The sequence below is a fragment of the Ochotona princeps genome, chromosome 23, assembly GCF_030435755.1.
Source record: "Ochotona princeps isolate mOchPri1 chromosome 23, mOchPri1.hap1, whole genome shotgun sequence".
NCBI classification, from domain to species: domain Eukaryota; kingdom Metazoa; phylum Chordata; class Mammalia; order Lagomorpha; family Ochotonidae; genus Ochotona; species Ochotona princeps.
Genome location: NC_080854.1, coordinates 26,850,999 through 26,995,177, shown reverse-complemented (window position 1 = coordinate 26,995,177; position 144,179 = coordinate 26,850,999). Strand labels below are relative to the sequence as shown.

Here is a 144,179-nt window from a genome sequence, read left to right as displayed (position 1 = left end):
ACTAATTTGACATTAAGAGTAGAAGAATGATATCTTACAGGAGCAGCTACATCCTGCACAGCGATGTGGGTCTTCTAAAGACTTTTACATCAGGTCTTGTTCAAAAGTTGACATTTTCAAAGGTCATCTGGCTCCTCAGTACCAGTTACTGAACAACAGGTACTGCTGACAGTGAGGCACTGTTGTGAAATTAGCTAAAGCACTTCTGAGACACCAGGCATTTCGAAAAGAAACCTTGTGTGCATTTTAGAAAAATTTCCACAATGCATCTGATCATCTTATCCTCATCTGCACAGAAAGCATTCCATTTCTATCTCATAACAAATTTTCAAATTATGGGCTGCAGAAAATGGTGACAATTTCAATTATTACTTCCATTTGGAAGAGATGCCTTTCGTGACTTTTCAAAGGAATGTTTTTACAGCCTCGCTTTTCAAAGAAGCTGAATTCTACAATAGTAGTATTAGGTAAAAATGTTACATTTTAAATGCTTACACACATGTAATTATATACTTCATAAATGTGTTTGAGAGTTCTTAAACTCTAGGGAAAATGGAATTATAACAATAATTCATTTGATCAAGTAATTTTGAAGCTCATGCACAGTTACTAGAACATAATTTCCACCATTTGTCTTTGTAAATTCCTCATAGATTTATATGTATATGCAGAAACACATAACATCTTGTGTACAGTAACTGATCCTGCTAAAGAATATAAACCAATGACTTTACTTTTAGCTATGTAAAACATTTTTAGTTTTGTCAATATTGTTCACTGCGCTACATAACCGGGGTCTGGACAAGTGCTTGGCTTAAAATGATGATTTATCTGCTAGAGGGTGACTGAAAGAGAGAGATAAATCTGTTTGCTTGTTAGTTCTCTTAGATGCCACAATGGTCAAGGAGGGGCTAGACTGAAGTCAGGAGTAAGGAGCTTCATCTAGTCTCTCACTTGGTTAGCAAGGTCCCCAACACAGGCCATCATTCTCTGCTATTGTGCAGGCTCTTTTTTACCAGCATGGAGATGGATTGGGAGAACAACAGCAGGTAAATGAACCTGCTTCCATACGGGATGCTACTACCATACGCAGTAGTTTTATCTGCTATGGCATGATGTTGGCCACAAGTGTCTGCAATTTTTGAGTAATGTTCAATCAGCATTAGTTGAAATAAATGTTGTAATAATAAAAATAATAAAAGTGTTATAATGGAAGAGTTGTAAAGATAGTGTTGGGAAGTCCTCATTCGTAAGTTCCAGTTCAGACACTATTTCCAACTTCATGCTGGTACACACCCCAGGAGGCCGAAGGAAGTGGCCAAGTGCCTACAGTCCATGTCATAGAGAACTTGAGTGTGTAATTCCTGGCTTTGGCTTGTTCTAGCTCAGGCTGCCCCAAATGATGGGAGATGTTTGATACTCTAACTATATGTTTAGTGTCTCTGGCTTCCAAATTAATTATGAAAATGTGTTTTTCCACAAACATGATTTGTTATATTGAAAGGAATGTGAATCTTGAATCTCTGAAATAAATGGAAGCAATAAAAACACGACACTCAGCAGATGTCTCACCTGGAAACCCAATGCCAGATGCTTGTCTGGGAGGCCCGGTTGGACTATCATGCACTTATCATGCATTTTTACAAGATTTTGATCTCCCAATTCTATCCCCTGCCTGATCAGGGGTAACAGATCTCATCTGTCATAAATCAAGAGATGCAATCAACTAAGTACACATCACCTTAGATTGATCTGAAGACTAAACAGAGCATAGACCAAATAAAAGTATCTAAGTATTTTTAGTGAGTTCAACTGTGTTTCCTAGAAAGACACAATCACATTCTAAAACCTGGTATTTGTAAACAGAATAATGTTTGAAATGTGAATTTTACAGATGTAATCAAGATTGATAAGAACATATCAGATTAGGGTAAATTGTAATCCAATGATGGATATCTTGCTAAGGAGGGGGCGGGATGGAGAGGCACTCAGATTACTAAATGAAGATGGAAGCAAAAATTATGGGACGAGGCTACAAATCAAGAATCACCAGAAGCCAACAGAAATTAGTAAGAAACAACGAAAATACTTTTTGTTGGTTTTCTAACAGAGCCAAGCCTTGTTAAATCCTTAGGGGAAAAATATAATCCTGACTTTCAAACTGAAAATAAGTTTCCTTTGTTTTAAGCCACCTGGATTATAGTGATTTGTGAAAACAGATTTAGAAAGGTCAAAATAGCAATTTTAATGTTCACTAAATATTATCTTTCAGACATTTGAGTTAGTTCCTTTGTTTTACTAGAACGCACAGACTGGAGCACGGTATCATTCATCTCATTTTGTTAATAACGACAGGGTCTACAAAACACACATGCATTGTTATCCCTGGATGATCAAATTGCCCTTTCATTTTTTTAAAGATTTATTTATTTTTATTGGATAGTCAGATATATGGAGAAGAGGAGAGGCAGAGAGGTAGATTTTTCTCTCCATTGATTCACTCCCCAAGTGGCTGCAATGGCCAGAGCTGAGCCGATCTGAAGCCAGGAGCTTCTTCCAGGTCTCTCATGTGGGTGCAGGGTTCCAAGGCTTTGGACCATCCTCCACTACTTTCCCAGGCCACAGGCAGGGAGCTGGATGGGAAGCGGGACCCCCAGGATTAGAACCAGTGCCCACATGGTATCCAGGAGTGTGCAAGGTGAAGATCTTAGCCACTGGGGTGCTAATGCTCCAGGCCCTCTATTATCTTTTATTATGGGTGTTAAGATATCATTTAACCATAACTATGTTTTTAAAAGGTATCTTTTAATTTTGCAGGATTTGTTTGGTAAATATCACCTGAAATTTCCTATTGATATTATTGGTATAGCTACAAGTACTGCATTACTTTCCTGTAAGATGATGTTAGACTAAGGTTAATGTGGAAAGCATTCCAGAGAATACACATAGCCCAAATTCTACAGTGAAGTGTTCGATTTATTTTCTTCTGAATGGATATCTAATGGGTGGGGGTGGGAAGAATAGAGTGCACATATGGTGCAAAAGATAATCCAAAATGTGACTCTAATTTTGGCCCCAGATAGCCCTAGCATATAGCTCCTTATTTGCATTGGCTTCTAGAAAGCATCTGAAAATACCACTTTGTTTTTATTTGTGATATTATTGAAGACATGCTGGGTAGAAGAAGAGTTACATTGTACCTGCCCTCCCCCCATCAAATTCTCATTCCATTATTTCCTTTCTTACTGGAAAAGTCCACCTAAACCTTTCATTCTTTTGAATCTCTGATTATGTAGAGCAACTTGGTGTATTTTTCTGTTATCTTCTGAATGAGACTTTCAATGCCCAAAGATTTCCAAAGAAACATCTTTCCATTTATTATTGGAGTAATATCACTCCAGCCCATTTTTCTTCTTTCCAAGATTAATAGATTTCCAATTAATATAACCACAACCATGCTTACCCTTTTCTGTTATCTATCCTATTAACTATAACATAAACTGATGTAATCTACTTCCTGCTTTAAAATAAATTATCTTAGAAATGAATGCAAGCATAGAATTGCTTCTCACTAATTACTTCTCGGACATTGTAGGATATAAATATCATCATTGATTTGTCTCTTTTTTCTTTCCCTAGATAGTTCTATTTGCTTGAGTGATAGATAATTGTTTGCCAAACAGAGTAAAATAATAACGGATGATGCTTAAACTGCCTCTTACTGTTTGATTTAATATTCATCATACATGTATGGACAATCTTCTCCAAAGGCCACCCAACTGAAAACCTTTAAATCAAGCCTTATTTGTTGGGTCTTTTAAGTGTTATCTGTTTTGCCATAAGCTCTTCTCAGTTTGCCTCCACAAGCCTAAACATCAGATGCAGCAAGCCATGCAACAGGTTTTATTCCAGCAGGGTTGATGGCACCAGGAATTTGAGCAGAGGCAGAGAGGGGAAGAAACAGAGGTCTCCTGCGTCAGTGGCAGGAAAGAGCGCCAAGGGAAAAGAGATAGAGAGAGCTGGCAAGAATGGGGTGGCACACTCCTGGGAGTGTGCCTTTATGGCTGGGCATGGGCATTACAGGGTGTGAGGGATTGCATATAGGGCCAATGGGGGAGGGGGGCCTGTGAGGGATCTCTGTTGGGGCTGCAATGGATTGAGAGGTGGGCAAGGATGAGGGGGAGGGGTCTCCAGGGATTGGTGGGTAGGACTATAAAATACAGTGTCATGAGATTATAGCAGATTGGTGGGAACAGGGTTATAAGGTTAGAGCAGATGGTGAAGAGTAGGGTGTCAAGGAACACGGGATCAAGTCCAAGATGACAGGAGTCTTATGAATCTTCAGGATGGATGCTCCGGTCACTCTTCACACTGGTGAGCTCAGACACTAGCCCCAATGGACACATATGTAATTAAACATCAGGAAAAAGTAATAAGTTCTGTAAATGCAATGTGATCTTTCATCAATGAAAAGTTTTATATTTATAAATGGGAACCATGGTAACTGTTATCAAGTGGACATTGACATCGAAGATTTTTTGTAAATGTATCCCCTACATACTACATAATCTTGAAAATTTTTCCTGCTACACATAAGTTGGTGTTTGTGTGTTTCTGAGACCGAAGTTCCACAAACACTCAACTATAAATAAGTTGTGATCAGCAATAGACGCAACTGTGTACAGGACTTGGGATCCTTGGTGGTACACTCTAAGTGCAAAATACCTGCTTCACCTTAATGAGCTTTTCTTCCCACACTACCCACCATGAGGATTAAGAATGCCTGAACAACCTCTCAATTCATTTCCTCTTTTCTGAATCCTTTATTTTCTCTTCATTTTCATCTGATATGTTTCTTTTATATTATAGGAATATCAAGAAAAACGTAGATGCTCTTAATGTATTAAATGATTGTACCTATCTGAATTTCACTTGTAATATAATCTCACAATTTTCCCTTTTCTTCCTTTTACTTTCAAAGAACTCACTTTTTCCTATACAAAATTAGATTGCCGTCCTTACAGTGTCAATTGCTGTCCATGGATCATATTTCCCCAGCCCAATCCCCTAGACAAAGGTTTTCCAAGTTCTCATATGCATATGAGTTAGCTGGGGAACTTTTTTAAAAAAATGCAGACCTAAGGTGAAGCACAGCTTGTACCTTGAAGAATCCCCCATCACCACAGATGCTGCCTATTTTTGCGATGAGTATTGTGGCCTAATGGGTTAAGCTGCCCTTGCCCGATGGCCACATCTTTTGTTAGGATGGTGGTCTAGAGTTCTGCTGCTTTTTCCAGCTGAGGTCCTTGCTGGCACACCTGGGAAGGTAACAGCAGGTGCTTTGGCCTGGGTCAGCATGTACTTACAAAGACCACATGGCAGAAAACAAACAAACAAAAACAAAACAAAACAAAAACAAAAACAAAAACAAAAGCTCAGTTAAGTTTGTAAAGCTTAAGGCAGCTGAGGGACCCAAAGGTGAAGGTATTGGACTAACTGAGCTGGCTTATAACTGCTCTTGGACTTTTCACACGTGGCTTCCACGCTCCAAGTGTTGTATTCACTCAACCCCTTGAACAGAATGTTACATATACCAGTGACAGTCAAATGAAGTTTCCTTACAATGAGAAGTAAGGGAGCCAACCACCAATCAGGACTGACACTCCTGACCAGAGTCCAGCCCTAAACAGCACATTGCAGGTTTCTGCAGGGACAGTTTGCAATGGCTTGCTGTGGCTGCACAGCCTGTGCTGATCTCTTCTCCGGTGCGGTACTTAAGATAGCCTGATTCAGGCCTTGGAGTCACCTGGGGTTTTGATTCCTGGGAACTGAGAATTATCTGTGCTGAAGATCACATAGGTAGCTCAGCCTCTGAGCTCACACAGCCTCACACAGCTTCATAGCCAAGCAAGCAAAGCAGAAATTACAAAAGCGAAAAGTATAGCAGTTAGCAATGAGCTATGTTCACTCCATTTTGATTTCAACTCTGCAAAAGGGGTAGCTGGAGTGTGTTGTAAGTGAGCTGATAGAGGGAGAGGATACAGGATTTCTCAGTAGTGCAGAGGGTAGGGTTGAACTGGCCGAGAAAGAATCAAGGAGTTCATATTTGTTCTTTTTCCACAGTTGCTTCTGGTCCCTAAAGACAAGAAGTGAATTTACCCACTGGTAGTTTCGGCCACACTGTTCACTAGAACTGGATGCACACCTTCTAACTCTATTCCCATCTGAAAATGTCCTACTCCTTATCTTTATATATCAATTCGCATCTCTGCTTTCAAGTGTCCTTCAGGAGCATCTTGGGAAAAATCATACAGCAGCATGTTCGGCTCTATTTGTTGTAAGTCTTTGATGGGATATTGGTCTCACTTCCCCAGCCATGAATGTCTCTTTTATCTGTCCTTTGGAGATAGCGTTCACCTGAAAGTGACGCTTTAAACAATTTATATTAATTTACTGCTGATGCTTTAAAAAAATATCAGAGTTAGTGGCTTAAAAGAACACACATTTATTTTCTCTGAGTCTTGCAGAGGCTCTTAGGCCCACTTTGGCCACTCTTAAGTTGTAACAACACAGATGTAGACAGAAGAACTAAGTGCTACCTTAGTCTGTGTGCTTCTTCGCCATTAGCTGAGACAGTGCTGTGTTGCCATGTTTAAATTTGTTTTAATTTTGCATCTATTTGTGTATTTATTAAAAGGGCATGAGATTATATTTGGGTAATGATCAGAATTATGTGAATCAAAAAAGAAACAGAGATATTTGTAGGCTCCAGAAAATTTTAGTATTATCTATCTTTACAGTTTTCATTCAGCTAGCTTATTTATTTATTTATTTTTTCATTTTAGATTAGCTGTAGATTTTCAAAGTATATTTTAAAAATTACTTTTACCCTTCTTCAGCAGCTTGTATGTGTGTAGTATTTATCAATACCATACAATTAAAAATTATAATTGATGTGTCCGTGGTATAGCAATAAACACGTCTGTCTTGAGTATAAAAATAATTTTATGTGTAACAAATAATCGTATTAAAAATATGATAATCAGTAGAATTATTTTCACAACTTTATTTGTGTTACAATTAGTATATGTATGGATGTTATTGTATTTTTAATCTGTAATAATGATCTCCAGCCAGTTATTCTCTGCAACATTCACTGTTCTGTCAAGAAAATCATTTTACACAGAAAATCAGAGAGCTTATCTAACAGATCTCCATGAATAAGATGATTTGTGAGATTTGAATGTGAACTTGAATCCCTTCAGAATAAAAGAGACAAGCAAATTAGAATGGGATTCAGTTCTCCAACATTTCCGTCCTTTTATTCATAATATAATAGTGACTGACATTGTTTTGCATTTTCAACCTTAGAATTCCAGACAACTTTGTTGACAAATCCATCAAATGACCAAGAGTACCTTTCTATAGTAATATAAAACAGTAATATTTTGACTGCAATCAATGGCCAGCATCTTAAATAATCCCGTGTTTTACTCAGTCACAGAAAAATATTTTTCACTTCCGTATTTTTATAAAATGCTTGAAACAGGTGGCTAACCACATTTTAACTAGCTACTTTTGTTATTGATTTTATTCATAAGTATAGTGAGAAATCTCTAAAATTAAGCTGAAGAGAAACTGAACTCAAATTTGCAGTACAATGAAACTATGATACAACAATGTCTTCATTTGGAAATCTCCAAACATATGAGAAATCAACTTCAATTGTGAAGAACAGAAACATTAGGACAAAGAAAGTTATCTTTCTTGCCAGAAAATTACTGTTGTGGCCATTTGGGAATTAACTAGAAGTACAAGATCTCTCTCTTTTTCTCTCTCCCTCTCTCTCTTTCTGACTTTCCAATAAATAAGTCTTTAAAAAAATAAAGGCAGATTAATAAGGAAAATACCTAAAACACATTTAATTGTGTTTTTACATGTTATCCCATATTACTGTCAATTGAAATCTCCAATGAAAAATCTCTCTGTGTGTCTCTATTATTCTTTTAAGTAAACACATATTTGAAAGGGTAAAGTTTGTTGAGTTAACTATTACAAGCTACTTAAAATTTCAAGTTACTCATTAGCATGAAATTATTAACCAGGGGACTGACAATTCTGGTCAATCAAATAATGAAAGAAAAGTATAAAGCACACAGACTCACCAACAGCAAAGGAGGTGCTGCCATTTTGTGAATGGGATTATAGAGAAACCACAGAACTACAGGTGGGGACAGCGCCTAGTCTCTGACACTTGTCACTGCTGGTGCCTTTACACACATCACAGATTAGTGGATCCTCAGTAATTACCCATAGCTCTCTGGGTATAATGTGCATGGTATATGCCAAAGGCCATATTTTACCTTAACTGATGACTGGCTTATTTTTTCCCAAACTGGCAGATTACAATAATATCCAAGAGACAGAGAACAAAATCAAAGCATCTAGAAATCTGAAGCTTGTATGAAATTCCAGACCTTACTGTTTAATTATAAGACATTAATTTGGCTTGAGCTGTAGGATCTATAGGCTACATGAAACAAAATTTCAATTTACTTAGTTTTGATTTGGAAAGGAAAATTTTCCTAAAATCATGAATTTTTTTGATCTCAAAACAAAACAAACAAAAAAGTGGCCTGAGTTGGTGTGAGCTATTTGTAATGCTTAATTGCCCAACTTAGCTGAATATTTATGTTTGATATTAGACATATGATAGGTTGCAGTGGGCAGTGTAACAGTCGGTGTTAAATATGTGCATCACTTTAGCTTTTTAAACTACTTATATTTCTTAATTCAAAAGACATTTGGCATCCTGAGTTTTTAACTATGAAATGTGGACCAGAATCAATAATTTTTTGCTTTTATTTGCAAGTATAATTATGGCTTTTATGTTTCTCCTGGTTAAGTAGCTCATCTGTGGAGGTCAGGCTAAGTTCTAGGTCAATAGTACTCTATTTTGAAAATAAATGATCTACATCTTACAAATATATTATAAGTGTCATTATTAACCCTTCTTCGCAAATGTGGACATTGAGAAATTAAAAGATGAAATAGCTTGCCCAATGTCATGTCACCAAATTACCACCATCACAGGCCAGATTTTCCCAGATGGTCAGGCTCTTGCTGTTTTTCATTTCTAGTCCCAGTGGTTGTTCTGCACTGACATAGGACTCATACTCTCAAAAATAAATTCAAGCTGGAATATTAGGAGGATATGCTATTTTCTTTAAAAGCTATTGTTTTAGGGGCTCGGCAGCGTGGCCTAGTGGCTAAGGTCCTCGCCTTGATCCCATATGGCTGCTGGTTCTAATCCTGGCAGCTCTACTTCCTCTCTGTCTCTCCTCCTCTCAGTATATCTGACTTTGTAATAAAAATAAAATAAATCTTTAAAAAAAAGCTATTGTTTTATGAGAGCTTTCAGTGTCTGTAATAGGGCAACATGGCAAAGAAAGACAGCAGCACTAAGTTTTAAGCCTTTTGTGATAAAAGGAAAAGCTAAAAAAAATCTTAAAAGTAGAGGACTCCTGGGACTTGGTGTGATATCTCAGTGACTGAATTCTTGCTTTGCATGCTCCAGGATCTCATGGGTCAACAGTTCAGGTCCTAGCAGCTCTGCTTCCCATTCAGCTCATTACAGAAGACCTGAGAAATTAGTGGAGGACGGCCCAAAGCACTGGAATCCTGCACCCATGTGGGAGACCCAGAGGAGGCTACTGGCTCCTGGCTTCAAATAGGTGTGGCTGTGGTTGCAGCCACTTGGACACAAGCCAATAGATGAAAGAACTTTCTGTATCCCCGTCTCTCTGTAAATCTGCCTTTCTAATAAAAATTGATTGTTTTATTTTTAAAGTATATGACTCTCATGTTTTACAAAAATTATGAACATAGAATTTCAGGATGCAATTATGTTTAAGAGAAAATAATCTACACTATTAACTGACCAGTAAGTAGCCTTTTTTTTTTTTTTAAGATTTATTTATTCATTTTTATTGCAAAGTCAGATATACAGAGAGGAGGAGAGACAGAGAGGAAAATCTTCTGTCCAATGATTTATTTCCTAAGTGATCGCAAGGGCCGGTGCTATGCTGATCCGAAGCCAGGATCCAGGAACTTCCTCCAGCTCTCCCATGCGGGTGCAGGGTCCCAAGGCTTTTGACTGTTTTCGACTACTTTCCCAGGCTATAAGCAGGGAGTTGGATAGGAAGCGGGGCCGCCGGGATTAGAACCAGCGCACAAATGGGATCCAGGCATGTGCAAAGCGAGGACTTTAGCCACAAGGCTACAGTGCCGGACTCAATCTAGTAATCTTTATACATGAAATAATATAGCATTTAAAATTTGTGTTTGCAAATTTATGTTCATAATAAAAACACTTTTATTTGTAATTTATTAAGCTTCTATTTTTCAAGTGCTATAATCAGCTCAGAATGTTTACAAAATAAAGCATCATCATCATATTCTATTCATGAGTAACTATTTTGCAATATTAAATATTATGATTGCTATTTTTATGTACAACTGCATTAAAGCTGATCACATGCTATGTTTTATGAAATTATAATATTTCTAAGTAAAATATAAGGATTCTCAGTTTGATTTGGTGAAAAAGTTAATATTGAGGAAACCAAGTTTGTCCACAAAAATATGAATATACACTCAGTGGATCATATTTCAGTTAAAAGTAGAGGAACCGTATTTTCATCCATCCATCAGTGACTGGATGTTGACATTTTGCTTGAAAATGTGTCTTAATCCAACTTCAGTTCAGGCTGCTTCCCTTTCCTTTTATTTAATCCCTGAATTCTGCCTGCTGCAATTTTGAGCAAGAGGGAAAAAAATTGGATACATTCCTGTTTATGTTTTGTTTTGTTTTGTTTTGGCAACTGACTAACCACAACACAACCACTAATTTCTCAGACTCTATTTTTCATTTCCCCCAGCGTACTCAACTTCCCTTGGAAATTTTCTGTTAATCTTTATCACCCCTCTCATCCAATAAGAGAAAAAAAAATCACTTAGTTTTGAGAGACTTCCAGGTTATTGAGAAGAAAGTCTTCTCATTACGATTAGTCATTCTTTTGCATAAAATATCTCTTACCTAGATTCAGGCTATTATTTTTTAAAACACCAAGTGTATCGCTTCTTGGCATTTTGGCTAAGATCAAGTGAAGCGCCAAGTGGCTTCAAGTAATGCCAGGACAAGGTCAGCATCAAGGATGCTGTTGGTTTGGAAAAGGAATCTAAGCCAGTCTGCACTGGTGTGCCCTCTGCTGCTTTCATTCGAACCTGCCTATGCCATACACTACCACAGTCCACAGTGAGCTGCAGTAGGGCAGGCGTGCTTGCATGCTTCCTCATATTTGCACGTACACAGAAGAGCTATTCAACAGTGTAAATGTACAGAAAAAGTTTCGGTCATAGTTGTAATGTCCTTTTATTGCTCTGCCACATAAAGGATACAAAATGAACAAGCTCAAGTCTGGGCTAATTAACTTGTGATAAAACAAAAATTCAGAGCCACACTGATTATGAACTGTTAGATCCAACAAGACATTGAACTGTTAAATATGATAGGTTGCCCAAGGTGTATTTAATTGGCGATCAGAAGAAAATGAAAAATGAAAAATACCTTTTGCCTGATGGTTTTTCAATCTTGTCATTTCAGTGAGGATCAAATTATGCTGAATCTATGAACATTTGAAGATTTAAATACACAATTGCTTTTGAGACAATTTCTAACTGAATAGATAAAAAAGGATGTTTTGAAATTATGGTAAAATATGGGAAGACTCGGGATAGGATTTTTCTTTTTGAAGCCAGAGAACTCCAGAATACAGGCTGTTTCTACTGTTTTTTTCCCTCTCATGAAATGTTACAGTGAATTGTGTTTTGGGGCCTGAGAGGAGTCAAACAGCCTGAAATCATGTTGTTAAAAAGTTTGTTGGGGCAGCATGCTAGCATAGAAAGCTAGCATTCCACCTGTAGGCCTGGCTTTCTATATGAGCACCAGTTTAAGTTCCAGCTGCTCCACTTTTGATCCAGCTCCTTGCTATGACCTGGGAAAGTATCTTAGACAGGAGGATGGTCCAAGTGCTTGGGTACTGCACGCATTTGAGGCATCAGAAGAAGCTCCTGGCTTCAGACTGACCTAGCTGCAGCCATTGTTACTGTCCAGGGATACCTCATTTCTCTCATTTGTTCTCTCTCTGCAACTGTGATTTTCACGTAAAATAAATAAATTGCAAGAAGAAGAAGAAACAATTTATTGTGGCCTTAAACACCAGCACACATTGTGGCATCTTTATTTTTGTTCTGGGCCTACAACAACAAAATAGTAGCGACTGGATATTGACTGTGACAAAGTTCTGAAGGCTAAAGTTGTGATTGCAATATCAAGGTGTTAACCCTGTGAACTGAGATGTATTGGAGAAATGGAAAGAAAAACACAATCTTCTCCCAAGCAAGAAAAAAAAATGAATCACAAAGTTAGTACAGAAAACACTTCATCAAATAAGCCTTAAAGAGGACACTGTCTCTTTCACAGGTGATCTGCTAAGAAACTGAAGACAGAGCCCTTCTTAGCATCAACCACACGCCATGTGTCACACACAGCTTCTCAAGACCAACGGAAACTCATCCTCGAGGGAGGGAGCTTGGCAACACCAGTGTCTGCACATGATTCGTGCTCTATACATTTGTAATCGGGTGACTGCCTGAGTGAGCAACTGACTTCATTCAGAACACCAAGGTTTTGTCTTCTTGTGACTAAGTTATGCATTGAAGCCAGTTTCCTACTTTCAAGATTTAGGGAAGCCACCTCTCTTCAAGCCGGTCTTCAGTCCTGAAGAAGGAGCATCCTCTGGGGGGAAAAGGGCAAAAGGAAAATGTCCTATCTAGCGGGGAGAATTCAACACTTTCTTTGTTCAACAGTAATTGTTCCCAAGAAAGCAAGAGTGGAGGCAAGGTGCTCCTGCTGTGCTGTCAATGAGTTCTTACCTGCTTCAGGTCGCTCTCCCTTGTACTTGTTAACCATCCTCTCCCTCTGGGTTCTGGCAGAGTCATGCCTTCCTGAGAGGAGAGACAATCCCCACAGCTTCTCCATCCCACTTCGTATCTTCTTGGGGGAGGCACGATCTGTTTGCAAGCAATTGCTGGAGCACTATAGTAGGTTAACATCTTTAACAGTTCAAAATACAAAATCACTCATTTCAATCCACCTGAATGAATATCTGATTCATCATTAACTGTGACAAATATAACAGGATAACTTTATCCAATGTTATCTGCTTTAACTTCATAGCATATTTGTCTATAGATACACATCTTTATGCAGACAAACATGCACATATTTGTATACATATAAATATTATGTAAATTAATGTATCTGGTTTTAGATGTAGGAGTTAATTTCAAATTGATGAGATATATAGAAAGACAGACAAGGTGGTGATTTCTATTAGCCTTCATTTTCCTAAGATTTTCTTTTTAATTGTCTCTAAGGATAGATAATGTTGCAGTATCCCTGAGCGACTATCTCATCTTGAGAGAGCACAAGATTATAGTTTTTAAATGATAATGAGTTTGAATTAAATTTTGGCTCAGTAATGAGTTTACAGCATTTCAAGCTCTGTCCTTGCTTTAATCTTTGTTCTGAAAGGAAGTGTCAGACTGTTAACAGCTGATATTGTCAGAGCAAATAATAGTAATAGAGACATCTTTTCTGAAGGATTCTGACAGAATGTGTACCATGGAAACCATCTCTCAGTAACAAAATCGTCCAAATTGAGAAATAATGGCCAGGTCTTCTTATGCTTTATATTTGTTCCATTGTGAATACGCTCTAAGCTATTTTAATTCCTGCATAAGGAAATTTACAAGAGTAAAAATATAGAATGCATGAATACTGTATTCTAGTGCAATTGGAAAATCAGATCACACAAATGTGGTTTCAAATGTTCTCTCAGAAACGACAAGCAGTACATTCATATTCCATAGCAGAAGAAGCCCTAGGATGATGGCATGCTTCGCCCAGGGCTGTGTCGCTGCTGATGCCAGAGCCGCCAGGGAAATACAAATCACCTTACAAATGTCAGGCACTCTTATTTAAGCCGTAACAAACATGCAAGTTGAAGGGATTAGCTACATTATTAGATATGACATTTGTTTTTACAATGTTTTCTTTTTCTTGAAAGACAATCCTAGAAAACACCCTCTTATGAATCTATTCCATGACTATTAGTTTTAACAATCACATTGGCATCAGAAGTCAGCATCATTTGAAGCTAATGACTAATCTTTAATATATACAATGTAATAAAAATAATTCATTAAATGTAACTTCCTATATATGTATATCTTTTTTTTTTTAAAGATTTATTTTATTTTTATTACAAAGTCAGATATACTGAGAGGAGGAGAGATAGAGAGGAAGTGGAGCTGCCGGGATTAGAACCAGCAGCCATATGGGATCAAGGCGAGGACCTTAGCCACTAGGCCACGCTGCCGAGCCCTATATGTATATCTTTTAAAATAAGTTCTAATGCTATTACATATACACACCTGGAACTCTTGTTGGCAATCGTAGAAAGAAATCACTTTAAATTATACCCTGAAAATGAAAAGTTTGATTAACTATTATGAACAAGCATTAGAAGTATAACCGTTCCCTCCCTGAGTAGATAAATCACTTGTCTGACAGAACCATGTTTTAATTCATTGAATTTTCTTCACACGACTTAGTTCCATTTTTATAAAAGCAGTTTCCATCTGCTCAAAAAAAAAAAAAACCCAGAATTCTTTTAGCTTGTGCCTTTGAACAATTGTTATGAAAACTGCCTCTGGAAACTTGCACTTAAGAGAAGAAAAGAGAAGAACAAATATCATTCAGATATCAGAGCCACTAAGCTTCTTAGGATTAGAATGTCTGTCTTTGGAATGTCTTTTGAGTGTACTCTGTGGGGAGCTGTTGTACCTAACAGGTGTCTGTGAACCTTGTGTGGTCATTCTTTCTAAAAGTATGTATCAGAAACTTTCAACGTGCTATGCTTTGAGTAGGAAGGAGTGAAGTGATTGTCAATGATGATTGTGAATGAAAGCACTTAAAATCTTGCAGAAGCAAGTGGAGTTTTCTTCTAACACTATAGATGGAAATAAAGCAATCACAAAAATAGAGAAAAACAGGTAAAGCATCATGAATCTGAGCAATAGTCTTTCGCTTCATACAGATCCCCGAAATCTTTCCTGAAAATGCAGACTTTCAGTTAAAATTGGAAAGACAGAGGCAATGTTAATAAACTTGGAAGATGTGTGAGAAAATTAGCATGAATAGCGTGCCAGGCATTGGAGACAAAACCTGCAGGTGATTCAGAGCAGAGGCATGTCACATGTGTGGAAAAACGACAGAATGTCAGGTATTCAAGGAGCGTGGATGTTTGTTGAAGCGGTGCCAGAGTGGCCTCCGAGTCTCAGAGCTCCACGTCCTGTGACAGTGAAGAGCCATGGAAACGCATTGATTTGTGCTTTTAATTTCATTTCTAAGTCAATGTAGCAATATAAATAGGCTTTGGACTTCGGGAAATGCATTCTTGAATGCAGTATAAATAAAAGGGATTGAAAGAAAGCAAAGTGATTTGAGGCAAATTAACGGCTATTGCTGAATTCCAGGAAATGGTATGTCCACAGTAAGTAATAAGAAAGTAGCTTTGTATGTGGCAATAAGAGGACAACTTTAAACAGTATTTCGTGAAAATAATAATAATTAGCAGGAAACGGAGAGAAATGAAAGAAGGAAGATTGCAAGCAAATGGGATCCATTGGTTTCTGCATTGTGCTGTGACTTGACTTGAGAGCCTCCTTAACAGAGGCTTTTTCCATGCTGATTGTCCTGGACATTGAAGAGTTAGCCTTTCAACAAACATGTGCTAAGAATACAAACATGGCAAGAGTGCCAGTTTAAAAGTTAGTCACTTCTTGATTGCCAAAAAGCTTTCAAGAAGCTTTAAAACCACATCTATTGTCTTGCATATCAAGAATACAAATCACATGGACACTTTTCAAAGGATCAATGTGCGGTCTATTTCTTTGTTTTCCTTTTTTTTCCTCTTCTTTCTTTTCTTTTCTTTTTTTTCTTTTAATGATACAGTTCCATGGGTTCTGGGATTTTCCTCCACCTTCTCCAGTTCCTCTCCCCCCTCCTATTTTTGCCAATATTAATATTGCAATGGCGTAGTCATGCATAAACAGTCATATGTCTACCATTCTGCTTTTGAAGTGTATCCTGACACTGTAAGCATAGACATAAATATATCTCCATATAATCAGTGTTATAAATGTCTAGCATACAGTGCTAGAATCTTTTTTTTTTTTTTTAATGCTAAGACTGCATTTACTTAAAAACATCCAAGAGCACTACTGAGCGCTAATGTTTACAGCAACTTGACAATTCACATCTCAGATTCTACTGCCGTTTAAGTCTAGATGGCATAAGCGATAAGAAGTTAAGGGCACAAGTGTTATTCTCGTTCCTGTTGCAGTTCCTCCCTGATCCTTTGGTTCTGCTCCATGACTGTAGCTGGAGCCTCAGAGTGAGGGTGAGCAGAAGTATCAAGGACAGGGAAGTAGTTTTCTTTCCTGAGGATGTAATCATACTTTTGTCATTTTGTCAAATAATACATTTTTACAATTTAAACACGCATTCTTTAAAATATTTAGTTTTTTGATGCAAAGTCAGAGATACACAGAGAGACCTACAGGAAGATCTTCTGTCCGATAAATCACTCCCCAAATGACTGAAACAGCCAGAGGTGCACAGATCTGAAGCCAGGAGCCTTTTCTGTGTCTCCCATGCGGGTGCATGGTCTCCAGTCTTTGGGCTATCCTTGACTGCTTTCCCAGGCCACAAGCAGGGAGCTGGATGGGAACCGGGGATGCTGGGATTGGAACCAGCACACACATGGGATCCAGGTGTGTGCAAAGCGAGGACTTTAGCCTCTAGGCCACTGCGCAGGGCCCAATAATTTGCAATGTTATTTGTAAGAATTTTTAGAAAATGAAATCCAGATGATATTACCAGGAGAAATACAGCAAATTCCCATAACCCTCCTTTGAAGTCATTTCTTTACATACTGTTATGCAAAGTAGTTGCTGAATTTATGAAAAAAAGTTAGAATTTGAATGAGGTGGTAAATGAGCAATTAAGATCACCTACACTGAATTTATACATACTTTGGGGACATCGTTTTGCTTCAGCTGGATTTGAAGAAATCCTCTGTGTTCTTAAATGAGGATCTTCAGCGTCTACTTCGATAAATAGCTGTAACATATTGCTGACCTCAAGGGATCCTACTTCAGGTCTTCCACTCTAAAATGTTGCAACTGTTTTATAATATCCATCTGATCAACTCACCACGTGGGGAAAAGATGAGTGTATTCCTATCGAATCTTGGAAATGTTGAACCTCGGCTTTCAATAATTAGAGACAAGTATTATGCGTCCCCAATGCACTTGGAAGTAGGCTTGCACTGGCCATATCCTCTCTCTCTATCCTCTTCAGGTCAGTATGAAATTGAGGCAGAACTGGAAAGAAATCACTCCACAGTCATTCTCCCGAGCCTTCGGCTTGAAAGTTTGAAATTGAGATAATCTGATCATATTGTTGCACACCTAGAAAGAATGTGTTGGATGGAAAAACCTTTTATAGGAAAATTTCAAATAATTTCTAGCCCCTTAGAAATGCGTTGGGATGAGCATGATCTCGTGTGTGGATCATAAGAAACACTAAAACCTATGGCAATTCAAATCCCGCCTCTCTGTTCTGTGTAGGAGCCCATCCCTGGATCTCTGCCTGTCAGCTGATGTATGTGACCTGCCAGCCAGGAGTGTTGCACGTGATCTAAGACATGATTGGAGAGTCTAGAGAGATAGAAGTGCCTTCTGGCCAATTACTGTTGGGTGGGAGAACTCTCTGGAAATGTCCTTTAGCCCCCAAATTTTTAGTCTATAGAAGCTTGTGGTTGCATTACAATAAACAGAAATGCTTGATCAGAGTGTCTCTGCTGTGTCTTGCTGCTGCTGAACACCCTGTTGCCTCACCCCCTTGGTGGTTTCAGGGGCCTGCTGGCAGGAAAACCCCTGGGACTATTTATCTGCAGGGAAATAAAGAAATTAGGGGAGAAACTGCCCCCAGTCGCCCTGTTACCCCAGTACCTAGGGATGGGAAACAGTTGCCCCCCTCACTCCAGATTTCCCTGTGTGGGGCCTGCGCTGAGAATTCTCCTTGAATGATTTTGATAGTGCTGAGATGCTGTTGCTATCAGAGATCCAAGGATGAGGAAATCCTTCCCAGGTCCATTGACTGACATAGTCCACCCCAGAGCCTCCATCCACCCAGATATTTGCTGTCAAAGCTTGACTGGAGTAGTTGAACAGATTGTTGTGCCCTCTTTCATCTGGTACGGTACCAGATGTCCTCTGCAGGCCCCAGTGGACTGCCTTATCCTCCTTGTGCCTCTTTTTTACCTTCTTGTATCTGGGGGAAGGGGACAGATAAGGAGAAATGCCACATACAGCCCCCCAAATGCCTCTGTCCCTGGGATGGAAGACAGTCACCCTAAACCAGCTCTGGGTTTCTGATGTGGCAGCCCCAGCTCTTAAGCAAGCCAGCAGAAATTACAGTTCCATAGGGATGGTGGCCTATCTATCCCCTACAGTATCTGCCCTGTATGTGGTTCATTCGTGTCTAGCTAGTGTCATAACTCAGCATTACCCGTCCACTGTTCCTGCAAATATTTGTTTATTTGAAGGGCGGAGTTACATTAAGAGGAGAAGAGAAGCAGAGAAAGATCTTTCACCTGGCAGTTTAGTTCCCAATGGTCACAATTTCCTGAGTTGATCAGGCTGAAGCCAGAAACCTTAGTGTTCATACAGGTCTCCCACATAGGCAAAATGGTCCAAACCCATTGGGCATGTTCCATTGTTTTTACAGGTTCATTAGCAAGAAAGTGAATTGAAAGCAGAGGAGTGGGGACATGAACCTGGACTCAGACGGTCTTCCAATGTCATGGGTCCCAAAATGGCAGCCTTTGTAATATTCACTGTGCCTCAGTAGCATCATTTTACCCAAGAAGCTTCTGTGTTTTCTTTTTCATTTCTTCATCCATGTGTCCGGTATTCAGTGTTTTGTTTTTCAACTCCATGCTGCTGCAAATTTTTTTGTTTTAACTTCATACCTATTATTGACCTTGTTTGGTGGCTTCTCATTTAAGGGAGTGCAGAGTGATGGTGTAATAGAGACTATGATATCCAGATGTGAAGATATAATGCAATATGCATCCCCTACTTTCTTATCAACCTGGACTCCCAATGGAGCTGTTGGACATATCTTGACAATAGGATGCTGGACTCTGACTGTACCAGCAATGTTGGGGCTGACTTAAACAGCGGACTGAGGGACTTATGACTGCTCATGAAGGACCATACTATTGTAATAATATGAGGAAGATCAGTCAAGGGGGTAGGGTTGGGGCGGGGGGGGGGAGGAAATCCCAGATGCTATCAAATTGTATGGCAAAATTCTAAATTTAAAAATAAATAAGGAAAGAAAACTGACCAAATGCAAAAAAAATTAACTGTGCCTGTTTTATATCTGTGTTGCTTTGTCTTGCATTAACTTTTAAAATGCCTGCTTCCCCTGTGGGTATGTTTCATACTATTTTACATTCCATCTGTTCTGACTGTATATGACGGAAATGAATGCCAACTGGTGATTCATCCATGTGAATTAGAGAAACCGTGATCTTTGAGATGTGAAATGAAGTAAATTATTTTCCTTGTGATCAGTTACTCATATCATCTTTTCTTAGAAGAAAGAAACAAGGCTACTACATAGTAACCTCTCTGAGGCATGTGTTTCTCCAAATACTTTCTTGATTTAAATGTTACTTTTACCATTTGGTTCCAGAGCAAAAATACTTCACAGAGGCGTTACTTCACTGATCCTATTAGCACAGTTGCCAAGAAAAATCTTCACAGATTATTTCACAGTTATTGTCCTTTTTTTTTTTCTAATTCACTCACCGACAAAAGCCAAGCACCCAGACTTGACTTTCTTATTATTTAATGGTTCTTTTAAGCAGAGACTTTTGCTTTGGAAAGATCGCTGTCATTCATTTTTTCCCTCTGATGAGTCCCTTTGAACATTCCTGTCTCTTATGGTAAGGTACAGCTAGTCTCCACTATTCTTTAAAATAAGGAATCATCATCACCAAATATCTGTCATTCAAATAACGAGCAAATATGAATTGGCAGACAAATATGAATTCCAGACAAGATTGTGTTCCAAGGTGAGGATTGGAAGTAAATTAGGATCTAATTTCTACTCTGATAGAATTAACACAGTGTTGAGAGAAACAGATGGATCAGAATTAAAAGCACTTATATAACTTTACATATACAGCATGTATTAGAGATATTTGACATGTTATATTATGAAACATGAAAAGAAATATGAAAATTTCATGCCATATTTCACACGAGTTGGCTCTGAACCTCACAATTTTCCCTTACATCATGATCTATCACTGTGTTTTAAGACATTATGTGTTAATAAGAATTGGCAATCATCTATCTTACACACATATCAGCGTTTTCTTCATCATATCATACACTTAAACAGTGCTACAATGAGTAAAGCACAATATTGCATCAAATCATGAGAGACAATATTGCATGCACATGTATTAGAATTGCAGAATTAGGAATAAGTTACTTTTCCAAATGTCTTGTGAAAATAAAAATCTTAAGAATTTGTATTTTAAAAATGTCATTTTTCAAGAATATTTTAACAGTTTCTCTTGAGATAATCCTTGGTTCATAAGTAATAACAGTCTATTTCATAGTGTTTAGAGTTCATAGAGACGCTGTTTTTTTCTGTTTACTGTGAGTTACAACTAACCCATCAATGTTGGGTCGCTCGGAAAGAGTTGATCCAATTCTTCAGCTTATTCAGAATCCCTTTGGAAGAGACAACTGGCATCTTTAGATCAATAGAGTGATGGGTGACTGAGCAGCCACCAGCCATGTAGGAAAGATGTGTGATAAAGCATTGCATTGGCATTTATTTCCAGGACTTAAGGGAGAATTTTTATGGACTCTCCAAGACTGGACTGAGGATGGAGGCATTTTGCTCCACCCTGGGACGTTTTCAGTGCTTGTGGAGACTGATGGGGATATTTTATGCATATCTTCTTCAGGTTCTTTTGAAATGTTGCTTTTAATTGATATCCATTAGTTTCAATGGTGCTTATTGCCCTATGCTTTTCTGGTCAATCAGGCTACACTAATAATAATTGTTCTGTAAAACCTTTTGAAAACATACGTGGAGGTAAATCAGGTTCTGTATTCTAGATCCAGGGTCTTATAGTGTTTTACAAAAAAAAAAAAGTACAGAAAAGTGGTGGTTTGTATTGAGAGTACTCAATTAACATGAACTTTCTAAGGGCAGAGTGTGGTGAAGTTGTGCAGGATTTATACTGATTCCATAAAAGGCAACCCTGCTGGTTACTTTGTCTTTGCCTTTCCAGATCACTTTTCCAGGACTCACTTCTCTGTTGTGTTCATCTGCCCAGTGATATGTAGGATGCTACAGTCAGTAGACCGCTTCCCAGGACTTCCTTATCTTCGTTTCTGGTAAGGTTGACTCATTGGAAGCTGAGAAGTGACGGGGTCAGTGGACGGGGTCAGTGGACGGGGTCAGTGGACTCACTGTCAGCACTCAGTGTCCTTGCTGTGCTACGTGCCTGAGGTGATCAGAAAAAAGATCTATGTACCTCCACAGGACATGAGGACAGGAACTTGCAGTTCTGAGAAGGAAAACTTCCAAAGTTTGGGGTTGATAAAGCCAAGTCCAAGGCCATCTCCAGTGATAAAGTCTGCGGTTGTCAAAGTTAGACTGCAGGAGAGCTGAGGCTGTGTCACACACACCCTGCTTCTCTGCTTCCTCCTGCTTCTTAGTGACCTCTGGATGACTCTAAAGACATTTATCAACATTTAGTCTGATAGCATAACCATTTTTTTCCCCCAGAGAACAGAAGCTGCAGGGTGAGTCTCAGTTGGAGTTCCCCACTTCTGTAGGCAGCTCTTCCTCCTTTCCTGGTTCTGTTAAAGACTTCTTTCCCTGTCAGTCCCATCTAGCCAAAACACCTTTTTGTATATTAGGTGACCACAACAATAGATTGGTTGTGTGTGAGTATTTGTTTCTTTCCCACTGGAAATACTACACTGGCTTCAAGAAAGTGTCAAAAAAGCTTCACTTGTGTTTGAATTCCGCAGTCCTTTCTGCCTCTAGCCAACTGACAGTGAGATTGCGTGCACCCCTGTGGAACATTGCATCTTACAGTTTCAGAAACGAAGACTCCATCAATGGCTGTGCAAATTTCTGGGACAAGTAAACAGGATGGACACGTGATAGTTACAAAAGTGAGAAGGGTAAAATAAGGAAGGAAGGAAGGCAAGAGAGATGCAGGAAAGACATGCACTCTTTTCCAGGACTTAACATCTCCCTGGCGAGGTGTGTGGGCTCCTACATACTTGCATTGTTAGGGTTTGTCCTCACAATGTTCCTCTGTCTAAAAGGATCTTGCGGTCAGAACACATGAGAATGTTCCTGGGCACATGACTCTTTACATCATTGGTATTTCAGCTCCCCCCAGACTAGAATTTAACTCATTTTTCCAGTCAATTTTCCTGTATTGGGGATTTAACTTTAAATTAAATTTTAATCGATGTCTTTTTTTCTCATTAATTAAAGAGGCATAAGAATGAGCTGTTTTTTTTTTTCTTTTTTTTTTTAACCTTCATAGTAACATTCTATTTCTACTTAAAAAAGAAACTTCCCTTGAGGCTTATAATGCATTTTTTTTTAGTTTGGGATTTTCTTTTGAGCATTTAATATTTATTACTTTTCCTCTTGCACCCTTCATAGAAATCTGCAAAAAGAGCTTTCCCAACAAAGATGGATAGATTTTACACTTATATTCTCCTCCTTGACCCCAATACGCAACTGAGTTTCTCCATGCATACACAAAAATTTAATAAAATAGATGCCAACATTTAAGTACACATTTCTTTTGCTCTGAGATTTTATATGATTTGTGGGTTTCTGCTGTGTAGTGGCTTGCATATTTATTCTTACATGGAAGGTGAATAAAGCATTTAGAGTGTAGACGGAACATATTGTGAATGACTGAAAATAGCAACAAACCAGTCTAATCAAATAAGTTCTCACATAAGAGTTAACAGCAAGTATTTTAGCTTTATTAGTTTCAAGTGATTCAGAGGAGATTTTAAATTAAAAAAATTACAAATTCAAATCACTTTTACGTTTAACACAGATTTGCATTTAAATATCTCTAACATTGTTCCTAAATTATTTGTTATTCAGCAAGCGAAACTAATGGTTATGGCATGGAAGTTTTAATGAATAAAGGTTGAGAATATTTAATATAATTTCATGATAATAAGTGTGAGAGTAGATTAATAATGAAAAAAATGCAAAATTCAATCTTTCATTATAGCTTGAAGGTTAAGGAATTAATTTTACAGACCATGAAATGGAAATAACTTCTCTACTATTTTATTAACCAATGCTTAGATCAGTTTAATCAACTCACTTATTCAGAGCACGCTTGTTCTCTTATTTAGTGGCACTAGATCAGCATTTCCATCGGTTCATTAGGTTAATATAATTCAATAAATAATACCTAAAGTAAGGACTAGGTAGTTCTACGTGATTTTTTCCTGATAAGATGCCTCATTTCATTAAGTGAGTACATCAACAGATCAAAAGCTGAAACAAGATTTGAAATCGTTAGATCTATTTCTTACAGACAAGGCACTTTATTAGCATGTTACTATTATTACAGACAGCAACCATACACCAGGAAAATAAAAGAATATTTAAATAAATTAAAAGAACTTAAGAAAAAGAATATTTAGTACACAATAGGTTTCCTTAATAGAACTCTTGTTGAGTTTTGACTCCAAAGGTATGTTTTTGTATGAAAACTAAAATTTGCATTTGCAAACCTGTACAGATGGCATATGCACTTCTGCTTTCAAAATATGTTCTTGTGTCAATAACAAGCAATGCCAGGGAAGCATGTACGAAATTGTCATTTATCATGTTATTCTACTACCCTTGGTGATATTCGGAGCGTTCAGCAACTAAAAATATGTCTTAACACTCTAGAAAATACTTACATGTTGGAAAGTTTGAAGTGTTTCTTTATGTACATGAATGACATGGGGCAGAGGAAGGGTCGCTGTAGTGTTTCTCTGGCTCACCTCTGTGATTTGATTTAATTGGATACACTTGACGTTAAGGAAAAAAGAAGCTGCAAACTAAGAGTTTATTCACTGGTCAAAGGGTCAATTCTTCCGTTGAGTAATCAGATCTGTAGACTTTAATCACCCTTTACAGAAGATGTTCTCTAATTGAAAGCTGTCTTCTTTGTGATGAATATAGCTAATGGCAAGTGTGATGTTCCAAATTCTTTCCTGGGATTGCCTGAATTGGTTCTAGCCTTCATCTTCATTTGATCCAAAATCAGTTCAAGAGTTGACTTTCAAATTCTACGAAATCCAAAATGTATGTTGCACTGTTCACCTGTTATCATCACAAATGTTCATCATGTTCTTCATTACAGGAACCATGTAAGACATCTGGACAACCCTCTCACTGTTACCTGAATTTAAAATGTGAATGCACATTTAGGCATTATTGCTTATTGCTTGTCGAAGGACAGGCTGACAAAAAGAAGAAAGAAAGAAAGAAAGAAAGAAAGAAAGAAAGAAAGAAAAGCAAAAAAAAAAGTTAAATTACATGAAATTAGCATCTTTCACATTGGTCTTATTCCCACTTCAAATTGAAGTAATTTTTCTACATTTCACCTCACAGATTTAAATTTTTTATGCATTCTTCCTTATTGTTTTACATGCCTTACAGTGACTATCTTTTTTGTTTTCAGAACAAGCTCATTAAATAATAAATTATCACATTCTTCAGGTTTCTACACCAACTTTAGTTCTTTTATGATTTTCTCAAATGCAGTGAATTTGGTACTTCTCAATGAGGAAATTTGTTGAAAACCTCTAATATGGGGCCCAGCCACAGTAGCGTAGCAGCTAGAGTCCTCCCCTCGTAAGTGTCAGAATCCCATATGGGTGCCAGTTTGTGTCCTGGAGACCCCACTTTCCATCTAGCTTCCTGTTTGTGGCCTGGAGAAGCATTCAAGGATGGCCCAAGGGACCCTGCATCCATGTGGAAGACCCAGAAGAAGTTCCAGGTTCTTGGCATCGGATCGGCTCGGCTCTGGCCATTGCAGCCACATGGGGAGTGATTCAATGGACAGATATTCCTCTCTTTTTATCCTCTCTGTGTATCTGACTTTCCAATAAAAATAAATCTTAAAAAAAAAACCTAATATCTAAATACCCATGTTAAATATGTTACACAGAGATGAACATACATTCCACAAATTGCCTGATTATGAGGAAAAAATCAAAATTATAATTTCTGATTATAATCTATTGAGAGCTATAGCATTGGTGAATAGAGTGATTTGGTTTTTAATAGCTTTTTTATCTACATAGCATGACTGACATGTTCTTTATTTTCAGAAAAAAATCCATTGGATGATCCGACAGTAAGAATTGCATCAAATTTGAAGTTTATTATTCACAGACAGGTACATTTAGATATATAGAATGTTGTATATTCCAAATGTGTCTCATCTTTTATTAAGATATATCCAACATTAATAGTTCAACAGACATTCTTTCATATTGAAGTGACTGAAATGAGATAGGAAGAATTTGTAACAAAGCTTTTTAAAAATTCTATTACATTCTAGTTCAAAATCCCATGCAGTAATTTCTTAGCTTTTTTTTTCCCTGAGTAAATCATGTTTTACATTAAAAAAAATGCAAAACACTTCGGGCCTAAGTGAGATCATAATTGCCCATTGGAATTACATCAAATGAAGTTTATTTTATAAATACTAGTTTCTTTCATAAAAATACAAAAATATAAGTATACATTTATAAAAATATGAATAAATTAACACAAAGACATTGTTCAACTAAATAAATATGGCAGTAATAGTCATTCCTATTTCTGTAGCGATATATATCTTTTTCATATTAATTTACAAAGAAGTTGCACAATGTTTAGTTTAATAGTAAAGGAGACTGAAAGTTACGAAAACATTTATAAAGTTCTTATACCTAAGTAAAGGCACAAAAAGCCTCTATAAGTATTATTGTGATTATTCATGTAACAATACTTTTCTTCCAAGATTGTTAGGCAGAGAGGGAACTGATCATTATACTTATAAATCTTTGTCAATTGTTTTTATTCACAGAAACGTACTGATTAAGCAAACCCTTACTAACACAACACCTCGGGATTGGTTTTAATTTTGATTTCGAAAGTTTTCCACAAAGAGGGAGAACATAGGCCATTCAGTCCAGTAACAAAGATAGTATCTGCACGATTATTGGTCAAGTCATACACTCGTCAGTCCCGATCGCTGTCGTCACCGCCATACATATCGGCCAGTTTTTTGAACCGGGGCCCCCATTCGCTCAGGTAGTCGTAGTCCTGGTTGCAGTCAGCGGTGAGAGACTCCAAGGAGCTGAGGGAGCCTGCCAGGGAGTCATTCCCCTCATAGGCATAGGTTGCCAGTGAATCATAAGGGGGCGCACTTGGGTCTGCGTCGTTTTCTTTTAATCTTCGATGGATAAAATCTTGCACATCAATATTTTCCCACAGAGGCACCGTCCTCCGTATCTGAAAAATAGTTTCCGGCATCACATCGCGTCTCAGTTTGTTGTCTTCGCGCGCTTCGGGGTTCCTCAACGTGCCAATGTCAAAAGCCTGCGTATCTTCTTCCCCACCGCCTTCGTCGTTGTAGGTTACAATGTTGTCTCGAACATCATCCTTGGACATTATCAGAGGTTCCTTTTTCCGTTGCTTCTTCAACGCAGCAAACAGCACAACCAAAACTACCAACAAAAATGAAAAAATAATGAAAGTCCATCATTTGGTATAAAATACAGTTTGTGTAATACGGGAGTTATAGTGCATCAACCTTATAAAAACAGAAATTTGGAGGCCAAGAATAAAGGAGCAGATATTACAGTGTTGTTAATTTCCTTTCAAGATTTATCATATTGTTGACCTCTACCATTAAAAATATGCATTTAGTTTAGTTTACTTCATTTAGCCAACTGCAATTACCTAGAATTTTATGAATCACAAATGTACACTCGTTCTAAAATACAAACATTTTAGAATACGATATAAACATTTTAAAATACAATACAAACTATTGGCTGAAGTGCCAACAGTTATCAGCACAAAACAATATTAAGCAAGTACTTGAAATTTTCTTAATAATTTAAGGAAATATATTAAAAATATTACTCATTTTAAGATTTATATGTACATTATATGCATTGATACAGTGTGTGTATGAATGTATAATTTATATGTGTAATACATGGATAATGTATAATACATATATATTGTAATATACATGTGTAATTTACACATACACATTAATATGTATGAGCTACTCATTTTATGCACATGAAATGTTGCATCAGTTTAGTTAAATTTCTGTTGTAATGATGTTTTGGAAATCTGCCTTAAAATTCTGACATGACTCAAAGTTATGGAACAAATTTTGAACTCAAATTCATCTCTACCTTGCTAGCATCCTATAACACACTTCAGATATCATCTTAGTAATAAGAACTGCTTTGACATATATTTTAACTGGTGGTTATGGCTTGTGCTCTTAATTATATATGCCTAGGTCATTTTTAAAATTTTTCTTGCTAATGAACATTAATATTAAAAAATATACAATTTCATATTATTTGATATCTTTTATCTGCAATTAAAAATTACCTATAAGGGTTGTATGATATGAGTTGGTATCATTTATGATTAATATTTTAAATAATATTCATTATTTATCACTTACAAATTTTAAAAGTAGATTAATATCTAATTAAATATACTGTGTGTAGATGTGGCACTTGTGCGGGATGCGTACTTCATGTTTTGTAAAGTAGGACAGAAGAAAAGCACAGCGTGAATTATCACCTCCTCACTGAAGGAGCAATCCGAATCTGCGTCTCTAGAACACTGCAGAATACTTTACGGAAGAGCTGACCTCTCCCGCAGCAGCTGGGGTCGGGGGTAGCTATTGCTGTTGGTGGTGGGGCACGGTCCGAGTCATTTTCCTCAATTATCGGATCATCTTAACTCAGACAAATGGTTTTCCCCACTTTCATCCATTCCCCAGTGAAGTCCTGCAAAGATATCTGGCCAAAGGGATTTTGCCCAGAGTTTCAAAGACTTCACAGTGAGCGAGAGCCAACACACAGAGCTTTAGAACATAAATTTTGCTAGTTCTTTTGCCCTAAGCATAATATTTTGGGTAAATGTTTGATGGAAAGAATTTTTGGAATGTTTTTCACTGCAGCAACTGTTTAATTGAATTAAAGTGTTGTCCTTAGTGTATACATAAATAAAACACTTGCTGTTGGAAGCAACACTTTATTTAGAAAATAATGCAATACTACTTTTGTCTACGATGCCACGGTATTCTGAAAGGTCGATTTTTATATCTGCATATAACAAGTTCTATGGGGAATATTTGACTTACATGGAATAATGTTGCTAAAACCTTTTTTTTTTTGTTTGTTTTCAGAATAACAGAAAGGAGACTCCTAAGGTAGTAAAAGAAATTTCAAACTCTGGGAAATGTGTTCAGTCTCTCAGCAGCAGAATGAAAGTGTTTACTTTTATTGCATTGGTATGAAGAATAAATGAGCCATTTAATCAATCAGATATCTTTCGAACAGTGATCATGGTGGTTCCAAAATGCAGTAGCTAATGTTACAACACACACACACACACACACACACACACACACGTACCCACAATACTTGGTATCTGTTTATGGCCTGTCAAAAACTACAACTGTTTCCACATAAAAGATTTTGAATGCATTGATTAAATTGAAATGCCTTTTTAAAAAATAAGTTAAGCACTTCAATTTTCATCTTTGAAGAAAAAAAGTCATTCCATATACAGTCACTGTGGTGAGTTATAGAATGTTCTAGTACAGGAGCAGGTGGCTGTGCTTACCCAGCAGGATGAGGACACAGAGCAGAATGGCTACCAGAGCCCCAGTGCTCAGGCCTGCGGAGAGCACCAGGGCTTGAGCGGCGCAGGACTGCATGTTGCCTTGACTGTCGCAGGCACACACGCGGATGGTCAGTGTGCTGGTGCTGCTCTGAATAGGGTAGTCATTATCGAAGATCAAAATCGGCAGCAAGTAAGTGCTCATCTTGTTGCGGTTGTATCCATCTTTTCGAGTCATGATTCCTGCTGTATTATCTTGGGGAGGGGGGTAAACAAAAGAACTTCTCACTCTTAGTTTTCCATTTGATGATTTTGTATTTTGTAGTTTGATAAACGTTCAGTACCTTTGTTGTCCACAATGGTGAAGTTTGGATTGAGAGGAAATTCCGGCACTGGTTCAAAAAAGAACTTATGGCCCCGTGGAGGGTCATCTTTGTCCATAACACTGACTGTCTGAATCAACTGCAGCCAACATAAAGAAATTAATTCAGTCAAGTAAACCAAAAAGGAAACGTTTTCAAAAATTTTCCAAGGTGTTTGTGTGTGTGTGTGTGTGTGTGTGTGTGTGTGTGATTTTGTTTAAGATATCAAATTCTAATGAAGAATTCAAGCTGTGGACAGGACTAAAGCAGTGATCAGGAGGGTGATTGGAAAGGTTTCTTCCCAAGCCTTCTGCTCCTGCTTCCTGTCAATTGAGACACTTGGATCCTATAGCAAAGAACCTGGGACCGACATCCACCTTTGGCTTCCAACTATGGCATCCTGGGAAGCAATAGTGATAGCTCAAATAATAGCATGATTGGCATTCATGTGGGAAGCCTGGAGAAGACTCCAGGCTCTTGGCCTGGCTTCAGAAAATCTGCAGTCATCATAGATCATTAAAAGCACACCAGTGGAAAGAAACTATTTGGGATGCTCCATCTCTCCCTCTTCCGCTCTGCCCCTCTTCCTCTCTCTGCCAATGAAATGATTAGAAAATCTATTAACCTATTATTAGAAAATAAACTTGATGCAATGTGCAATGCCACTTCCATTTATAAGGGATATTATTTTTAAGTTTATCATAATTGATTTACCTGCCCAGGTTTGGCATTTTCACAAACAAATGTTTCATAGTACATAGCAAATTCCGGAGCATGGTCATTTATATCTAGAATCCTGATGAAGACAGGAATGTGGCTACTTTGTTTTGGGTTATCTGCAATGAAAACATATGTAAGATTTCAGTCTCATTTACAAAGAAGTAATGAAACCACTCACCCCATTTGTAACTTAGCAACAGAACATTTCTATGGTATCCACTCTCTCAATAGGATTGCTGATGAGTATCTCAACTTTCTTACATGGGGGAAATGGACGGTAAGAGCAAGAAGAGAAATATAGTGCAGGATGAAGTCATATTTTGTAACACATAATTTTCTTAGATTGTTTTTATGGGACTGGATTATATTTCTGTACTAATGTAAACTGCACAAGAAAATCAAATTTAGAGAGAATTAATGATCTGATAATCCTTAACGTAATATTTAAAATTTTAACCCTCTGTGAATAATTCCTTTAGGATCTCTAATGATACAATTATTCTGCTTAAGAAAACAAGTCTGTTTAGCACCATCATTTTACTGCTTTGGTGAAAGAAAATGTGATAAGATAGATGTTTCTGTGACATACTTATCTCTGCAGCTGTAATGGTGATATTATGCCAGGGGGATGTTTCCCGGTCAAGGGTCTTCAAAGTGAAAAGAGAGCCATTTTCTGAGTGGATACTGAAAATTCGGTCCATATCAGTATGCCGATCAATAGAATATCTGTCAGAAAACAGACTTGTAAATCCTGATGTTGATTTAAAATCACTAGATTTCTTTTTCTGCTCTTTCTTAAAACTTTGGAGCATTTCCACAATGAAATGGCAAAAACACTTAATGTAAACTGTTTATGCTGTTCTTGAATTTTTAGTTCCTCAAATTTTTATGTGTAAAAACTGGGATGTTTCAACAATCCTGCCAATCTACGATGGTGAGAATTCTAAAAGCACAATTTATACTTACGCATCCTTTGACATTTCTTATAGTACATTTTTATGGTTTGTGTATATATTTTTATTCATGTAAAAAATGAATGCCAGAAGGTTGTGTGTGTGTGTGTGTGTGTGTGTGTGTGTGTGTGAAAGAGAGGGGGAGATCAGCTTTCCATCTACTGGTCTACCTCTCTGCAAGTAAGAGCTACAGACAGAATTCATATGTGGGCGGCAAAGTGTTGAAACACTTGAATCATCCCCTTTTGTTTCCCAGGATGCACCAGTAGGAGGTTGGGTCAGAAACGCAACAACAAGCTCCAAGCTGGTTTTGTGATAAAGGATACAGACATTGCAAGTGCTATGGCCGCAATGACCACGCTCACTGAATGTGTGGCCAATTATAATGTTTGAGACATTCATGTTAGACTTGATGGGGTCAATAGCAACCTGAATAAATTGAAACATGTTTAAAAATACAAGATTATGTGTCCTTACAGAACCCTATATGAACGTATATGGAAGAGTTAAATCAAAAAGAGATTGCATTTGAATGCTCTTTGAACAAGGAACATCTCTGCTGAATCAAAGACAATTTATTCTTTGGATTTATTCCAGTGAAATGTCATATTTCCACAAAATTCTCTGAATTTCTTATCAAAACTGGATAGGGATGGTGTCAACTTAAGCTTTGCATCAATTTGTGCTTAGTACAATAATGCTTCCCCTCGCCAATATATCTGTATTGCAATCCATACAGCTTGTGAATATCGTTAATTTATATAGTAGGTGTGGTTAAGGTTAGATATTGAGATAAGGGAATACTTCTGATTAGGCAGACATGTATAATGTAAACATGCATGTTCTTCAAAGTTGAACAAGAAGAAAAGTAGAGATGAAAGAGAAGAAAAAACATTTCCAGAGAAGGATATTTGCAGTTTCTGGCTTTGAAGTGGGGAATAGTTTGTCCTGTCTGTATTGCTTTTCTCATTATAATTCTTGAGATTTACATGTAAAACTAGAGCTATGTTTTTTTCAAAGACTTTCAAACACTTATAAGGCAGCTATTTCTCACAAATCAATAAGCTGAAAATGGGTCAACTATGTTTTAATTTTAAAATGTACCATCCAGTTTGAAGGAAAATTGCAAAACCAGTTACTGGCAATTTTGAAATTGTAGACTCCATAAATTATCAGATATTGGAGGGGAACACTGGAAGATTCATATAAGACAATTTCATGGAAAATGCATTTTAAATATAAATGTATTATCAAGAAAATATTTGAAAAAAGGGTCTTATGAAGAATATTCAAATAGATTTTGGAAAATGTATATTATTAAAATAGTATCTATGAATTTCTAAGTATTTTGTATATGTTTTTCTATACTGCTCTACATGCTTTTCAAAGCATGCCGCTGTGTGTGTATTAAGACATATCTAGATAATATAAAGATGTATGTTAGTATATGTGTCTAAATTCAAAATTACAAAACAATCCACTAAAATAGAAATACACAAGTAGTAACTTTATTAACAGCATATATTTATGAGAAAAAGTACGAAAAAAAGTTTGCTATAGCTAACAGGAGCCAAACTAATAATGACATCGAAATGTGGCAATATTGGAAGTTAAAGGAAATCACATTTTCAAAGGTTAACTATGGTTAGAGTTGATAAGAATGCAGAATAATTGGAAACCTGGTACACTCAGGTACAACTTGAAGTGGGACAAATGCTTTGGAATATCTGGATAATTCTTAAGTAATAACAGTGTACACCATAGCGTTCAGCTATTCTTCCATTTACACAGAATAAAATCTACAAGTATAGCAAGATAACATCTGCTATAAAGATGTATATTTGTATATAGTTATATTAAATATAATTAAATATAATATGCAAGTATTGAAAGTTATCTAAAATGTCAATAAGTCAACTAACTAGCACATCATCTTGTTTATACATATTGAAATATTAACTGTCAGAATGACAGATTCTCTTCATACATGACAACACAAAATGAATCACCAGAAAAGTATGCTAAGTAAAACAAAAGAAAATGGACTATGGTTTTATGTAAATGATTGTCTACATTCATTTATATCATGGCCTGGAAAATATAATATAATTTGTACTGACATGGAATAGGTGTGTTTTCTGTGGAATGGGTTCATCTCACGGGGTGGGTGGTATGGTGATCTTGCAAAAAAACACAAAGAAAGTGGGAGGTGAAGGGTAATGAGTATTACTTTAGTTAATGAGCTAATTCATATTGAATGTTCACAGTTATTTGTGGCTCAACAATATCTTTATAAAGTCATATTAAAAGATAATATGCAGATATTATATAGCACATATACAGCATTAATTGATGGAATTCTTGTTTGTGGAGTGGAAAGAAAATGGGTCAAGGGCAAGCAGTGGCGGTCATGAACATCTCCACACCTCATGCCATAGTCTTGCTCTCGATTACAACTTCCTGCTAAAGAGGCTTCAGGGAGGTTGTGCCTGGGATTCCCACAATCAAGTCTCTGCCAGCAGAGAACTGAGGTGTGGGTTCCTACGCATGGTTCTGTCCAGGGCAGCCTTAACATGCGTAGTGTTTGAGGAATGAAACAGAGAATGGTCTACTTTCTCGCTCTCTTTTTCTGTTTATTTAGATTAATTTTCTTTGAACTTTAATTTAAACAAGAGGGACAATGAGGCAACAATCATATCAATAATAACAGGATTGGAATCTCTGACCGAAGTTAGAGAAACGATCTTCTTCATTTACAAATCAGCTATGTCTGTGTTGGGCAGAACATTTAAATCTTCACCTTTTAATTCTTATCTCTGAAAATATGTCATCATAGTATCTGCCTTACAGCAGGATAGGACACAAATACAATAATATTCCCAGAGCACCCGGGAAACAATCCAACAACAACAAAAAAATGGGCTCTGGAAATATAACTGATTGATGCAACCCCTCCTACCCACACACTGAGAAGATTTTTTTTTTCTTTACATGGCTTTTAACTAGAGAAGGTAACAGCTTTTTTTTTTTTTTTTAACAATGTGCTTTCTGACTGTTTATTTTATCAAAGTACTTACTTTATTAAATTGTTCATGGCATCTGGGTCATATGCTGTGACCTGGCCAATGATGCTACCCTCCTTCACATCTTCATCGACTTCTAGCAGGTATGCCCGTTTACTGAACACAGGAGGCTCGTCTACGTCTTCCACTGATATCTTGACGATGGCTGTATCTTTGAAAGGTCCCAGGTGTACAAATCGTGGGTCAGGATGAGTGTTACTTACATCCACATTTAAAGTGTACAACTTTTTTTTTTCAAAATCTAAATTCTGAAATTAAATAAATTGTGAAAATTAGCATATCGTATAATATACAAGACAATTAAAAATTATAACCAGGTTGCCTTAATATAGAAAGTTATGATATAATAATTTGCTCATTAGTACATAGGTATATAAGATAAATTAATAAACTTTCATTTTTCCTTCTACCTATTTAAGGGAGTTAAATATAATATTGCAGCTTTTAAGATTGGTTCCAGGCCTGGCGCCATGGCCTAGTGATTAAAGTTCTTGCCTTGAACGCATCGGGATCCCATGTGGGCCCTGGTTCTAATCCCGGCAGCTCCACTTCCCATCCAGCTCCCTGCTTGTGGCCTGGGAAAGCAGTAGAGGACGGCCCAAAGCTTTGGGACCCTGCACGCACGTGGGAGACCCGGAAGAGGTTCCTTGCTCCTGGCTTCAGATCATCACCGGCCGTTGCCAATGGTCACTTAGGGATTAAATCATCACTGGAGGGAAGATCTGCCTCTCTGTCTCTCCTCCTCTCTGTATATCAGACTTTGTAATAAAATAAATAAATCTTAAAAAAAAAAGATTGGTTCCAACTTTGTGCTGTACTTCAATGCTTTTCGTCAGAAGTGAATCATGGATTATAGAGTAGATCTATTGATTATGTAATATTATTATTAAAAATATAGTTAAAGAGGAACAACAGACTTGATAATTAGTATATAATATTCATTAATTTAATATTTATTGAAACTGATATATGAATTAAATAAATGAAAGCAATACTTTATAAAAAAATCAGTATAGAGCTAAATTATACCATGTCAAGTTTCTGAATGTCTTTTCATGCTACATTAAAATTTAAAAAAACTAACATAAAGTACACTGCATTTGCATCTCTGATTTATTTGAATTGACCACCACACTTATAATCAAGTACCTTCTAAAGGTCTTGAATATCTATGATGGCAAAGTGCCTATGTGTTCTGCCTTGAAACAACACAAAGTACCATCGAGTTTTTCCAATTCTAATTTGAGTGTTGTCTCCTTTAAGCACAGAAAACATATCACATAATAAGTGTTGATTAAAAAGTTGCTTTAATTAATTTGAAGTGAAAACACAACTATTTCTACTTATAGTAGGGTAAACATCAGATAAATAATAAAAGTAATGAAACCCCAGGCCTTGCTTAGCTTCAATAAAAAGCAGAAACAGCTATAGAGCAGTCAATTTAAAATTGAAGACAGCCAAAAGAAACCTGTTTGACAGTTATAATCCCTTCCTGTGTATCCTTGTCGGTGATAACATCGAAGACATCCGCTCCTTCTCCTTCTGCAATGCTGTACTCCATCTCAGCATTCTCTCCCACATCAGGGTCATTAGCTTTTATCCTTCCAAGATGGGTTCCAAGAGGGACAGACTCAGGAAAGTGAAACTGATATGTTTCTGAAAATTAAATCAGAGCAGTGTTGATATTTCATCTTTAGATGACAAGAACTTTTCATTCCCTGTGCCTATCTTGTTTTAATTAATATTAAATTGGTATTTTTCTTTTTCACCACAGAGAATTGCAAGCTGACAAAAATTACAGATTTACTAGGTTAAAAGATATCTGTAGAGGCCAAACACTCTCATTTTGTAAGTGAGAAATGCAAGTTGCATAAGGGTGAGGTGAATGATTTTTCAAGGTTACTTAGGTTATAAATGGGAGGCTGGTATCAGAATCCAGGACGTTTGATTTCCAGGGATTTGTTGAGCTAAAGCTTTCCAAATTTGCATTGCTCATTTCACATGATATCAAGTAGGTAAGAACATGAAATGACCATGATTATGCATCAGCTCTGTACCAGCAATAGGAAAACCGTTCCACACAGAGCGATGTCTGTTTTCCTGCTTGTTTTAATCTTCATATAATTAAGTATGATTTGGATATTCCTGTTATGTGGAGTGACATCCAATCATACCGTATGTTACTGTTCCTGCAAGCATTTGTGACTTCATAATCATGGGACAACAACAAGAAGAAAATATATTTAAAAAGTTAAATCTGTGAATATTTTAAATATACTTTATTGTATATGATAATCTAATATAATAAAAATCAGCAGTGATAATTTACTTAATCTTCTCTATGCTACTAATTTCGTGAATTATCTTCAAGACTGGAGCTCTTGAAATTTATCCTCAAGATTTGGGGATAGAGGTGCATAACATTTAATCCTCTGACCTCAAAATCTATTCTTTATCTTGTCGTATGCTACTTTTCATAAATCAATAAATCCAAATATTGGGTTACGATTCTCACCACTGGTAAGTTAGTCACCTACTTTATAATTTGATGACTATATCAATAAAGTAAGGATGATAAAGATGGCAATGATAGTTATTTACTTATAGAATCTGTTATGAAGATTAAATCAGTTAGGTCTGAAGTAAATTTAGCCCAATGTTTCTGCATTTTCTATTACTATTATAACTATACAATATAATTATGATATTCACAGAAATACTACTGGGTAAGTCATTTTAAAACTCATCAAATTATACTCTGAGTTTATATTTAAGACATATAAAACCAAAGGTAAATTTTTTTTTGTCATTTGAACTTACTGTCCTATGTTCTCAGAAAACCTAGTGTTGATCACCTAGATATATTTACCTGTCAAAACTGACTCATCAAATCATTGCATTTGTTGGCCTGACTTTAAAATGTTTTAACTGCTGAAATAATTGATATTAATTCATGTTTAAGCACTTAAACAAACATATCATGATAGACATATTATAGCTTCATTCACTGTAAAACCAAGCAATTTTAGCACAGAATTTGAACCTGTGTTGTAGAACCCCACTGGATATAGAGCATTACTGGGTAAAAAGACAACAGCAGAATATGATTTTAATTGATTTCATGTTTATATGTCCCACACTTAAACATGTCATTAAAAATATCTGCACTAAGACAACTGAAACTGATCGATCATGTGACCCAGCTGTATATATCCTGGCAATATATCCAGAGGAAGTGTAATCTGCATGTGGGAAAGTGTCCTGCAATCCTGTATTTATAGCAGCACAACCTACAATAGTGAAGACATGGAAACAACCCAAACGTACAGCAACTCTCCCATTAAAAGGAACGGTATCCATCATTTGCCACAGAAATGGTCCCAAGCAAAAACCATTATGCTCAGTGAAATCAAACAATACCAAAAGATCAAATATCGTATGTTCTCTCTGACATAAGGCAATAGTCACGCAAATGACAAAATCAATAGATATGTGGAAGAACTGTATAATGGTGACCAGCATATCAGGAAGTGAGGATCTATTACAGTGTGCACTTCTGAGTAAAACAAGAACTTCCAGTGAAACTATCAAACATAGCTTGATACTAGATTTTCTCTTTTCCTGTGAGTACAATCACATGATTCACTTAAATATCAGAATGTTAGACTTGTGACTGTTGCTGAAGAACTATACTGTTGTAATTATATCAGGGAATCATTGGGTGGGTAAGAGAATGGGAAAAGGACTAAGGAAGATGGAGGTAGGAAGCTCCTCACATCGAGAAACATATCATGGAAATTAATTAAAACGGTTAAACTAAATAAATGAGAAAAACTAAAAAGTTTAAGATATTTTATCTTGCAGGTTAAATAGAAAAGATGAGTTCATAAAACCTTGAAACCATCACTTTCGGGTGGAAGGGTTTACCGTGGAGTGTAATTCTTAAGGAAATTATAAATGAACAGCAGCAAATTCTAGCCTTAATAAAATTTGATAAATCATATATTATTATAACCTCATCTGGACATAACTATTTCAGTAATCTTAACAGTTCTGTGATTCTCAGAGGAAATTGAAAGTTAGAAATATATATATAAGTAAACAACCTAGATAAATGGTGAATTAGGAAATGACAATATATCTAAATTGTATTGATTTTTTCTTTTTTTTTCTTTTACTACTAATATTTTATGATACAGTTCCATAGGTTCTTTGATTTCCCTGCCCCCTTTCAAATGATTTTAATACACTATCTTGATCTCAGAATTATTTTGAAAAATGATGTGTGTACTTTAGACTCCAACAATAATAGTGTCAATGTCTGAAAAGATGTTGTGCAAGAGAGGACAAAGAGAGTTTGAATCCCAGCAGCCAGAATTCATATCTTATAGGACGGTTCAGGAAAGAGATCTGAACAGTGAATGCCAGGGATGGTAATCTGCACGCGTTTTCAAACGCTTTAGAAGCGTGATGAAATTGCCCTACAAATTGACATTCCTGTTTGCTCCCACTACCCACTCAAAACAGTGACAAAATGGTTATCAACATTTTCAGTCTGTAGGAAATTGTGATTTGTTCTTCTGGAGGGAAAGGCTGTTAGACTTGTTTTTATGTACAAACTAACTGTAACACTGGGCACATGAATATTAGGCCAACACTGTGTTTTCAGATTTTTTTCCAGGAGATTACAGCAAGCATCCTTACTCTTTGGAAAACGAGGAGGGTTGTTGTTGACATCTGTCAGGCTGATATTCACTGTAGTGGTTGCAGAAAGGCCTCCCATCTGACCTCCCATGTCTTTGGCCTGTATAACCACTTGGTACAGCTCACGATTTTCTCTGCTCATATCCGCTAATGCCGTTTTTATTATGCCTTTTGAAAAGTGAACGAAAGTTAAGCAGTTATTTATTGAGTGTTAAAATGAAAGCAAGTTAAGGTTAATTTTATAAAAGCAAATGAACAAATGTATACAATTTTGATGTATTTAAATGTGTTTTCAATCTACAAAAAAAATTAACATGATTTGTAGAATAGAAAGTATTGTACTCCAGGCTGCTGTTTTATAGAATGGATTTTGCTAAATCAATTTAATTATTCTTTTGATTAACAAAACTTAACACTAAGCAGACAACTCTAGCCAAATAATCCTGAATATTCTTTATTATTGTATTTCTGTGGGTTTTGAATAATTTTCAATATGACCGAATATATTGCATTTCTGTAAAATTCTGTATTGACTGGTTTACACTTAAGTCCTTTACATAATGAGTTAAATAAATAAGGATTCAAATAACTTACTCAAAGAATAGAAAGTTTGCTTTTGTTTCCAGGAAGAATTACAATAAGCAATTAGAAGCTTGGCATTTCATGGATGGGTTTTAAAATATGGAAATGTTTCTAAAGCAACTATGCAAATGTTGAATCAGGAAGAAGAGAGCAGATACTCAATGTTGTTACCTGATTCTGGGTCCACTGAAAAATATGGCTGTCCCTGCAATATGCTGTAGACGACTTTGGCACTGTTTCCGTAGTTTTCATCGTCAGCATCTGTGGCTGTCACTTGTATGACAGATGTGCCTACATAGCCCCCCACACCCAAAACACAGATACGTAAATACTTCTCAAGTTGAAAATAACTTTCCCATCTTTACTTTAGTTTTGCTAGTGTATATGTTAGGTCATTCTACATGTTTTAATCAATGTATAAATAAAATCACTTTCCTCAACCTTTCTTAGTTTTTAAGTAGTCATACATTTTCATTTGTGATATCTAAGAAAACTATTTAAAATAAAGATATTACAAAAATTGGGTATAGTGAGTTTAATATAGAGTTTTAATGTATTAGAATTACTGTAGCAGAAAACTTGAAAAAACTTTTTCATTAAATATAGCATACATGAAAGTTTTTGTTACTGAATCTATAGGTAATTTGAATTGTGCACCTCAGGATGGGCTCAATATTTGATATATTCCTGTGATGCTTTATTCTGGTAGATTGCAGTTAATAATTAGAATGAAAACTGAGGCAATGCTGTTAGTATGATGAATCAAAATTGACATAAACCTGATGAACATTTTGAGCATATATGATATCACTTTACAAAGTGACTGCTATTAGAATATAGCAAACATAGATTATGTCTATTGATATGCTATAATATGTTGATCATTTGCAGCACATTTGAAATTCAGCATTCTGCAGAAGAAAGTAATATTTTAGAGTGACACTGCAATTTAATATTACATTAAATTTTATTGCATAAATTAATATGTTTTATTATAAGTCATATTGTTTTAAGATATGAAAGTGATTTAAAAGACCTTTTTCAGGAGATAAGTGAATATACTGACAAACATTTTGTTTATTTTTGCTGTATCTCTATAAAGATTCAAAGCATAATTTTTTAAAAGTCACTGTTAATTGAAGCTTACCATAACCTTCTTTGGACAAAGTGACACTGTGGAGTACTTTCTAATATACATAATTTTTAAAAATTTTGATTCTGATCTTTCATAGAATTTCTTGACAGCAAAAATCATAGAACCCTTTCTCTAACACATTATATATCATTCAAAAGCTTTTCCAGTTAAGTTGTCTTGAAGCTTCCTCAAGATTAGTGCATGTGCTTACACACATTCAAAGCTCTGAATATAGCAGACATTAAAATGAATGCTAACATTCAACTTTGTGTGGATATGTTTGAATATTGACATATGAGTTTAGCAGCTTTCCTCCTCTCTGCCCTGTTTTCTCCAAATGAACACAAGATGAACATTTGAATCCCTCCTTTTGAGTATGATCCTTCACTTGAATTTGAAAGTATCTGAAATATCCTATGTGCAAAAAGAAATACTATCTACTATGTAATCTATCCTGAATCTGATTTTTCATTTTAAAGTAATTCACTCATATCCCCAATAAATCAAAGCAGAAGTAACACGGTGATTTTTTTCCCCTACAGTAAGGCTTGTAGTTCAACCAGACTTGCTTCTCCAATTTATGTTTTGTTCTTATATTTTATAAATCTTATGTGATTCGATGTCGGTCAAAATAACTCTTTTCACATTTGATTATTGTTACTATATGAATTATTAAAAATTGCCAATACAATAAAAGTACTTAGATCATCGATTTTATAACATTTAGTGGGCCATTGGTTACTTCACTTTTAGAATCAGTACCAGTTTTAGCTGTAGGAATGAGCAAGGCCAGGGTTCTATACCTATTTGACACTTTGCTTTCAATTTTCTTTAAGAATATGTAATTCTATGACACAATAACGTTAGAAAGTTAGAAACCAATCAGAGGGTGTGACATGTTCAACTTTCTCTCTCCTTCCTGTTTCTGTCTGTGGAAGGGAGCACTTGAACCTAGCCAGCCTCATCAGGGCATTGATTCAAATACTTGACCGAAAGACCTAACTGGTATTTGTATGTGAGTGCATGCCTTATTAATCTTCAAGGAGAAAACCTCTATGAAAAGCTTCAAATTTAGTCAATGTCTGAGTTACTTTTGTAAGATGTACACTATGAGAGAGGAGTCACAAAATTTACATGAATTTCATTTGCCTGCATGACAATGAAAATAGTATAATGACCATAAAATGGTGAATTGGAAATGCAGTGACCTGCTACTAACATTTGGATTGAAGTGAATACGATTTTCCTTAATTCTGTATCTTTTTATGTAATGCAAATGAAATGTCCTGATCAGAAGGGGCTGATGTGTTTTAGAATACAGTTGATTGGAATAATTTACATTGAATGAGAAGTGGTGAAATCAGGTGATTCTGAGAGCAAATATGACCCAGTTTCCACAGACAGAAACAGAGCTAGAAGGAAAAATTCAAGTAAGGAGCTGGTAGCAGAAAAAACTAAAAGAAGAAAACTAAGAAATAAAAATAATTATTAAAGGACATCATTATTCATGGCAGTGTTAAAAAGATAGAATAGTAATAATTTTATTTTATGTCATTAAATGTGGTTAGTTACCGAAGCTAGCACTTGTAGTATTTCAACTTTCATTTTAAATAAAACTACTAATATTTTCTAATAAATTGAAATTAAATCATTATGTATCATTTAATTTATTCAAATACTTTTCCATGAACATTAACTATGAATGTGTTATTTATATGTAGTCTGGAGAAGTTCCTAAATATCCTGATTTAAGTTTCTTATGTGATATCGATTTTTTGTAAAAGTAAAATTTAAAAAAAGATATTGATAATTGTAATGAGGATTTTTTTTTATTATTTGTTAAGCAGGTAGGAAGAATTGAAGGGATGAGAAAATCAGAACGCAAAACATATCAGGTTTTATTTATAGATAAAAATACAGTACATGGGATTTTTTTGCATTGTTAGATTGGGATTTATTTGATAAATAAGCAAATTGGCTTTCAATTAAAAATTCAGAAAATTGTTGCTTTGATAGGTTTACTCACACTTTTAAAAATTAGATTACAAATTACGCACTGTATAAAAAGCTGAAGCAGTTACTAACAAAGAGAAATAGCAAGGCACTGAAACTAACCAGCTTCAAAATCAACTTATTTTTCTATTAATTTTCTATCTGTTAACTGTCAAATCTTTCTAGTGGAAAAAATAAAGTTTTGGTACTGTGTGGTTTGAAATATTTGGTAAACTAACACATTAACCTTTCCCATTTGTCATATCCAACCACACAGATACAAATTGTACACATTAATCAGTGGTATTATAGTTGTGGGCAGCATTTAAAAGAGAAATCATTTTCAGTTTGCATGTCAGGCAGAGTCACACAGTATAAAGTATTGAAACATATTATTGGAGGATTTCTGTCGCCAGTCGACTAATAGTTTATTTGATCCTTGTTTTCACTACTCAATCTACATGAGCCCTGGGTTTGTATTGAAAGATGTGTGAATTTGAAGTTCTGTTTGCATGCCTAATCACAGAGGATTTTAATGATCAAATGAGAGAGTTTCCAGAAATGTGTCAAATGCAACCGTTAGTTTTTATTATTCAAAATAATGCAAACAAAATTCTCCCAAAATGCTCACACTTTATGTCATTAATTTTAGTTCAGACAAGATATTTTCCATTTGACTTCCATTTGATCACCTGAATAGAGGCAAACATGTTGAATGAAATGGAATGGAATAACTAATCTTGATAATAACTTCAGATATTTTACAAGCCTAATAGGAGACACCGAAGCATACATAATTAAACATAGTGAGGAAGGGGATTGTGTACACCTAACAGAAGTTCTTAAGAGGTCAAATGTAACAGTCAAATGTGATAATATTTACTACAGCAAGCAAAGCAATAAAATAGTTCACAGAAATTAATATATACCTACCAACTCCAGACATTTCAGGAACACTGGCAGTGTACACGTCTTTTGTGAATTTTGGTTCATTGTCATTGATATCATGGATTTTAATAATGAATTCAGATTCCGGCTCCACCTGGCGCCCGGTCTTTCTGTCTATTGCCTTGGCACGAAGAATGTACAGGGACTTCTCTTCTCTGTCCAGTTTCTTCGCAGCATGTATGTCTCCTGTATTCTCATCTATAACGAACAGACTGCCAGCCCCATCTCCTGTTAATATGTATTTTAAATTTCCATCTCCTTTATCTTGGTCAGTGTGAAGCTTCAAAGAAGTACAAAAGAACAAATCTGTAAATATATGCAATCTTATTATGAAAAATAATTTTGGCACATATTAGTTTGTCTCCACATAGCATAATTACAACGAGGATTTTAATGATCAAATCAATTTTTCCCGAGGGAGGGAGAATATGTTTCAGTTTTATGGCGCACAAAATTTTGAAGCAACCATAATTATGGATCAGAGTGAGCTAAATCTGAGACAAAATTTAATTTTTTCCTTTAAAAGAAAGTGTTTCAAATATATTTATGAATAGAACGTTGAGATTTAAATCTTTAGTGCATTAAAAAGAAAAATAAGTTTACTAAATTAGACATCAAGTGTAAAACAGTAACAAATAGTGATTGCATTAAATCTCAAACTCATGATGTGAAGAATCTGAGAATATAACAAGGACAAAGTTAGGTTGCTAACTATTCATTAGGATTAATAATCAAATAGAATATTCTCCGTGAAGATCAAAAGTTGTCATTAAAAAGTATTCCTGTTTGGAAAAAAATTATATTTACATAGACATCCTGAATTTCAAATGGTTTATGACTTACAGATTTACATTAGGCCTTATAAATCACACCTTAAGGGACGTATATATTTTTCATTAATTGCCATTTTGCCTTTGAAGAAATCTATCTGTAAAAGTAAGCTCTTAATGTTGACGACTCATCACTCAATATATATTATGAAGAGATCATGTCATTATAGAAAGTTTCAACAAAAAATGCTCAAAGTTTTTCAATTCTAGCACTGTTTGAAAACTGTAAGCTTATTTAAACATTTAACTGATATGTTATACCAGCATGTATTTATATAGTTATGTAGCACAATGTGATGCTTTGATATACTTGCATGCATGACGGTGACAATAATGCATAACTTCACATTGTATGTTTCAAAATTACTAAAATCATACATAGGTGTTAAAAATGAAATTAGGGTCAACACTAATCTATCCTTGCCACAGTATCTTCTGGAGAAAGAGAGATCTTGCCTGTCTGGTTCACTTTCCAAATGGCTGCAGTGATTAGAGCTGTGCTTACACCTAGGAGAAGAAGCCAGGAACTTCTTTGGGTCTCCCATGTGAGACCAATGCCCCAAGCATTAGCACCATCATCTACTGCCTTTCTAGGCCATTTCAAGGGAGCTGGGCCAGCAGTAGAACAGTCCAGAATGGAACCAGCATCCATATGACATGCCAGTATTGCAGGTGGCAGCTTAATGTATTGTGCCACACTACCAGCACTGAATCTGCATTTTTCTCAGTCAATTAGGTAGTATTCTACATCTACTAGATTAACACCCAAATATTTTGGAGACAAGTCATTTTTCAATTGATTTATCTTCATTCAAACTATTTACTTATCTGAAAAAAATAATGTATCCAAGTATAGTAGGTATAGTCATCATTTTATTTTCAAATAAAAGTTAATATTATAATAAAGATGTTGTATGGGCAGACGATAATATTAAAAAAGCAGTAAAATTGCTTATAGTTTACTGTCTGCCTAATTCCTGCAACAATATTATATATACAATGTGTCATTGATTAAGTTTTCCTTTTATTTATCAACTAGTTCATTCTCCAAAACACCTGGGAGGGCTGGGTCAAATCAAAGCCAGGAGCTTGGACCTGCACCTGGAACTGCTACCCCACAAGGGTAGCAGATAGTCAAGCCCTTGAGCCGTCACCTGTGCCTCCCAGGTTGAAAAGCAGAAACCTCGTTAAGAGGCAGTAACTGGAATTCATACCAGAAACCAACAGGAAACATGGTATCCTGAGCCTTGACCAAACTGTTGCATCAAAAGCCAGATATTATTTATTGAAGTAAAAGGCCATATTGAACAAAAAATAGGTTTAGAAGTAGGCTGCAGTGGATTAGTTTGCCTCTGGAGTGCCCAAATCCCATATCAGGATGTCAGTGCAGCTGCAGCTCCCACTGGTTTGCATGAGGGCCGAGTATGAAACGGGCAGGATCAGGCAGGGCTGCAACAACCATTGATTTGTGTGGAAGACAGGAATACAGATACAGGGGAAAAAATGATGATATTAGTGTGTAAACCGTGGTCTTACCCACTTTCCTGTAGCCCTTGACCCTTTGTACCCTAATCAGCTATGTAAGATTATCAAAATTTTAAAATTGATTAATTAATTAAAAAAATAACCAAATACTTTACTGCACAGCAATAAAGGTCCTTTTAGTGGGTGCGTGCTCATGGAATGCAGAAACCGTAACATGTTTCTTGTCACCCTGCAGAAGCTGATGATAGAATGATCGGATGCCCTATTGTTGGTTCACTTGCATTGCTGGTGGTTGGCAATGCTTTGTGGACCTGGAGCATGGCTTGCAGTTTTTACACACTCCGAATTTTTGTTCCACACACAGTGAACATTTTCTCATATCTGGGGTTTATAGTCAGAACTCAAATCCTAGGAACAGGAGCAGAAATATTCAGTGGTAATTGGAATGGCCCACCAAGAAACTATGTTTTGTTTCTTCTTTTAGTTCTCCTACTCTCTTCCAATTATAAGGGATCTTCCAGGTGTATTCTATTCCTTTAGGATTGGAGCATCACTCCCTGACACATCATGGCAGATTTCTCTATTTGGTTGCCCCCAGTCGTTGTGGCACATTATCTGTTAGGGTTGAACACAGAAAGTGCTACTCTTTCTCCTCTACATCTTTCTCAAGTCTCACAAGTTTTCTGGAGACTCAGGATCCTGTGAGTCAATCTGAAAATCAAGTTCATGGAACAACCCCTGCAAAGAAATTGTTAAGCTATCTCCAATTTTTTTTCACAAGACAAATATTACTGCGTATTTGGATCTGGTAAGTGAATTCTCTAGAAAGGAGAAGTTCGGACTAATTCCACCTTCTAGCAATGGCTTTGCATATGACCTTTATCTCAGACTGATTGTGACAATTCTGTGCTTTCTCCCCAGATGCATGAAAGTTTGCCTCTGACTCCGGGTTGAAACAGTGTGAAGTAGTCTATGTGGTGTTTTATAATGACAGATTAATGTTTTATTTCTGGGGTAATATCCTGGGTCAATTTATTTTTCATATTTGTTTGAAAGATTTATGAATTATACGTGGTGAATAAGTCACACTGATTGATTTGGTCAAAAGAAAGAAAGAACAAATAGAGAGAGGCAAATCTCTCAGCAGATTCATTGTCAAAAGTCTGCAATAGCCTGAGCTGGACCATTCTGAAACGACAAGCCTGAAAATCATTCTCATTGTTGCCTGTGGACTCTGGTACCCAACGGCCTGGGCCATCTCTTGCTGTCTCTCAGAGATTGTATTAATATGAAAGGAAATCATAGTCATGACATGAATCCTGGCCCTTTGCTTTGGAATACAGCAATTCCAAAATGCATCTTAGCACCGTTTCAAATGTCTGCCTAATGTCTTTTTCATAATTAGAAAACTGCAGAAAACTGCTAGAAGACACATTCTAATTGGACTACATTTCTAGAATAATTAACAGTGGAGAACACGTTAAGAATGAACTTTCTAACCGTAAATTGACAAAAGAGGTTTTTCGATAGTTGTGTAACTTTAGTCTGGTGCATAATTGTGATGGATGTTTTTATGTATAACCTGCTGCCACTTCATCACAGGAAAATTGAACTAGAACTGTCATTTCATGAAATTGTTTTAAATTTGTTTATTTATTTGAAAGATGGAGAGACTTTTAGGTGTTCTGATTTGCTTCTCAAATGCCTTAAAGGGCAGGCTTGTGGAAACTATTTAAGGAAGCAGGAAAATCATTCTGGATTTCCCCTGTGGTAGGCAGAGGCCCAAGTACTTAGGGCATCTTTTAAATTTTAGCAGAGATTGGGTCAGAAGTGGAGCAGTCAGGACCCAAACAGACATTCTGATTGTGATACTGGCATAAAAAGCAATGGCTTAATTTGCTCAGCCGCAATGCCAGTAGCATTCCATGAAATTTAATGGGAACTACTGAACTTCCTCAATTGTCATTGATGGAAAATGTGACTAACACAGAATTCTGAGAGTTAAGCGTAATATAACTGCTAAACTTGAAGTGAGAGATTTGTTGCTGCTAATTTGTTCATAGACAAGCTTTCAAGTCAGTAAGAATGCTTCTCATTTATGAAGTGAAAAATGCATTTGAGTGAAATCCTGAGCAAGAATAATCACACAAATATTTGCAGAAGGTGATGGCACAAGAAGACCGTAATATTCTTACATCCAATTGCATCACATTATCAGAAATATCTGCAGCCTAAATACACGGTGACCGCAACTTGGGCAGAAATCAAGCTTGGCCATTTAGCAGAACCTGCTTATGTTTCTGGTGTCAAAATTTGCCCAAGGAAATGTCTTTTGTTAGCAGTTTATTTCAAGTGAAATTGCTAGCAGTCATCAAAAACACCCTTGCCATGAAAGGATATTAAATATTTCTGAAGCCAGAGAGTAGATCCTGTCTCGTCTAATGACAGAGAGAGCTTAGACTAACGAAAGAATAGCATAATGGGGCCCACTTATAATGAAGAAGCATTAGACAAACAGGCATGTCTTGAGAGAGACGTGCAGGACGATTCTGCCACATACACAGACTAGTGGGCACACTGTTTCATTTGCTAAACTCTGAAAGCAGATTTTCCTGTAGAACATCCTACTTACTTTTCTTCACAGCACAAGCTTGTTGATATTTTTTTCCGGTTAAGACACAACAGGCTGCTGAATCACTCAAGACAGTTTGCAGATTAAACATTACCTTACTGTTTTAAAAATGGGTATATGCACTAGTTGCAAAGAATCATACCATGTAGAAAAAAATGCGTTTTTTTAATATTGTGAAATTTTGAGTATTGGGATTAAGAGCCATATGCTCAACAATGAAAGAAAAGGTAATTCTGCACTGTTAGGGAACAGTTTGATTTTTATAGACTCTTGGGTTATAGCTTTGCTGTATACAGATAAAGTATTTGCTCTAAACAAATGTTTTTAAAGAATTATTTTTATTTGAAAGGTAGAGCTAGAGAAATACAGAAAAAGAATAAGAGAGAGAGAGAGAACGTTTACTCCCCAAATAAAACTGCAACAGTTGGAGCTGAACCAATCAAAAATGAGGAGCCGTGAATTAGCATACTATATCACAGTCCCTGGTAATGGCTAATTGTAGTTACCAAGTTACAAGTCTATGCACAGCATGAAATGCCACCTAAAAACTATCATGTAAGCTTGTGATTATAAAATGCAGATGTTTCAGAAACTAATGCTTAATTCCGTAAAGAACACATGATTTAAGAAGGAAGTAAAGTCGAAATAGGAAGAATTATGGAAGTTACAATATTATAAAAGATGTTCAGTAAATACATAATCAGAAAATGTTAGTTATTGAAATTCTGTGTAGTATCAGCATAAAAGATGCTGCCTCTTGAGCTTTCTTCATATTAATTTCAGTTTATCCCGAGTGTTCAGAGAGGTTTTCATAATTTCACATTTTCATTCCTTCTGTAAGACACTGAAGTTCATACTTTACAGTACACTAAGTACTCATCATTTGAATATATCATAAAGAAGTCATTTGTCATAAAAAAAACCAAGATGTAATTTTGATTCAATTAGTCCCCAGTGAATTTGATCATGTTGAACATTTTTATTAAATATTTCTTTATTTCACATAAAATATTTTTAAAAGCAAACTAAGTCATATGCTGCCCTACACTTGAGTGTTGTACTTATAGTGCATTTTTCTGGTGGGCATTTCCATGGATACAGTGTTAATAAATTTGTTATTGAACAAAAAGAAAGGCTCTTACTGCCGTCTTCTAGTTATACTTTCTGCCTCAGCAGTTTATCCAGTCAAATGACTTTGAATGCCAATTACATGTAATAGCTTTGAAAATCACATCTCTATCCAAATCTTTCCAACTTACGTTTCCAAACTGATATTTAAAAGTCTGCCTTATATTCCCAGCCATGTGTCACATGAGTCCTTAAAAACCTTAAGACCAAAATAGAATTTTCTTTTTTCTCTGAGGCTCTCTCAGTGGATAACAGCCCATTCACCCCACCCCCTCTCTATTCCTAGCATGCTTCGGCATCCAAAATCAAACCATCCATTGAAAGACTGAACAGATCAATTTCTGATCTGCTGTCATCCTCTCCATTAACCTCATCAATAAATCTTGTGTCTGAACTTCCTCTTCAACACCTCAGTGTAAGCCACGCCTGTGGAGCACCTTGGTCGTATAAATGATCTGCTACAGTGACAGTGTCATTTCGCATCAAGAATCCAGGTGCCAGAGTAACCAGACAGAGTACTGAAAAAATACGAGCAAGATTTCACGATAACTTTTTCAAAGATACATCTAAAGTTCCACTGCACTATAGGAAACACACACACACACACCCCTTCAATATTTACTTATTAGATTCTTATTTCTATTGTAACAAATGACTACAACCTTTATGCCCTAAATCAATAGATATATATCCTTTTCACAAAATTTACAGTTCTCTAGATCTGACAACTCTGACTGGACTAAAATCCATGTATCAATATGTCCATGTTCATTTCCGGATTTAGCAAGCTAAATCCACTTCCTTGTATTTTTAATTTTCCATAGCGTGCCTGGTTTCCTTGGACAATAGCCCATTCCTTTATTTTCAATACCAGAAATAATGGCTTTTTCAAGTGCAATTTCTCTAAATTTGCTATAGGGACACCTCTCTCTTACTCACTTATAATCCCAAGAGCAGCTCATCAATAACATCGATTGTTTCTGCCATAACTTTCGATACAGATTCAAAGTTTCTGACGTTCAGGATACATATTTGGTAACAAGCATTTTACCTGAGACATTACCCAGTAGCGCTTCCTATAAATCTTCCTGCATTTATCAATGCATAACAAAACATACCATATTCTAAATCGCACTCAATGTAACTGTAAACATGGTGACTAAACACATAATTTGAGAGACAGATAGATTAATATCCTACTTCTGTGAACTGTATATTTTGATTTAGACAAAAATGATTTGCTTTACATATCTCCATTTCCTCCACAAAATCATCATAAAACAGCAATTACACAGCTTGGGGATTAACTTTGTTAAAACAGATGAAATACTTAAAAGGATGCCTTGGCCATGACTAACACTCAATAAATATTAGCTACAATCATAATCCCATTTTAATGTAGCTATCCCCCGGTAGGCTTTGTATTTTTTTTTCCCATTTTCACTATGGGGCCATTTAATTACCTTTCTATTCTTATTAGTTTGCTTTCAATTGTTCCTTAAAATTATGGCAGAATTACCTGCATCACTAATATACTTTTGACTTGTAGACTATATTAACTTACTCTTTCAAAAATATCTCTTTATTAATAAAATTTTAATCTTGCATCTTTTATTCCAATCCATAGGAAGTAAACTTCTCCAAGAAACATATAATCAAATTTTTAAAAACTATGTAAGGATTGTTAGTATGCTACTAATCCACATGAGAATTAAAATAATAATAATAATGAGGTAGAAATAATAAGATGCAGTTCTGGAACATTAGTTTAATTTTGTTGAAGAATTAATATTCTGGCCAACCCATACACTGGTTAAATATATGATGGCTACAGATAAGGTTGTGCAAAGTCAAGGTTAGGGGCCAGAAGCTTCCTCTGGTCTCCTACTTGTGTGAGGTAGGAAGTATTAACATAATCCAAAGAAGCACTCAGAACCTCAGATAACAGCAAAAATGGAGTATATTTGGATGTCAGATGGAGGTGAACTTTTTATTACAATTTTTTAAAGCTCATGTGAATTCCTGAGGTTAAGAAAAGCAAAGCAAATATGAAAAGAGATGAAATCAAACAATGTTTGTATGGGGACACCCACGTACGCGTGGTTTGTATCAACCTTATTCTCTTCACAGTCCTGAAGAAAGACACAGTGCATATCAGTGGAACCAAAGCATTTGTCTGCCACGACTTCCCACACATATTCAGCATGGGTTTATAGGCATCTTTCAGAAGACTGAAGTTGAAGTTCACCTACCAATCGTGGGCAGTGGCAATGCTTGTAACTATACACAAAAACTGCCAAAAGCACCTTGTTTTTTCTTTTTTTAAAGATTTATTTTATTTTTATCAAACAAAGGAGGAGAGACAGAGAAAAAGATCTTCCGTCCAATGATTCACTCCCCAAGCAACCGCAACGGCTGGTGCTACGCCGATCCGAGGCCAGGAGCCAGGAACTTCCAGGTTTCCTACAAGGGCGCAGGGTCCCAAGGTTTTGGGCCATCCTCGACTGCTTTCCCAGGCCACAAGCAGGGAGCTGGATGGGAAGTGGGGCCACTGGGATTAAAACCGGCACCCATATGGGATCGTGGCACATTCAAGGCAAGGACTTTAGCTGCTAGGCCACTGTGCCAGGCCCAAAAGCACCTTGCTTTAGCAATAAAAACTTAGTCCTGGGATGGGAATTTGGGGAGAGGTTAGGGAAACCCCAGACCTTATGGAATTGGATCATAAAAATCAAAACAAAAAAGTAAATGAAATAAATAAAAACTCAACCCGGTATCGTGATATAACAGGCAAAGCTGCCTTACCTTTTCTTTAGCTCTTGTTGCTCAGCAAAATTGAAGCATCTTTTACCAAGGCTCCAATCTGCAGGGATCTCCTCGCATCGGGACACCGACTCAGTGTGCTAAAGCCTCGTCTCACACACTCCACTTGGGGCACGTTTAAAGAGCAATTTTTACTCTAAATCTTCCCAATGGGGTTGATTCTACAACTCCTTTGCAGTTAAATTTTGTGTTGTTTACAGCTTCAAGATGACTCTGTTAAAGACTACTCATTGAAATCTTGACATCAAGATCTGCTTTTCTGTAAACACTTTGAGATGTAACTCATAATCAAGTACCTGGGAACATACGTCATCCAGTTTCCTCTACTTCCCATTTGGAGGAATAAACCACTGCATCCCTGCTGCTTCTAACTAAATGTTTGCCATTTTCCTACAATAAATAGTCTCTATCACCTTTCTTAACTGTTTTTCCTCATGCTCATTAAATACTACTTTTTCATAATTTGGTTTCACACACAAAAACAAGATGCTCTTTCAGAGTTGGTGAGTCCATTGTTCAACTTGGCTCAAATAAATGCCACCCATTGCATGTAAATGATCCTTGCTTAAGCATGATGAAGGTGAATTTTCCTGGTTCATCTAGAGCATTTCCTCTTTATATATCTTGGAGACTTCAGGAATTATCGGTCTTTTGTAAAAATCCCTCAAATGTCTGTAGAGCAGCTTACTTGCCCATGCTAACTCCCGTTTGTGTTGTCTTTTCTTCTCTCTGGTTTCATTTTGCCTTATCTAATTAGGTAATTTAATTCCAAATATTGTCCTCAAATACAGTATTTGCTGCAGCAGGTTCCTTTGAAGCAATCATCTTGCTTTGAGTTTTAGAATCAGGGGTCTGGTTGACTTTTGCCTGGACTGCTGTGGACGTTAAAATTATGCCTTAGTCTGAATGTGAAGTGATTGCACATTGTGTGTTAGGAAAACCACTTAATCTGTAGCAGTTTCCTTAGGAAGAGTCAATCTATACACACTTACTAAAGTTTCAAAAATGTTGCTCATCCAGAATCAGACATTACAACAAATGGAGGGGAAATAGGACTTTTAAAAACAAACACACTATGAATAAAATGCTGTCACAAAGATTTGATCTGATAAGAGTTAAGCCTCTACAAGAGGCAGGTGATGCCAAGTATTGCAGGATGGCTGATGTTTGGAACGGAACATGTCTAAGAGTGTGCCTAAGAGTGTGCATGCCGTGGCAACTGGAATACCTGTGTTGGTACTTCTTCCTTTTAATCACAGAATAGGAAGATGCCAATGCTATGACACTGTACAAAATGCAAAACAAAATCAATATAACAAACTATTATTCCTTTGGTTACCTGGAATCCTAACACAGCAGATCTTAAATACACAGTTAATCTGCTGATGCTCTTTGTCTTCCTAAAATTTAGTCTCCTATGCTTTATTTTGTATTTTTGTATTTTTACTAAATAAGTTATTTCATGAATCATTTAAACCACTCTTTAGAGCTATTTTGCACTGCAAAGAAATGGTTCATGTAAAACAATCCTCAATTAATGGACATTTACATTTATTTCTCTGTTGTCATTAATTACTTATGAGTGCAACAATACACATTCTTATACATGCGTGTTCAGATATTTCTGGTAATGCATGTATCAGATAAATTCCTAATGGCAGAATTACCAAGCCATATATTCACTTTTTTTGCATTTTAAATTATTTTTGGACTTCAAAACGGATTTCAAAATTTCCTGTCATATACCAAACTTGGGCATTTTACATATTTAAAGAGATATGTTTCATTTATTCTATGACTAATATTTCTGTGAACCAAAATTCTGTTTGCATTTCAATTTATCATAAAAGCACCCCTATTTCACTTCTCTTTTTTTTTTTTTAAAGAAACACACACCTTCTGGTATCACTGGACCCTGTTAGGCTTGAAAATCATGTTTCAGTTGAGTTGACTTGCACTAATGTTGATCTTTAAAATGTTGAAACCTCTAATACATATAAATGCTACTTACTTCTTTCTAAGCTCTTTTTCTTGTGATTTTACTAACCGGTAACAAGAAACCTTGATATTCACTTTTCTGCAGTCTATTGATTCTACTGATTTGTTAAAATGAAGTTTTGAGTTCATCAAAATGAGATGTATTATTCTCAAAATTCTTCATAATCACTTCTAAGTTCTTTAATATTTCAGTGGCCTTTTATTAATTTGTAAATTAAAATGACGTTAAAATGTAGCACTAAATTCTGAATGGTAATTTGAGAAGCGCATGGTATTTTTCTTATGGGAATTTCACCAAACTAAACAGGCAATCCTTTGCTTCTTAAAAACACATCTTAAGCAATTGTCTCTGTATTTCTTTCTGATCGTTTTTGAAATGAATATATTTGAAAAAAGTAATTAAGTATAAATTATAACACAAAATATAATGCTAAAATGTATATTTAGTTATCTGTTAATGACTTTGTGAAAATCTTGGAAATGCAAATAAAATCAACTTTATTACATGCACATGTATACATTTATATAATGTATATGCTTCTATGTGTTTTATAAATTTTCCCATTAAGGCATTGCTTGTATGTTTATGATGAAGATGCTTTAGTTCAAGCTATATCACATTTATCAGGCTTGTTAGTATGAAATAAGCAAAGCATCTAAAACATTAAAATACTCAAAAGAAGTATTATAGAATGAGCACCTTCTGAGGTTTATGCATGAGCAATCAACACATCTATTTTCATCTTGAATGAATATTGTCCATGTTTAGATATTGCTCATGTATCTAAATAAAGCTCATTTTACAAAACTGACCTTGTTCTTTGACCCTGTATGATTATAAATTACTTTTCTCATAAGCTTTACAAGTCCTATAGTGATTCAAATAGCACACGTAAATACAGGAAGAATGGGCCTAGGGTGTTAACATATGATTCAAAGTGAATACCAACATAAACTTTCATTTTGTCTAAATTTTCTGATTCATAGAGGAGAAAAAGAATGTTAAAAGTAAAATTGTTAGAAACACGTTTGTCACAGAAGAGGCTATTCTTATCACAACCCACACATTTGAGCAACCTTTTATCCTAAGAAGTTCCTTTTGACATGATGCAAACTCTGCTTCTTTTCAGCTTTCAGCAATGCTAAAACGGGAGCCTCTATTTCTAGCTTTGACCACAAAGTCAGAAAAGAGAATGTGTACTGTATGATTCAAGCATTATTCAGCATGAAAATGGTCAAGATGAGGCACACATTACCGGGTCTGAAATGACATGAGAGAAGATTAGAATTCACTCATTGATCATATTATATCTCCTAAAATACAAGCGAAGGCTATAGCCTTGAACACAATATTTTCAAGAGGCAATTTTTACACTCTGGAGAGGATTAAACATAGCAATGTATTCTCCCTCCAGTATTTCATTTAAATGTTAGCGAATTATCTGTTAAGTAGGAGTGATTTTAATTAATGTTATCCATTGTGTTCTCAATGGAAAATATTAAATATGCAATCAGCAATCGAAAAGAAAAAAATTTAGGGTGAATCATTATTATGCTGCTATTACTTGTACATATTGTTAAAATTAACTGCAAGGATGAAACATAGTTTAGCAATCAAATTTTCTTTGGAAATCTTGTTTGTGAAGTTTAATCACTTTACAATGGCATGTGACTGCTTTAAGAAGTGTGGTGTGTGTGTGTGCAAGTTGAGAGATTTGGGAATGTAAGTGGAAGTGATTTAAATATTTTTGTTTCTTTTCACGGTTTGCACACAAGCTACTCAAACCCCTACACACACATATAACTGTGTGATAAAAATATAAAATATTTTAAAATGCACTTGTTTTATAACAGCACAGAGAAAGGTGCTACAACTGCCTGTCAGGTGAGAAAACAGATGGTGAAAAGTGACATCAAATGAATTTAAATCAGAGCAAAGTTACATAGAATAAAGTAAAAGGTACAAATATCTACTGACGTGTGGTATAAAATGCTAAAATAATATTCTGTGATCATGATGCGAAATAATAGTAAGTGTTCTGTTAAGGGTTCTAAAATAATGGTAACCTTAACACATTTGTGCACTTTCAAGAAGCAAAAGGTATTAAAATCTTGAGGAAAATAAGTGATACCTAACTCAGAAAAAAAATGTACTCAGAGTTATGGACATTTAACTTTGATGGGATGCATCAGGCAGGAAATGAAGAGTGATGGGGTCAACTGGGAGTCTGCTAAACTCAAGCTTACACAAAACCCTGAGGCACGGACTGCTCACTGTAGCAACAGACATGAAACCACATAGAGAGGTTTGGAAGTTAATATGATAGAGGAAGATTAATCCCCATTGAAAGAAATCTTTGTTCCTAACTTTAGGGGCAGGGTGGAGGTAGGAAGAAGAAATTAAGGAATAGGAGAGATAAACTTTAGGGTTGATACTGTGATACATTGTATTAAACTACCGTATATGATGATGTCATGGAGTGTTGATGCCAGCACGCTGGCCTGCTTTCCATCCAACCTCCTGATTAGGAACCAGAGATTGAGCTGAAGATAGACCAAGTGGTTTTGTCTCTGTCGCCCATGTGCAAAACCAGGTTGGTGTTTCTGGCTCCTGGTTTTGGGCTAGCTCAAGCCAGGTAATTACAGCCATTTGAGGAGAGAATCTATCAGGTAGAAGATAGCACTCTTTCACTTTGTCTTTCAGATAAGTGGATGAGAAAAAATTCCAAAACTAGAATGTCTGATACTAACCTTGCTCTTTCTAACTGTAGAAAGGTAAAAGCAAGATCATATTTTTACAGTCTGAAGTGATTATTTGCACCGATGGGATAAAAAATTGATTAGCAAGGAAAGAGAACTGATGATTTAAAATACATAATTTATACTATTTCTGTATTATTCCTTTCATTAAAGGCTTAAGAAATGTGTAACCTGTGGCCTCTGTCATGTTATAGTAGCTGGAGTCAGCATCTATGACACTGGCATCCCATGTGCTCGCGGGTAAGCATTATGACTGCTGCTTTCCACTGAGCTCTCTTCTAATGGCCCCTTTCATTAGAAAGCAATAGAAGATGGTACAAGGTTTTAGAACCCTGCGTACAGGGACCCCAGTGTGACTCCTGGTTCTTGCTTGCATCTTGACCCAGCCTTGGCTGTTGAGTCCATTTGAGGGAAGCAGCAGATGGAAGAGACTTCTCTTTTTCACTCTTAGGAATTATGACTTTCAAATACACAAAGCAATTGTTCTGTTTGTCTTGTCAGAAACAATCTAGTTAATGCTAACTAGCTTTTAGAAGGTCCTATTCAGTATCTGATTACAAATGTACACCTTCAAACACACACGTGTGCCAATATAGAACAAATACAGATATATATGTATATGTATATATATATATACATAAATATGCTATACCTTAGCTTATATTTACCATTTGTATCCGATCCCAAAGCAATTCAGAATTGACAAGATGACCAATGATAAAACTTAGAGGCTCTAAGACTAGACCAGAGCCTAGACAAGAAGCAAGTAGAAAATATGTGTTTATGCAAGGACACAGTGACATCTATTTCAAAGTCTGAATTCTTTGCCAGGAAAGAATCAGTGCTTCCTTTATAATATGCTACAACTTTCAAAATACCAAAAAATATTATATTTAGGAATGATAAGTCATCTTTTGGCTGAGTGCCAGCGTGGTAACTCCAAGAACAAACAACTAATGAAGGAGAGAAAAAGTCAGCCAAAAATGAAGTGGTTAATCTCTTTTTGTGAAATACCAGTGTGTTGTGAAAGCACCTAATATATTCAATGTAAGAAATACTATATAACTCTTAGGAAGGAGGACGCAAGGGATAAAAACTGGGTTTGCAGGTCTGAAGGGTCATGATTTTAAAGTTTTGATGATCTGCAGAATGATGATGCTGCATTTAGAAAATTCAAACTAATCACTGTGCATGTTGAGGACAAAAACTTCCCAAGGTCCGTGATGCATATCTCATCCATGACAAACTGCTCCACTCTCAGATTATGGTAAACCATTTTTGAAACTTACATTGACATCAACACCAATGATGGTTATTTGATTTATCTGTTCTGTTTTTGCCTTACAAAACGAAGCAACAATCAGTTCCAGAAAAGTTTCTAAGTTAATTGCTACCATGTCCACCAAATCTGGGAGATGATGAAAATCATGACATAGGAGATAGCAAAAATTGAATTGAAATAAGTTATGAAAGATTGATTCTTCAGAACATTGAAAATGACTTTAAAAAGAAATGCCAATCTCTTTTTTCAATGATATGCTCTTTAAGGAATGTAAAAATGTTGAAGGACGCCAAGACTGACTTAGTCAACTTCTTGGAGCTTCACAGAGAAGGCACTGGAAAAGCCACTGTGGATGAGACATGCGCTAAAGTTGAACAAGTTGATGTGAACCCCAGTTAAAGACTCTATTGGAACTGCAGTCTTTAGGACTGACAAATAAAAAGTCCTACTTTTGGAAAGAACAACAGGAAGAAAAACTCAGGTTAAGAATTGCATTTACCATGTTAGCTATGATAGAAAACATAGAATATTCCACCAGATGTAATAAAATATAAAGCAGAAACATTACCTGTAGACTTTAAGAACAGAAGAGAATTTGTTTTGACTTAGCACATTAAAGATAACTATCACTGTATTGTGAGCCTTGCTGGCACATTGAATTTGCACATTCACATTATTCACTTTTTAAAAATCAGATTTCATGTTCATATTATTATCTTCACAAAAAATGTTGTATTGACAGATTTACCACTGAGAACCCTTAAGAGAACTTGATCTAAACAGACAGATGTACAGGTAGAAAAATAATTGGGAACAGGACATGAACCAAACAGGAGCAACCACAAAAATCTATGGCTTTGAATCAAACTTCAAATGTTCCATATCATTACTGGGCTTACTTTCTTCAGGAACTTCTCAGATATGAAGGAATGATGGTGTCTATTTAGAACCAAACAATCAAGAAGCAGTATTATTGTGCTGAAGAAACAGTTTTTGGGTTTTGGATGTAAGTATAATATCTTGGTTGTCACATTTATAAGCACAAGTAAGAGCAGAGGATCTAAAGCCTGTTAGCTTCCTCAACCACTTAGTTGATCGTTAGACTATATATAAAGCAACACATAACTCCAAGAAACAAAAGTTTTAAAAGCCATCATGAACCTGAAGGCCATGAATAGAGGTTTCATCAGGAAATCAGAGATCAATCGCCACCAAATTAGTGTGGGTTTTCACATGCTTCAAATTATCTTTGCAGATCAGTAAGGGACATGTCTAAACGCAATGGGAAAAAAAATTGGAATACTTCTGCTGTATCACAATTTTTTTATAAACAAGAATGCTGAAGGAAATTGGATCATATATTGAAAATTGGAGAATTTGGTAGAAAGTTGCCGAGAGTGCCCAGTGCAATGGCTCACTGGCTAAACCCTCGCCTTGTGAGGGCCAGGGCCCCAAATCGGTGCCAGTTGGTGCCCTAGCTTCTCCAGTTCCCATGCAGCTGTCTGCTTATGGCATGAAATAGCAGTTCCAAGGTCTTGGAATTTTGCACACATGTGGGAGACCCAGAAGAAGCTCCTGGCTTTTGACTTTGGGTTGATTATACTCCAAATGTTGTTGCCACTTGGGAAGTGAACCAGCAGATGAAAGATCTTTGTCTTTCCTCTCTGTAAATCTGATCTGCCTTTCTAATAAAAATAAGTAAATCTTAGAGAGAGAGAGAAACTAAGGGATACAAAAATGCTTTCCCAGGTTGAGTACTTTCCCCCAAGTATGGAAATATTTAAAAATAAAATCACCAAAGCACACAGAAATAATCATTGGGATGACATTGGATTTTTAAATTTTACTTTGTAATCTTCTAGTTCCTAAGCACATTCTATTTCTCCTAGCATTAAATCTCATTTAACATTTATCGAACTTGTGGTTCAAGTAGAATCAGTGGTCAGCTCGCTCACATTACCAGTTCCTCTAGGAAATTTATGTATCTTCAATCTCAGTCAAGCTGGCATTTGTGTGGTTTAAACAAACATTTTTCTGATGAGCTGACCATTTTAATGCCGTGCGTACTGACCATGCAGATGTAATTTTGATGAAATACGATTGTTTGCTCTTTTTTCTACCCCCTTCCTTTGTTATTGCTGATTTATAGACTTCTTTGTGAGTGAACTATTCTGTCGTAAAATTATAGAATGTATTATGTGCACAATTGTGTTGTATTTTTATAATCCTATATAAATATTGCCACATGTATAATATAAATATAAAAACAGGATTTAATAAAAGCAAAGTATTATTACAAAATTAGATTTAAAAATGCAACTATCTCATTATATCCAGCAATAAAATAACCATTGATATTCAAATATATCAATGGTTCCAATAATAGCTTTCATGGCCACTCACCACCTAAATCCAATATTCAATTCAAGATTACGATTTTCTGAAATAGGCACACCATGTTAGATTACTTAGCCTCAGACTAATGAAAACAGGCAACTTAATTCTAAAATTTTTATGAAAGTGAAGAGGAACTGAAAAGCTGCTGTGAATTTGAAAATGTGAAACACATTTGAGAGGCTCACCTAATGAGACTCACAAATAATAATAATGCTTTTGCAAAGGAGCTAGTGCAGTATTGACATTGTGGACCTAATAAAGATTAATAAAATGATGGAAAATACACACAAACAGAATAAGAATTACCAGTTTGAAAAAAAAGTGAAGAAGCAGCAGCAGCATGAAAGGAAATAAGCCTATTATAACTGGATTTAGAACCCATCTTAAAGCAAACAACTCCAGACCAATTGTGAATGCACCTGGAAACTGCCCCTGCAGGCCACATAGTAAGGCTATGCCTGCTGTGATTCAGCAAGCCTATTCTTTCAACACACCTGAAGAAAATGAATCTATGCGCAACAACATAAATGTATAAGAATATTATGAGTGATTTCTTTATCAGAGCCTCCAAACACAGAACCATATTAATAATCAACGGTAGCATGAATTCATTGTTTTATATTTGTATATGAAATAATGTAGTAATAAGCACTACAAAATATAGTCAGCATTATTTTAATGGAAATGAGGATTCACTGTGACATTAGATTAAAGAACCCCTCTCTTGGGGCAAAACATAAAAGCCTCAGAGTCGGAACGTTGAACTTGGAGTGGATGGGCTGGAGTATTTGCTTGAGGAAATGTAAAGCAACGAGGTATCCATGATACATCATCGATGCTATTGGCTGATTTTAGCGAGTTTGACAGTGAGAATCAAGAACCAAGTAGAGCAGTGTCTGGAGTGCTAGCCTACCAGCTAAATACATCCTTGTCTTGGCATCTGCCCGGACCCCATGAGAATGCCAGTTTGCTTCTGGCTGCTCTACTTCCCATTCAGCTCCTGGCTTGTGCACGGAAAAAGAAGTAGAGGATGGCCCAAGGTCTTGGGCCCCTGCACCAATGTGGAAGACCCTAATGGCGCTTCTGGCTCTTGGCTTCGGATCAGCTTGGCTCTTGCTGTTGCAGCCACTTGAGGAGTGAAACAGCAGCCAAGGATCTTTGTCTCTTCTTTATTTATTTCAATAAATAAAAAAAAAATAAATCTTAAAACACACACACACACACACAAATTAGGGATAAAATAATTGGAAAATATACAAGCCAATCCCAGAAGGAACAAAACGTCTATAAGACCATCCAAAGAACGTAGAAGCAAGACTAGCTTCATCATGTGCTTTGGGACAGTAAAGATTAGAAGCATAACTTGAGGTCTTGTCACAAGCCTTCAGAGCTACCACTGTCATCGCTGGCTCAGAAGTAACAAGTTGATTTTATCGCCAAGATGTTCCAGAGAAACACTCTTTCCAGAATGATAATAGGGACATGCTGCAAACTCAAAGCCAGCTACAGATTCTGACTTGAGGCGTTTGAGCTCCCAGGCTGACATGTGCCTGTTTCAAGTGAGGCCACACCTACTAATCCTGGAGGTCGATTTTAATGGCATCCCTGTGGTGCTGAATTATAGGAATGCAGAGTTTAAAGACATGGGGAGTTATAGTGACCTTCCAAAAAACCTAACAAATCAGCTTCTGCTTCTGGGCACAGTTGTATTGTATATACTTGGAGCCCCTCAATGGAATCCCAGTAGGGCAATGTGGGTTGTAGCTCCTATAGGAGTGGGTTGTAAGAGTACACTTGTAGAGGAGATTCAAGAAGGTAGAGGTGTCATCATTGTGCAATGTCAATTACATCTATCAGGCAAAACTAGAGGTGGTTACAAAACCAGCCAAAGAAAGCGGACATATGACCTAAGAACAGGAAAACCACAGGGTGACACTAACAAAGGCCCTGGCAAAAGGAAAAGGAGTGGGATTTCAATATAATTACGTCTCCCATTTAAGGAATTGGAGAAAATAAATTAGAAGAAATAGAAAAGGGATATGCTTCTTTTAACTTACTTCTGCTATTTCTATAGTTCAGAGTTTTAACCTCTCAAGATCCAGTCCAAGAAATATTTAGGCTTTTATAAAGTGTCTAATGAAAATTAATTTTGAGTAATCATACCATGTCACACATTTGTAGAACAGAGAAAGAAAGCATTAACTCAACACATATTCAAATATGAAAGGCCATAGATCCTAAGAGACATAAGAGTGGACAGATCAGAGTAACTGAAATTGTGGCGTGTTAATTAGAATGAGGCAAGTTGTACAAATATGGAATACAGGCTGATGTAACAATGCCAATCAATTTTAATCTTATTAAATAAAATATTTTTTTCTAGAGCATTTAGCACAAGATAATATTATTTCAGTACTGTGTGATGTTTTAAAACAGAAAAATCTAGTTATATGTGTTTATGCAGTGTTCCAGTGAAATGGCATTACAGTATTTATATTGCTTTAAAAATTATTTTTAAAAATCCCATAAAATTAGAATATAGGATTATATTATAAAAGTGAGTTTTTATAGAACTCAGTGTGAAAGAAGTCCTTGTAGACTGTCCTGACAGTCTCATTATAATGCTTAATAATATTCTCACACAGCTGAATTTTAAATAACCAACCTATAAAGAGAATTTTCGAACGAGATGCATTCATAAATCAGTAGTGGCTGTTACCTGTGCTTCTCCATAAGTAATGACATTCTTAAAACTTCATAAAGATATTTTATTGAAATTCCGAAAAACATTATAATATGCTATAATATTCATCAAACATCCTTCAGTGAATTTGAGACTTTATTTTATCTGTAATTTCTGTTCTTGCTGATACATATATACATCAAAGTGTTATGTTCTAAAAAGTGTTAGAAAAAATAGGCCTCCCAATCCTGTATTTTCTATTTAATCTCAGGGTATATGAGTATGAAATGCATATATCAGCACATGTAAGTGTGAAAGGCAGCTACTTATATTATGACATGCAATCAAATATAAAACTTACTTGTACTCATTTTGTCATTGGAACCTGAATTTTCCAATTTCAGATAACACATAATTCATATATAACCATGAGAGTAGAGCTCAATAAATGTTAAAATCTAGTCTAGATTCTGTAAGTATTTCAACTACTATTTCAAATTTAAAATAGTGAAAAAAAATTTAACTGGGAAAATTTGAAAGTTTATTAACAAAGATGTTTTACAGTTTCATGGTGATGTGTTAGAGGCAGTTTATTGCCAACGAGTTCCTCATTCTGTAAAAATAATTGCTAAATATGTATCTTTAAATTGAAACCTATTGGTCAATGAAGTTGGTATCCAAAGCTTTCAAATGAATATTAATATTTTCCTTCAAAAAAATGAAAGCTGTTGGGTCTGGCACAATGGTTCAGTGGTGAAATCCTCACACTGACATTTCAAAATATACCTTACACTTTATACCTTGTTATCATTCATTTTGTTTTACAATTAGTTTGTGTATGTACTCAGTTTCATTTAATTATTTTTGATAAAATAAACTTACATTTGATAAAATAAACAATCAGAAGGCTGCCTTCTAATGAGATCTCTGCGTGGCATCATCATTTAATTGAATATATCAAGGTTTGTTAAAGCTTCAAACTTGCCCAAAGACATATCTTGACAAAAAATAATGTTTTGAACACTATACAGATTGTTTTTGACCTTGTTGCCTTTGGTTGTTCTGAGTGAACTGAATTCTAGTCATCCAAGATTCCCAACACAGTGACCTCTGTGAAGGAAAAGCTGGCCACATTTACCTTGCATTGTAGCAGGAAACGTTAGACACTCTGAGGGAGAGAGGTTTGCACTGTGTATTTCTTCATTTTATAGAAGGTAGATATCATAGAAAACCATGAAAACTTTAATAGTTTTGTTTAATATAAAACTGTATAAATAAAGATAGATATAGAATCCTTGAATTTTAAAAAGTACAGTTTGCTTTGGAGTTAAAGAAATCAGGATTGAAACACATAGGTTAGGAGTGTAAAACGTAATAAAAATACCTATATTTGGACAAACAAGCAACTTAAAACATCCAGCACTAATTATGTTATATAGTATCTAACATAAAATTGTACACATGAATGAACCCAAGAAGGTGGGATTACATGTCAAGTAGAAAAAAATCAGGAAAAATGTAGTTGTGAGCAGCCCATGGTTGTAAGCAGTATGGTTTGCACATGCAGCTTGGGGTGTGAAAAAATGGTTAGAACCTCTTGTACGAACTTGTTATGGGTTGACTACAAATCTGGATTTAATGTTTTTTTCTTGTCACAGTTATAAGAAGAGCAAAGAAATAAATTGAGGTGATATTTTATGAAGAAATACTGTAGATTTTTTATGACAAGTCCAATTACACAATAAATGAGATACATCATGAGGTAGGAGAGCATATGTTTGTCTTTCACACTAACAAAATAAGTTTTATTAATGCATTCAAAAACCTGGTGCATAGAAATCACCTGCCATATGTGAAAAGGATCAAGAGACCAAATCAGTAGTCAAAATCCAAGATCATGTAAATGCTGTTTATTGAAAGTGGGGTGTGTTTATGATAATAGCTTTATGATAATGGATTCCCTAGGAATGTGGTAGAGAAGGGGTTTTAGAGAAATAGGTGGCCCACGGCTAATAAAAATATGATAGAACTTTCTCTATAACATCAAAACTCTAGGGATTAAATAAGGGAAAATCCAGAATACATCTGTTAAGAAAATTCCAGACAATTATTTAAACGACCTTACAAAACCCATCATAAACGTGAGATGACCATAGGAATACCTAAAAGGATAAATGACAGTTGTGTTGAAAATGACTGCATTTTCAAACTATATCCCTGCGTTTGGTCATTTCTAACTGAAGCTACTACTGATTGGCTAGGTTTGCTTTATATAACTAATTTTCATACTCAGGAGAATTACAAAGTTATAGTCATCATTTGATGTTTAGATTCTCTGTAATATACCCACCAATGTCCAAAATGGTGGGAGCTGAATCAATCCAAAACCAGGAGCCAAGAGCTTCTTCTGGGTCTCCAAAGGAGTGCAGGGTCCCAAAGGTTTAGGGTGTCTTCCATTGCTTTCCCAGGCCACAAGCAGGGAGCTGGATAGAAAGTGCAGCAACCGGGACCCAAGCGAGCACCTGTAAAGGATTCCAGCCGCTGCAATTGCATTTTGTTTTACCCTGCATATTACACTGGACTTTTGAAATATACCCAGGAAATCAAACCATAGCTGCCTTATTAGCATTGCATCACTGATGATATTTTGTCATTACCACACAACATCACATTTTGATAATTATCACACTTACCAATTTTTGCATGTAACATTTGGATATATGGTCTTTCTTACTGCATTCCACTGAAAAATGGCATACAGTAATTTCTGAGCATCATATTTAGTCACATATTTTCATGATTTGTAGTGATATGGAAAGTTGTTACAGAAAAATAGCTGTAACTTTCAGGGTCTAAGTTTAGCACATAAAACACTTACCTTGCCCACATACTGCGTATCTGTACCTGTGTACTCTTCCAGCAGGAAGAACTGATTCCACATCCACCCACGCTTCGTGCGATGCAACCTTTTATCAGCATCTTTTATCGGGCCTGCTATCTTCTGGCTTGGAAAATCACTGCTAGTCTTTTCTTGCAATGGGATGGTGTCAAATGTTTGGAACAGATACATCCAGATGACTAATGGCAGGCAATGGTAAGTCCTCATTATCTGTGGCTTTTGCAGGATGTCAAATTCAATGTTTATCTCTTTTTCCTAAAGAGTAGGAGGAGAAAAAATATTTTATTAGGTTGCACTTCACTTTCAATTGCCTGTAAGCTGGAAGAATGTTAATTTTTTAAAAAATTATAAATATTAGGTATGCATTATTTTATTATATGACTTCTGTGAACTAAGACGTCAGCAGCACATATTCACGGGTAGGTTGTTAAAGCAAACACAGTGTGACTTGGCATTTGACTTGCAGGGAACTTAGTAAATTGCATAGGGAATATGATTAGAACTCTTTATTTTGGTGTAAAGATGTTTAAATTCATGCTTATTGGAAAGATATGCAAAAAGTTCATGCAAAATGTGTTATAAACATGCTATGTACAGTCTTCAAAAATTTCAGCTGGACACACATAGGAACCAGGGAGGGAGGGATATAGCTGAGAGGGGAAATGTGGAGGGTCCTGCTGCTGGAACGCCACTCCCACTAAAGAGTGTGATGTGGGATGGGGCAAACCAGACCAGACAGCGCTACAACACCTGTGGGCCTCATGTGAGCTAGATCAGGGAAAAGCCAGGCTTGGTTGACTATCCCTACTGGTGCAAGCATAAATCAGAATGGGTGAGGGTTGATTGGGTTTTGCCACAGCTTCAGCTGGCTGATGCTGGCACTGGGGGTTAATTCTGTCAAGGTAAATTGCAGAACCATCTGGAAAGTGCATGATCCAGGAGTGGACCCAAGAGAGAGACAGCGGGCACCTCCCTTTTGTGTTATCACTCCCACTGTAGAGCATGAAAACCAGGACTGGGGTAGATCTGGCTGGACAGAACAGCACCCGCCAGCATATGTGTGGGCAGAATAGTGGGCATGGTTGAGTTGAGCTAGGCTTCAATGCCCATTGACATGTAGGAGAGCTGAATGGGATGTGGGACAGACTGGACTGGTCTGCTATACTGGCAAGCATGGGAACTAAGGCAGGGGGCAGGCCTGGTGGGGGTTATTGAGGGTTGCTCAAACTAGGCTGCAGCTCCCACTGGTTTGTGTGAGGGCCGAGTGTGTGCCAAGCAGAATCAGGCTGGACTGCAACACCTGTTGGTTCATGCGGAAGACAGGGCTAGAAACAGAACTGACCCACCAATTGCAACCACCAGCTGATTAGGGAGACGGAATGTGCTGGACTCTGTACTGGCAAGCACACAGAAGAATCTGGTTTGGGATCACCTCTGACAAAGTTTTATTGGGGATCTCCCCAGTTGAATTGCCAGACTCAGAACTCCAACCATGAAGAGAAGTGCGGGTTCCATGGTATGACCATAGAGTACAAATGTCAAAGCTTTGCCTCAGAGCTCAGATGGAGCAGTGTACAACAAACCCAGGTGCACATGGAGGATGTGGCAGTCCATTGGAACCTACAGAGGACCCCTGGCACCACAACAGAGGATGGAGGACACAACAAATCGATCAACTACCCCAGCCATGTGCTGATAGCGAATATCTGGGCCAACGGAGACTGTAAGTTGAACTATGTCAACCAGTGGATTCTGCAGCAATTTCATTGTGCTTGGAATAGCGAGATTGGCAGCAATTCAGAACTGTTGAATTATCAAAACCACTTAAGCAGGTCCCTTGGAGCATGCCCCACATCAGGGACCTGGGATGGGTGGGAGGCTGGGTTGGGCTTCTCCCTTTATCTCCCCCTTTACCCCAGACACAGAAAAATAAAACAATAATGACGTGGAAACAATAGTCTTACCCAGTTCCCTGTAGCCCTTGACCCTTTGTGCCCTAATCAAAGGTAAAGATTGTCAAAATAATTTCAAAATTTTGAAAAAATAGCTGGAAAGTAAACCTTTATTGCTTTACATTTTTTTAGTTTTTATTTGGAAAGCAGAGTTTCAGAATGCAGGAGAGACAGAGAGATCTTCCATGGTCATATTTACTTCACTCAACTGACAAAAGCCATGGTTGTGCTGACCCCAAACTGGAAGCTTCTTCCAGTCTCCTTCATGGCTTCAGAGACCCAGAGACATGAGTTGGCCTCTGCTGCATTTCCAGGCTGCAAAGACCCAGCTAGAAAAAAAAACCTGGAACTTCCAGAATACAGATGTGCCCATAAAGGATGCAGGTGCTGCATGCCAAGGCTGTCTGTCACACTGTGTCGGCAGCCCGCATAGCCACATTGTACAAACACTTCGGTGAAGAGTCTGCTGAAATTTCTTTCAGACTAAAGTCTGTGCTGTGAAAGAAAATATTGTTCACAATTATCAAACATTGTGCGCTTATATCAAAACAATAAGAAAGAGCCATTCAACTCGGATGTTTTCAGATTGGGTACAACATAAGTATGGTGCAATTCGATTCAGAATTTTTAGACAATTACTTCCTGCTGAGATATAAACTTAGTTATTCCAGAATTAAAATTATAAGTTATTTGATCTTTCAGAAGTTGGTGGCCACTGAACCAGATTGTGTTCCACATTGCAAATTAGTGATGGTACAGCTGTAAATGAGCAGCCTGAGAACAGTAGTTATAATTCTTATCTCAACTTTGTAAGATACAGTAAAGCTTAGGCAAGTAAGCCAGTTTTTCTCATGGGAAAGTTTCTTCCAGCCATTGAGCTTACTGACAGATCATGCAGAAATGAGGGACTGCTTTCATATCTTCAGATGTCTTCTAAATATGCAATATGCTTTGTAGGAAATATAGTCTTTGAGAGGAAGCATCTAGCTGTACGACAGTACCAGAGAGAGGCAGAGCAATGTAAGACAGCCAGAGAAAGAAATGTGTGTCAGTTTCCAGTGCAATGAAAAATCACTAAAATTTTAGAGCTACATTGTCAGAAATGGTGAATCTGGATATAGATCGGCAAATAGCTTATAGGACAGGAAAGAATCATGATGAAGGAGGAAGTGAATTAAGCCCATTTCTTTTTTTTTTTAAAGATTTATTTATTTTTATTGGAAAGTCAGATATACATAGAGGAGGAGAGACAGAGAGGAAGATCTTCCATCTGATGATTCACTCCCCAAGTTAGCGCGACAGCCGGTGCTGCGCCGATCTGAAGCCAGGAGCCAGGAATCTCCTCCAGGTCTCCCACACGGGTGCAGGGTCCCAAAGCTTTGGGTCGTCCTCGACTGCTTTCCCAGGCCACGAGCAGGGAGCTGGATGAGAAGTGGAGCTGCCAGAATTAGAACCGGCGCCCACATGGGATCTCGCCGCATTTAGGGCAAGGCCTTTAGCAGCTAGGCCACACCACCGGGCCAAAGCCCATTTCTTTAATCCAGGAAGAAATGATAATGACATACCAAGTGGTGGTTTGAACATCAACATTCTCAGAACCCTTTTGTTCTTTTATTATTGCCACATACATAACAAATTTTCACATTGTTTTAGTTCTAACGATTTACCTACCAAAATTTCTTGGAACAACCTTCCTTAGTTAGGGGAGTCACTTTTTCCAAATACACAGAAGGCCTACAGGCCCTAAAATTTTTTTAAAAATATTCCCCCACAGGATTCTTTATCTGGTACCTAGTGTGCAGAAGTGTGAAAACCCACAACTGTAACACCAGCATAGGGCACTGGTTTGAGCCTTGGCTGCACTGCTTCCAATTCTGATCCCTATTACCGTGCCTAAGAAAGCAGAAGGTGGCTTGATTATTTGAGTTCCTGCCCCCATGAGGTGGCTGGATTGAGTTTCTAGATCCTGGCTTCAGTATTGACCAGCCCTGAACATTTTGGTCAGTTGTGGAACAATTAAAGGATGGAACATATTCTGTCACTGTGCCTTAAGATAAACAATCAGTAAATCAATAAACTGATTGATTCAATTTGGATTGAAAGCAAGAAAACACAGATTTTAAATTGAAAAACGTAATATTAAAGCTTGAGGTTACAAAATTTGACAATGAACAAAATATTTTATCCAAAATTCTAACAACACAAGAGTAAGCCAGTCAATACTCAATTTCATTAAAGGATATTTGGATGCATATACTTCTTGGAATAAAAAGGACAACCAAAATAATTTTGAATATTGTTAATGATGAAGGTAAAAAGTGTGTGTGATTTTTTAATAGTGATTTCACAATATCTTAAAAAATCTTAAAATTGTTTTCAATGTTGGAGTGACTCAAATTCTTGAAGGTTTTTAATGAAACTATTTGAAGGAGCAATCTGAGTGAAATTATATCTGCTACTATTTTTTTCATGAATAGACCCACTTGAGTTTTGTTGCCCTTTGAAATCCACTCTCAGGTGTTCTCCAGCCTGCTCAGTGCTACAGGAGAGGCACACCGACAGACGGTCAAGGGCAGTAGGAGAGGGGTCAGTTGGTTACATTCAGCACTCTTTGGGACGACTGCATTCCTTCATGATCAGCCATGTTTTCTTTCAGAGGCCACTCCGTTAGAGAAAAAAGAGGTTCTCTGAGATTGTATAGCAGGTGCATGCTAGGAAGAATGCCAGTCATAACCATCTCTCTGGTCAGCCACTGAATCCTGCAGATATCATTTGCTGCACCATTCCCAATGTGCATTTGAGGATGCTAGATGTTACCTGTGAACACCTTGATAGAAAATCTTGGGGCAACTTGGAAATAAACTAAATGGCTGAATGAGGCTTAGGTGAACTAAATCATCCACTTTATGTGGAACTGAGTTTCATTCCATGAAGTCATCAGCACTATGCAATTACTGTTTTTAACTGAATATGCTTGAATGTGAAATGCTTACTCCTTTCAAGATATTTTTTTTTCTGTGAACAAAAGATTTGGAACAGTTTATGAAAAGAATGAGATAGTCCATCGAAAAAACTCCTCGCGAGAACATTGGCATTAGATGCCATATATTCAATAACTTTTTACTATAGCTCAAACAATGAAAAAATTACATTACTCTACTAAATATCCAATCGTTTTAGACAGCCATAAGCGCATTTTCAGCCTGTGGTTTCCTGCCAGCTTCCAGCCTCAGAAATGAACACCAGAGCCTGCCACATGCAACTTAATGAGGATGTCACAGGGTCAGCCCACACTAAGTACTTCTCATTTAAATAAAGACATGCAATATTAGAAATTGCTCATACTTAAGTCTACATAATACTTGACAGTTTTTTTATTGAATTATCTCAGGAAAGTGATAGTTCAGATCTAATTGTTGGTCCCTTATGTCTGTGTGTAGGGAGGACAGAATGAAATTAGGTGTGTGGGTCTGAAGAGGATGTGTTGTAAGGGAGGAATGGAAATGAAATAGCTACCTAAAGGCAAATTATAAAACACATGTGCAGTCATTTATCGTAACTTCCACAATAGAGATCTACATGATCAATAAATATTAATGAGATATTCAATAAATTAATGTGATTTTTTAAAAAAAATTGAACTGCTTCGGTTTTAATGACACTTTTTTGGTTCATGTAGTAGCTCCAATGTCTTAAAGTGCATATTGAGAAAAAAGGTTTCATGACATAGAATCTTAATTTTGTTAAGGCACAGCTCTTGGGCAAGCATTTTGAACAGCTGTTGGTGTCACTTGGGATGATCATATCCCAAATTGGAATGCCTAAATTGGATTTTCAGTTTCAAATTCACTTCCAATTCCCTGCTAATGAGTGCCCTGTGAAGCAGTAGATGAAATCCGATACTTGGACCTCTTGTGTCCTGTATGGGATTGAGTTTGGGACTCCATAGCCCTAGTCACTGCAGGGATTTGAGGCAGGAGCGAGCAGACAGGATATCGCTCTTGCTCCCCTCCAAGTAAATAAGCTAAAGATAAAATATAAAACTGAGACAATTTGTAAGAAAAAAACAATTTTAGTAAAATAATACATGTGCCTTTAGTAAATTAATGCATGTGCCTCTTAATAAATACCTTGAATTGCATTCAGCAGGTGATGACCATTATCATATTATCCAATTGGAAAAAGAAAGTTATTTAGGACAATATTTTATTTTTATTCAGATACTTTATATTTGAAAATATATTATATTTGCATATAATATTTATAAATATTTATAGCTATAAAATATATATACCATATAACTACATCTATAAATATTTATATCTATATCTATATCTATACAGTTGATGTGGAAGTTGATGATCCTGGGATAATTTTAATTAAAATGTGATATTTGCAATGGTCCTTTCTTTTATCAAACACTGCTCTAAAAAATGAAATGTTGATATATGTGATTCTTCTTGATATTCCCCAAGAGACATGACAAGCAATGGCATCTTTTTATGTGCCCTTTTTACATTTTATATAGATTTATACTTGTGAATTTTCTTGCGTGCCTTGCTGTGGTTATTTAAGCTTCTGATTTTTCGGTCTTAGTGACCCCAAGTTTTAGCATAGGGCAGTTTGTCAAAAGAAAGTGTTTCCTAGGGACAGAACCATCGGCGAGTCTCTTCATCATATATATAAGTTTTCACATGTTTTAAAATAGGTGTATCTGCCATTCTTTTTACTCGCTCTTTGCTATAAATCTTGCAACATCTATTTTCACACAAATGTGTTCTTTGTTACTGTGATAAAAGGGCACACACTTGATGTCTGTTCTCTTAACTTTATGTTAAGTATACTGTGCATTATTGCTAAACATAGGCTCAAAGTTGTGCAAAAGTTCTTTAACCTCTTCAAGTTATATAGCTGAACATTTGCTCTCACAGAACAGTATTTGTTCTCATTTTACTTTTCTTTCAGCCCCTGAAACAACCATCCTACTTCTCATTTTTGTGATAACTTAGTTACGCCATATAAATGCAGTTATGCCAAATTCATCCACACGCTAAGTAAAAAACTCTCCCATACACTCTTTAATCATGATTCCTTTGGTCTCTCACCTCTTCAGTCCCTCTACTGCCTTATCTCCTTGCCAGGACTCTGCTAACAGGCCTCCTGCGTTTATCTTTCTTGTAAGATTTTGAAAATATCCCATTAGTGATAAACACACCCTGGTAATATTTTGTTTGCATACATTTTCCCATGGGCTTGACTCTTGGTGGACTTCAGGATCTGCTTTTAAGTCACTGAAAGTGACAATTTTACCAAATGCTGCATCTCTCCATAAAGCAGCTTGTTATCCTTCAACACTTTGATGAGGCTTTTTTCACTGCTGGATGCAAGGCCTAAAGTCACTATCATAAATTTTATGCATATATAATGTTGATATTCCATTGCCCTTGTAGATACTTACACACTAGCAGCAGTGAGACAAGCAGTGAGACTCTTAAAATCAAGTTACACAGAAAATATTCATTTATGTTCAGGCTGCATGACCATCAGCATCCAAATTCCAATGGAAAAAGCTAAATGCATAGTTCTTTCTAAATTTAGCAATGAATGGAGTTGATGGATGTTTAGGCAAGATAGACAGAAAATTGTCATCAACATTTCAGGAGATTATTCCAGTAGCATACAGAAGATCTTAACATAGGTTGAAGTATGTGGCCATATACCCCAAATTACGTATAATTAAGTCCTTTTCAGTTGTTCCTATGAATGTGCCCTTGTTTAGAGTTGGATGTTTAAAAATGGAAACTTTTTAAACCATCCTATTGTGAATTACAATGTACACTGATCCCATGTGTCTTGCACTTGTAAATAAGAGAAAAGGTGTAGATAGAAACACACAGGAAAACGGAGACAAGGAGTTGAACTTTATATCACAATCCAGAAGCCAAGACGAAGAAAGATGTTTCTGTACATCTTTTGGGAGGAGTGTGGCTCTGCAAAAACCTTGGCTTTAGACTCTGGTCTCCCCTGTTGTGGGAGAACAGCTAACTGTTGGCATTCTTTGTTACACATTCCTAAGAAAAGATTGCAATGTTAATTGCATCACTAAAAAAAAGAACATAAAAGGTAAACGGAGACATGTAGTATCGCCTTAATATTTTACTAATTGAGGGAAAGTGGTGACTCTTCTACTCTGCAAATGAAAAAAGACCACACTATTAATGAGAATTACTATAAAAACAATGAAACGATACTGGGGCTTGTTACAGAATGTTGATATGCTTGCATAACTTTTGCCAGAACACTAATTTCTGTAGTCTCTTAACTTCTTTCCCAATTCTTCAGACGGGAGTATAGCTATGCCTACACTTGCACCGTCAAATTGGGCATGAATATATGTTGTGAGAGAAAAACACACTTATTTATTTTCCTTTATGTTTTCACTCACTGGGCCTTCTAGGTTCAGCATCCTCACTGCTGCTAGAAATAATTATTTCTAACGCACATCTTAAATCATATTACAGCCTCAGATTCCAATTGATGAAGGAACTATTGTTCTCCGGCAAAATAATGGAAGTTATGACAGATTAAAGACACTGCCCACAATAGCACATTAAATAAGTAGTGAAAGGAAAGACAAACCAGTTTTGAGAGTTGAGATCTAATAGTTGGAGTGACAACCAGGAGCGAGACCACAATTTCCTTCTATACACACATGTGGGAGGTCACCCCCGGATCTCTGCTGCTTGGCTATGTGAGATGTCACAGGCACACTGTCCACCATGTTCCCCGGGGAACCCCCTGACAATGGGCTTGGCTCAATTAGACCTCACGCTTGGCTGCCACTGGCTTTACAGGCAAAGTGGGTGGGTTGCACCAGAGTCTCTCTTCTCTGTCCTTGGATTAGCTCTGCTGGGACTTCCTTGATACGCAACTCTGAGAAGTCAGGTATAGCCCACATTACCTGCTGGCATACATGATGTGTTGTATGTAATCTGCAACATGCTTGTTGTACGTGATCTGTGACATGCTTAGAGGGTCCGAGGGGTAGACATGCCTTCTGACCAATTACAGTATCATTGTTGGGTGGGAGGATTGTCAAGAGATGACTTTCTGCCATCCCTGCCTTCCCAATTTTTTTTTAAGATTTATTTATTTTTATAGCCAAGTCAGATATATATATAGAGAGGAGGAGAGACAGAGAGGAAGATTTTTCTGTCTGATGATTCACACCCCAAGTGACCGTAATGGCTAGAGCTGTGCAGATCCAAAGCCAGGAGCCAGGAGCCTCTTTTGTGTCTCCTATATGGGTGCAGGGTCCCAAGGCTTTGGGCTGTCCTCAGCTGCTTTCTTAGTCCACGAGCAGGGAGCCGGATAAGAAGCAGTGATGCTGGGATCCTGGTGCGTTCAGGAGGAGGACTTTAGCCACTAGGCCACCACACAGGGCCCAACCTTCCCCTCTTTCTTAGTCTATATAAGTTTGTGCTTATATTACAATAAACAGACATGCTTGACCAGATTGGCAACAGTGATTTTTGCTGCCTCTCCCACTCAGCGGTTTGGAGGGCCTACTGGTCAGAAAATCCCTGACATACACACATACACACACAAACTCACAAAGTTTTCACGGGCATGTTCAATCAACTGTCATCATTTAACAAGACAAAAGCAAGGACCCTGAGCATTAGCTGCCTTCTCGGTTGCTTTTTAATCAATGACAACTTAAAATCTTATTTTTGTTAAGACTGTTTTCGTTCCATTTTAAATTCAGAGTTACAGAGAGAAGGGGACACAAAGAGAGATCTTTCATCTTTTGGTTCACTCTCAAAATGGCTGCGATGACTGGAGCTGAGTTGAGAAGAAAAAAGGGTGACAGGAGTTTCCTCTAGGTTTCCCACGTGGGTGCAGGAGGAAAAGTACGTGAGGCATTCTCTGTCACAGACAGGAAGATAGGAGTGACGGCTTTGTGACAAATCCTCACCAGGATTCCACCAGGATCCCATGTAAGCGCTGGTTCCCGTTCAGCTCCCTGCCTGTGGCCTGCCGAAACAGTCGGGCATGGCCCAAAGCCTTGGGACCCCTGCAACCACATGAGAGACTAGGAAGAAGCTCCTGACTCCTGACCTTGGATTGGTCCAGCTCCAGCCATGGCAACCACGCAGTGAGTAAACCAGTAGATGGAAGATCTTTCCGTGTTTCCTTTTCTCTGTAAATGGCCTTTCTAATAAAAATTTAAAAGTAAAGCAATAAAAAATAAAGACGACATAACTGTTTTGAATGAGTGTAATTATAGTAGAAAATTGATTCCAGTAGGTTATCCCAAGCTACATGAATGTGAAGGCGATAGAGAGGCGGAGATAGAGAGAGTGGAAAGAAGGGTAAGAAGGAAAACAGGAGGCGAAAAGAAGGGGGAGGGGGCTACAAGCCTTTTCTAAAAATGGCAAAAAAATAATGTCCAGCAACTGAAACTTTTGAAGATGACAATTCTCTCATTGGAAGGAAAAAAAAAACATTAAAAACGAAATAGAAACGTGCAGCTTGGAAGCAATATGGCAAGGACACAAACCAGTGCCTGCAAGGGACGTTAGCACCACAGGCGAAGGCCCAGCTCACCAGGCCGTGGGGCAGGCCCTGAAGTCTTACTTTTTAAGCCTGTATATGGAAGAAACTGCATCTTCAAAACTGTTACAGTTTCTAGATTGTTCTTAGCTGATTTCCAAACTCTGTAATGAGTTAATACTGACTTCACCCTATTCAATGTATCCCAAACTGGGCCAGGAGTGGAAATCCAGTGTCTAAAGTCCTCTCCTTGCATGCACCAGGATCCCATATGGGCTCTGGTTCATATCCCAGCTGCTCTATTTCCTTTCCAATCCCTTTCTTGTCCTGGGAAAGCAGTTGAGGATGGCCCTGTAACCACATGGGAGGCCCAAAAGAAGCTTCTGGCTCCTGGCTTCAGATCCCCTTAGCTCCAGCCATTGTGGCCATTTTGGAGTGAAGTAGCAGATGGAAAATCGTTCTGTCTCTCCTCCTTTCTGTAAATCTGCCTTTCCAATAAAAATAAACCTTCAAAGTATCCCAAATTTTCCTACATTGGGCCACATGCTGTGCTTCAAGAATTTAAATGAAGTCAATCTCTTTCTGACTTCAGGTCTGTTCCTGCTAATCTTAAGTCTTGGAAGTTCAGACTTACACCCAGAACGTCTCTGCTACAAGTAACACCTTTTGAGTTCATACAGCAAGCAAACTGTCACAGTTGACTTCCTTTTCCAGGGCATTTCTCTGGCATAAAATTTTACTGAACAAATACAAGAATCCGATTAAAATATGAGGTCAGTGACTGTGTAGTAAAATCATAATGGTTGGGGCCAGTGCAATGCTGTAGTAGACTAATCCTCTGCCTGATTCATATCCAGGCTGCTTCACTTCCAATTGAGTCAGCAGGTGGAAGAACAGTCTCTCTCTTTCTTTTCTAGTTTAATCAGCCTTTCAGATACAAATAACCAAACCTTTAAAACTCATCAGTACTCTTACAATTCATCAGAGGCCAAATACATAAATAATATTTATATATGCATACACACTCTCATATGTATCGATTACAGAAATGAAAAGATAGGTAATGATTTAAAGAAAAAAAGTTACAAAACGAATTGTGTAGAGGGTGAACCAATCAGACTTCCAGTTTCTAGACTGTGATTATGTGGGTTCATACCAATATCTTCCATTGTTTTTAATTTTGTTTTATTCCATTGTCATTTTTAGCTCCAAACTCCCCTAAGGGACTGCCAATAAATAAGATCTCGTGAATCTAAAGTGTTTTACAATAAAAATTAATTATCCTTACCACATCCCCAGAGGTTAACACTGAATTACAATCTGGTTTTGCAGGAGGAATGATGGTCTGTCAGTGAAATTGACTCAGTGTGCTCAGTCTCCATTTTAAAAGACTGGATGCAATAGGAAGCATACCATAACAAACTAGTTCAGCAACTAGATCATGCTATCCTTCACTCTGTACATATGGTACATAATCCAGTTCTATTGCAAAAGCACTGACCAGTTTAAAATAGTTAAAATTGAATTAAAATTACTGCACAAAGAAATTCAGGACTGAAACATTACTTCATTCTCATTAATATTATTTTCTGTGATACGGTTTTATAGGTAGAAGGATTCCTTCTCACCTCCCATTGCTCCAACCCTGTCCTCCCCAACCACTGCTTCCCCGATATTATTACAATAGTACAATCCTTCAGCAGCAGTCACAAAGTTCGACATTCTGCTACTTAAATCTCTTAAGGCATTTTAGGTATAGGTAATGGTAGAAAGTCTAATATCTTATTTTCAAGGTAAAGTTAATAGGTCATTGGGAGAGGGAGCTTACTATATTCCTTCAAAATAATCATGTTTTCAAGGTCTCTTTTACTTGGGGCACATCTTTTCTTTAGCATAAGTTGTAATCTAAGAGGTAAAAAACACCCGTGCTCATTTCCTGAAGTCAGGCCTTGTTGAAATTCCTTACAAAGTGGATGCTTCCTTGCAGGAATCTCATTAAGCTCTGCCACATAATAAAAGCAGTCAACTTTCCCCTTTTCTCGTTACGAATTTACAAAAGCCACACCTGTCTGCTCTTTAAATAGCATCATTAAGCATTAGAGATAGGAAATAATAAAAGAAATATATTCAATAAAGCCAAAAAAATTTTGTCTTCAACATTCAGCTCCGAAGAATACGCCTGTTACCAAGCTATCAAATATAAATTATATATAGTGTGTAGGTATGTAAACACAGAATATTATCAAGCTAATTTTTATTATTATTTCTTTAAGGCAGAGTGACAAGGGAGGGAGGGAGAAAGACAGAGAAGGAGACAGAGAAAGAGAGAAAGAAAGAGAGAGAGAGTGAGAGAGAGACAAGGAGAGAGAGAGAGAGGGTGGGATTTTCCATTTGCTGGTTTGCTCCCCAAATGACCACAACACTGGGGCTTGCTCAGTCTGAAGCCAGGAGCCAGAAACTCTATCCAAGTTTCCCACAAGGGTAGTAGGGCTCAAGCACTTGAGTCATTGCCTGCGTCCCCAGGTCCAAGAGGAGGGAATCATATCAGGGCAGCGTTTTCAGGCCTTGACCCGGCACTATGACAACGAGTGTGGATATCTCAAGCAGTGGCTTGACCTCATTCACTACAATGCCAAGAATTATTTACTAAATGTTTATATTGCAAGATGTCATACTTATACAATTTGAAAACAGTGTACACCACAGCTTTGCTAAGAAATTTCACTACTTTTCAAAGTTGTCTTTCTTAATGAAATTCTATTTAGCATTTAAGAGTCACCGCTGTCAATAGTGCTACTCAGAACATACAAAATATCAGTTCATAAAATGCATTAGTACATGACGTTAAATAGCTTGAACTTTTGCTGCTAGAGTAACTAGTGTTTAGTTTATGGATTAATTGAGTTTAATACTGCGTTTAAAGAATATGCATCCAAAATACTCGTTAAAATTATCTATTAATTCATTCAGGTATATATTTAAATGAATAAATACATGCTAGAAACTTGGCATCCTTAACTTTAAAAGGAGCAAATAACTGCGATTTCAACAGTAAAGCAATGCTCAGATGTAGGCTTGCTTTATTTTCTATGGAAAACCGATTAAAATGATCACTTTTGTAGAGTTAAATAATGGCATAAGTATTAGTTTCAGTATTATTAAGTACCAGAGCATGTGAATGCAGAATAGAGCAGCTTCCACTCTTCCTACTGTGCTGCAGGCCGTCCAAAAGAGGGAGCTGAAACATCGTGCTGAGCAGTTCCGTGGCGTGAATGATGTTTTTAAGCAGTCTCACATGGGAACCGCACACTGTGTTGAGATGTACATTTAACAGGATGTCAGCCTAATGACATTGACATGCTAATGGAAAGTGCAAAGCTTGTGGCCTAAAGCTCATGTTTGCTCAGGAAAAAAAAATGCAACCATCATACAATCATAAAAATATGTTGTAAATCTTGGAAAGAATAAGAAGTAAAATTCCTTCTGACAAAGGAAAGGTAGGACTCACATAAGCCTCAGGTGACTAGAATCAAATGAATTTTTGTACAGTCACAGACATAAAAATATAATAATGAGATTCTCTTCCTGTATGTGAATACCCTTAAAAGTATTGTAAAATAAAAAAACTTTATATAAATTGCAGATTGGGTATTTACAAGGGCCTACTGACCTTTAACAATCTTTCCTTTAATACTTATTTATTTGAAAGAGTTACAGAGAGAGAGAGGGAAGGAGAGAAAGAAGGAGAAAGAGAGATTTCTCACCTATTATTTCACTCTTCCTATGGCTACAACTGGTGGCCAGAACTGGGCCAGCCTGAGGTCTGCAGGTTGATAGAGTGTAATTTTTCACTACATATGCTGATTATTCTATATTTGGTCAAGGATTGCATGATATGGGCACATTGGTTACTTTGAGAGAAAGGAAGTACTCTTTCCCTACAGGAAACCAGGAGCTCCTTGTAGGGTGTCCAGCTTCATCAGGACAGGAACAGCTGGTATTTGAACCAGTGCTTATACAGTAGGTTGGGTGTCGAGATGGCTGGGTGGCCTAAGGTGCCAGATTCAAGGGCAACCACGGTCCCAGCCTTAGCAATATCATTAACAGAAAAATCAAGTATTGTTTTATACAACAGTTATTTTCTATTTTTCACATGGACATGGGAAAGGTAATATTATAAATAAAGCTTCATTGCCATGGAAAATAGACTCCGTAGAACGTAGCTGTGCAATGGTATTTTTAAATGGAATAGATTTAATTACTGAATACATTAATACCCTTTTTAAAAACCTCAGAAATAAATCTTTAACTCTGGTATGAAATCACAGAGACAAGATAATTTACATATAAGTAGTTATTTTCCATGTAAATAGTCTGCAAAAGCTAATGATTCCTTGATTATCACACACTTCAGTTACCGTTAGGCTTGTCTATGACAATACATTGCAACGGAAGGCTTTACTCTCGAGTGATTTGGGAGAAGTTAGCTCACATTCAACTGCTGTTCTTATTACTCACACATGTAGTACTACAGATGAAACATAGTTAGGAACAGAGATTTTGTCAGGATTACCTAATAATTTTAATAGCCAAAATGACTGAGAGATAAGCAATTTTTTTGTACTTTTTAAATGAATCAATCAATTAAGTGACAACCAATAAAATAATTATGGAAGATACTGAAATGATCAAAGATACATGATCTGGGCCTGGCGGCATGGCGTAGCAGCTAAAGTCCTCGCCCTGAACGTGCCAGGATGCCATATGGATGCCGGTTCTAATCCCGGCAGCTCCACTTCCCATCCAGCTCCCTGCTTGTGGCCTGGGAAAGCAGTCGAGGATGGCCCAAAACCTTGGGACCCTGCACCCGCGTGGGAGACCTGGAGGAGGTTCCTGGCTCCTGGCTTCAGATCAGCACAGCACTGGCTGCAGCGGTCACTTGGAGAGTGAATCATCAGATGGAAGATCTTCCTCTCTGTCTCTTCTCCTCTATGTATATCTGACTTTCCAATAAAAAAAAAAAAATCTTTAAAAAAAACCCACAAAGATACATGATCTTATACTGCCTTTAAAATTTGAGGACTTTAAAAAATGTTTATTTGATATTCATTTTATTCTTTAAAGTATCCTATATTAATCTTTGAAATTATCCAACTGACTTTTACAATTTTGTCCTGCAGCTTTACCACTTGTGTTAAGAACTTTCTCCAGGGAGTGGGCATTTAGCCTGGCAGTTACGATGCTTCTGCTGGGCAGCAAAGTCAGTCAGATTTCTGCTCCAGCTCCTGATTTAAGACATTGACCTCTATCAGCTCAGTGATATTTCTAGAAATTAGGTCCCCATTTCACATATGAAAGATGTTCAATGCATTCTTGTCACTCTTGCCTAGCCGCAGACTTGGTGGTCACTCAGAGTGAACCGGCAGGAGAGAGTACTTCTTTTCTCTCAAGTTAATGAATGTGTCTGTATCATGCAATGCCTTGATAAAATACAGAATAATCAGCATATGTAGTGAAAAATTATACTCTATCAACCTGCAGAAAAATCGTGAATTTAAGTTAGTTGAGTTACTGAATTTCAGTAGTTATTATACAAGATATGATTTTAAACTGCAGAATGAAACTAATCATTTTAAAAAGTAGATGATATTTAAATTAGTGACCAGATAATAATAGATATGAAGTACTGACAGAATAGATGAAGCACAGTACCAATATAATTAAATGAATGACTGTTTGAATGTGCTTAAAAATTACAAAAGTAAATTTGCATTCTTCTTGTACATAGAAACTACAATATCACTGTGGAGAATTTTGTCCAATATGAAGATCAGTGGAACAGACACAATAGATCTGACTCTATACAAGACAACAAAACAGAGAAACTCACATCTCAGCAAAGGCCCAAAGAGGCTCATGTATGTAAACATGTTATTCAGAATTCTTTCCCTTCCCTTCCCTTCCCTTCCCTTCCCTTCCCTTCCCTTCCCTTTCCTTTAAAGTCATAGTTATAGAGAGAAGGAGAGACAGAAAACTCTTCCATCCAATGTTTTCACTCCCCAAGTGGCTGTAATGGCTGAAGCTGAGCTGATTCAAAGCCAGGAGCTTCCTCCAGGTCTCCTGCACAGGTGCAGGGTCCCCAGGCTTTGGGCTATTCTTGACTGCTTCCCCAGGCCACACACAGGGATCTGGATGGGAAGTGGAACAGCTGAGATACAAACTAGCATTCATATGGGTTCCCGGTGTGTGCAAGGTGAGGACTTTAACGGCTAGGCTACCACTCCAGGCCCAACATCCAGAATTTTGAAGACAATTTTCAAATGACTATGAAATAACAAGATGATGAACTTGTGACTGTTGCTGATAATATGGTAATAATATGGGGGTGGTCGACAGTGAAGGAGAGAGATGGGGGAGGGTAGAAGAGGAAAAACCTCAGCCTATGAAAATGGAAACCATGAATAATAAAGAATGACTGAATTAAGGGAGCCCTTAGACTTCTTAGCCATCATGTTCTAAATGAAAGGATTAAGGTCTACAGTGCTAGCCAACAGAATCTGCCACTCACTTGCCTTTTGCCCTCTGTTCATTGCTCTGCATTGTTTATCAGACTGAAGTGTAGCTTCATCATGCGTGGGATTGAAATCAGTTCAACAAATCCACTTTAGTTCTTGGAGACAGGAGAGGTTAGTAGCATGGGTCATTTCTTCCTAGTCCAAGTAGGACGTGTAGATGACTCATCCTATTCTTGCAGCAAGATTTGTACAAGAAGTTAGGCTCAACCAATGCAGTGAATGAAATGGCATTTTTAAATTTTTGTATAACATTTTAATCAAAATATGTACCAAAGTGTTATAGGGTGTCGAGCATATATTACCTAAGTATTACTTAGGGAAGTGTTTTTATCATCTTAATTACTTAATTGCATAAGTGGTACAGAATGCTCCATGTACATTGAGTTTCTTGCTGACAGCTAATTTTAAAGAAGAGTGTCCTGACCAGGACTTTCTCAAGAGCTCCAAAGTTGCTTTTTTTTTTTTTTTTTTTTTTTTAGAAAATGCATTTTAGATCAAGGAGTGCAAAATGAAAATGACACTGGATAATCAAGAATGACTAGAAAAACAATTGGATACCAACAAGAGTACCATCTCAAAATTTAGTGAAAAGAAACACACATTATATTCATATAAGTAAACCAGAAAATTTAATTAGGCATTACAAAGAGAATAAGCCAATAAGTGGGAAAGTGAGAAGCCAAAATGTTCTAAAATTAATGATATTTTTAGACTTGATACAATATCCAATCATGAGAAAGAAACTGGAAAGAAAACATATTCTTGGAAGTCGAATGGCTGTGAGTAATGAAGCCTTTTCTTCTGGAAGCCATGGCAGAAATACTGATTTGTGCTTAAGGCAGAACCTTAAAGGAAAGGGACTTCGTCTCTGGTGGCACTTGGGGATACGTCAGCATCAGGTACTGGGGTCCCTAGTGCTTCTGGGAGTGAGAAATCGTTCTAATCATCCAGCGTAAGTGGTCTCATTGCTCTAGGAGTAGCCTGTATTCTAGAGTTGTGAAATGAACCATCTCTCTCCTCAGATAAAAATATGGAAATACAGATATATGCATTCGTATAATCTGAACAACAATATCCAACATTATGCCACATTATGCCCGTTAGAAGGATTCTTTTTTTTTTTTTTTTGCTAATAACTGGGAGAAACTTGAGAATTGTGTTTTACACTCAATTTAATATTTCACAATGATTGTTTGAAATCCCAAACTTGGAAAAACAGTGAAAGCTAATAAAACCATAAAAATCAAGTACATGAATACTATTTTTGCATTCAGACCACTAGTTGAATGCAATAAGAAAAAAAGAATGCAATGTGAGTTATTAAGACACTGACATGAAAAATGGAAAACATCCATTTCAAATTGTGCTTCTGAGCTTTCATATTTCTAATCACTATAGAAAATAACAATGTGAGGTTTATAAATTAATTATAGCCACACATTCGTGCTTTTGCACCTGCCATTTCTTCTATCTGAAATGACAGACATTTCTCACACTTCCTGCTCTTTATTACTACTCAAATCAAACAGCAAAGTCTCAAAGAAATTGCACCGCTACGTCATACAGGCCCACACTTCTGCAGCCCTAATCCTTACGCCATTGTTTCTACAACTCTTTTCAATACCTAGTCATCTTATTATTTGTATCATTCCACTAGGAAATATCTTCTTGTGATCATTCTCTTCTATTCTCTTCTATCACACTCATTAGAGTAGCTTCAATGCCCAGGAAAAAAATATCCTATGCACAGAAGAAATTAGCAAGTATTTGGCAGTAATAACTGACTACAGAAAAATTAATTAATAAATAATGCAAATTATAAAGTTCGTAAGTGTATGGTAAAGTTTAAGTGATTTTATAAATTGTGGGCATAATGAAAATTAACCATACATATCAATGTTAATGTCATTGAATAATATGTGCACAATTATTATTTTTGTTGAAATATATTTTCCCAAGCACAGTAAAGTGTTCATTCAAATAGCCCATTACTGTACGAGCTCTACTAATGTTAAAGGGAAGGATGACATTGACTTTGCAGTCATGAAATAATTAAATCTAAAGTAAAGGGAAAATCATAAAAGTAATAGAAACGGGAAGTCAAATTTCTGGCATAAAAATACGCAATGATGTGTAATACTGTGAAAATTTACTACCACTGACTTACAAGACTTTCACTCATGATTAATATACTCAAAGATTTTCATTCACTTGCAATAAATTCTAAGCAATCAGTTTAGTGGGGTTCTAATATATAATTCTAGATAATCTGTACTGATTTCAAGATGAGATAAAAATAGAACACAAGCATTCAAATTTCAACCATTTTCAGCATGCACTACATCCTTTTAATGAATCTCATGATGCCTGAGTGTTTAGTTGATCACTGAAACTTGCTTCCAGATTCACCTTTTCTAATTTCCCTGTAAAGTATCACCCCAGAATGTCAGGTGCTTCTTCACCCATAATTAAGTAGACATTTAATGTACCGGTTCCACAATAAAATTAAATAAAGATAGCCAGTGGGGAGGTGCTTTGGTCTAGCAGTGAAGACACTAGTGAAGAGCTTGCCAAGGCCTGGCTCTAGTTCTCAGTTGCAGCTTCCTGCTGAAACCTTGGTAGAGTTTCTAAATCCTGACTTTAGCTTGGTCAATGTGGAGATAGGATGGGCATAAAGGAGACTCTTTCTCTCATTGAATATGTTGTCTATTTTGGTCCTGTACTTCCATTTCTAATCCAGCTTCCTGTTAAAGATCCTGTGTGCAGTCAAAGATGGCCCAAATACTTGCCTTCCCACCACCCATGTGGGAGATGATGATGGTGTTATGGTTTCAGCCTGGCCCAGATTGGGCTAGTTGGGCCAATTAGGGAATCAGTGCTTGGAAAGAGTTCCTCTTTCTTCCTCTCAAATCTTTTAAAGTTCTGTAGATAGATATTATTTCAAAACATCTAGGAACATATTAAAATTTCCGACTCATAATTTAGCAACTATAGCTACTATTGTTTCTATTATAACTTGAAATATCTATTTAGTGCAAATAACAAAATGAAGTCATTCATGCTTTTTAGAGCTCAAAGGGGAACAGACCATCTATCCATTCTTAACAGTGGATACTGTGCATCACTGGTTAATTAGAAAGTAGAGTTATGCATAACAAAGGCAATAGAAGTTAGGAGAGTTCTCATTTCTCCCTTTAATGGTATTAAATTAAGACAACAAAAGAAAAGACTTGAACTTGATCTTAAGGAAACATCCAGCTCTCACCCATCACTCATCTACAAGTAAATCAGTCAACCGATCAATCAATAAACAAACAAAAGTATTCCTCACTTTCCCACCCCCACAGACCGTAATTAATAAAAACACTACCACCTCCTGCCCCCATTTTACCTTTGTAGTTAGTAAGTTCCATTATCATGACTTATGTTTTGGAATCTGTTTCTTAGTAGCACTAATATGAAATTTATTGGATAGATTCCAGAACCTTTACATTCATTCCGGCAATTTGCATTTGTAATGTGACTATTAGACCAGCTCTTACCAGTGCTAAATTTAGAGAAAAGTACATTAATATGTTAGGATCAGTACGGAAATGTATTAAAGTTCTATAATGATACTTTCCTCATTGTGTGTTCATTGCCATCTTTTAATAATGAGGATAATGGTAGCTCTAGGCAAAGACATTGAAGTGCCTCATAAGTGAAAAAGCTTTTTTGGATATGTAAACCATATAGGAATTATTGTCATCTATCCAATCTCTCTCTCTCTCTCTCTCTCTCTCTCTCTCTCTCTCTCTCTCTCTCCATCCATCTAGCCAATCTATGTACCTCATCCAGCTTTCTAATTTCATTTTCATAATTTTAACTGATACATTTCCAGTAACATGGTAGTTGTTTGTGTACAGTATGACGGCATTGGACATACATTCTGATCACCCTCTGTGTAATTTCTTAATTATAGGATTAGAGTTCTGAGGAGTCAAAACTGCTTTTCTACAGCTGTGAAATTTCACAGAAATACATAAATAAGGTATAGTAACATGGTATGTTAGGATATTTGTGGCGAGACAAGTAGTTTCTATGAACAAATATGTAAAATGTTGGGAAAAAGTCTTTTTATCTTAGAGAATACTTCATTTTGTACAACAAATGTCATCATATTGATGAAGTTATAATTGTTAACCCATGAAGTTCTTTTATAACTCATGTCCTTCTGATTGTGTTTAGCATTCTTATTTCTTCTTTAAGAGAATCTAAATTTGAGAAGATAATGAAGTCATGAAATACTTAAGATTCTAGCCTGAGACTTTATTACAAAATACTACCTCAATAAGCAAACCTACTGCACACTCTATGCTGACATTGAAATTGGAAGTATATATAAACTGTTGCATTATTTTTAAAAGTATCATACTTTCTTTTACAAATAAAATATCATTTCTACCTTAATATTTAAATATGCATGTATTACAATGAAAAGCATCGGTCTTACAAGGCAGCATGTATATTAATTCTAGTGATCTATCTGGGCTATTCATATTCCTGGAGAAAAAGTTATAGCAATATTTATTCATAACACAAATATACGTGTTCCTTAAATATTATTATATATTTCCACAGGACCACATATTTTGTAAATTTAAGTGTTCTCCAAAGTGTTCTAAAGCTTATATTTTGTAGCTGTTGTTCTGCTAAAGGAACATCTGCTTCATACAGTATCAATTTCAGAGCTGATATCCAAAGAGAAACAAACCAGCAGGGAAAAATAGGCCCCGAAATATTGCTAGTTTTAATTTTCACTTAGTATATGTCCAATGTAAAGACATTGCATTGGCTAAGCTTTTGGTATACAGGGGTTAAAACAAAAATATCAATTTATATCTGATCATGCAAAGTGACATTCAGAAAAGGTTCTGATACAACACACACTCAAGTCAAAGCAATGTAACATTTAGAAATAAAATGGCAAAAGCAACTGTGATATTGTTATCTTTTTACAAATGGGAAAAGACTACAAGAGACTTTCATTTCCACAGTTTTATGACTGCAACTACGGTCTCATAATTATATAAATCATTTTAAATGTGCTGAACTCCCAAATTACAAACTAAAGCAAAATTGAGTTTTCCTTCTATAGAATAAAATTGTTTATATATGAAATTTGCCTTAATCAAGCTACCAAATTTATCTGATATGAAATCAATGAATTGCTTTAACTGATTATTATTGCTATTTGTTCTCTCTAAAAAAAAATTGCTCCGTTTAACATTTCCAGAGTTAGATTTTTCATGATATACACTTTGTCTTAAGCTTTCTCACTGTTAAAACTCGTAAGTATAAATCTGATTATATATCAACACGTCTGCTCTATCTATTGTATCCATACACTATTTCTTTATCTTTCCATTAAGAAAACTTAGTTGAACTGAGAATATGCCTGGTGGCAAGACTGCAGATTTTTACTGCTCTTATTCTCTCCAAGTTCTTTGGTGCTATGTGCTATAATGAATGCTATTTTATTTCTGTATCTGTCAACAGATTAACTATCAAAACTTGTATTAGCCATTTTCATAGTTACACAAATAGTTTCTATGCTCAGCTAGCCTTGCCTAGGTGGTGCAGCAGTGTCTGCTTCTGAAAATAGGATCCAACTTGTCCTGAGAGATGGCTTATTCCCCAAATTAAGAGCATTGAATGATCAAATTCCTCCTTAACCAGCTGTGGGTAATGATGGGGACAGGGCCAAGTTCATGAATAAAGCAAAGGAACCCAAAAGAAGAATCCTTCCTGTCCTACCAAAGTTCCCCATATTTTGATGTCACACAATCATCATTCTTCATGATACATAGATCTGAGAAACCTTGTAAAACATCTGGAATGTCAGATCTGCAGCAAAAATATTAAATGACAGCAAACCTTCCAAACACCACCCATTTCTGCTCAAAGCTACACAACGTTGTGGTCCTTCAAAGAGTTGATCATACAAACAGATGTAAACTTATCTACTGTTAATAACTTTGCTTTTATTGTACATTTGTCATTTAACAGATTTTGAGAACTTTGTCCTGTTATCAATACCTAACTGTAAATTTGTCAGAATAGTAACTTTATCCTGAACATTCATCAAGGAATTTTTGAGATTATTGATTGCAAATAGGTGATGTGAACGAAGGTAGATTTGAAAAAAAAATGACACTACTCCATCATATTGATGCATATTCCATAGCACTTCGTATTTTAGAAATAATCATTTTCCTTTTCGAACTCTCTCATTTCCCTGTGGGTTTTAAACCGTTTTCATTGCATTTAAATACATTGAGGAAAACAGAATGCAATTAGAGACAACAGACTAACAGATGAAGAATGTTGGCCTGAGAAACATACACTACATGCTTTAGCAAATGAAATCAACAGTTTTATTCTTAAACCCAGTTATATGTGTGATATTTTTACTGTGTATTCATTGCTTCATGTTTAAAATTCAAAAGTCACTTTTAATTGCATTATGTATAAAGGTGCCTTCATTTTTTAATAGTTTTGACAAATAATTGAAACAAAAGTTATGATAGAAGTACGAGTCGATTTCAAATTAATATAACTGATATAACACAAGCATATATTTATATGTAAATAACTGAAAGCCATATGATCAACTAGTAGAATTTGTTATTTTTGCATACAGTATTGTTATTTTTGCATATAGCTCTTTGTATGTAATTCTCTGCAGATTTGGAGACAGTAATAAGAGATTGATAAATACCAGTTTGTAAAAGTAAAATAAGAAGCAAATGTTACATATCTAGACACTGAACATTTGAATATTTTATTTAAAATGTGCTCTTACCTGCTTCCAAATGTTGAGAGAAAGAGCAAAATATAATGACTAAGAGAAAAGCAACATTTGTACTATTTCATGGTAATAAAGCAAAAATGGAACAGCTTATATTGTCAGGCAAAGTAAATAACATTTACCTGGTTTAGTAATGGACCTGAGTTTCGCCCGGCTCAGCACCGACAACCCCGCTGCCGATTCTGCCTCATTCCTGCTCTGCTCTTTTTATAGTATCTTCGCAGCTGAATCTTCACGCGTCTCAGTGAGCCTCTCTCTCCAGCATCACTTTTAACTCAGACAGGCAGGGAGCTGAAGCCAAGGAAACTCTTCCTTCTGATTGGTCTCCATTCAGCGTTTGTGATTAATAAGAGACGTCCATCAAATAAGAGGATGTTACCGTGGATGGCGCTGCGGGGCTTCAGCTGGGGTGGGGAAGTTGAAGACCTCTTCGGGCTCAGTGATTTACAAGCAAATGAAGTGGGAGGACTCAGGGAGGGCAGTTTTCTCAAAGACCCCCTCAAGAGAGGAAAAACACAGTGTTTTTAGGGCTGGTTAATCAGTTCTGCTTAGTCTGTTTTCAATTGGCAGAGAAAGGTCACAGCATGTCTGTAACCTGTAAATCGTCTGTAGAACATAAGTAGCACATGCGGAATGTTACTGTTCAGATGGAACTTTGTGTTTGCTCCTTGCAGAATTTGCCACCACCTTTTTCAATGTAATGCCAAAATTCCAAGTTTGAGAAAAAGAGCAGATAGAATCCAAGTACATTCATTGCTGATACTGATTTTACCTGTGCCCCTGTGAATTTATAATTCAAGTTGATCTTGAAAAAAATAAAACAGCAACTTACAATTTTTAAACATTGCCATCATATGAAATGCTATTTTTTTTCGGGAAAGATAATTATTTCAAGTTAATTTCAAATTTCTAGAGTGCTGGACTTATTGATGCTATAATGGAGAATACCGCTTCCTTTGAATTTGTCCCCAAATCATGTGAACATGCCCATATCACTAAAACTGCAAGATGTACTTGTTAGGATCCCCTCTGCACAGGATACAACACTTAGGGTAAAACAAAGCACAAGCCCTGGTACAGAGAACTCTTTTTCATACTTCTAGAAATGGCATGATGAGGAAGATACTGGTTACTAGATCAATCCTTGTCAAAGGAGTTTTAGTTATGGTTGTATACAAATCCAGGCTGGGAATATGGTTCGCCTTTTATTGGTTCACTGAGTCACAGTGAGCAAATAACTAAAGTACCAGCTAATGCCAATAGTTTGCTTGATCCTTCAAAGGAAAAATGACTATTTTTAGAGATTATGTGAGATTGCATTTCCTAGGCATTTGTTTTCCTCTGAAAAGAAATGAATTTCCATCACATATGAGCTTGTCTAGGCAGCTTTATTATCCATACTTGATAGAGATGAACTTCATGTTTGGAAAAACAAAACAAAAATGGAAATTTCACAGTATGAAAAATGGCAGTCTTAATGCATGGTGATAAAATGTAGATAGTTATAAAATAATTATAAATGTGAAGTGTAAAGGGTGGGCAACATGCTAATATCATTTTGTTCATATATAATTGAAAGAAGAAAAAGAACAGGGAAAACACGCTGTATATATGCTGAAGGCTAGGTAGATTTTTTTTTTTTAAGATTTATTCAGTTTATTACAAAGTCAGATATACAAAGAGGAGGAGAGACAGAGAGGAAGATCTTCCGTCCGATGTTTTACTCCCCAAGTATAGGCTGGGTAGATTGCAATGGTTAGGAAAGCTAAAAGAATTCTGCATGGAGGCCTTGCCTGTTTTTTTAGAGGCGAAGAAACCAAACCGAAAATTGACAGGCTCTATTTCTTCCAGGTTATGTGTGTCTTTAAATACAACTGTATATTAAAAAAGCTTCTCAACACTGAGATAAAGTGGAGTATGTAAAGTGGGGAAAAAAGGAACCAAACAAAGTATGTTATCAGAGTTTAAGGTAAATATCTAGGCATAAAAGCTGTAAATCCCAAGTGTTGCCTGCATTTAATCTCCCACTGAAACCTGACTGAAGGGAAAGACTGTTCTGTGCGAATCCAAATTTCAGCCAAGCTTTTTATTACCCAATTTGAAGTTATTTTTGCTAATCCCAGGGAATGCACAGTATTGCCAAGCCTTAAAAATGATTTTTATTTTAAAGGTCTTCTTCCTTTCATTTGCAAAAGTACCGTTTAAATTCATTGTACATAGGCAACTGCTAAAACTGTTTTCTACCACAAGTATAGGTACCTACAAAGTTTCTTTATAGACTCATAAACGGCTTTGTAAGAGGCAGGAAGCGTGATGCAACGGGTTAAGCCGTACTTGGGCAACCGCGTCTCTGTTGTGCTGGGTTAAGAGGCTGATGCTCTACTTACGATCAAGCTCCCTGCTAATGTGCCTTAGAAAACGTTACAGAGTATCATCCCGATCAATTAAAAGCCCTGACATAACATCAGTAACAACTTATATGGACAATAAGATGCTGGACTTTATGCTTGGTAAATGCTTGCAATGAAATAAAACTGAATTTGAATTGTGGTAATGCAACAAGGTGGAGGAATCCACCATGGGGGAAGGGTTTGGGGAGAGGTGGGGGGAAGCCCAGTGCCTATAAAACTGTGTCACATAATGCAATGTAATTAATATAAAAAAAAAAGAAAACATCAGAGAATGGGTCAGCCACTGGGACTCCTCACACACATGTGGGAGACCAGAATGGAATTTTGAACTCTGGTCTGCTGCCTGGCCTTACCTCGATGTTGTGGCTAAGCCAGTAAGCCAGAGCGTTGGAAAGCTCTGCCTTTCTTGGTGCATTTTCCTCTTTCTTTCAAATACATCTTCAAAACTATTTTTAACCTGAATTAATACGGGTATTTAGCAAACAGGTTTGTACAAAAACATTACTCACTGTAGTTACATGTACATATATAATACATCTTCTTTTCTTATGTATTTATATACCAAAATTAATTAGTAATAAATACAAAATATTATCTTAAGTTTTACTCTTGACTGTTTGAACTAATCATCACAAATATTTATTAAATCGAATGTGCTTTTTTGAAGTGAAACATGATTACTTTTATTTCTTGTGGTTGTTTTGAGCTTTATTAATTGAAGAGTAGACTTACAGATAGAGAGTCTTTGCTGTGCTAACTCTCCCGAGATGGGTGCAAAGTCTTGGCTACACTAAATCTGGGAGCCGGGACTCTTACAATCATGGTAAGTTTTTGGATCATCTTCGGCTCATTTTCCAGAAGCATTAACAAGGAGCTAAACAAAAAACAGAGCAGCAGGGACTCCAACTAGAGCTCACAGAGGATGTCAGCATAGCAAGTGTCATTTCACTGGCTGTGCCATAATGCTGGCCCCTAATTTTTGTTGATTTGTTTGAATATAATGTATCTTTTATTTAAGCATTCTCGACTAGTTAATGCTACTCAAAACAAGTAATGTATGCCAAATATACACATATATTCTCATAGCTGAGCTTTTCAATGGAGATGAGTGTATTGGGAAGTGAAGATACATTGCAGCATAAATCTCTACTCCTGAATAAAAGGAGGACTCCCAAAGAAATTGTTAAATACACCCTGACAAGAAAATAAATAAATCTTTAAATACTAGATTCTATACCACTACCTATACCTGCAACAACATGACACATGTAAACAGCAGGATGTTAATCTGTTACTGTTATATTGGGGAAACTGGGAAGGGGAGAATGGGGAGTGAGGAAGAGGAGGAAAAGGGAGCAACCCCTACACCTACAAAATTGAAACACAGAAAATAACAATAACAATAATCATGTTTTTAAAAATAAGTTAGAAATTGTATTTTGGGGCCAGTACTGTGATCTAGTAGACTAAGCCTGTGTCTACAATGCCAGCATTCCGTACATGCATCAGTACATGGTCTGGGTACTCCTCTTCTGACCTAGCTCCTGGCTTATGATCTGGGAAAGCAGCAAAAGATGGCTCAAGTCCCTGGGCCCCTGTACCTGCATGAAAGTCTCAGGGGTGGATCCTTGCTGATGGCTTCAGATCATTTCTGGTCATTGTAGTCATCTGGGGAGTGACCCAGCTGGGTGGGGAGAACCCAAGTATCTATGTAACTGTGTCACATAATACAATGTAATTAATGAAGTTAAATAATAAATAATTAAAAAAAAGAAACGAAAATAAAAACAAAAACATCAAAATCCATGAAAAAAAAAAAAGAGCTTACTCTAGTCTCATGAGAGAATGCCAATTAACTGTTTGGTAAAAGTTATGAATTCCTTGCAATCCCCTAAGAAGTCAACGGTAATGATTTTCTACACCTCTCCGTACATCAGGCTCTCCTAGGAATTTAAGGTTCTATAATTATCTAGCATAACTGCAATTCTTAACACTACATAACTTAGAATTTATTTAAATATGATCAGAATATTCACAAACCAGTTATGTCAACTGGCAACTGTTATCACAATATTCTTTGTGGCTTAGATGATTTCTAGGAACATTCTTTTCAGTGTTCTGTTTTAATTCAAATGTGGATATTATCTGAGGATTCTCTTCCCTTTTTGATTTCTCACATAAAATATGTTTTATCCCTCAGCGTTACCTTTATACTTAGTTCAAATATCTTTTTTGAGAAAAAAGATAAAAATATAAAAACATATACAAATTTTACAGATACCTTTTGAACATAGTTTTTGCTTTTTATTTATGTTGGGGGTCACAACTGTGCTTTTTCACAACCTATAGTTTAACATATTTATAGTTTAACATATTTAGCTGGGAAACTTTGAATGAACTCCAAGACATTTTTTTCTTAAATTTCCAGTCTGGCTGTTCTGATTTCCACATGTCTGTCTAACTTCTGTGACTCGAAGGCAGCACTTACTGCATTTTAGTTCTTTGTATCGTCCTCTGTGGTGTTCTCAATGTTCCTCACTTCTCTGAGATCTCAGCTCAGGTTTATCTCAGAGCTTGTGTTACATTGAGCCCCCTCACGCACATGCTCAGGTGACGTTCTTTCTTTGTAAGTGCCTGTACAATATCTGTAATGGTCAATACTCTTTTTGTTTAATAAAAGGTCTTACATGTTTATTTATCAACTCACTTGAATGGTAGAGTGACACAGAGTAGAAGAGACAAGAGATCTCCCATCCCAAGATTCACTCCTCAAGTGCCTGCAAGAACCACGGTTGAGCCAGATTGAAGCCTGAAACTTCATCTGTATCTCCCATGTTGTGGCAAGGATGCAAGTACTTCGGCCTTCTTCTGCAACTTTCCCAGGCTCATTAGAGGAAGCTTGATTGGCAGCACTGCAGGAAGGATTTGAACCAATTTTCCAGTATTGAGTGCTGAACACTTTGAAATCACACTGGCCAATGAATAATACGCTCTTAGAGAAGGATGCCAAAAAATAAAGAGCTTTGCACTGTGTTAGCTTCTGGTATATCGAAATGGAATATGACACAATCCCAGGTTCTTTGGGATGTTGATTATGGTATGGGTGTATGTTACATGATGGAGCAGAAAAAACATTTCAGTTCTGTGTTTCGCTTCATCGTCTGTCCCAAGCCTTATCCTGAAAGATGCAAATGTAAGTTGACAGGATGCTTGAAATATCTCCTTGATTGTGCATTAACTATTCAGAACACTGTTCGCTGATACAACACCACGTTTTTTAGAAGTCTGTGTATAGTTCTGATTCTCTTCTGAATACTACTGTGGTCATCATTATTGTTATCCCTACTCCTGCTTTTACCACCAGCACGACTATCAATAATATCATCAATTAAAATAGCAGCAATGACTGTGATCACATAATGCTTACATTAGTAATCTCAAATTTTTAAGTAAATATTGTTTCTTAATCTTGCATGGGAGGTTTTCTTTTTCTGTGATACAGTATAAAACAATTTATGTACTGAGATTGTGTGTTAAAATCCAACAAAGTGATTGGTATAATCAGAAGTAGTAACTCTCTGGTCTAAACTCAGTGTTCATTTTCTTAACCAACATAGTGTAAAGGCTCCTAAATAGAAATTTCTGTACAATATGTTTTACAATGAGGGCATCACCGAGCAACGGTAACTCTGATACAGGGAGACCCCTTGATGGGTTTCTTATCCTTGAAATGTTCCTTGTAGAACATTTATGCATCTTCATTAACTTTTTTAAACTATCATATACAACACAGATGGATTCCTAACCTGTTATACCAGGGTACTAGCCCAAGAACTGAATTTTAATATTAGACTCACACTGAACAGTGATCTTATACATTCTTAAACTGTATGAGTAATTTCAAGGTTCTGTAGAACTACAGCAAATTTGAGATTAGGAGTCAGGGTGCAGATTCTTTTGATACCAGCTCAGACATCTTCAGGCAAGATTCACTGTGTGAAGGTTACCACTGCTTTTGTGTTTGTTGTTGGTTGTTTAATCTTCCTTCTTCAGACTGTAACATTTTTGAAGACTGCAATCTCTTTATGTCCATAATGTGACAAGAACATCATATACATTAAATATATTAGGAAACCTACAAGTAGTTCTCTGAAAGTTAGCCAATTGTTTCAAACAAATATATTTTAATTTTTTGGTAATGAAGTGCTGTCTGCCAGCAACTCAATCTTGTAAAACATACCTAACATATCCTTATGGTAAAACATTTTCCTAGGCAAAAACACAGGTGCTATTACAAGCACAGTTTAAAAGAAAATGTAACATTAGTCCACACATTTTAATAGACTGAGTTATTTGTATTATAAATATTAACATTTAAGTACACCCTTCCTTTTCCAGATTGTAAAAAAGATTGATTTATGTATTTCTTTATTGAAAGGAACGCATGTAGGGTTCCTGGGCCATCTTCCACTGTTTTCCCAGGCTCATTTGCAGGTAGTTAAATGGGATGTGGAGCAGCCAGGGCTGGAGACAGTGCCCATGAGGGATTCTGGCAGTGCAGGCAGGGGTTTTGCATGCTATGTCACAATGCCAACCCTGAATGTGATGTTTCTTGAGTTAGGAGAAAAATTCAGTGACATGAATTTTGTCATCACCAAGACTAGAATGCTTTCCTTAGTCCTTGAAATTAAAAGAAAATAAATTTACAATAACCATCCGCTTAATCAATGCTTGTATTCTGTGTGTGCATTTGCTTAGAAGAGACATATGGCAAAATCAGCAGAAATTAATTTATAAAATGCAAAGCATCTGTATTCCAGTTGTCCAAGAAAACACTTCAATAGTTTCAGTAAATGTTTCCACAGTAATAATCTATACTTGCACAATTTTTAGGTTAATTTGAGTGAGTTATGGCAATTTAAAGTTTTCGATACTTGGTTTGAATTATAGCACTCTGGAGCAAACTACAATTTTAGTACTCAAGAATACTTAATCAAGATGGTTTAGAATCAAGGAGCACTGTTTACCAACAAGTAATTAAAATTTTCAAATGATTACTGGATTGTAATAAGATGCAAGCCTGTATACCACCATGTTTCTCTCACATGTCTGTCAGGCCTCCAGGTTGGCTACAGTCATATCCATATATGAAGATGACATATAAGCATAGCATATTGATTGTCAAAGCATGCTAGCACAGACATTTTCCAAAAAGAAGCCTTAAGATCTTTCAACAAATACACCAGCTCCTCATTTTTTTCAGCTGTATTCACAGTCACTACAATGTGGTTTCTTAGATTCTTTCATTCAAAATAAGTACATTTTGATTTTGAAACAACAACAAAAAAAGTTAACCAGACAGGTAAGCTGTTATTCTATTTAAGTCACTTTGTATTGCATTTCATTTTCTATACTTTACAAAATACAACAAAAATACAAAATAGGTGCATAACTAATTTTCATATCTCAACCCATTAAAAATACCAGATTGATAAATTGCACATGTATAAGTATTAAAGAAACTAAAATTTAGAATCACTTCAATACATTAAAGCATTTTAATATAACTTCTCTGAAATATTTGGTATATACTGAAGTTTTTTTTATTATGCAAGTATATTTGCTAATTGCCATGATACATCTTGGTAGACCTAAGGGTTCTTCTCTCCCTCTGCTTCTTCCCTCTCTATTTCCACTCCAGTCATTTTTCTCCGAATTATCATAGCATTATAGTCCCTTTGCAACAGTCACAAAATTGTTTACTAATTGAATGTATTATGAAATGGTAGCTATAGGAAAGTCTAGGAGAGCTAGCACTACACTGTGTAGTGCATTTTCAGTTGTTGCATATCTTGTACATTTTTATAATTAACTCAGTTGGAGAAAAAAAAGCTACCTCATTTAAATTAATTCCAAATAGGTTAGAAATAGCTTCAGTTCTGCTTCAGGTTTTGGCTTTTCTTTCAAGTGTCTTTTGACTACTTATACTCACACTTATGCTTAAATCTGAACCATGTACTGTTATATTCAGGTAGGTGGATACACGTTGTTTTCACCTCTCTCTATTGCTTTCTCGCCACAGAAAATGTGTAGCCATCTACAGCACCTTTGCACTGCCCATTCCAACTTCAAAGTCAGTGTACTAGTAGGACATACATTCAACCTGTGAGTTGGCCAATAAATTAAGTATTTAATGTCTTTGATAAAGATGTCTGGTTACTCAAGACTTTTTTTAAGGCTATATTAAATATCAATATAATTGAGATTCTGAAGATTTTCATAATCTTCCCAAGAATTCACAATCTACAGAAAAGATGGAATTTTCTGAGGCTTTACAATTTATACAGTATTTACCAATCTATGCTGACATTATAGCTGTCCATTTGAATTGGCTTTTAAGAAAAAAATTATTATTTTACATTGTATACATAGTATTTTAGAAAAAAACGAGATGAAATGTCTTAATTCTATATAATAATTCAGATTAAGGAACCGGCAAAAGAGCTTCACTGGTCATTTCTCCCCTGCAAGTATGAGCATTCCATGTATATGGGACACTGATTTGTGTTCTGGCTACTCCACTTCTGATCCAGCTCCCTGCAGAGGAGGATGGCTCAACACTTTGGGAGCCTGCATCCATGTGGGAGACCCAGAAGAAGCTCCTGCTCCTGGATTCAGATCTGCTGTGCTTCAACCATTGTGACATTTTGGAGAATGAACCAGCTAATGAAAGATCTCTCTCTCTCTCTCTCTCTCTCTCTCTCTGACTACTTCACAGAAGGGCACCCATCTGGTATGGTCTCTTCAGTCCCAAAACATACTAAATAATTCATTTAAAAATCCTGTCTTTGAAACCAAAAGAAAATTTTGGAGCTTATTTTAGATTTCTGATAAACCAACATGAGGCCAACAGTTTGCTGGAAACAACTTCTTTTGAAGGAAAACTCAAGTTAGTTGTCAGGATCTAAGAAAGGAAAACAAACTACACCAAGTTAACTGTCAAACCACTGCTGTGAGCTCCTGGATCTGATACTTTTGGGGCTATCTCAGAGCCACAGCAAAACATGTAGTTGGGAATATTCCTACTGAAAGGGCAAAGCAGCATGAAGTGAGCTGACGTATGAGTAACCTAGCTTCTTCAGTCCTTGGTTGTTCCTGAGGGATAGGGGTCAGTTTCACAGGATTTTCAGAGTACATAATACATGACAAAAACTTGGCCATGGAAAGTACTTAGACTACCAGTAGGAAGTTAGACAGTGTACATTAGAAATGTGACAATATTGATTTGACCTGGTAACCAAGCAATGGTAAATAGCTTATAAGTCTTGTTTACAAGCAAGTATGAAAGAAAATGTCCTCAGAATCAGAAATCTACTAGCTTAATGATGATTCTATGCTTGCAGGGGAGTGAAGTTTGTTAAATATCTCCGACTGTTAAAATTGTACTGAAAGGATTTGTCCTGCACTGGGAAAGTTACGACATGCCTCTGCAACTCACTGGATTTTCAAGGCTTTTTTCTATATTATTTGGGCATTTGTTCATAACGTTCCTTCAAAACAATAATTCATCAGGTTCCTTGATTTATGGGAAAATCATAAAAAAAAATCTCTGTGAGCATTCGAGGCCTCACTAATAAATATTTGATTGCAAATTTTGGGCATTTCCCATCTCTCAGCAGCAGAAGAAAACAGAGCTGCATACCCACACGTGCTACAGAGGTGTCTTTTCGGCACATGATTATTTTGATTACTTGAAACTTGTCTTTGCATCAAGCACATTGATTTAGCTTTATTCAAATGTAGACACTTTCTGGGTGTGAATTTGCCTTTCTCACAGTACCCCAATCAACATATTTACATTATGTTTTGTTCACCATCATTATATACTTCCCAGCATCACTTTTGCACAAAAACCTCATATTAGAGTAAGTGATGTCTGATATACACCCAGAGACTTTACAAGTATTTTATATAACTCTTACCCCAAAGACGTTTGCCAAAGGAAACCCCACTTTTGCCTTTTGTGACCCTGGCTGCATAGTAACAGGCATTGGAGCCTGAGGCCTATTCCGTGATGGCTTTTGCACTTTTCTAGTGAAAAGTGGCACAAATACAAAGTGAAAAAATACAAAGTGGTACCTCCAAACCTCACTAACCATCACATTATCCGAATGTATGACGTCAAAGACAGGGCCTGGCACATTGGTTCAGTGACCAAGTCTTCACCTTGCAAGTGCCAGGATCGCACATGGGAATCATTTCTTAGACCGGTTGCTTTATTTCCCATGCTGCTGCATGCTTAGGACCAGAGAAAGCAGTAGAGGACGGTCCAAAGGCATTGGAACCCTGCAGCTCTTTGGGAGACCCAGAAGAAGGTCCGGCTGCTGGGTTTGGATCAGCTCAGCTTTTACTGTTATGCCATTTGGAGAATGAACCAGCAGATGGCAGATCTTCGTGTCTCCCCATCTCTCCATAAATCTGACCTGCCTTTCAAATAAAAATAAGTAAATCCTAACAAAATCAAAGATGGAATATGTCTCTATTACATTTAACTGTATCTTGTATTAAAGAAGCACATCGAGGTTTATATTGAGATGAATGTTGAAATTATCATGTGATCATTGGGAGCCAGTCTTCCCACTGAATGATGAAGAGTTACAACTAAGCAGGTTACCATAATCATCATAAAGTTGTAGAGAAAATTATCACTATACATTGGAAACAAGAAGAAACATAGAATTGCAACTAAGGAGAAAATCTGAGCTTTCTATTGTTCTCCACTGCCATGGATAAAAATTAACCAAACTTTATCATGGAAAACAGTACCCTTGCATCTGACTGTCTCTGGGACAACATCTGAGTTACTTCTCCAGGTGGAAAATCAAAGGCAATTGAGTTGTCAAATACAGGTGGAGCAAACGGTGCACAATGAAAGAACAAATGTATGAAACAGTTCTTCACACAGAGCTGTAAGATGGAATAGAGTTGTGGACAAGTTCTGTCCATTATGCTCTTTACAGAGCTTATATGACAAGTGGTACTTTATGAATTTTCCTTGAGTTAAAAAAGTATGAATTATTTTAACCAAAGAATCCAGCATGGAAAATATAGAATGTCTGATTCCGATTGAGCTACTTCATGTAGCACTTTCAATTGCAATCAAAATGTCTTAGAGAATTTACTGACATAAGAATGACATAAGCAGTCATTAGATGGGACTTGAAGACTTCATCAGATGTCAATCATCTGATGAAATATGTGGAGTCTGCCTAAAACAAGGGAGTAGATCAAAAGTTAATAGTTTCTAAGACTGTACATTGGAACAATATCCCAATGAAAGGAATGTCTTTTTGGCTATGAAGATTCCGACATTGTTAATATATGGGAGGGGTATGTACAAATAGACTATAGTTATCTATTTCTACAAAGAGATGTTAGCATGTCTGGGAAGCTAAGAGGGAAGTTGAGAGTGATTATCTAACAGTAAAAATTAAAAATGTGGAGAAGATACCGGGTCATTTTTTGTAAGTTTTCAAAGTTACATATCTTGGTCTTCGCCTTGAACACACTGGGATCCCAGATGAGCTCCGGATCTAATCCTGGCAGCCCTGCTTCCCATCCAGCTCCCTGTGGTCTGGAAAAGGAGGCCAGGATGGCACAAGGTCTTGGGACCCTGCACTGGCATGGGAGACCTGGAAGTTGCTCCTGGCTCCTGGTTTCTGATTGGCTCAGCTCCAGTCATTGTGAATCAATGGACAGAAGATCTTCCTCTTTGTCTCTACTCCTCTCTGTATATCTGAGTCTGCAATAAACATAAATAAATCTTTTTTTAAAGTGCATATCTCTTATAATAATGAAAACAATAGAGGTTTACTTAAAATATGAAGTTATGTTCACAGACCTGGGAACAGTACTAAGTTATCAGAACAGACAAGCTCCTCTGACATGATCATGGTCCTCAAAGAGAAAACCTGGGACTCTCAAATTGAATATGGAAACCTCAGAATGGTTTAAAATAGGGCTGTAACTCACCTTGTTTCAAAGAGAATATGTATCACTCACAGCTAAGAACTAGTTCTCACATGTGGAAATGCTTTGCAGAGACATCACTGATGCATAAGGCAGTCATTTCTCTCACCTCTTCTTACCTAAAAGCTTCTCCTAGGTTTTACCCAACTAATACCAAATCAACATTATGCAAGCAGAGATATGCTGATAAGAACAAAAGAGAAAACAGATTACACACACGAATTGCTCTCAAGTACCAGCAGGGCCCTGTGTCAAACCAATAGGGTTTGATTTTAGTGTGCCAGTCAACATGATTATTGAGGTTAGAATATTAAATCAAATGAACAAGAGTACACTACTTTCTGATGAATGATTTAACCTTCTCACACAGACCCCCAGCAAACATAAAAGAATTGTTAATACAGAGGCTTTTAGAAGTCTTGGAAAAAGCAACATCCAGTGCTGAGTGAATTTGAATTGCTAAAGTTATTATCTCAGCTGGAGGAGAAACAGGCTCAGGAGACAAGCATTGAGATGCAGGTGCATTATAGAGTCAGATGTATCACCGGAGGCTTTTGATTCAGGGAAAGGCTCAGTGGATCACAGACCAATGTCATCAGGTTTATCTTGGGGATAGGACGTCAGCTAATCAAGAAGTTCAGTGTTGGGTATCATCTGCTGGATAGAATGGAAGCTACCATTTCATCTTTTAGCTCTGTTCATAAATAACATTGGAAATTTTTGAGTCCTGCCTCATTTGAGGTTATATTGGCACAAGTTGGAAGCTACAGTTACCATAACGACCTCGTAGGGTGCCAAAAGGGTTTTAAAAGGCAAGTTTCAAATCAAAATTCTGTATATGAAATTTCAGGCTGACGAGGCGTCTACAAAAGCTTTCCCTGGAGCACAAATAGAGGAAAGATGCCCTCCCTATGCAATGTGTGTTACACAACCAGGGCATTGCAGTCTGTGAAGGGAAAGGAAAGAATGACTCAGGTATGACCTCAAAATGTCAGAGGCTGGTGACACCTAAAGTCAAGGGAATTTTATTAAAATCTGTTTTAAATTTTAGTGTAAATGTAACAGATTTATTTTCCTGGTGTTTTTGAATAATTATGTAAATTAACTGAATCTTACCTAGCATTTGTCTACAAGCATTAGAGAGAGAAAGTGATACAAATTCAGCCTCAAAAGTGATCTCACCATCACCATATTCTTATGCTTAGCCTCTTTTTTTGAACTGTGGGATAAAATCAATTTCAGCTTTTGAAGATGACCAACTATGTTTGCTTTGAGAAAAAAGAACAATTTGTATGACAGAAAGGCATTTTACTGTCTATCTCAAAACCAAAGCAAAACCCTTTAGATGGTCTTCACTGAAATTTCTGTGTGGAAAGTGAACACAACCACTATATGTCACACTTCTGATTGTAATCCCCAGGCTTCATGACTTAAACTGCTTGTAGCTTGAGTAACTTGGGGATTGGACTTATTCTTTTCAGTCAACAAAAAATATATTGAATACAATGTGTACTTTTTCATTAAGTGATGGATCCATATAAATGATTAAAGATAACTAGCTACAAGGTTTTTGCCCTGTAAAATTATGTTGACAACCCAAATTGGTACATATTCATAATTTCTAAAAAAAAATTAAATATGATGGTGATTCAAAATCATGTTTTCATAGTATTCATATTCGCCATGTCTAGTGCCATTGGAAGCTATATCCCCACCCCTCTTTGGATAAAGATCTTTATTGTAACCCATATTATTTATTTATGAAACATTAAAATTCTATTGATCAATCTCTTTATATCTATATTTGTATTGCTATTAGTGTTTCTAAATTATGGCATCAAGTAATCTCATTTGACTGACGCTGGAAAGCTATTTAAGAGACTACTTCTACCAGTAGGATGGCACAGAAGGAAAAACTAAAGTGTTCTAAAATGTAAATCTTCAAGACACTTAAAATGTGTTTTAGGAGGCCAGGTGTTCATTAATTTATAAAACACTAGCAAGTTTTGTGTTGTATGTACTGGGAGTCACTCCGCAAGTGATGCAAGGACATTGAGATGATACAAAGAGAATTTAGCTGCACATTTCTGCAAGTGAACCAGGGGGGATCCACTTAGCACGTTTATGTCTAAGGGCTGTTAGAAGCACATTTCATGGCCATATCAATCATATCAAAATCATATTGAATGTAAGCTGCTATCATCCTTGATTTCTTTGATTGAGAAATTATTACAAATTATCTCCAAGATCACAAAAATTTGTATATAGCAGAACAGATATTTGAATTTAGATGACTTACTTCCATAATAATTCTTCTTTCCTTTACAGAACTGTACAAGGAGATTCTTTGTTTATAGCAATAATTTAGGAAGATGTATATCATTTCCTAATGAAAAATTTGCCATATGTATTTCAAAGCTATTATTCAGTAAAAACTGTGAACAAAAAAAAAACACAGAAATGTCAAGGACACAGAAGAGAACAAGTCAAAAGTAAAGTTAACATAGACCCTGATTTTGGAAAACAAATTATCTAACTTTCTGTTTGTGTAAATGACTTTCCTGATTGAACTATTTTAGTTTCAATTTTATCCACTACCATCTGAGCAGTATAGAAATGTTCAACAAAATGCTATTTTTAAAAATCACAATCTTTAGAGATTATAATCAGGGTGATAGTAATGGGGAAATTTTAAATACAACCATTAAATATATCTTCATTATGAGAGATAAATAAGAATTCAAGATTTCATATAAGTATAGATATAATTTTTCCACATTTACATAGCAGAAAATAATTTTTCATTTTTTTCAATTACATCTGACTCCCAGAATTCTTTGATACAGGAAAAAATAACTAGAAGAAACATTATGCAGTATTAAACAATTTACCTCGGGCCTGACTCAGTGGCCTAGTGGCTAAAATCCTCGCCTTGAATGCACCAGGATCCCAGCTGCCCCACTTCCCATCCAGCTCCCTGCTTGTGGCCTGTGAGGGCAGTCGAGGACGGCCCAAAGCCTGGGGATCCTGCCCCTGCATGGGTGAGCTGGAAAAATTTCCTGGCTCCTGGCTTTGGATCAGCTCACTCAGAAAGTGAATCATCAGATAGCAGATCTTCCTCTCTCTATCTCTTCCTCTCTCTATCTCTTCCTCTCTATATATCTGACTTTGCAATAAAAAAAGCTTATGACTCTGCAGATTTCTCATGAGGGTGGCAAAAATGCAATGTCTTGAGCCACCACCAGCTTTCTTGTGGTTGCATGTCACTGGGAAGCTGGAATCCAGAGCAGAGTCATAACTTGGAATGTGAGTCCACCAACCAGGGAGTCAGACATTATGGCAGATGCCTGCCTCAGCAAGCAACAATGTTAAATTAAAATTTCAGATTTCAGCTCATTGACTTTGCATTACATGTTTTTTTTTAAATCTGCTTAAATGCACGAAACTATTTTATTAATATGTCTTTGGTTTCAGTTTTACTATTCACCTGCAAACATTAACCAAATATCTTGAATAAACAGATGAATACTACTAAGATCTTTCAAATAATGAGGCCCTAATTGCACATAAAGGTGGAAAACTACAGGAGTTTTTCTTATAAATGTTGCTGTTACCGATGAAATAATTTTATATGGATGAGACTGTGAGGAGTAAAGAATTTCAATCCTCAAGAAATAAGAAGCAAATACATTTGATTTTTATCTTACTTTTTTTGATTTTTATGTATCTTGCTCAAATTAAATAGTGCTTTAAAATTCAATTTACTACTTTATGTAGTAGACATTAGAATATTTTAAAAAGAGCAAATGATTTTATATCCAAATATTGCTTAGCATGGTGTCTTGAACAAAGTTGCCTTTCAATGGTTTTATCTTATTTTTATCATCATGACTATGTTATCATTGTCAACATGTAAAGCCATGCAAAGATATATTTTTACTGGAAGAGGTGCTATCAAATGGTACCTCTTTCATAGATCTTAAAAACACTGCTAAGATTGTGTTACAAAACGAGAGAAGCAGTCGTATCACAGTCAACCCACAGTTTCCTCTTCAGGGTCTGTCCTGATTCCACATCACCTGTGCTTTTCTCACCTACACTGGCTGGCTTTTCCTAACAGCCTATGTATTCTCTGTGAATGAGTCTGCATAGATCATGCTAAAGCTAAACAGAAAAGCAATCCAGTCTCACCGCTGCAGCTATTATCCACTAAATTTCATTTTGAGGAATCACCGCAGGTTCTGCTTTCCATTCTCAAACGGCCTGGCTGGGCTCCAGTGTCCATCATCTCTGGATTCTTCCTCTCGACATGGGCTCTTTTCACGCTTTCCGGTCACTGCAGAGAGAACAACAAAAAATATAACACCTTCCAATTGTGGTTGTTCAGAAATCTCCCACAAAGCCCAAAAATACAGTCTCTTCTTTTTCCATCCAGTCTTTCTTCTGGTTATTAACCCATTAATCGTTGCTCCGCTGTCACAGCTTGAGTGCCTGCGTGAAATGCACACGAAGGGGAAAGGCAGAGCAGCGATCCGACTATGGCTTAGTTCACTCATTCCCTGCAGCCAGGCGAGCAGTCTCAGGGACAGACAGCCAGTGGACAGACCAACTGAGGATTTTTATCGTGATGATCCACAATTCAAAAATAATGCACACAAGAGAAACAAGACATTTGGAAAACTACTAGTGGATATAGCTCAGTCACTTTCTTTCTTTTTTTAAATTTTTTTTATTATATTTTCTTTTTTTATTATTTATTATTTTTAATTCATTAATTACATTGTATTATGTGACACAGTTTCATAGGTACTTGGGTTCTCCCCACCCCTCTCCAAACCCCCCCACTATGGTGGATTCCTCCACCTTGTTGCATAACCACAGCTCAAGCTCAGTTGAGATTCCCCCATTGCAAGCATATACCAAACATAGAGTCCAGCATCTTATTGTCCAGTCAAGTTCAACGGCTTCTTGGGTATACCCTCTCTGGTCTGAAGACAGAGCCAGCAGAGTATCATCCCAGTCAATTGAAAGCTCCAACATACCATCAGCAAAAATTTACATCATTATGGAATTAATTGACATAGTAATGAGTAACCAATATGTTAAAAGTAAATGCGAGTTCCTAGCCACCTTCTGTGACCACCTCACTTACATTTCAATTTTAGTTTATACACAACATATAACATTCATAACATAACATGTTATACATAACATCATATCATCTTAAATTAAGGCAAACATGTGGTATTTAACCTTTTGGGATTGGCTCATTTCCCTTAGCATTATGGTTTCCAGTTTGGCCCATTTGGCCAGAAAGAACTGCATTTTGTTTTATTTAATAGCTGAGTAGTATTCCATGGAGTAGATGAACCATAGCTTTCTTATCCAATCCTCTGCTGATGGGCATTTTGGTTGCTTCCATGTTTTTGCAATTACTGATTGTGCTGTTATGAACATAGGAGTGCGTGTTGGTTTCTCATAAAACAAGTGTTCTGGATATATTCCTAGGAGTGCTATTGCTGGATCATATGGTATGTTGAATTTGAGTTGTTTGAATGTTCTCCATACTGATTTCCATAGAGGCTGTACCAGCCTGCAGCCCCACCAGCAGTGGAGTAGGGTTCCCTTTTCCCCGCAACCTCGCCAACAAGTGTTGTTGGTGCTTTTATTCATGTGGGCCAGTCTTACTGGCGTTAGGTGGTACCTCATTGATGTTTTAATTTGGATTTCCCTTATTGCCAGGGAACTTGAGCATTTTTTCATATGTTTATTTGCCATTTGGGTTTGTTCATTTGTGAAGTGTTTGCCCATTTCCCGTGCCCATTTCTTGAGTGGCTTGTTTGTTTTGACATTTTGGTTGTTTTGTAGCTCTTTGTATATTCTGGAGATTAGCCCTCTATCACCTATGTCGTGTGCGAAGATCTTCTCCCATTCTTTTTTTTAAGATTTATTTACTTTTATTACATAGTCAGATATACAGAAAGGAGGAGAAACAGACAGGAAGACCTTCCATCCGATGATTCACTCCAAGTGACTGCAATGGCCGGTGATGCGCCGATCTGAAGCCAGGAGCCAGGAGCTTGTTCCAGGTCTCCCACACGGGTACAGGGTCCCAAGGCTTTGGGCTGTCCTCCACTGCTTTCCCAGGCCCTAAGCAGGGAGCTGGGCGGAAAGTGGAGCTGTTGGATTAGAACCGTCACCCATATGGGATCCCGGCGCGTTCAAGGCAAGGACTTTAATTGCTAGGCCATGGCGTCGGGCCCAACTCAGTTACTTTCATGGGGTTAGGAAAATAGAAATTGCAAAACGAAAAACTGGAAATACGGTGCCATGACCAGATCATCTTTTATGATGTGCATCCTGACTTGAAATGTATTAGATTGAAAAGGATACTGAGTAACAAAACAAGAGTGTTAAATTTGTGTTTAAAAAATATACTTATGCTTGGAATATATGATTTTAGAAATATCACATGACCTCATTTCCATTTTTTCTATGCCAAAACTCTATTTACTCTTTCCTCTAACATTCCTAACACCAACCCACTGCTTGTGTAACAAGTTTCACTTACCTGTGAACATGTAGAAATAAAATGGCTTGACCAGAATTATTAATTGTACGAGTAGTAGTTTTTCCAATGTAACAAGGTTTAAATTCATTATCATCAATAATGGTAAGAACGTATTTGTGGAGTTGAAATATCAAGCAGTATTATCCACAGATACTCATGAACAAGAGAGGTCCAGTAAAGGCAATTTAATATGGAAAATAAAATCTGGGAAATCTCTTAAAATGCAGGATAAGAATATTTATGTTGGGCCTAGTGCAGTAGTCTAGCAGCTAAAGTCCTCACATTGCCTGTGCCGAGCTCCCATATGGGCACCAGCTCCAATCCCGGCGGCCCCGCTTCTCATCCAGCTTCCTGCTTGTGGCCCAGGAAAGCAAAGGAGGATGGCCCAAAGCGTTGGGACCCTGCACCCATGTGGGAGACATAGAAGAGGCTCCTGGCTCCTGGCTTCACATTGGCGCAGCTCTGGCTATTGCAGTCACTGGGGGAGTGAATCAATGGAGGGCAGATTTTCCTCTCTGTCTCTGTCCTCTATGTGTATCTTACTTTACAATAAAGTTAAATAATTCTTACAAAAAAGGCGTCTATGTTAGAGGACTTTGTCCATTTCCTTTAATTGTAATGCAAATACAAAATGGAAGTTAAAGAGGAATGGAAATTCATGTGAAAGGTTGTTAGCAGGAAGGAACAGGGCTCGCATGGGTCTGGTTGATGTGTGAGAGCCTTTAAACGCGTTCATCTATTCTTCCCTTGAAAACTGCAACATTATGCAAACATCAAGGAATCTTAATCATGTTAAAGACTTTAAGGACAGGGCAATGTGACCCACCAACCTTGCACTAAACATTTGCTAACTAGAAAAATGTGGTTACTTGAACTACAGTGTGTTAGGGAAGTTGATCCAATGCTAATTGAATTTCTAATATCATACAGGAACCTTGAAGGGGATGACAGAGTGTTTCAGGGCCTTTTCAAAATGACAATGAGCATAACAGAAGGAGCATATAGATTGATAACAAGAAGGCCTGTGAGAGTTTTAATATTTCGATTTGTTTTCTTCAGGGGCTTTCTTTAAAAACAGTTTGTCCTTTAGCACTGTCCTCAATTTAGGATTCCACTCCGCCCGGATCCAGGAATTACCATGAACAAACAGAATCAAATAACCGACTTGCTTTCGAGAAAGCATCCATCTGGTAGGAGCATTTCCTATTTGTAATCAAAACTAAGAACTCAATCCAAGCAAAGAGTTAATTCTATCACAACTATTTCCTATGTGCAGTATTTACTGATACCCCCACCTAACTGCACTGTTCTTAATTAGGTGTTTATTGAGAAAAAGTACCTAATACATGAAATATTCCTTCAGGACAAAACTAAAAGCAACACAACAAAGTGTAACTATCTTTCAGTGGTGACAAAGGTACAAAACGCTTAAAATACCATTTGAAATAATCATTTTCCTTGATACTGTTTTATAGGTATAGAGATTACCCCCCCCAACTGCCCTTGCTTCTTCCTGGACACCCACCCCATCATTGCTTTGCCATATTAATACAAAGCATACCTTTTATGTAAATCTATATTCTAGGTGATAGACGCTCACTGCTCACTGGATTCCAAAGACAGGAATTGATGCAAAGTAATCATATTTTGTGGAAGTCAAATGGTCCTTAGCAAATGAATTTGATTCTTTTATCTTTCAACTATCATATTAAAGATGAAGCAGAAATTCTGGCTGAAATATGAATCCCCCAAATGCAATTGTTAACACCTTCTTGAGGATGGAAAAATAAAGCATAAGTTAAGGTGTGGAACATCTCTTCTTCCATTTGCACTGGAAATACTTCTTAGGTAATATGACCATAAGCCAGTTAAGAAAGTTATTTAGAAAAATGAGTCAAGTTGACTCAATTAAGGATAAAATAAAAATAAATTTCCATGGAAATAGAGAGCTTCACTCACACAAATGCCAAAATAATGCCTTATGAATAATATCATTACGGCGAATACAAATGAAATCATGATTTGCCATTTACTTAATTTGTGTCATTAAATGCTTGATACGAATGTCAGAGGGTTTTTTAAAAGCGCTCATTAAAGTGGTTTATTTTAATGATGAGATGAAATTGCTATTAAAGGATTAATATGAATCAGATATGCACTGGGAAAAGATTCAAGAAAAAGTTACAGAGAAAAGCAGAAAACATGGCACCAAATACACAGCACAGATGCACAGTTTATAAGAATGTCTTAGAATTTCAGAACATAGGATTTTACGTAAATATAAAGTGTAATACAGCACATGCTGTTTCCTCTACATGCACACCGAGTTGAGGGATAACTACCAATGAATATTTACATATTTTCAAAATTTCAAAACAATAGCTTATAAGTACATACTTATTTACATAACATTTAATATGATTTTATAATTAAATTGGAAAATTGCATATTAATGTGTATTACTACATACGTAATAAAGCTATATGTTTCAAACTTTGATATTGGTGGTTGTGGGCATTGCATTCTTCAGTAATTTAACAAAAAGTTATTCTTTAAGTGTTTCAGAAATTAATTTAGTTATTTTATTTGTTTTAAAGTTAGAGAGAGAGAGAGAGAGAGAGAATGAGACCGAGATCTTGGATATGCTTGTTCAGTCTGCAATACCGCCTACTAGTCAAGGCTGGGTCTGGCTGAAGTCCGAAGTTTGAAACGTCAGAAAGAGCTAAGAGCTGTGGCTGTCACCTGTTGTGTGCAAGAGTGTGCCTTGGCGAAGACTTGAAAGATACGTGGAAATGAGACTTAAGACTCAACCCCCTAACCCATGCCCATCTCTACAATTATGACATTAACAATGCAAATTTTATTGTTGCCAAAGTAAATGCACTTTAAATATTGTACTACCTATAATATCCAATCTCAACAGTATTACAATTTTACTATAAAACCTTCCAGTTTAAAACCCTGTGTTCTCTAGAAACAAGCAGTTTAACTTTTGGGTACAATCTCCAAATGCCTTTATCACCAAAAGGAAAAGTGAAAAAAAATTATTTTAACTTTGGTTTATGTTTTTGGAAAATTAGTGTGCATAAGACAGTTACAAACTCTGCAGTCATGTACTGCACTAAGAACCAAGCTTTGGCACAATAAAATTTTTAATCTAATTTTTCAGGTTGTTAACTTCTTTTGCCAAACCTTTAACACTTTCTCATTGACTCTCTGGTTAACTAACATCTAACAGTAGGAAATCAATGTCCACCAGGCTGTTAAAAGGTCAATGACAATGGCAGCTTCACCATCTCAATTGCAGATTTTCAGCTGAAAGAGAACTGATGTCAGGATTAAGTCAAAGCCAAGATCTCATCAAAGCAAACAACTTGTCAAAACGGCAGTGCGTACCTCAGACTAGGAACACCAAGAAGCTAAATCTGTGTAAATGCCAGGGCATGACAATGAAACGTGGGAGCTTTGAATCCCTAACCTACCACTTTGTCACTGTAAGTTAAAACTGCAAGTTTGTTGTTCTGTTATATAATAATGGAGATCATGAGAAACACTATGTTTATGTGTCCGTGGTAGCTTCAAGAGGGCATAGGTGTTTAACAAACCTCAATTTTCTTTTATTTTTTTTTAAATTATATGCTGTTTTACCTTATTTTTAAATGTTTTAATTTAAATGTTTTAAATATTTTAAACATTACATAGTTTGGTAGTATGTATGCTCATGTGGGCCACTAACTAGCATAGGGAGGTCAGGGGATGGAGAAGGATGGTGGGACAAATGTTTCCAAATGTTTTTCCTTTTGGTTTTTACCTGCAGGGAATGGTGGTGGACATAGGGGAGAGTGCCATTGCTTGTTGCCAAACCACGTCAACACCTTGGGATGGGGCATGGTCATTTGCTGTCATCTTAGAGACCTTGATGTGGAGAAGAATATTCCAAGGCATTTACCTGAGAGGTTTTGACAGTTCTGAGATGTTGCTGGTTTCATTTTCCAGGGATGAGAAAATCTTCTCAAGGCCTATTGGCTGACTAATACATCCATACACTCACACACCTGCTCTAAGGTTTGACCAGGAAAGTTGTCCAATCTGTTCTGTCTTCAAACCTCTGACAAAACACTCAGTATATTCTGATGGGCTAGGTGAGCTTGCTGTCATGTCCCTTGCGTGACTGTAGGCATGCTGTCCATCACACAGGCTTCAGCAATGGAGGAGGCCCAGTCCCAACACATGACTCCAAGGTCAGACCATGAATCCTGTGATTTTTCCCTGTGACTTGAGTTTGAAACTAGAGGTCTAGCTAGAGATTCCCCCAGAAAACCTCTCCTGCAGTGACCCAAGATCAGGCTCGCGTGTGCCAGTTAGTGCAGGTTCCTGTTCAGTCCATCAACTGCACTAGCCTGTACACACACCAGTGAATGCAGCTGTCTAGTCAGTTCTGGCCCCAATCCCATCTTCCTTGAAAAACAACAGGTGCCACAGCTAATATTACCCTGCTTGCCGCAAGCCTACTCCTCACATACACCAACAGTAATGCTAACCTCGTCAGGGTCATTTCCAATTACTCCCACCAATCCCCCCCATTATTGATTCCTGTGTATATCGACATGTGCAACAGACTCGTCCATCCTATCCCATTACACCCAGCATTTGTATACACCCATGGGTGTTGCAGTATAATTCAGCCCAGCCCACCCACAGAACAAGTACACACATATGCCAACAGGAATATTGCTCGTCCAGCCCAGCCCACTATCAGCGCTTGCTCTATGTTCACCAACATGAGTTGCAACTCAGCAGAGGACTGCCCATACAAGGCCCACTCCCAACTAGAGATCTTGTGCTTGCCAGATGGTATTACAATTTAGCTTAACATGGCTTGTACCCAGACCTAGTACTCTCCAGTAGATGCTATGGCAAAATCTGACTGGCTTGCACTTATTCTGACTCTTGCATGTGCCAGTGAATGTGGTGACCTATCCAAGTCTGATTCTCCTCAACACAGTTCACGTACAGTCCCATGGATAATGTAGCCCTGCCCAGTATGGGGTACCCCCAGTGCCAGCTCTCACATGCACCAGTGGGAGCAGTGACCTGGCTGCAGTCCCTGAAGTTTCGCAGAAGACTCATTGCTAGTCCCATTCTTGTCTCTGCTGGTAGATACTGAGGCCCAGCCTGGCATGGCCTACTCACCTCTGCATTTGCTAGCAGGTGCAGTAACCCGAATCTGCTCCATCTGCCCCGAACTTCCATTGCCTTACTACTTTCAATTCCTGTGGGGTATATGTAAATAGCACAAACAATTAGAATATCTAATAAACAATAAAAAATAGCAATAGTATTTCATTAGGAACAAATAGAAAGCTCACAGTACAATGGAAATGCCAACTCAGGATGAAATTGATTGATACACAACATTTTAAACTGAAAATTACACTTTGAGGACAGGTGTTTGCCTTGAGTGTTTAGATGCCTGCATCCCACAGCAGAGTTTCTGTTTAATTTCTGTCTGCAGTTCCGCTGTAGTTTCCTGCCAGTGCAGATCACAGGAGGTAGCAGTGATGGTGCAAATAATTGGCTTGCTGCTACCCAAGTAAGAGAGCCTGATGTCTGGATTATGTCCCAGACTCTCAGTCTCAGACTGCCAATTACAGGAAAGCTGGCGATGTAAATCCGGGTTCATATGCTGGTGTTCTTGATGATTTACAATACCAGACACACTGGTGAGAGTAGGAGAAGTGAAGTTTTAATTAAGCCAGAGAGAGAGCCAGAGTGCAGGGAGAGAAACACTGCTGAGGCCGCAGAGTCTAGGGGTGTTTGTCTTTTCTAAGGAAAAGGTGTGATGGCTATACATTAGCTGCTGTGAAGGCAGGAACTTTCTAGCTTTGTTTGAAACCTGAATCTTGTCCATTGGCAGTACTTGTTACAGAGTACTTCCATCAGGTCTTGCTTAGTGCTAATGAGCAACAGCACCTGCCCTGGGGATGGCATTACTCTGGCCTGCTTCTACTTCTTGCCTCCCTCAGGCCCACTGTGGACATGTCAAAATCAAACTAATACGTTGGAGTGCTCTCTCTGCCATCTCTCTCACCCCTTCCATCCCTTTCTGCTAGCTCCTGCTTTCGGCCTGTCTCAGTCCCAAAGGTCACATACATTTAGGTAATGAATGAGAGAACAGACTCTTTCTTTTTGTTCCTCACTGTCTTTGTGTCTCTATGCTTCTCAAATAACTACATCAAAAAATGCAGAGAAAAACTATGTTTTTGTTACTGTTGAGAACTTGTACAATGATGTCTACCTACCCACTCCTAAATTTACTCAAGATCAGGAAATAAAGTGACTTCAATATGATAAAGACCAGATGCCTTGTGCTTTCCATTGTAACTATGCCTTATTCAAAATTTAAAATTTCTTGTTCTTATATTAATTATTATTTGAATACTACTTGAATTCTTTGAATAGTATCCCTAATATTAGAGCAAATATAATCCATATAATTAATTATTACTTTTAAGTTGAAACACTCTGCACCTATTCCTATTCAATTTTAATTATTTTTTCTTAATTCTAAATTCATAGATATTTTTATGGTAACTATTATTTGAATAATATTTTAATTACTTAAACAGTATTCCAGACAGTTTGACTTCCTGAAACAGTTTAGAATAGTATTCTAGAAACATTAAAGACTGGGTGGCTTTATTGATGTTTTTTAATGTATTATCTTCTTTCTATGTTATCTTCAAAAGTCAATGTGGCATGTTGATGTAAGATATTGGGGGATTTTTATTTTAACTTTATTTCCCCTTTATAATTTTTCTAGCGTATTTTCCCTAACAAAGTATATTTGGATATTTTATGTGCTGTCTGTTTCTGAATCTTTCGTTTTGTTGCCGTTGTTCACATTTATCTTGGAGTAAAAATGAGTTCAGACACTAACAAAGCACATTTGAGGATTTTTACCAAAGTTTTGCTTTATCACACAGTAATCCCCCAGCGCTTAATCTGCATTTTATGCATCATTATAAACAGGCTGATGAGTTATATTTATAAAATAACTTTCACTAGTTTAAATGTATCAAATGCGCTGGTTTCTTTCAATATTTTGGCAATATCACACATAATTAATTATTAAAATTGGCAAACTTCAAGTGCTAGGTTGACAATCTGTTATTAGGAGAAACATTCAGAGCAGTAAAGAATGACTGCCTGTGAATGTCTCCTGGAGGAAGCGAACCACCTTAAGCAAGGTCATGCCGCCACCCCAGGGGGTTCTTCTCCAGGGACTGATCCGGAGGGACCTTCAAGAACGGACCAGCGCAGGAAGGTTCAATCCAAGCTCCAAGTCTCCTTGTGATCCAGCAGAATTCCTCCCTGCAGGAACCTGATTCTCCATCCTTCCTGGGCTGTGTCCCAAAAGATTACCTTTTCATTGATCTTAGATTCTGGATTCCTTTCCTTCTAGGACATGTATTGTTCTGAGAAAAGCACAAAAATGTAGTATTTCTAAGAATTTAACAAAATCCCATTGTGATTTATTTAAAACTTCGTAACTACAGTAAATTTCTATTTTATCTACAACATCCAGCCAAGTGCTTTGGCTGTAATTCTGACTCAGCTAGTGCCACCAGTGCCAGCAGTGTGGCCTTCTGTGTTACTATAATTTCTCTAATTTCCTTATATGCATAATGTATTATTCATGGAGTACATTCATGATACAATGAACTAAATAATATAAGAAACTGTACTTACTGGTTCTACCTAGAGGTTAAAAGTTCTGAATTAGGGCATGTTTTAGTAGATAAACACAGGGTCCATGATTTTATTTTACGAAGGTTTGGAATTGCTAGAACTATAAAATCCTTTTTATTTGAAACATATCAACTTCAAGAGCAGAATGAGATGCAGAGAAGAAAAATGATTTCTACATTTGTACTCCAGTCAATTGAGCAATTTTTGCAACCAGTGGGTGGCTTAAGAAGGAATGTCATTCCTTTTTTGTCATTCCAGAGCTTGAAATACATTCAGCAATTTAATTGTAATGCTTGTAAAAGTAACATAACAACTAAACATCCCTGTTATACACTGCATTGCAAGTTGTATTATTTGTCTTATTTTTGTTTTTCTTTTTCTTTGAAGTGGTTGGCAAATGCAACACCAAATAAGTAAAACAAACACAAAAACATCTCGTAAATAGTAAGTTTAATTGTTGGAAAAAATCTTTTTTTTCTCAGAGAAAGAAACAAAAATTACAGTGAACAGACTTAACCCCTTACCAAAACCTTTGCTAAGTAATAGCTTCTGCAAAACTTTTCATTTTACATTTTTCCCTTCACACTGTGTGATTCTGTACTCCATTTCACAGAACAATGCTCCATTGAATGCTGTCACTCCCACAAATGGTGTGGATGCTGTCAGGGATTTTCAAAGAAAGCCGAATAGTATATACATGTCTTATTTTAATGTGATCAAAACACATGGACCTTTTTGGTGTTAGTAGCAAGGAAAGGATGTGACCATAAGGTGAATCAGGGCTCGCACTGTGGGGCCCAACAGCATGAAACCTCAAGCTTCATTAGTGATTCCGCTCCTAGCAGCTGGCCAATGGATCATGAAAATGAAGTAGAAATATCAGGCCTTTTCTTCTCTATTTTTTCATAAAGTCACAAGAAATTACGAACAGTTGGTTGCCAGTCTTTCAATTCTCTGCTTTTAAATTTCTGGATTTCCATTCTGTGGCAAACATGCATGAATTAATTTATGAACCACCTGAAGATCTTGAATTTAAGTAGCATTCTGTATAGAATTAGGAAATGGGTAATTATTTTAAGCGGAAAAAGTCCCTCAATTGTTTTGAACGAAGTCAACTCATTCTTATTACAGATGACAAGAAAATATGCCTTGTGTGTCTTTCTTAAGATAAAAAAGTAAGTCTCTAAATTGCAGGCAACACTCAACCTCATTTTGTTAGAGCTATAATGTGATATTCATTCAATACACAGCAGAAGCATAGAATGCAGGAATCCAAAATAACGAATTTGACGTTCCTAAGCACAGGTTTCATCCATCCTATGCAATGCTGGCAATAATGTGCTCGCATGAGTCTTGCTTCAAAATGAATATGCTTCAACCACTTATTTCCTGATATGCATAGAACAGTTTTCACAAAGAGACAAATTTAATCTCTTTTTTTAAGATTTGTTTATTTGACAGAGTTCCTGAGAGAGAGAGAGAGAGAGAGAGAGAGAGAGAGAGAGAGAGAGAGAAGCTAAAGAAAGCTCTTCCATGGCTCACTCCTGAGAAAGCTGAAAAAGTGAATACTGTGCAAGGCAGGAGTGAGGGGTATGGAACTGTATCCTGTCTGGGGGTGGCATGGGCCCAAGGCTTTGTGGCATTTTCTGTTGCCTTCCCAGGCAAGGTAGCAGTGAGCTGGATTAGAAATGGATCAATCAGCCCCAACTTTTCATCCTCTTGGACCAAGTTTAGTCTTGTTCAGAGTTGACTGCGCATAGGAGAAGGTATTGCTCTCAGAATAAATGGGCTGTTGAATCAGTGCTGCTGACATCCATTGCCTGACATACCACCATTTCATCTTGTCTCTCCCCTCCAGCTTGTTGGAAAGCTGTGATCAGGGGAAATTAGTTAGTAATTGTTCTGGCTCTTCCTGTGTGCTGTGAGCACTGGAATAGATTCCCAGAAAATCAGTTTATCTCATCTTTGCCTTTCATGTTTGAGTTATTTCTAATACTTTCTTGTAAATAGTTTGCAATACTTTACATGTAGTGAAATGAATCCCAAAGTCATTTCCTAATACAAAGCAGGATATGTGGGAAGAAAATGTACAATTCTTTGATTAAAATTCTTTCCCACATGGACATAACATTGACCCAAATCTCTCTTTTTAATGAATACTTATCTATACCTTCATAACTTTCTTAAATAATTCTTTATATTAATATCCTCCTCTACCAATAAATGCTTACCTATTTCAACATATTGTATTTCATTAATATTGTCTGTGTGTCTGCCCTTACGTCTTTTATTTGAAGAACCAGGAACTCTAATAATTGTTCTTAGACAAGGTTGGTGTCACAGGTAGCAACTTAGTTCACTGGACAGCAGTGTCAGGATTGGGAAACATGTTTACATCAAAAGGCATCAACTATGTTTGTTAACAATGGTGGTTGTAATTAACTGGTACTATGTTTTAAGGTAAACCTGAACCAGTAGTGTAGCCATATTTTTTCAGGTAGTAGTGATTCTCTTACTGTGCATTGAGAAGACAGTGAATTGGTTAACTCTTAATTTTATTGAAAAATGAAGTTCAAATTTTGTTTGTTCTTTGAAGACACCTTTTAAATTACTTGGATGCAATTTAGCCAATTTATAGTCTCAAATCAGTAGGATTATGATGATCATAACAAAATATATAAAACCATCATAAAGATGGGAAAAAGCTCTTTAGTTGTCTAATTCATTATGCTTTCTCTTCAAGAAACAGAAAGCAAATACTTTTGAGGATATTTAAAAATTATTATTTTCTATAGTAACTTTAAGCTTGTGAAATAGCTGCTAAATGCATTTCAAAAAGAAATGCATTCCCAAAATAATGTATTTTTAGAAATACAATGGAACATGAGCTAGCAATGAAAGTTTTTACTTATCATTCAGAAAGCCTGGGGAATTTTCTGCTTGATATCAACAGCGTGTGCTAGCCTGTCTCTAACCAGCAGGCTTGCTACTTAGGTCATTTATGGCAATAATCATTTTGTAATCTGATGTTAGACAGTTATTCCACTTGAATAGTTATGATTTAACTCTCATTTCTTTCAGCATTAACCTTTCTGCATAGATGAATTCCTCAGGTTAATTATCAGGCCAGATTTTTCTCATTGAAAATTGTACTAATGTGCCTGAAACAACGAAAGTTAGGACAACCCAAATGAAAACTATTAAGATTCGTTATCAAGCTTATTTTCTTGTGTGGATTTCAGACCTTTTCAATTTCGTGCTAGTGTCGGATACAATGTCATGCGATCTCTTTTTATCCATTACTGCACGGTGAACCACTACCTTTTTCAAGGTGAACAGTGACTCACAGTGGGTCAAATGTGAAAATCCTAAATCTTCTTTCATTTGATGTGAACTTTTTCATGAAATTTGCTGAAACCGGCCTTACTTTTCCTGATATATGTTTGATATTTGTGTCCTAAGACAGCACAATCCCATAATTACCTTCCCGATATGACGCTTGTTCTCAACCACAAAAGCCGCCTCCAGTTCACTGAGCTAGAGATGGGTTTGATGTTACTTTGCCTCTGATTAGTTACTGGCCCTCATGGGGAAACTCTTCCACTCATCTGAGTAATATCTGCACCTGTACTCACAAGTTCATTAGATGTCAGAATGGCGTATCATGTGGTTTAGCCTCCATCTCTGTTCTAGTGCAGTTCTTACAGATCATATGTGCAGATGCAAATTCCAAACTTACTACAAGACAGCCCTATTCCTTCCTATCTTAACAACCCTCTACGGTAGTCTCTTTCTCAAGTAAAAGAACTTGAAATGCACTTTCATGTTTTGTCATGTACCTGTTTGAATATTTGTCAGATCTGTCCTCACAGTACAAACCAAAGGTGGCAAGCAGTCATCTTTTCTTAATTCTGACACTTTGGTAAAAGCAATATTTATGTTTGTCTGAAGTCAACGAGTGAAGTTCTGACTTCTCTGCTTCTGTGAATGACCCCTTCTGATTGTATTTTATTATGTTTTCAAATTTAATATCAGTTAAATCTCAGAGGTTCCATGATTAAACTTTGCCCTTGGGTTTTGCTGGTATGAGAATAAAAGGCAGGTTTATTTCTATGCTTTCAACAATGTAAGTTATCTGAACCCCAAATGATTCTCACAATTTTGATTAAATCCCCGTTGCATGGTTACTCTTCCAACCACACAACTTTTTCTCTAAATCAGGGGCATTCCAAAAAACTTATTGTACCTTTCCTGACTGGGCAATTTCAAGACCTTCTTCCTGGAAGTCTCGTAAAATACTTTTTTTTTTGTTGGTGTGACAGAATCCTTGTTATTCGGAACACAGCTCAAACGTCATCTTGTCTGTTCAGAACACGTTCACGTGCTCATCAGATTCTGTTAACTATGGTACAATTATTTTAATCTATCATTTTATATACATTTTATCTTCTTTCACATTTTCACTGTCTCTGGTTGCAACTAGAATATAAATGGTTTCCCAAAATGGAACTTGTCTTATTCTTAACTCTTTCATCCTAGAACATATCTGATCAATTAGATATGCAATAAATATTGAGTTTTCAGCTTCATGAATGACTTTCTGTTTGTGTCCTTCCTTTATGCCAACAAAATTCACCAAACTATCATGAGCAGTGGCATGTGTTCATCTCTATCCCAAGAAAGGTTGGCTTTTCTCTCATAAATGTATGTAAATCTCTTCTCGTGGTGCCCCAATTTTCCTGAGGGACTGGACTAAATCATATCTAAGCTCTTTCTCTGATTCTATTGCAATGATAGAAGTCTATAAACTGTATTATATTTATGTTATACTGTATTTCATTTGCTATCTTTAAAATCGAGATATAGCACAGAATGTCATGCCCTTGGCTGGTTTGAGATGGAAGGTTTGAGGAAGCAGACATCTGCATATGATTGACATGGGACACTCACAGCTTTTATTCCTTCAAGTCAATTCTTTCCATGAATACAAATTTTCTGGACACACAGATTTTTAAAATTATCAGCATTGCTGTAACTGTGATTTCATTTTTTCTTTGAGTGCTACAAAACTTTATTAAGAGCCTCATTCCCCTTGGCTTTCTGTTTCAACAAATTCAGATAGCATTTCAGGAGTTTCTCTTAGAAATGTAAGTGGGAAACGTTGGAACTCACTCAAGAAGAGACTGATGCAGCAGGGAATGTGCCTCTCTGATATGTTGGAGCCTTTCTACTAAGTGTTCGTGAGGTTCCCAAGGAGGAGAGAACTTCAGCCTTCTGTGAACCTGGATGCTGCCTTCAATTCGCTACACTATACAACGCATATTTGTGTAAAAGATCTATGAATAGCTATGAGCTATTTATTTGAGTCAAGTTCCTTTTTAATGATCCATTTCTGAGTATGTTAAGGAAGGTTGTCATATCGCTTCACTTTAAATTTCTGATTTCCCAGAGACCTCTTGCATACGTACCTTATTCAAAGTTTGAGAATCTAGAAGTCTTTTCACAGCAAAATCTTCTTCAGGCAACCATGATTCACTGGCAATAAGCATTTCACGTCATGTCTGCAATCACTATCAAAAGGCTTGATTTATACACATGAATGGAAGCTTCTTTTGGTTTCCAGTTGCCAATTCAGTCATCTCCATTTCCAGATGTTAATCACCATCATACAGCATTAGATTAAGAAATGGAAAAAAACTGTAGTCTGAGGAAGGACAACAGGGATAAAAACTGCATGTGAATATACTAGCAAGTGGATTTTTTTATGTCTACTCTGCTTGGAAACGATACAAGTTTCCTTCAAGATCACTGACTTGTCATTTCTACAAGAGTATATTGCAATGCCAATTCAATCTTTTCTTTGTAAACTATTTAATAGCTTAAAATACTGTGGATATATCTGACATATTCATATATGTATTTTCTACAGCATATTTTTGCAATTCTTTCCAACATTTTGTTTTTTTCAAAATAAGAATTAAAATATGACTAATTCACATAAAACAAAGTATAGGTTAAATATTGTAACTTGATTAAATATCTACCCCACTGTTTGATCATGCCTTAGAGAAAGCTGTAGGGATCAGTGCTGTCGCATAATACTTAAAGCCACCACCTGGAGCACCAGCATCCCACGTAGGAACCAGTGTTAGTCCCCGACACTCCACTTCTTCTCCAGTTCCTTGCTACTGTGCACAGGAAAGCAATGGAAGTTGATGCAACTCCTTGGATCCCTGCCACACATAGGAAAGCATCTGGGACCACACATAGGGGGCAGATACGATCACTTCTATAAATATCTGATGTTTCTCAATAGGTGTTAGCTGGAACCTGGAATGAAACAGAACACCAAGCAAGTTCCAGGTAGGAAGAGTCAAACAGTTGCTTCCCTATTGTGTTACAGTGCTGTCCCCCAAAATTAACTTTTTAACTCCTTTAATCAATTTTGATTAAAGGGAGTTACTTGTCTTTTAATGTTTCTCTAAGCACATTTCCTGGTATTAGCAAAAAGTAGATTTTTAGTGCTGGCACATGGGATTTGGGGATTTTTAAGGCACTGCTTTCAGCAAATCCTCCAATATCAGAGTATATAATTTCCTGCTGCTCTGTTTTAAATCAGTTTCCCACTAATGCTCTGAGCAAAGCAGTAGAAAATGATTCAACTACTCAGGCCTCTGCCACCTCTGTGGGAGATCCAAATGGAGTATGGGATTCTGGGATCTTTGCTTCCAGCTGATTGCAGCCATCTGGGGCAATAAAGCAAAAGACGAATGATATTCTCTCTTTCTCTCTGTTTCTCTCTCTCTCTCTCTCTCTCTGTTTCTCTCTCTCTCTCTCTCCCCTCATCCCTCTGCCTGTCAAATATGTAAATCAAAAACATGCATTCTCAACAACTTGTAATTTCAATATCCTTTTTTTATATCATTGAAAGTTCTTTTATTTTTGGCTTGCACTCTATTTTATTAATGTAAATATTGAAAGATTTGTTTTTTTATGTGTTGCATTTGTCCTTTACTTTTTTTACTTAATGATGCATTCAACAACTTTCCCTCATTCTGTTCTGTTCTATTTCACAGTCAGGGTAGCTTGTGAAAATCATCCCTTCCAGGAATTTCTGTTAGGAGGCTGTTTCTCATCATGTGAACAGTGCATTCTCATGGGACATTAGTGTAGAAAGACCTTATGTAGTTCCATGCTTTGCTTTTGCTATTTCAGAAGTTATAATAAAAAATACTTGCACAGAATATTGTCAATATACTGGTAGATCTATTGATAACATATTTCATTATCCTAATGAATTGTCCTCTCAATTGCTTGTTAGAATTCATCCCACTTTCTCATTTTTGCAACGCATCATGATCCGAATTCAGTGTGTATATCAGTATTTTGATTCATGAGTTATTTGCCCCCTCTTTCTTCATTAGGCACTCTTTTTTAGGCTTATCATTTATTCTTTCACTCCTAAAGTTCAGATGTTTGACATCCTGCTTGAGTAATTAGAGTTACTTGGTACGATTTTTAATGAATAAATTCTAGTTATTTATTTCTTTGAAAAGCAGATTTACAATGACAAGATGGAGGAAAATTTTTCCATCCACCGATTTACTCTTCAAATGGCTGCAACAGATGGGAGCTGAGCCCATCCAAAGCCAGAAGCCAGGGACTTCTTGATCTCCCAAGCAGGTGTAGTAGCCCATGATCTTAGAAATACTCCACTGCATTCCCAAGCAACCACTGGGGAGCTGGATCAAAAGTGAAGCAGCCTGGACACTAACGGGTGACTATACGGGATGTCGATCCTTGAAGGTGGGAGATTATTCAGCTGAGTATCATACCCGCCCCTTGAGTAATAATTTCAGTATGTCCAATGCTTATTGGTTCTACTTTTTCATATCTAAAGATACTGTTTTCTACAACTGACAATTCTTTCAGGCGTTGTTAATGATGTGAGACTGCCCCTTCACCGTGTCTGCTCCTGATGCCCGCCCTTAAAACCACTTTTCGTATTTCCCTCTTATTTTCCTGAAAGTACCCTGTATTATTTTTATTTTATTTTTAAATTTTTTTTTTTAGTCACTCAACTTTTTAGGACACAGTATTTCCTGTGTGCTGGGAAAACAGAGCAGGAAAATGCCTATCACTCAACCTGACATGCCATCAGAAGCAAATGGATGTAGACAGGGCAAACAATGCAAGAAAGGCACTGTTAGAATCTACAGACGCCGAAACCTTTTAGAAGCCAACGGGCCACTGAACACCAAAACCCTGGATTCAAGTCCATTCTAGCATCTCAGCTTCATTAGTTCCCTCTCATCAGAATTTGTCTCACCACATCTTTTGATAAGCCCCAGACTCAGTTCTCTTGGATTCTTGCTGGTCGGGAATAAAACGTACCTTTCCAAAGGACTATCATCTTAGCTGGCGACTTTGGGCAAAGGACGGTGTACCTACCTACTTCTGTAATATTAGTGGCTTTTATTTTAATAATTATTTTCATTCTTTCATTATGCAGCATTAAAAATATTTGGCTTTTTAATGTGTAATACACATATCAGGTTTTTACACGTCTTTAGTTTTATTATTTTTTCTAAGTTTTGTGTGTGTGTGTGTGTGTGTGTGTGTGTGTGCATTGTGTTGTAAGCAATCTCCTAGATACCAGCCCAGTGCCCAGTAATGAAGACTCTTCCTTCCGTTCCTCTATTGTGATTTTTCGGAATTTTTGTATTTGTGTTTTATTAGCCTGATTATAAAGCCAGGGGAACTTCCGTCAAGATAATACAAAATGATAGCAGTAAGATAGTTGTCTCAGAGGCAATGTTTTAAAAAGGATATTTATTTTAAAATTTGAGTTACAAGAGAGAGGAACAGAAATGGTTTTTTATCAGCTTATTCATTCCACAAATGGCCAAAATGGCCAGGGCTGAGTCAAGCCAAGCCAGGAGTCGGGAGCCCTTATTACTTGCATCATGTGATTCTAGCTTTCCCAAGCCGCCAGCGAGACGCTGGATCAGATGTATGGCCGGGACACAAATGGAGCTACACAGGGCATGTCACAGTTACACGCACAGACTATCTGCTGCATCTCAACACTGGCCCCCCAAACAGTTTTTATTTCTTTGTATTTTCTTTGGTGTTCTGAACCTCAGTGTGTGAAATATGCTTGTTTTTCTCTTTAGATCTTGCTTCCTGTTGGCCTCTGTTGCTGTTTCTTGTGCCCAGGGTTTTGTTGTATTTCCTCACTGCAGACCATTTGCTGAGGATGACAGCTTGAAAATATCCTGCCAAGATCCCTCTTCCTAAGGCTCACATCCCTCACACAGTAATGACAGCTATACTTTGAGAGATGTTTTCCAGGAAGAGGTCCATGCATTTTATCCAAGTGTTGATTTCGGTGAATTATGGAACTTAGCATTCTACTGCAGAAAAAAAAAAAGAATTCCCTCAAGAAGCCCTAGGATCTGAGTTCTCTGAGACTCAAGCAAAAGGATGAGGTGGTTAGTGTCTGAGTCTATCACCTCAATTACAGGTTTTGGCAAAATGTGTTCCTTCAAATGACCTGTGCTTTTCATCATCCCATTTCTGTTCTGTTATAGAATGAAAGGCAATAAGCAAAAAAAAAATTACAGAAAATAAAATTTGAGAAATTATTATGGGACTGGCAGGTGACACAGTGGGGTAAAATCTGGTGCTTACCAAGCTGGCATCCCATTAAAATGAGCTCTGAACACAGTTGCTCCAGTCCAACCTTCTGTATAGTCATCCAGATGGAGTTCCTTGACTCCTGGCTTCTGGCTTCCGTGCTGCCATTGCAGCCGTGTTGAAAGTGAAACAGCTGAATGAGGGTCTCTCTCCCTCTCTTTCCTTTTTATCTCCCTCTGTATGTGTGTGGGTGGGTGTGTGTGTGTGTGGGTGGGTGTGTCTTCTTTTCATATAAATATACTTGATGAATGATTGTCACAATTCATGAATAATTAAGACTTCACAGATTGCAAGTTAAATTCTGGTCTTTATTACACTTGGTTAAATATAATTCTAAAACGTTCAGCTCTTCTATCTCTTGGCACATTAATCAGTGATGAATTTGTGTAGAGCAGAATTTTCAGGAGTAAATCACAGCTATTAATTGAAGCAGCAAGTATTACATATTGATTATCTGATTCTGAATAAACATACAAAAGGCATGCCATAACACAGTACTTACATGTGTATATATATATACATACATATGCTTATACATATAATGTATGAATGTTTAACCAAAACCTACATTAAATACACATATGTGCACTCACCTATAAATGAAAAAAATAGTATATATGACAGCTTAGGACCACATAGTAAATGTAAAATAGCCACCAGTGAATAAATGTACTTAATATGTAAATTTATAAAACGGATGTAATATATAATCCAAACTGTGATAAAACTCTTATTGTCATTTCAAAGAAACAAATATCTCCTAGAGAAATTAAAAAACTGATTTTCCTGTTTTCATTCTTGTCAAGCACTACGTTTCCTTGCACAGTTCAGTTAAGCAAGCTAGAGTAATTAACATTCTATATTTATTCTTATTTCATTAGTGACATTTACACCTGCACTATTATAAAAATGTGCTAATGTTTTATTTATAATTTTATGGCCTTACTTATTGCCATTCACATCATTCACATTTAACAAAGGCAGAACTCATAAAAACCAGGACACGTGTGTTATTTATTCTTCTACCTATTCTGATAATAGTTTTAATTAACAATGAAATAAAGTCTTAGGCGGTAGTAACTACACAAATCACATTTACCATGTAACACATGTGGAGTCTATTACAGCATGTTTTGGAGCTACGACCTTTGTGTATTCATATACAGTGAAAAATTCACAAAATTGTCACTAGGTATAAGTCAAGCTGAACCTTCTTTTTTTCAATTTGCACAAGACAATACAATCAATCTACTATACCTAATATTAAATTAAAGCACATTACAAAGATACATAAAATATTAAACCTTTAAAATGATGGAATCAAAGAGTTTTAAGCAGGACAATGTTTATGCGAAGCTGTATAACAATGGATCAATACATTAACCAACAAGAAAAATTGGTAATGAAAAATCATGTTCAAAAGGGATAATGCAAAAGAGAAACACTGCGGGCATTGATCGATGGGCCAAAAAGAAATATACCCTAAAGACCTTAATGTTTTAAGTTTTAAGACAAAGCCGTAATAGTGGGATAGTTAAAATCAGGTATTTGTAAAGTAGAATGGAATATTACCACACTTATTAATCTGGAACTCATCAAGGGCGGTCACAAAAAACAACAAATGCTTTTAACATATGGGCCATCCTGTTTGTGACAACCGTCAATAAGTCAGTGAGGCACGCACAAACAAGTTATAAGGGACTAAAAGAAAGAAAATGTTCAAATTGGATCTGTGTTAAGTGTTTTCAAATTTTAGGACACATTTAATATAGCATGCTCAAATACATTGTTTGCAAGAAAACGTGTTGTTTACATAGGTTAAGTGAAGGCACTTGATTTACAAGTCTGCGTTTTCTGTCAGATTAGTTCCTTAATCTTAGAAGATGCAAGCATGAATACTTACAGTTATGCAACGTGTGTATTGAATTTGTACAAAGTAATATGAGTGAGAAACTATGGCAGTCTGAGCACATTATTGTGTAATACTGTGTTGTGACAGAGACTATTGCCACTTTGTGTTGTAATGAGTTAACATACCACTTAGGATGTCTACATTCCGTGTCTCAGCTTTCTGCTTCCGTGCTCGACAAGGCAGCAGATGATAGTACATGTAACCCTCTCAAGTGGCGTCCTGGATGGTATCCCAAGGCCTCTGACTTTGGCTTTTTCCAGTCCTAACTATTGCAGATATTAAGGGGCGAACCAGTGGATGGCAGACCTCTCTTAGCATGCTTCAATCCTGGCTATTGCAGGTATTTGAGAGCAAACGAGTGATTGGACAACCTCAACCCCTCTCTCTTTCTGAAATAAAATAAACAATTAAAAATGAATTATTATATCCATATGCAAGTCAGAAATTTGGCCTCAGTTGGGTTGCTTAAGCTATTTCATGCTCATTTTCTGACAGCAGAAGTCAATGATCTTTGATTTACTGCTAAATTCCCTTTTGTGATATCTGTGCTCCCCCAAAACTCACATGTTACATGTTAGATAAGCAAACCATTTTTTATTCTTCATCTAAATGCATCTGACAATGTTTGATTTTAGATTTTTAGAAATATATTCCAAAGTCCATGAAGTTTTGTATTATAAAAAATCTTGTCATAGATTTCAACATTTATATGCACTGAAATGAATTTACAATGCCATTTCCCACAAACTTTTGGAAGAATTCTTGATTGGGTGTTTTTACTCGGGGCCAGACACATGAGCCATCTTCTGGGCTTTGCCAGAAGCAGCAGAAGAGATTCACTGGAAGTGGAGAATCCAGGCTTTGAACTGGTGCCTAAATGATATGCTTAATGTGCAATGTCACAATGCCGACTCCACCTGCTAATTCTTAAAATACACATCCTTACCTTGCTTTTGGTAGGGGGCGTATCTTTTAACTTCTTTTGTCCCTTATTTTACTAACAAATGCTCTTGATCTCTTTCTGTTTTCCATTATGTTCAGGTTTTCTGGCTGTCTTATAGCTTTCCAGTACAGCTATCGACTCCAGACAAACATGCAACAAGTCACATCATCCTTCTACTTGTATCTTTCCAAGGATTCCTCAAGTGCATGTTGAAGTACACTTAGGGAGTTTCATCACGAGTAAAGGGGCTTTTATTCCCTTTCATCCAATACTGGGATCAGAGTGTGATTCCTTCCAATGTGCAAATATGCCACATGCATGTTTTTATCTGTTTCTACTTGTTTGACACTTCCATCCTGATATCCTTACTTAAAATTCCCTCAGCTCAAAATATCTCTCCTGTTTAAAGCTGTCGACATGCAACTGCTGCTGGGCATTTGTTCCAATGGTTCCTATCAGATTGTCCTCCCATGAAGCATTTTGTTATAAGCACACAATATTCACTGTCCATTATTTTCATATATTGATAATTTTTGCTGTCTTAATAATGGATTATAAACCTTGTGAAAAGAGAAATCATTCCATTATCATTTTTCCTACAGCATGGTGTAGTGATTCATACATTTAATGAAAAAGGAAAACACAAAATTACTTCTTTCTAACAGTTATTGTGAAATGAGTGTCTTCTTTGGGGAGTTCATGTAATTTTAATTCATTTCACCTGCTTTTACAAATAAGCCAAGTAGTTCACAATTATGGAAGCTATATGGGTTTCAGAAGACTTTCCATTTGTATCAGGACATAAATTACATTCAGTGGAGAAGTAAAGGAGATATGTAAAGTAGTCTTGACCATCACTATTCCACACTAAGGTGATCGCGTTGGGCTTTTGACTGAACTCTCCTGTCGCCATTCAGAATGTCGATTGTGAAGCGTGTCACAGTCAATTCAAACAGCATGAATCGACAATGCCCACCGTTTCCCTCTGCCTCTGGGGTCAATAGTCAAAATGTTGCTATCTGCATCACACGGTCCCAGTAAAGTCGTTGCCTTCCAATATCTCATAAACAAGCCTGTTTGTCTCCAAATTCATCACTCACTCTTTGCCTAAGTGAATTCTTTACTTTAGAAAATTGATCTAATATTTTCTCCTTAAAATAGGCCACAAAGGCTTGGCTCTGTTCCACAGCTTGCTTTATTCTTACCACCTGAACTGTCCTTGCCTTTTCTCTCCCCTCATTAAAGTTGAAGTCTCTATGGAAATTTCACTAAAGTGGAGTAATCCACAGTGATGTTTCTCTACCCTGAACTCGTGGAATTTATTATCTCAAACACTAATTAGTCAAATAAGATAGGAGCACTCTGTTATAATTTAATTTTGTTTTCCTCCATGGACGTTACTTTTCTGTTCGAATGAATTTTTAGCTATGAATTGTATATCTTTTTCATGTATACTGCTTTTACATTTTCTTCTTCGCTAATTTCATAACATACATTTGAATCAACAAAGAGTCATCCTGAAACCCTTTAAGGATAGCTTTTTAAATGTTATTTACTATGTGTATTTTTGTAGAATAGATACAGAAATGGTGATGTTAGCACTGTATTTCAAGAGTTTATTGCCTGGTGGAACTCATAAATAAATTGATATCAATTACTAAATAATATAATGACTGTGCATGCAAGCTACACTAATGCTAAGCTTAATAACTTTACACAATTCTTGGAGAAAAGGATTATGTATTAGTCTATAAACAAAGTTTTTTAAAAGCTAAGAGGAAAACACATTTGGATCAGAAGTGTCAATAGTAAAAGTAGAAATAAGACTGTTTTTTCCATAGAAATATTCACACTTCTCATTTATTGCGGTCTGATACATTGTTGATACCAATTCATAGCTGAGAGAATGATAAAGTGTAATATGGTAGTCCCAGATATTTCAGATAAAAATGAATTCACTGAAAATTATAAATACTGGAAAAATTTTAAAGTATTTAAAGATCATCAAGCACTATTCAGACAGGTGTATGCATTTTACAGATTAGTAAAATGAAGCCCAGAGGAAAGATCTTGGCTGTAGTTATAGGTAAGATGTCAACTGAGATTTTATACTAAAATTATCAACATTTCAGCTATATGTCTTCATAGGTAGTGGCTTGTTTCTCGGTTTTCCATGAGACTGGAAGATACTATAAAATATATGGCACAGTGCAAGTAGTTGAGTCACTGTTTACTGTTAACAACAAGCCCCAGCCCAAAAACAGTAGCAATCACACTGGGAAAGGTTGTGAAGGGCATGTGAGAGAACGCAGTTCGTTTCATAGCTGGTGGTACATTGCTGAAGAGCTTGAAAGAGATTCCTTTGTTGTTTATGTGTGTGTTTGGGAAGTTTGAAGAGAGAGGGAAAGACAAGTGACAGTTTCCCTACTTCATCTTTTAAATGGTTGCAATGGCCAGTGCTGAGCCACACTGAAGCCAGATTGAAGACTGAATCTAGGAGCTTCATCCAGGTCTCCCTGTGGGCTTTAAAAGCACAGACAGCTGGACTTGTACTGTTCAAGTGGAAGTTTCACTTCCTTTGTTTTTCTTAGGCCACTTCCCAAAAATTGGTTTAGGAGTGGAGCAGTCAGGGCACAGGCATTACACAAAACAATTTAGCATCAAAAGCCACAATACTGATCCTGAAACAAACTTCTATAAACTGATATCACTGGATAAAATGTTCAAAAACAATTAGTGGAGGAATCATTATTGGGAATTGTGAAATATTTAAAAGGATAGTAAAACACAATAACTTTTGTGAGAAAAAAATAAAGGGTTATATAAAGCAATGTAAATACAAATAAAAGGGGGGACAAATTTCTACCGTTAGTGGATAGTATACAGAGAATCAGGCTTGTGGTGAGAAGGTAAACATTGATTTTAGGATGATGTGCAAATGTTAAACTGTGTAGGACAGCAAATTTGGAAAACATGACTGAAAATAGAGGTACAGATTACAGTGTTTTAATGTGTATTAATGCAGAGAAATATTGGATGCTAAGGACACTTCTGTAGACTTAGTGGCAAAATCTTTGTCTGCCGCTTCAAAAAAGTGTAAATACAAAGATTAGATGGGGTAATTCGGTTTAGATGAATAGTTCTTGATGTAATGGATTTCGATAAGATCACCTGGAGGAGCATATCTAGATTAAAAAAAAAAGCTATCAAGGAAACAGATAGCAAATATAAACCATGGTTTTGAAAGAGATTTTCAAGCACGGTGAGTAGTTACAACTTCATTGGAAGGTAAAATGAACCTAAAATAAAAAAAAAAGAAACAAAAAGGGAATTGGCAAGTCAAGAAGAGATACTGTAGTGAAGTTATAGGGACGAAATCTAAAAACAATCCACTCTAGCCTTGTATAATAGTCTTTGAAGTAACTTGCTGCAGAAAATGGAGGGTAAAATATGAAATTTTCCAGATTGATGCTATTAAAATAAACAATGACAGTGTAATTTCATACCATCACTCATGCCTGAAGGTGCCATTAGGATAAAAAAGTATCAAATACTTTCCTGAATTTTTAAATTTTCACAAGTATAATTCTTCCTTGCTGGTTCATCTTCTGCTTCATGTAGACTCTGAGTGTTAATTTTCCTGTGCACACACCATACTTCTCTTGAGCGTGCTACTTTTTGGCACAGTCCTATCCTACTAAAAGCCAGGCTGTGAGACTTTTTCAAGGCTCAGATCATTGGCTGAGGCGGTCATGTACTCTCAGAAACTAATAACATCAAAAAATAAACTAAAGCACAAATAAGTCTCAGTGGGTCGCAACTATGCAACAAAGTTCAGATTTTCTGCAGCAGTGCTAAGGCTGATGTTTGTTGCTTTTGCTCCACATGGGCATATATCCTTAACTATGTAAACACCATCAAAAATAAATAAAAAATAACAAAATAGAAGGAGTAATGTTTGTACGCTGTGGAAGTAATTCTTCCTTACAAAAAACAGTTCCTCTTTTATTCTTATTTTGCATCATTGTTTATGTGCTTTATATAAAATGCACTTATTTAAAAGACAGAAGAGTAGAGAGAGAATTCTTGCACCTGCTAGTTGACTCCGAGGGTAGTCTGCAATAGCTAGGACTGGAAAGACTCTATTCAATCCAGGCCACCTTTTGTGAGTGAACCCATTTGCTTGAGCCATCAGCATTGTCTTCTGGAGTCTGTATCAGTAGGGATGCCACAGTGTAAAGTCAGAGTTCAACATTAACTCAAGCTGTTCCAGTACATGGAGCTCTTCCAGGTCTCCCACACGGGTGTAGGGTCCCAAGGCTTTGGGCCATCCTTGACTGCTTTCCCAGGCCACAAGCAGGGAGCTGGATGGGAAGCAAGGCTGCTGTTATTAGAGCCGGTGCCCATATGGGATCCCGGTGCATTCAACCTGAGGGCTTTAGCCACTAGATCACCTCACCAGGACTTTGGCCAGCATCTTATTGCTAGATGAAATGCATGCTGTATTAATTCTCCGTTTGTCTTCTACTAATTTAGTTACACTAGGCTTATTTTGTTTGTACCTAAAACAATCTTAGTTACCAACTTTAAAATTATATTCTGAGCAGTTTCATTTTTACAGGAAAATGAAACAGAAAGCATGAAATTTTTGTACCTGTTTCCTAATCACTACCGTTAGAGGATATTTAATGATTGGACCTGGCACAATGGCTCCATTGATCAGTCTTCTTCCTTTGAGTACAGGGATTCCATTTGGGCTCCTGCTCATGTCCCAGCTCCTCCACTTCCCATTCAGCTCCTTCCTTGTGGTCTGGGAACTCAGAGAAAAATGACCCCAATCCTTGGGACCCTGTACCCACATGGGAGCGCCCAGCTCCTAGGTACTGTGGTCATTTGGGGAGTGAACCAGCAGGTGGAAGATCTTTGTCTCTCCTCCACAGATTTGCCTTTCCAATAAAAATAAATAGATCTTAAAAGAAAATGTTGAATTAGTTTTACTCCTTTATTATTTTTAATAGACCAATGTTGATATATTAACTGAAGAAATAAACTCTATTTGCATTCATATTTACCCCTGAATGATCAATGGATTTTAGCAAATATATTATGTCCTGGATTATTCTTTACAGTATTATAGAGAACAGGTTTAATGCACTAAAAACTCCTTTGTAATATCTATTCATCCTTCTTGTTTCATTAAATTCAGAGAACCACTATAGTTTGCCAGTTTTCCAGATGTCTTCTTGTTGGAATAATACAGGTTGCAGTCTTTCCAGACCTACTTCTTTCATTTAGCAGTATATATTTACACTTTTGGTTAGGTCAAGTATAAGCATAGCTGTGTTCTTGTTTGTACTTCATTGTGGACCTGTATTCTCAACTCATTCGAGTAAGTAGTCATGAGTACATTAGCTGGAGCCAATCTATTTTTATATACTATATAATAAATCAAGTCATCAAGTTAGCAAAATATTGTCAATTCATTATAGGGCATTTATTCCAGTTTCCCAGAATATTAAATTAGTGGATATTACAGTATTGTTCTTTGGGAAATTCAGATCAGATTCTTTCTGGCCATACATTTGTATGAATTTATATAACATATAACTTTTCTGTGTTTCTGAATAACAAAATTTCACTTAACATTGATGATCATTAAAATTAAGTTCACTGTGAATAGTTCTCTAATTCACACCTGCCTGCATAAAACATCTTTATATTTGTGCATTTTTCATGAGATAAATTATATCCTACTTGTATATAGGTACCGGACAATAATTCAGCACAATATTTGGGGGCTATATTAAATAGAAAATCACCATGAACTGCACAAAATATGTGAAATGAAGTTCTATATAAACCACAGAAAAACATTTGTTTGCAGTAGGAGAACTGAGCAGAAGACAAGATGTTATTTAATCTGAATTGGTAAGGTGTAAAACAGGTGACGCAAACATGTCTACCCGTGTCCACACCTGTGAATGGCCACAAAAGCGCCCGGGCTTTGATTTGGGGATAAAACATAAATTTTACTGAGTTTTCAAACTCAAGAATACTGAATGTATGACTACTACAGATGAACTGTACGAACTGTTGTAAAAGTTCCAGGGTGACCAGGAAATGTTGTTTATCATATAAAATCTTCAGAAAAACTTTCTAAATCTATTATGGTGTACTTAAATATAATTCTGTGATATTTTCCAATAATGAGCAGAATGCAAACCGAGAAGCTTCATAAATATGTCAAATACATTAAATGCTTTTCTAAAATTTATATTATTAAATACCTGAAGTCATAATGTTGTTTCATATTTATGCTTTGGTAAATATTCTACTGCATTTTGGTCCTTCACACTGTACCAAGTTGAATTTTCAGTTGTTTCATGGAGTTTATCAATGCCAAAGTCCATACTGGTAGTCTAAAATAATTTTCAAACCTCAGGCTTTATAATGGTTCATTATTGAGAAAATCACTTACCACAACATAAAATCAAATTGTATGCTGAAGCTAGAATTTTAAAACCATACCATTTCAGAATGAACAAAATACCATTACAGAATTAAGCAGATTCTGATATGACAAATGTATCAGAAATGTTATTGCATACATTTGTATTATTGAAACATATAAAATCAATTTGACATTTATCGCAAGCATTATATTAATGTTTAATCTACTTCAAAATAACAGTGTTTTAGGAAAACTTGATAAGATCTAAATTCAAAAGCCTAGATTTTTTGCAATTTCTAGTATTTAAAGATGTTATGGTGATTAGTGAAATGACAACCTCTTCAAATGCATTTGCACTTCCAATGTGATTATTTCTTTCATGATTTGCTTCAGAACTTGGCGCTTCCAAAGAAATTAATTCTGTAAAGAGCAGAGATATTCTAAACTCTGACAGCTGTGCTGAGTCTGTTGTTTCTCCCCTAGAGTTTTATAATAATGCAATTCAATTAGCTTCTTTGTCCTAGATTTCATGGAATAATTGCTAGAAATTTATCTAATACTTCTAAGTCAGAAGTGTTTATTCTTTTAGAGAATGTTTTCTGGATCTTTCATCACTTTCATGCCAAATAAAAAAATTAAATTTAATTTGGAGTGCAACTAATAGTAATTCTACTTTTAGAACTAGTGCTTTACATTTTAATTAGGCATGTAAAATGCCCAAGATTTTCTCATGACGTCCCCATTCATGTCCTCTCAGCATAATTCTACCATCAATTTTCTCCATTACCTATGACAAATATTAGTAGTATATTTATGATTTCAGTATTTTGATATAACAATAATTATCAATCATGGCCATTTACAATGTCAAGTGCTTCATGAATAATTTCAACTAAAAAGAAGTTTAGGGGAAACATCTAAGCAGATAAAAACATGCTTCAACACAAAATGTTATTTCCACTTGTCAGTCTTTCATGAAGCAGCACTTAGCTGGTTTGCAGGAACCCTCCATAAATAAAGAAAAGTGTTCAAAACTTCGATACATATTCTACTCTTTTAGTAAGCAGGAAGTCAATTTTATAAACCATAAAGTTTAATAGAATGCTTATTTATTAATAAATGAAAAGTCTTTGGGGATAAAAAAAAAGGTTAAATGAGGATGAAAAATGTGTTCTTGTTTAAAGGAACATTCATTATTTACAAAAATACACATGCTGAAACATTTCTTTTTTATATCCAACATCTTGACAATAAGAGCTACTGACTATGAAAGCTTATGTTTCATTGGTGAGAAAGATGACACTAACTTGCAAAAATGATATTTTAAACTTTTATAATTAACATTCATTTTTAATTAGCATCACTGTTGCTGTTCGGAAAAAAAATGAAGACCTAGAGAGAGTTCGAAAAGAGATGAACTATCCCAGTGTAATTACCACAACTCCCAGCAGGGTCTTCTCTTATCTGATTAACAGCACAGCAGGGTGGTCGATTCAGTGGCAGAAATCTGCCACAGTCGTGAGAGAAATAGCAGGAGGAATAAAGAATTTCCCTGACATTCACAGTGAAGAATTCAAACTTTTCTGTTCAAATGAGTAAAGTCTTAAGTCTAAACATTTCCAGGAAATCCAGGGTAATGGAGGCCTCAAACAATTTTAAAGAAGTTTAAAATATCTAAAAGTGGCTACTACAATGAAATCAAATTGCCTTCAGGTTGTTTGTGTCATCAGGGAGAGAGGTTACACACCAGCAGATTGCGGTGTGGCCCATTTCCACCTCTAAGATATGCATTGAAATAACTTTTTAATTTTGTTGCTAATAATTGATATTGCAGAGAATTTTGTAGATTATTTGTTTTTTCCTGTTGGACATTCGTAAGATTTCACTGAGATTTAAACTTGCTACTGAAAAAGCAAATGGCAATTTTAGCAGCCAAACCACAATACAGTCAATTTTGAGTTGCTGATAACCGAATATTACTTGACTCTCCATTATGGAAAGGCAAAAAAAAATTTATTATTCTAGTTTAGTAGGACATATTTTTGCTTAATTATAGAAACGGTACAAATTTCCAGGGCTTAGCGCAGTGACCTGGCAGCTAATGTCCTCCCCTTGCATGTGCAGGGCTCCCATGTGGGCGGCGCTTCTAATCCCAGCTGCTCCACTTTCCCATCCAGCTCCCTGCTTGTGGCCTGAGAAAGCAGTAGAGGACGGCCCAAAGCCTTGGGATCCTGCACCTACATGGGAGACCTGGAAGAAATTCCTGGCTGCTGGCTTTGGATCGGCACAGTAACAGCTGTTGGAATCAAAGTGACTCATCAGATGGAAGATCTACCTCTGTCCTCTTCTCTGTATATCTGACTTTTCAATAAAAATAAATAAATCTTTTTTAAAAAAGAAAAAGAAAACAATTTCCCTGTACATATTTTAAGCACTTACTGATATCCCCACATCTTTCTTTGCCTCCCTCTTTCTGGCATTTTTTTTCTTTTATTTTTTGCAATACTATATTTTAAACTTAAAATCACCAGCAGTACTACTCTCAATAAAAAGTTAAATAGAAAAATAATTACTATTAAACAGTAGTATAGACAAGGACTATATAAACAGTAATGATAGATAAAGGTGTTCTTCAATATTTTATCATCAATTCACTGTTAAGCATTGTTCCTTATAATATGATAACATCCATGGTAATTTATAGGAGTGTGCTTTTTAAAATACTCAATGATAAATGGGAAATAAACATAGGTCATCAAGATAAATGATAAATGAAACATAACAAAAGTGACTGATATACTATATCTGAATGCATTGTCAGAGATTTCAAAACGCTCAATCCGTTTTTATTACTGCTGCTTATGTCGGTAACATCATATATTTTAGACTGATATATTTTTGGATGGTCCCAAATGTTAGCAGAAATTAAAGTAGGAGCAATAGTAATGTTCTTTCAAGAGTCTGTATCTCCATAAACTCTGAGAAAAATGTTAGTTAAACTGCCTTTAAACCTTCGTTCATGCTGCACTGATTCTGCAGAGTTGATGAGGAGAGTAAAGCAGCAGAATTTCTCTCTCATAAACATCTGAAAACCAGAAATTCAAACTCAGGTGCTGGTGGAAGGCTCCGCAGAGGAATGTGTTTTGTTTTCTCCTTACCTTCTAGTGTGAATAATTCTTGGAATTTGTTGTCTTGTGGGTTTTTGTTGTGTTTGTGTGTCATGTTGTGTGTGTGTAGTCCCCCCAGCCTTTGTGTTAACATATGGAATTCCCTCCGTGTCTCTTCTAGGTGCACCATCCTTTCTGCAGCAGAATAACTCATTGTAACATAGGCAGTTGCACCTGTCATGATGATAAACAGTTCCTTATTGATCAGATTCTAAAGCACAGAAGTTGAGCATGAATTTGTTCAATCATTTGGGTGCACAAATATAGTCATTAGAAATTTGTTCTAGTAATAAAACTTTGCAAATTGCAGGTATTTTGGAACATATGGTATGAGAACATTAGCTTTCTCATTTGATATACTATGAAGGAGAAAATGTTTTTAGAAAATATTAAAATGACATGAAATTATGGCTTAATATGAATTACCCTAAAGAACAGTCTATTCTCTACCACACATTAAAATATATATGTATGCATATATGTATGTGTTTATTGAAAAGTTAGAGAGAGAGAAAGTGATGATTTTCTTAACTTCCAAATTGTTGGGGCTGCGCCAAGCTTAGGTCAATTACTGGGAAGTCAACATGGATCTCTCATGTGAGTTACAAAGACTCCGTGACTTTGGCTATATCACCTGCTCTCTCCCAGCATGTATCTTAGCAGGAAGCTAGAATTAGAAGTGGAATTTAGACTTGAACCCATTCACTGCAATATGGCAAAATGCCCACCATGCTTTTGAAATCAGTATGTCCAGATCATGAAACATTGTATGGCCACTCAGACCTGTTCAAATACTCTTTGCACAGGGCTTGCTTTTGTGTTTATAAATAATCAATCATTTCCTTAAAAAAAAAAAAAACAGGTTTTATGTGAGATAAGATAATGGGTGAAAAGTAGAATCAAGAACAGTTACTGACATCAGATTAAAAAATAAGTGATTGCGATGACAATGAGAAAATAAGATATCCATATTTATCTAAACTTTTGATCACTTCATACATATTTTCAGGTTGGGAGCCACCAGAAGCATCTTCAGCATTTACATTTAGCCTAGTGATGAAGAGGTTGGCTACGCTACCTGTCGGTCACATCACTATACTTGGGTTGACTCCTGACTCGAGTTTCCTACTAGTGCACACTCCAGAAATGTTCTGCTTTCAGGTGAAGACTGGGCTGAGTTTCCAGTTTCTGACTTCAGTTCCAGATATTGCAAACACTGGGAGTAGTAACCAGTGTGTTCTCCCTCTCTCTCTCCTCTCTCTCTGCGTCTCATAAACAATTCTTTTATAAATTCATTGTTTCAAGGAAAATCATAAAAATTTAAAAATAAAAACGGAGTTGCTCAAGGTGCAGAGTCAAAATAAGCAAAAATGTGTACAAACTATAAAAGGAGGAAACATTAAGGGACCAGAGTGGCTAAAATGTGATAAGGAAATAAAATTGAGTACAGGTGGACTATCTTTTAAGCAAACACATTCTTGGCTACAATGATGTTAAATTTCACCTAATTACTTTCTAAGAATGACTAGATGCCGTACTTGTTTCAAGCTCTATGACTAAGCTTTGTGATTATACAGTGCGCATCAACTGCAATCAGTCATCAAAACTTTAATGAGAACCCTACTTCAGAAAACAAGTAGTATTTCAGAGCATGAGGCAAATTAAAATAGAAAAAAAGTACAAACTACACAAAGCAATCATCTCAGAAATGAAGAATTTCGCAAAACATCAATAGGTGTAAATCAGGCATGATGATATGAAATCACATTGAAATAATGAATTATCTTCTAGAGAAGAAGACTCATGACTTTTTGCAAGGCTAACTTTTTTTTTTGCAAATTTTGTTTCTGAAATGAATTCGCACTGAAACACTTTCATAATTATGTAAAAAATTCAGTTCAGTAGAGGTCTTCAACTAGGGCTGTTTGGGTCTACTTGGAAAATATTTAAAATACAGTAATTTCCAGTGCCTGAGGTTAAGTACTTGTGATGCTCCCAGTTGCAGCTCCTTCCAGTGAGCCCTCCTGGAGGCACCACAGGTGATGACACAGGAATTTGCGTCCCTGCCACCCTCCTTGGAGATTTGGATTCCATTCCCTGTTTCCGGCTTTGGCCTCACCTCTCCCTGTCTGTTTCAAACATTCAGGAGTGAACCAGCAGATGGAGTATCTCCCTGAATGCCAGTCTATTACTTTTGCTGCGTGTCTACATTGCAAATAAATCTCAAAAAAGTTAAAATATACTGAAAACATTTGGACTACATCCAAAGGTATTTTGATGTGATGGTAGAAAGTCCATCAATTTTGGAGACATTATTGCATGATTGATTATTTACATATATTATGTCATAGAATCACATCTTGACTGTGTATTTTGAGCATGGATACTTTCAGCAGGTTACTTCCCAAGTGACCGCAACGTCTGGTGCTGCCAATCCAAAGCCAGGAGCCAGGAACTTCCTCCAGGTCTCCCATGCAGGTACAGGGTCCCAAGGCTTTGGGTCATGCTGGACCACCTTCCCTGGCCACAGGCAGGGAGCTGGATGGGAAATGGGGCCACCGGGATTTCAACCGGCACCCATATGGCAACCTGGCACGTTCAAGGCAAGGACTTAAGCCACTAGGCCATCGCACTGGGCCCGGGTATCTGAACTTTAATGTGCATGTTATTCACATCATGATGAATACCAGATTGAATAGAAACTATAAGATGCAACCAGAAACAAAACGATGACAAAATATTTAAACAAACGTATTCAACACAAAGAATTCAAAAGTTACTATAAAGGAATGAGAATTATATGCAATCAATCTTCGCAAAAGGAGTGATTCACCCTGAAATAATAACTTCAGTAACCTGAAAATAAAATATAAGAGATCTATTTTGTATCAGTCTTTCTCCAAGCATCAGTGAATACAAGGATAATTGATGACATATATGATTTTAAGTAGCAAGCACATAAAAACGTTTACATACTACTGAATCATCATCTAATTTAATAAAGAACAAGGTGTATAATAGCAGCACAACACATCCTTTAAAATAAGGAAGACTTCATTCAATGTATTGATCATTGCTGAAGTTAAAAGAAAATCAAAAACAAATTATGTGTATCTGGTTTGCTGTAAATATAGGGTTTTGTCAAACTTTGTTCTCAATCATTGTCAAATTGTTAAGAATGATCTATTACTGAACTTTTAATGATTTTGCAGGTAATTTGAAATGTACTTTATGTGAATTAAGTTGAATATTTTTCATTTAATTGTTATTTATAATCCTTTCCTATTTTCTCTTGAACTACAGTCTCAAGTTTTTACTTGTTGAACTCTTGGTTTATTAGAGTATTAAGCCTTGTATTAAAAAATGAATTAAATATTATCTCAAATGTCTAAAATACAATAAATATCACATTAAATAAGTGACAAAAATGTTGTATTATTAACATAAAAAGGACAGATTTCTTACATCTAAATTCTATTTTTAAAGGATGTATTTACTGTATTTGAAAGCGTTACAGAGAGAGTGAGAGAGACAGAGAGAGAACTTCTATCTCCTGGTTTATCTGCTGGTTTACTCCTCAAAAGGTTATAATGGCTGAATGTGGGCGAGCCTGAAGCCAGGAGCCAGGAACTTCTTTCAGGTCTCCCTCGTGAGAGCTGGGTCAGAAGTGGTGCACCTGGGCCACAAACTTCTTCCCGGTCTTCCTCTTGGGAGCTGGCTCAGGTTGGTGCACCTGGGACAGGAACTGCGGGCAGGCAGTGACTTTACCCACTGTCCTCAATCTGTCCCCTCATCAATAAAATTCTAAGAAAATAACCATACTTCCACAACCCTTTGCTTTTTCCCTCCACTTCATTTATCAACTCTGGCATGGTCTTTGTGAACCTATTTTTTTATATCTAACAGATGTTTAAAGATGAATGGGTAGTGTTATAGCATTTCTGATTGAATTTCTACAGAAAACGATCTTAATTATTTCAAAGCAACTCAAATTCACAGCAAACACTAAATTCAAGGCAAAAAAATATTTGCATTTCTTTATTGAAGGTACAATATGTGAATATAGAGATATCTTTATGAATAGTTGGTTATTTCTGGGTAATATATGAATGCACATTTCCTATACCAATCCGATATATGAATTCTTCACAAAATGATGGCCTGTTTCATTTTTGTTTTAAGATGTATTTATTTTAAAGATGTATTTATTTGATTGGAAAGCCAGATATACAGAGAGGGAGAGACAGAGAAGAAGGTCTGTCCATTGATTCACTCCCCAAGTGGCTGGAATGGCTGGAACTTCACCATTCCGAAGACAGGTGCACAGAACCTCCTCCAGGTCTCCTACACAAGTGGAGGGTCCCAAGGCTTTGGGCCTTCCTCAGCTGCTTTCCCAGACCACAAACAGGGTATCAGATGGGAAGTGGGGCCACCAGGATTAGAACCGGTGCCCATATGGGATCCCGGTGCATGCAAGGCCAGGACTTTAGGTACTAGGCTACCATGCCTGGCCCATTTTTTTTTTTTTATTAGTAAGGCATATCAGATTTATTGTGAGAAAAAGAGACAGAGAATCTTCCATCTGCTGCTTCACTTCTCAATCGCAACCAGAAGCCAGGATCCAGGAGTTTCTTCCTGGTTTCTCACGTTGATGCAGGGTCCCAAGGTTTTAAACAATGCTTCAGTGGCCTCCCAGGCCA

General features: G+C 36.7%; 1 protein-coding gene across 1 annotated transcript; it reads right to left on the bottom strand.

The window, feature by feature from the left end:
- Positions 1-26,572: 26,572 nt before the first annotated feature.
- On the bottom strand, positions 26,573-90,790 carry CDH9 (cadherin 9). Its single transcript, XM_004583630.4, has 12 exons — positions 90,667-90,790; positions 66,591-66,866; positions 43,680-43,974; positions 39,791-39,910; positions 39,038-39,205; positions 35,802-35,989; positions 34,328-34,581; positions 30,887-31,023; positions 30,292-30,413; positions 29,560-29,677; positions 29,219-29,470; positions 26,573-27,060 (listed from the first exon to the last, which is right to left on the bottom strand). The coding sequence occupies exons 2-12, from the start codon at positions 66,816-66,818 to the stop codon at positions 26,573-26,575; spliced, it is 2,370 nt and encodes a 789-aa protein (XP_004583687.2). The 5' UTR covers positions 66,819-66,866; positions 90,667-90,790.
- Between the last annotated feature and the right edge of the window lie 53,389 nt (positions 90,791-144,179).

What these genes read in the sequence shown, in the direction of transcription:
- CDH9 (XM_004583630.4), bottom strand. Translation starts at nt 66,818, where the DNA reads ATGAGGACTTACCATTGCCTGCCATTAGTCATCTGGATGTATCTGTTC. An exon ending in TCCTGAAATGTCTGGAGTTG is followed by an intron (nt 39,911 to 43,679) that starts GTAGGTATATAT and finishes GGGGCTATGTAG; the next exon opens with GCACATCTGTCATACAAGTG. An exon ending in CATTACAGCTGCAGAGATAA is followed by an intron (nt 30,414 to 30,886) that starts GTATGTCACAGA and finishes TTTTCATTGCAG; the next exon opens with ATAACCCAAAACAAAGTAGC.